Here is a 144179-nt window from a genome sequence, read left to right as displayed (position 1 = left end):
AAATTGTTTGGTGGGGGGATATAATAACTAATAACACGAAATATTAAGTACGCATTTTATAAGACCACTTTTCTTGAATACAGAATGCAAACCAAAGTTTGAGAAAAGAAAACAAGAAATAAACAATACTTTTTAAAATGAGAAATGTGCAAATGCAATTAACTTAATTACAAGAAATTTTGCACGAAGTTTATCAAAAAAGAAATGTTGCACGAAATCATCGTTACGTGGATATGTCACAGCAAGTTAGAATGATTTTTAACAGGAATTGGATGTCAAGTTTAACTTCATCCTTCGAGATATTGGATTTGGGATATATGTTGTCCTTTCTAATGTCCAAAATGTTAATGAGAGACTTATGATACCATCACCAAAATGTAGTAATTAATGTATACAGTAAAATAAGTAAGGGTGCTCACATAGTTTTTTTTTTTTTGGGGGAAAAATCATGGTTAATATTGTCTTAATGCTCTGATTCAGAAGTCTGTGATGCGAAGACACATATAGAGGTGTGAACACGGTGGCGGAGTGAGGATTCTGTGGAAGTGCAATTTCATAAATTATAAAAATAATATTTTTATAATTTATGAAATTGCACTTCCACAGAATCCTCACTCCGCCACCGTGTTCACACCTCTATATGTGTCTTCGCATCACAGACTTCTGAATCAGAGCATTAAGCTTTTGATTTATGCCTTATTAATCTCTCCTTTCTTTTAGGTGAAAGGCCTGAACAAGCTCGGAAGCATTCGTCGGCCGGAGTCGCTTCCCCTGCAGGTAAACTCCCCTGAATGTATACTCAAATATCATCTCTAGACAACAAAACCTTTTCTGCTACAATTTCTTCTGTTACACAAGCAATTTCGTTCTTCCATTCTTTACATATTTGGATTGCTTGTTTCTACTTTGTTTTCGCGTCGGATATCAACCGATATCATCGTCTCGAGAGCAGCGGCGCCAACGAAACCTTGCTCGATCACAACACCACCCTCCTGATGGCCGCGCCGTCGTCGACTGCTTCCATCTTCCCCTCAGGTCAGTGAATAAGCCGACAGCGTACTAAAGAACATTTCCCGCCACCACTTTTCGCCAGCCATCTTCGTTTCTCTGAGCACGTGAGATTCAGGGGACGGCGAATGAGCGGGCGACAGGGGTGATGGAACCACCATGGTCCTCGTCACTGCGCAGTCGACGGCGCTCTTTTAGTGACAGGGGTACTGGAACCTTGCTCGAACACAACGACGCCACCCTCATAATGGCCGCGTCGTCGTCGACGGCTGCCATCTTCGCCTCTGGTCAGTGAATGAGCCAACAACGTCCTGAAGAACTTTCCCTGCGACCACCATCCGTCGGCCATCTTCGCTTCTCTGAGAGGGCGAGAATGAGGGGACGGCGAATGAGTGGACGACAGGGGTGTTGGAACCACCACGGTCCTCGTCGCTGCCCCGTTGTCAGCCACTTGCCTATGAAACCTGGTAGCCGGCGCCGCCGATGATGACGTCAATCTTCCGCTTCCTTTCGGAACCTCTCCTCTCCCCTCGATCGATCTCTTTTTTCTGGAAACACTCTCATTAAAAGAGCTCAGGGGAAGGTTGATCCATCTCATGTTTCACAGCTTCTTGTAGAAAGTTCAAGTTGCTACGGGTCGGTGTGGATCATGTCATGATGCCGCTAATCGAGTCGGGTCCGAGACGGATCCAAAACCCGTTTCAGACCGGGGGCGACCATGTTGGAGAAAAGGAGAGAGAAGATTGTAGAGAAAGAGATGAGAGGCGAGACTCGGAGAAGAGATGGCAAATAGGGAGTAGGCTGGTAGAAATTCTCTCTGGATAATGAATATGTGTTTCGCCCCTTGAAATTCGATTCATTTTGCTGCTCATGGAATCGGAACTGACGCGGATCCGAAAACCCGTTTTATGCTTGTGCTTGAAGACAACTTCCTGCTTTGCACAATCAACTCGGAGACGACAGTACTGAGTTTCACTCCCTGCTCGGTCACGTAGTCATTGGCTTCCGATTCTGTTGTTTCCTTGATTTGTCACTGTGTGTGTGTGTGTGTGTGTGTGTGTGTGTGTGTTTTGGGTAGAATCTGTTACTGTTTATTCAATCTGGCTGTTTCGTTGATAGAGACGGTCTGAGAATTTGCCCTGTCTTTCGCATCTTCTGTTTTTGTGTGAAATCCTGTTTTTGTTTTGAATCGCATAAATACTGCGCAAGTGGGCATGTCTCATGGTATGGTATTTGAGAATTTTACTTCCGTTTACTCATTTAAATTCGTTGTATATATATTTTATTTATTGAGCTTCCAAAACCATATCTGTTGTGTTGAATCACATTCCTTGATTTCTAGGTAGCAAGTTCATTTATATATATAAAGGAACAACAACCGAGTGATGATTGCTAATATGCAGAGATGAGTTCGTCAAATAATTGGAAGGGGAAAAACTGCATCAGAGATAACTTGAGTTATGGAAGCAAGTATGCTTCTGATGAAAACAAGAAGAAGAAGAGTGATGGAAATGGAAATAATGCATCAAAGGGCTCATCTTCCTCCTCAAAGGGAAGCACCAAGAAGCAGATAGGGGACCTTATAGGCTACGGGAGTAAGAGGCCGCCACCACCCCAAAAGTAAACAATGCTTCTTGTCTCTGCATCACTCCATTTTCTGGAGTTTTGATGTTGTGTGAGGGTTGTGTGTTGTTTGTGTCTCATTTTAATATGCTTTAAGAGTTTTAGTAGTTTTGCCACTTTAATTAAAGCCGTGTGCTGTTTAGTTGTGTATTTCATGGTTTCACCTTTAGACTGTAGGCTTTCAGAATAAAGCATTGTTTGATGATTGTGTGTTGTTTCTGTTGTTGTTGTTCTCTGCGTTGTAATGTGCTTTCAACAAGCTTCATCTTAATCAAGTATTCAGGTGTTGTCCGGTTTAAAACCCAGAAACAGAAATATCTTCGTTAATTAGCTTCTTAATTTATTGTTAAACTTGTACAATAGCAAAGAGCGATTGCTCTGAGGCCATTGAGTTGACCCCGCTTCTGTGAATATCCCAAGGAATCTTGGCTGCAATTAAACACGCTTCTCTTCTGTATTTCGTACTCATTAGCCATGCTTGTACTTTATAAGTAATACAGATTTTGTAGCTCAAACTTGTTTTGCTGATTGTCTACCTAAGAAGGCTCTCTCTTGTCCTATCGTCTTTCATTTGATTCCTGCTGATTCTCTTCTTTCCATCCCAGGAGATGTCTTTCATTTGAAAAGTTGAGCCTCAAAATTATTCCATAATTGAGAAGAAGAAATAGTTGTGCATTATCGGATTATGTGAGAAAAGTAAAAAATAGCCCTTATAAAAAAAGGGAGAGAATATTAGTTAGAAACATAATTTCATGTGGATTCAAAAAAATTTTAAAATTTTAATTCAGTACAAAAGAGAAAATTCAAAAGAATTTTGACAGTGAAAAGATCAAAATATTCTTCAATTGGTTGTTAATTTTCTTATTTCACTTGTTAATTTGCGAATGAGTTATAAATTATATAAGTTGATATGTTAATAAGTATATAAGGCTTAACATTAATTTTTCAATCATAAACAATAACATCAGTTGTTAAATTATTAACTTTACTTATTAATTTACTAATATCAATTGTAAATTACTAATAGGTCTTGTAATTTATAAATAATATTAGTTAATTAACAAGTAAAGTTAATAAATTAATAACCAATATTACTGACTGTCTGACAAACGGATGTAATTTATAAGTAATATCGGTAAATTAATAAATATAGTAAGAAATTAACAGCTAGTGATTCTTCATAATAAATGAAGGATATTTTAATTTTTTTACCATCAAAATTCTTTTGTTTTTTCCCCTGCACTAGACTTAAATTTTAAAATATTTTTAGACCCATTTAAAATTAAGATTCTATAATGATCCTTAATTGAAATTCTTCTAAAAAAAATAGGACCTTTGAATTCATCACAAACTTGTTAAAGAAATGTTTCATTTTCTTTTTACTGCATACCAAATATTTTTTATTTTTATGTCTAGTTCATTCATATATATATATATATATATATATTCTTCTCAATTTTTGCTTCAGTTTCAGCTGTTTCACACATTTTAAAAAAAATTAAATTTCTGTAATATTATAAAAAAATTAGAAGTATTTTATTTTTTTATCATTAACTTTTAATAATAATATAACTATATTAAATATTTTTATATTAATTAAAAAAATAAGAAATTAAAAAATAATTGGAGGGAGTATATCTCCATTCCCCACCTCAGATTTTATTATGAATCTTTCTTCCCGTGCGCCACTCTTGCGTCATAATTGTCCCATGTTCCCAAATCCTATTTCGGCAATGATGAGGGTCAAATAGGGTGTTTAACTCAATTGACCTGCTTCTATTTTGGTTATATCAAGATGAATCTGATCTGAAAGCAATTTGGGCAGAGGTTTACGAAACAAGATAGAAAAGATATTTGAGACCAAATGAGATATAAGATTACCCTTGAGACATCCCATCACATTCCAAATATTATATAGATATATATTATTTTTTATTTTAACAAGATTGCCCTCAAGATATCCCATCCCATCCCAAATATTATATAGATATATATTATTTTTTATTTTAAAAATATACATTAAATATATTAATTATATTAATACAATTTATATTTATATTAATTATAATTTCAATTCATGCTATTCTTATTTAAAACTAAATTTTTTTTATATTGATAATTTTAATGATACAAAGTAAGCAGTACAGGTTAATATCTTTCTTTACAATATATTAACTATATTAATATAATTTATTCTTATGTCTACCAATTTAATAATTTTTATTTATATCATATTTTTTACTTTATTTTTAAAAGAGTCACTAGCTTAACATATTTCAACTAAAAAAAAAGAAAAATGACTTGATGGTGTCCCAAACTTATCTGTTATTATTGCTCTTGTACCCTAAAAATTACTTGTAATTGCTATCATAATATACTATGTCTCATATATACTTCACCTTAAGTTATATACTTGTGGTTGTGATTGATGTAATTTAATAATTATTGTGATTTATGTATTTATATTTTATTAGTTTTAAATTTAATAAATTATGTGATTTAAAATTTTAATTAATAGATATTATTATTCAAGTTTTTCTTTTACATTGTTCGTGTTATCAGGATGGTAGGATGTTCTTATCTTTTCTTAATCTCGTCTTGATTCATAAAGAAATGAGATGACTTTTAAAAAAAGACGAGACAAATGATAAAAATTTAATTTTAATTATTTTTTGGAACAAAACACATGGTAGAGTTGTCCCGGTCTAAAAACCCGTATGTCAAATTTCAACAACAAACCCAGTGGGTCCCAGCTGGATTCGGGCAGCACCTGGGACGAAACAAACGAATTCTCTTTCTTTGGACTTGGGGATATCTTTTAATAACTGGCAAGGACTTTCTACAAATAAATATTAATGATTAATAAATAAAATGCAAATTTTAATGAGTATGACTTGTTCAAATTTTTATTAGATGTTAAATTTCTTTTCAAGGTCTTCTCTCTTCTTTCCATGACAACAAACAAAAAAAATGGAATGGAAATGAAATAGTGGGGCCCGCCCACTATTATTAAAGCGGCAAAGCAAAGCCCTCCCCCACCGTTTCTTTTCCGCCGCCAACGCAAAAACGCACAGGGGAGAGCAGAGGCGTTTTGGAAAGAGAGAGTGCGTTCGTGCGAGGGAGATTTCAGATTTCAAAGAGTGGGTTCCATTATTTAAGACCTCGAGAATGATTTGAAGCTTTTTAAGGTTAGATTATTCTTATATTCGGGCATGAACATCCATAGCTTACTCAAGCTTATTCAAGCTATTGGAGTGAGATAACTAGAGTTAATTTGTTATGTAAGCTAGATTGAACTACTTACATATTTTAATTGTAAGATAAATATATATATAGTTAGAAGAAATTCATGATGTCTTGGGAAATGATAATTCATTGTATATGTAACTAAAATCAATAGTAAAGTGGATCTATGATTTAGCAAATATTGTTACTTTTATAGTTGGGAGCCTAGTCACACACTAATATGATGTTTACTTTGACCTTTAAAAATAACGATTATTTTCTGCAATTTAACGGTAAGATTTCAAGTATTTGAAATTTAAATATTGTGAGAAAATTTTTTACATTTTAAAAATTTATGGTTGAACATGCTATTCACATAATAATTTAAAATTTAAGATGCTAACTAATTGTAAAAACTATAAAAGGCTAGTTACAAAAATTACACAAAATATGGAGAGAAGGAGAGCAATGCTAAAGAAACTATGGCCATATTTGATAGATGGAAATGTAACAGCTTCCGTGTATTTTATTAAAAAAAAAAAAAGTTGACTGCGTTTTGACTCTGCTTTTAAAGAGTATTGTTTTTTTAACCATCAAGTATTAATTCTAATGAAATGGAATATGATTACTTAAAGCACAAGATCTCGTATGAAAGAGAAAAATAATAAATAAATAAATAAAATAAAATAAAACAATTATCTTTGATGAGATCCAACTATGCTCAGACCTGACATAGCTATTTAAAAAAACAAAAGATTATTTTTCCAAAATAAAATTTAATGCAGCAACATGCATGATAAAATTTCATGAAATATAATTCATTGTTTATATAATTAAGTATAAACTAACAAAAAATAATTGTAAGGAATATGAAATCATGAAATAGGGACAAGGGCGGCGAAGTTGAGAATTTTAAAAGAGAAAAGTTTCAATTTGAAAATTATTTTTAAAAACAAAGCTAAGTTCAGGGAAAACATAATATTATATCTTTGTACTTAAATTGTGCTTTATCGTTGATTCATGTAGTTTTATTTTATTGTTTTCAGTCTTTTTAGTTTCATTAGCCTGCAACATCAATTAGTCCTCATGGTTTTAAAAATGCACATAAAAACTACAAGCTAATTAACATTGATGGAAATAATTTTACCATAACTCTATTAACTTATTTTCTAACGTGGTAAAAAATATGCTGATAACATAAAAATAAATTGACCATGTATGATTAAGAATTAAAGATAAATGTTTGACTTTTCAATTTTGCCTTTCATTAAAATTAATGATCACAATAAAATTTGTCTAGAAATTACAACTTGGCATAATTAATGAGGGGCAATATTAAGAAAAAATTCACCATTACTACATTTTTTCTTTTATTTAATACCAAATGAAACTTTAAAACTTTGTCCTATAATTAACACTATTAAAAATAGGTTATATATAGCGTCCTCTGTATAGAGATTATCTTACTGACTGTTATATAGAGGTGGTGAGATTGAGTGCATCAGACTATATAACAGTTAGCAGGAGGATCCAGATCTTCATCCAATCTGGCTGGAGTAGAAGCAGAGAAGACGAAATTGGTGTCCAAAGCGATTTTTCAGTTTATCGTGTAAACTAATTGAATGGGTTTAGATCTTAGAATGTAGGGAAGGCACGTAACTAGAACGGCAAAACTGGGTCGTCTGCATGCGATGTTGTAGTGCTTTTTTGTCTTTGCTTGTATTGTTTGTTTTTGGTTTTTCAGTTGGCAATGTTTGTATCAGTTTACATTAAAAAAAAATTATTTGTAGAAGTGGTTGAGATTTGAGAATTTACAAGAATCAGTTGTAAATCATAAATTAATTATTTATAATTTTTTACTATTGATTGAAAAATTAACAAATAATAATTGATAATTTTTATAGTGTTAGTTGTGAATATCAGATCAATTAATAAAAAATAAATTATTATAAGTATGATTATAATCTTTTATTGAGATTTTAATAATTTAAAATATATAATTATCATTAATGATTCTATAGAGTTTTTTCTTCTTCTCTCCAATTGTCATTTTTCCTTGAAACTTTTTATATACTTCTGTACATTTGCTATCGTGTGTTAGGGCGTATATGATTCCAAACAGAAAATAGGATATCAAAAATTTTATATATGTACATATGTAGATGTGTATGTACAAGATATAAATTCTGAAAAATCATGTGTTCAATAATTAATGAACTAATACTAATATTAATTAATTAATATTACATGTAAATCAAATGAAAATAATAATTTATGTTTATTAATGTCAATAAGTTAGGTTTAATTTGTCACATGTGATTTTGACGTCAATGACGTACAAGTCGACAATTTTAAATACTATGAAAGAGCCACTGAATTGAAAAAAAAAAAAAAACCAAACAAACAATTTTTCGAAAGTGTACTTTTGAAAAATTAAATAATTACAGTTGCTCCGACTAAGTTAAATAATTAAAATCTAGTCCCTCTTCCCCTCTCTTTAAGGGTGAAAATATATTAGGCCAACTTAAGTTTTGACTAAATAGGCTTGAGTTTGTATGATAAATCAGAGGTTTAAATTTAATTTAAAGCTTGTATAAAATTTTTTTGAGACTTAAACTTAAACCTATCTAAAATCTGACTTAACTTAAAAGTCTATTTAAAAACCTACATATAAATAAACAAGTACGGGTCCACGTTAAGGCTTGTGGGGGCAATTAACAAGACCCCAAAATTCTCATATGCCGCTGTCATTTCAAAAAAATTCACTTCCCTTTTACAAAAATTCACTTCTCCCAAATAAAAATTTATGATCTAAAAGACTAAAAAATTTATCCTATTAAAAAGTAATTTTTATTTTATTATATTTTTTATTTTATGCATTCTTTTTAGAATTTAATTTTATTATGTGATATCCTTAATTAAATTAATAAATATTTAAATTATTTTTATAAAAAATATTAATACATATTTCAAATATAAATTATGCTCCCACCAATTTATTTTTTTGGGTTCGTCACCGAAAGTAAACCTTTTAAATAGGCTTACATTTTAATTTTAAATATTTTAAATATACTTTAAAATCATTCATGTATACTCCATCCGTCCCTATATATAAAGTATTTTTAATCAAATTTTGCATGCTAATAAAAGTTTGTTATTTAATTAAACTCACGTGAAAAACAATGATTTTCTAGTTTACCCCTAATATTATCATAATTAATATCATGATAGTGGTAGAAAAAACATACAATTAATGATTTATTTTATTTTTCAAGACAAGGGTAAAGTTATATAATTACTTAAAAATATCATTGTCACTCATTATATTTAGAGATAAAATAAAATTCTAAAAAATATCTTATATATAGGGACAAAGAGAATAATACATAACCTGATTTATCAATTATAATATATAATAATTAAAATAACTTGTTAACTACAATACAATACAATAATAAAGTAATAACATTAAAATCAATATATAAGTCTAATCCAATTGAAAACATAATTAGAAATAAAAAAGAATAGATTGATTAAAAATTAAATGGTGAAATTGATGTGTGTGTAATATATGAATAACATGTGTATGTGTAAGTAAGTTAGTCTGTTGGACTTGTAGGTTAGACCTTGAAAAAATAAACATAACTTATTTAACTATATAAGCCTAAACTTGACTTGAGCTTATTTAGCAAATAGGATAGACTAAGCCTAAAATAAGTCAGGATGTAGGTCCTTGACAGAGACTTAGCCTATTCTCATGCCTACCTCCCTTTTCTGTTGTGGGGTAAATAAAATGAAGGGTTAAGATATAATTTTGTTTTTAAATTACTCTCAAAGGAGCAATGTTGCTCTTAAATTATTTCTCATAGTAATGTTACCCATAAACTAATCAAATTGAAGTAATGTTATCCTGCCGTTTAATCGTTTGTTAATGTAGCTAGTAGGACTCACTTTTTATGAGTTAAGGTGCAATTTTATTCCTAAACTATTTTTCAGAGGAGCAATGTTGCCCTTACCATAAAATTAAATAAAAATAAAATTATAATAATATTAAATTAAAGAATATTAAATGTATATATAAAATAAATATAAGAAAAAAATTCTATAATATGTTAATAATATGTCATAAATTAATAATATTATAAATTATAATTTTAAAACTTGTCAAATATAAGTTGATCTTGGTTAAATGAGATATGAGTAAACTCAAAAGTATCTGTATTTGCATCTATAACTATCGATTGGAGGTGTTGTTAATAACTCGATTTGAACTAAAAAATCATTTTCATGATTGAGTTGGATTGGGCAAAAGTTAAGCTACTATTAAGCTAAAAATTAAAGTTGAATTGAAAACTAGAGCGGGCTTTAAAAAGCCAGACGATTTTAAATATAATATTAAAAAAGCTTATTTTTTTTTAAAAAAAATAGATCCTACTAAAAGCTAACTTTATTTTTAAACATTTTACATGTATAAAATATAACTTGAGATCTTTTTTTTTTTATAAAAATGTCAATAGTTATATGTTCAAATGTAAATAATTTTAAGTCTATTCATATCTAATTTAACCAAGATCTACTTATATTTAACAAAATATAAAAGTATAATTTATATTTTTTCTTATATTTATTTTAGATATACATTTAATATTATTTTATTTAATATTATTTTAATTTTAATTTTAATTTTTTTAATTTTATGATTTTTAAATGGTGAAAGCAACATATATCGTCTGAGAATAATTTAAGAATAAAATTATACCTTAACTCATGAAAAGTGAGTCCCACTAACTACAATAATATATACGTTTAAACAATGGGACAAATATTATTCTTTTAAAAATAATTTAAGAGTGAAATTATATCTTAATCTTAAAATAACTATCTATTATGATTCCAGCCAGAATGTCAAGGATAATTACAACGTAATTCCATGTATGACAACAATGCATCCATTATTTTGTTGACCCCAAAAGACTACAGTCATTTCAAACAATCATGAAAATTATAATTACGATTATATTTTTTTAAATAAATAAAAACGGTAATTGATTCGGTACTCCTATTTTGATGCATTTTTTGAGTAATGATTTTCATAAATATTGCATCACGGCACACGTTTTTCTTGTCTCTCTCTCATCAGCTTGCGCTGCAAGACATGTGAACCTTCCAATGATATGAGGAGTTGCTTACCTCACCCACGTGGTTCCACCCATATCATAATCATATACAGTCCGGGGAGTTGCTTACCGCACCGAATCCAGATGGCTCCGACCAGTACGTACGTGTATATATATATATATATATCAGATATCACATCAGATCGTTGCTTGCCCCACTTGCCTACTGCGAAACGAGAATGACTCTTGGAAAAGCTGCTTCATGCTACAGTTAGGATTTTGCCTGAATTTTTTTTTTTTTTACCAGCGGGATCTTACCGTAATACGATTTGCTTAGTATTCGTTTGAATTTTAATTGAATATAATAAATTATAAAAATAATTAATTAAATAATATATTTTAATTATAATTAATTATGTTATAATGTAATTTGTTTAAATATTATTTTTTAAAATTAAATTTTAATAAAATTAAAGATATTTAAATAATTTATTCAGAATCAATGTTAATTATATAAATACAATAAAAGATATTACTTTTCAAAATTTAATTATTAATAAACTTGTATCTAATATTTAAAAATAAAATATATTATTTAAATTATATATTTAATTAATTATAAAAATTTAAATTATCTTAATATTAACAATTTTAATTTACATAAATAAATAACTCAATATATCTTAGTTCAAATAAATTTAATAAAAGAGAAATATTTAATTTTTAAATATCAAACATCAACTTTACAATAACTAATAAAGATGATAATGTATAAGTTAATTTCTAATAACATAACGAATATAAGCCATATGTGATGAAAATGTTAAGTACTGTTTAAAAATTTTGACAACATATTCTCTATCAATTAATATTTTATTTAAATTATTTTTATAGTAAGTGCTAAGTGGAGGGTGGTGGTTGATAATAATTTATGCTAGTAAGTTTTTTGAGGATCTAAAGTTTAAATTTTATAGAGAAAAAAAAAGAAGAAAAGAAAGTTTGGTTTTATTTTTATTAAATTTTTTGTTTTTTTTTATTTTTTTCTGAGCCTTTCTTGTAATTTTTCCATACAATTTTGTAGCAAAAGACGCAGAAGCTAAATCTTGGAGCTTTTGATTATAATCAATTTTTGGGAAAAAAATCAATTTGTTGAGAAATTGATGTTTGGGTAATTAATTGGAGAATTGATTTTTTCACTCAAAAAATCAATTATAATCCTTATTCAAACACACACTTAAACGTTGGCTGTGAGAGAGATTAATTCACCGTTCACCTTTACTGAGTGTTCAGTGATTTTTGATGGAGTTCATGCTTTGTGCAAAGTTAGCTGGGAAGATGAGAAACCATGGTGATGTTAGGATCTTGGATTATGAGATACAACATTTTTAAAATTAATAACTTAAAAATAATTAAAAATTTTCTAAATCCAAAATCTAAAAAAATGTAGCAAACATTTTTTTATAATTTTATTCAAGCTCAAAGGGTGTACTTGCATCGGCCGTGATGAAAAAGATGATGGAGACTTCTTTTAAAAAAAAAAAATTATGGGTATTTTGATATTTTCAAGATATAAATATATTTATTAAATAAAATTTTTCTCTGCATACTTTTAAACTTACTTTTATTTTTACTTTTACTTTCATTTTGAAGTTAATGGATTCTAATTAATGTGACCTAAAGAATTCATCCAAGAAAGTGATTTTTTAAAATATTCTGCCAATATTTTATTTTTTGTCCTCATCTGCTTGTCTCTACTTGGCAATACGCTTTTATTAAAGCAATGTATTTTAGAATTGTCTTGCTTCAACGCAAAGGGCTAGAGAAGATTCATTGCATGTGCTGGATTTGTGAAGGTGTATATATATATATATAAGAGTGTATCATATTTGCATTATTTACTATTTACTATTCCTAAATCTTTTACAGTGATGGAGCCACGTCAGCCAAATACTATTCTTGGGTCCACAATCAAGGTGCCAATTACCAAACATGCCTCACTACTTCCCTCTTTGGTTTATTATCCTTTATTTTATTTATAATTCCTTCTAATTACGAAACATTGTTTTTTTTTTTTTGGGGGTTACGCCTACGACAAATATTTGTCAGTATCAGTCAGTTCATTTGGTTCGGGCCTTGGGGAGCTTGGGGCATTGATACGGTGGGCCCCGCCGACTCGCTTTCTCATTGCGCTTCGGTTGTCGTCCAAAAATCTCACGCGCATTAACCGTTGGTTCGGCTACACTCTCTACATTTGTATTCCGCACCCAAAGTCAAAGCGGGGACGGTGGCATGGGACCCACACACTCTCGGGTCAAAAACTGAAGGCCCCTCTATTTGTTGAAGGTTGATTTTCTTCTCCATAGAAGAGAAGAAAAGAAATTAATATAATTCTAGATTATTAATTTAAATTTAATAATTTTTAAAAATACATGTTTAATTTAAATATACAGTGGAGAGATAATGAAAAAAAATAAAGGAGAGTAGCTCACCCCATATTTATCTGTGTGTGTTTCCAATTTTAGTTAGCCCTACCTTTATTTTTCACCATAACAATTGTAACCAAGAAGCACCTTTTATTATGAAAAATTGTGAAAGATAGGTTTATGGTTAAATTGGGATCTTTAATAACTTAGCTTGTATTAAGTTGTTACTCTATTGTTTTTTTTATTTACGATGAATACGTTAATCTTAATTGGTTGGTCCAGAATGCTACAATAAATATCAATGTTCACTAAAATAAATCCAGGGGAGGGGAAGAGAAGGGAAGGGAAGGGAAGGTTGGGCATTACATTCCTACCTATTGATGATCACTATTCACTACCCCGTTTGTCTCTTAAACCATAACTAGATTTATTCCCTGCAATGCATAGAAATTTTAATATTTAAAAGATAAAAATAAAAAATAAATTATTTTTGTATACTCAAAATAACATATTTTTTTAATTTAAATAATAATTTATTCTATAGTAAATGTTGTTTTCCCATACACATTAAAGATAAAAATAATTACTCATTTTATTTTAAAGTGTGTTATTCCCATGATACATTTGTAGTTTTCCGTTGATTAAGATATGGAAAATTTTGAAATCAAGTTAAAAAATATACTTCTTATTAAGTGCCCTCATAATTAATAAAAGAAAATGCCCCCAAAAAATGTTCCTAAATATATTATTGGTTATCCCGTGTAAATTAAAATTTGTGTAACGATTTTTATTATCCTTATCATAAGGGTAAATTTTTAATATGCATTAGGGAATTATGTATATTAACAAATTTTAATATTATTTTTTAATTTCTCATCTCGTGTAAATTAAAATATAATTAACTCATGATCTTTCAGAATTTCCTAGCCTATGCATCATTCTAAGAAAAATAAAATATATACTACAATAATTTCTATACAATATTTTATGTCATAATAGTATTTATAAATTACAATTATAGGGAAAATTAAAAATAAATTAAAATATTATATATTAAATAATAATTTTAAATTAAGCAAATAGTATAGTCAATATTATAGCACTCCCTCATGTCTTACATATAAACCACTTTTAACTATTTCATTTATCTTTATATATAAGGTGTTTCCTATAAATTTATTTTGTCTCAAAATATGGGGTGCCATAATAATTTTGATTAATTGGGTAATTTTGCCCTGATTGTCTTGAGAAGAAGGGAGGAATATTAATTGTGAGTTTTACCCACTTTTATGATATTAATTGTAATATTATTAGAACTAAAATTAAAAAGTTATTTTGATTTTATGTGTTTTCAAATATAAATACCAAACTCTTATTAATATTTGTAATTTAGTTAAAAATATCTTATATATAAATATGAAGAGAGATAGAGAGTACCTCGCTATAATTAAAGAGGTATAGTTAAATCATTAGTTTTGTTAGAAAAAAGTTCAAGTTACCTTTATTAAATATATTATATTTAAAAGATAATTTTTTTTGTATGTAACTTTTTCCCTATTTTTTCAAAAAATATTGAAGGGTAAAATTGAGAAAAACAATTAATGGTCCATTTTTTATTTGGAAAACTTATCAAATAGACCATCAATTACTTATAAAATGTGATTTATGTACAGGATTATGGTAATACTATTGATCGATTACATGTATTGCATGACAAGAAAAAATAATAATTAAATTAAGAGACGTTTTAGAGGTGTACATGAAAGTAAATTTTGTTTTAAAAGTTTTTATTTTATGTCCCAAAAGAGGTGCACTTAATTGCCAATTGAATTAGTTTGCGTCAAAGACTTTGAATACTGGAGCGCACGCAATAAAAATAAAATTCTATTTATAAATTAAAATTCAAATTTTATATGTTATCTACCAAAAATTAAAATTTAAATAACACATTTTCTTATTTTAAATTTTTGTATCTATGCACATATTAAAAACATAAATAACATACATCATAAATATTAAAAAATTATATATAAAAAATTTGTCACTCTTTGTATGTTAAAATTAAAAGAATATTTTATCATTCTAATATGTGTTATTCACTCATAAATTAAAATTTAAATAATAAAAATTTCATTTTATAAATTTTTATTTGCTTTGCATTGTATTCTACCATTTATTATCTTATATATATAAAAGATACCATCAACACATGATAGATCTTTTATATATCATTTGTACTATAAGCTACACATTAGTTTTCAAAAATGAAATTTTATTAAGAAAATAAAACCAATGTTCATTCCATAGAAATTTATTTTATTTTATAATTTATTATCTTGTATATTTTAAAAATAAAATTAAAAAATTATTTTATGTAGAATTTGTTATTCCATGTGAGCTAAGATTTGAAACAATAAAAATTATCCAATAATCATACACAATTTTTATATAATTTATATAAATTAAGTTTGTAATTTCTTGCAACAAAACATTTTATTATAAAATTTATTATTTAAGTTTATATTTTTATAATACAATTAATTATTACATATATAAAATAAAAGTAACAAATGGTAAGTAGATTTTATCTCTACCAAAATATTAGGTTTTATACCATTTTTATTATGAGTCTCATACATATTTTTGTTATGGGTCCCGCAAAGAATTTTTTTTTAAATCATGGTTATTGTTCATCCAATTGTAGATGAACAATACCATGATGCATTTACACATATACTCTTCCGTCTCTATATATAAAATATTTTTAATCAAATCATACGAATTAATAAAAGTTAGTTATTTATTTAAAAATATAAAAATATTTTAGTTTTGTCCTTAATTATTATAAATAAAAAATAGATATTTTTTTAAAGTAAATTAACAAAAGTACTTATTATTTTTTTCTTTTTAATATGATAAGGGTATAACAATCCACTTATTAAAAAAAATATGTTGACAATCTTTTATATTTAAGGACAAAATTTTTTTAAAAAAAACCTTTTATATATAAGGTCAAGGGAAGTATATAGATAATATTCAACTGTAGATGAACAATAATCATGATGCCTCATTTTTTTAAAAAGTAATAGACATTTATTTTAATTTAACAGTAAGGGTAAAATTGCTTTAAGTTAATTATTTAAGACTTAAAATATACCAATTATAGTTTCAATTGAAATTTCTCTTGAACATATAGTTCATGATTTAAATTACATATTAATGCTAGGTTTTTGTGCATAAAAATATATATAACATAAATAACATACAATTGTGATGAAAAATATTAGTTGACTATAATTAAAATAATTTTATAATATTTTCCATTCCATAAAAGTTTTCAACTCGTACTGTAATAATAATATAAAATCTATATTTTTTAATTTTTTTAACAAAAATTTATAGCCCTTCACTTCAAATAAGAATATAATTTGAGATAAGATTACACACACAAATAAAATTTAATAATTACACTTATGAACTTTTTTTTAGATAAAAACATAAAATTTTAAAAATACTATTCATTTGATGTAATTTTAAATCTACAAAATTAACCATCACACTATAATCATTTTAATTTTTCCTTCAGGTAATATTAAAATTATTATTATTAAAATTTTATTTTTATCAAATTATTTTATATTTTATAATTTTAATATTTTTAAAACTATTTTACTTCTTTCGTTAAATAATATAAGATATTTTTTGAGAAGTTGAATGTTAAAAATGCAAAATTTTAAAGTGTAATCATTATTTTTTTAAAAGTTTTTTTATTAAATAAGTTATTTTATATTTATTTTAAAATAAAATATCTTATAAATAGAAATAAATATAAAAAATAAAATTATTTAAAGATAAATGATTATTTTATTTAGGGTAAGATTAATGCTGTATATTTGTAAACGAGGCGGTGTAATTTAGCAGAACGAAAGACTGTTATATTCCTGAGTTCTGATTGAATAGAATTCTCATTTTCTGTGCCAAAATGAGAAAGGAGTGACGTACACGTTCGTTGGTACGCCAAAAAGTAAAGAAGGTGCAAGTCAAGTGATGACACGTTGAGTTTTTATAAATGAGAAGCTCATCAGGTCAAAGTTTTCTTTTTTGCTCACAAATATCATTCTATCAGAAACAATCCTGTTTAATATACCCTCAAAGTTAGTTCAAAATGAGTAAAAATAATGTCGCTGACTTGTTGTTCATTGCAATTTGACAACATGCGAATATTTCATTTGAGTTAAAGCAAAAGCATTATATTGCTTTATACTTCAGTTTAAAATATAAATTACATGCCGATAAAATCCTTATTATTATAAAAAATATCGTCTTTCTATTAAAAATTTAAAAAAATATAATATATTTTTGAGAGGTTAGATGTTAAAAAATATAAAGTATTTTTATTTTTAAAATAATTTAAATATAAGTAATTTTTTATTGGAACTGAGATTTAAGTACAAATATTTTATATTTTTTAAATGAGAAAGTATATTGTCTTCTCTTTTCTTTCTAGTTTCAATTACTAATGCACCCTATAGTGAGTAAAAGATAATTATACATAAATATTTAAATAAATAAATATAAGAAATAAAATAGAGAATTTTTTTTACATATACTTTTATTTTAAACTAAAATTAATGAGAAAAATATTTATATTTTGAATTGTTGTTGGGAGCATACATTTATCATCTTTTTCAGGAAAAAAAAACTGGATAGAACTGTGTATCCGCAAGATTTGTTGGTTGGGGGGGGGGATAATAATAATAACTAGAAATAATGGGATCTGAAGAACGAATCTCATAAGACCACTGCCTTTTCTATGAATGCAATGAATTTGACCCTAACAAGAGCTCTATTGACATATAAAGTTATAATTAAATTTAATAAAAAATATAGACAACATTTTAAAAATGAAGTATTAAATTAAAGCATTTAAATTTTTAACAATTAAATTAACAGCCTACGAATCCGCTTTATGAGTTATTATAATACTATACAATTTTTAGTAATAATTATATTTATTAAGTTACATAGCTGCGCCGATTAACCTAGTTATATTCCCCACTAAATATTTATCCAGAATTCCACGTCACCAAATAATTATTGATGAAAAGCTGGATTCATGTATGGACGTGGCATTCAACTACAAGCAAAGAAGGCGGGCGTAAAGACAAAGGGTTCCAGGATGAGCTGGCAACATCGGATTGGTTTTTTTCTTTCAATCAAAATGGATATCCACATTTCTTTTTAACCTGTATTCATTTATTAACCTCACATTTGTTGAAATTCCAGCGATTTCCAGGTGTCCCTCTACGTTGTTACGCTTTTTAGCCACATAATAATAATAATAATAATAATAATAATAATAATAATAAGGTTAAATTATACATTACTACCTTGAACTTGAACTAACACATAACCTCTTTAATCTTTAAAACTTTACAATAAACATCCCTTAAATAATTTATATAGATAACTTTATATGATTTATTTTGTACATTAATTATCTACATATAACATAAAGTTTACAAGATTATCTGTATATCAATCAAAGTTTGGGGGTTTAAATACACATAAAAATAAAATTTAAGGGGATATATAATTAATGGTTAGGGATTATTTGTATAAATTTAAAAGTTCAAGGAGGTTTATTATTAAGTTTGAAAGGTTAAAAAAGTTATGCATACATGGCTTAAAACTTAGAGGGGTTGTGTGTTATTTAGCCTAATAATAATAATAATAATAATAGTAAAAGCCCCATGTATAAATATAAAGCAATAGCCATGCAGGACGATTATATTATATTTGCGCCTTTGTATGTACTTATTAATTATTTCAGGAAAAAAATCAATCAATCAATCACATATATCCGTCGGGTTAAGGAGATTTCAATTTGATCCACACGTTTAAATATTTACACATAAAAATAAATTTCAATCAGAATTTATCTTGTCTAGCAGCATACCACTTTGTAAAATTAGGACCCCACGACTCTCTTTTTGCCTTTTGTTGTTATCGTCAAATATCTAAATTACTTGCGGATCGAAGAAGAAATGAATACAGAATAAATTTGAGAAAAGAAAACAAGAAATAAACAATACTTTTTTTTTTTTTTGCTAAAAAATACTTTACCGACAGAGATTTTGGGATTGGTATTATATGTTGTCCTTTCTATTGTTCAAAATGTTAGTGAGAGGCTTGTGATATCATAACTAAAACGTAGTAATTAATGCATACGGTAAAAAAAAGTAAGGGTGTTCATATGACTGACATAACTTTTTTAGCTTTGAAACTACATTATTAATTTTTTAAATATAAATACATAAGTGATTTAAAATAATATTTGTAGCACATATGTAAAAAAACCTTGATGAAATAGGGATGTAATATATAATAATAGGAAATAAATCAATTAACATAATTTATGTTTATTTTTATTTAAATTTTATTTATTTGAACACAATATTTATAATTAAATTTAAATTAAAATATTTGATAATAAATGATAGATCTCTAAAATTTTGTAAAATGATGGGAATGCCATTGTCTTACCCTAATAATTATGACTCTCTAGTTTTAAAAGTGGCGTATTATGAAAACTATACTAGAAAACAATTTTTTAAAAAAATTTGAAAAGTGTGATTGGATGACAATTTTTAAAAAAATAAGCACAAAAATATAAATTGTGATAGTGCGTTAAGAGAGGAACAGAAAGCAAGAGACATGAATGAGGGCACATGATCACATGTGGTGAGAGACTTGTCCCCTTCCTAGGCTGATGGGGACTATGGTCCTCCCGCTAACCAAAGAAATCCAGACAGCAGATTAAATTTGGAAGGTTAAAATTTAAAATCTTATGTATATTTTAATTTAATTTTATATTTATCAAAATAAAAATTTATAAAATTTATATAAATTTTTAATAAACTTATTCATTACTAAATTTGCACAATAATTGTCAATGAAGCCTAACCTGTCTTAAGAGTTTAAGTTTATAAACCTTCTACTTTAAAGTTAGCACTTTTTTTAAATCAGGCGCTTATTGACAAAGATTAGGGCTAATCTCAAAATCCTACATAGATTTTTTTAATTATATTAACACACACATAAATTACAAATTATCTTAATCAAATGTTTAAAATATAAATATTCTTTAATCTTTGTTATCATCTATTTTCATTCAAAAATAAAACATTACACTCTATTTTTAAAAAAATTACCTAAAGGAAGTGGTTCTATTCTAATAACTTCACTAACTTCGTCTTCGTTAAAAAGAATAAATATTAATAAATTTCAAAACTTGAAGTAAATTATATAAATAAAGTTGTAAAAAAGTTTATAAGGGATAGCATGAGACTATTTTGGCAAGGTTTATAGAGGTAAGATCTAAAAGCCTTTTCATACAAAAAAATCTTATTTTTCAAGCCCAATTCTTGAAAAAATACCAAACTTAAAAGGATAACTTGCCATGCCTATCTTTACTGATGAGTCGATTGAACAACACAGATTTAATTTAATTGGAAATTAATTTTTTTAAAAAATTTAACTATCTAGATATGCTTTACAAAATCTAGATTTAAAATTAATTTTTATAAGTTTTGTAAATTTTTATTTTGGTAAATATGATGCTGCTGCTGCCAAAGATGAAAACTACAGTGTGAAATTGGGATATTGATTATCAATGAATTTGAAGTTTACTCAAAACATCCCCCTACAGGCAAGTGCCTCTAGGCCCCTAGATACTCGAATACGAAATTATGTTTGGAAGCTTAAAGTCTTGCCAAAAATAAAAATCTTTATCTGGCGTGCTTTGAATAATGCTTTAGCCACTAAAGAAGCCTTGTTTTACCTTAAGTGTGCCTTTAACCCAATTTGTCCTATATGCAGAGATGATATTGAAACACTGGAACATATGCTTCTAATGTGTACTAAGATGACTTGGTTTGGTTGCCTCATTAGTTTATTCATTAATCTTGCTGAGGTTTTTAATCTGGGAATTTGGCTTGAAAAATTCTTGTTGAATAATGATACGGATATGGACTTCTGCAAGGCTTACGTTGCTACCTTGTGTTGGTTTATTTGGAAATTTAGATACAACAAAGTCTTTGAACAGGTGGAACCAGATCCTGCAAGGGCAATTGAAATGGCAAATTGCTATGTCAGTGAGGATTGGAATTCCCACCCTTTAATGGACACACCACTACCTACATCTCCTTTAAGGATTGATAAACAATGGAAAAAGCCTTCTGTTGGTATTACTAAAATCAATTGTGATGGGGCGTACTATAGCAGGAATCAAAAAGCTGGTGTTGGGCTGGTGGCACGTAACTATGAGAACATGTGCACGTTGAGTCTGCTTTCCGTGCTGGATTGTTGGCTCTCAAGCAAAGCTATAACTCTCGTGATTGAATGGCCTCTTGAACGGGTGATTATTGAGACAGATTGTAGTGATTTATTTAATGCTATCTCCGCAAGATGACTGACTTACTGTCCTTGGAAATATCATGGTGTTCTCCATTTGAAATAATGTATTTATTATCTCTTAAATGATTTATTTAGGGACTGACTGACTGATTTATTTAATTCCCAAACAAGTTAATCTTCACCTCTTTTTCTCTGAATCCTTGTGATTTCTTTAAGGACTCTGCTCCTCTCTATTGTGGTACATTTGCTAGAAAATGAGAATCATTCTTCAAATCGTGGCTCTCATCGCTATCTTTGTTTAATTCTGCAAACACAGTTAAATCATTGAAGCTTCTGACGGTCCTAGAATCAGATTCGTAAGTCAGTTTTCCACCATGACATTGAAACTTGAAATATAGGGAGTTCTAATCAATACACCCAAAATGAATACTATGATTTTGGTGGTGACAAATAAATAACTGACCCAACGAATTGATGAAAAACAAATGAGACCTGAGTTCTAAATGATCTTTTCACGATGAAACCAAAGAATAAACTTTATCAATGATGGGTTTAAAACAAGTGGGCCCAAATTTTTTGAGCCCAAGCTTATCAAAAGAACAAAAATCAACAAAAGGATAGAAAGAAAGTGACCATATTTGCTGTGGCGAATAACATAAAAGATATTAAACATGAATACACACACATTTGAGTCTATAGTCAAAAATTAAATGATCAATATGAAATATAAGACAGATAATATGCGCACAAAATATAAATGATATAAAACACAAAGGAGGTGATAGCGATTTAAAAAGATGTGAGGGAAAGGATGATTGTATGGGCCTCAAGGGAATATTGGGCTGCAAAAACAATACAGGTGACTCTGGGCCCAAACAAAGCCCAATCAAGGGGGAAAGGAAGTTGGGCCATGTTCGGTGAAGAGGATTGAAAGGGAATGAGGTGGGAAATGGCGCATCTCCCACATTTGGTTTGATGGAAAGCAATACCGTTCCATTGAAAAGTTTTGAGCCTCAGCATGATTCCATAATTGAGAAGAAGAAATAAATCGTGCATTGTCGGATAAATTGAGAAAATAAAAAAATAACCCTTATCAAAAAACAAACAAAAAAGTCCTTTGAATTCATCGCAAACTTGTTGAGGTAATCTTTCATTTTCTTTTCACTGCATACCAAATATTTTTTATACGCATTTCTAGTTCATTCTTATGTACGTCTCCATTCCTATCTCAGATTACATTATGAATCCTTCTTCCAGTGCTCCACTCTTATGTCACACGTTTCCGATGTTCCCAACAAAAACGGCCAGTGGTTCCCAGCTGGAATTCGGAGAGAAACAGTCATTCAATTACTTGCTTACGACAAGATGATGGTTTTAATACTTATGAACAGGGAGGCATGCATATACTTAGACAATTTAAATCCATCTATTTTTTTGTCTTCAAATGTGTGCTCAATCATGTGCTCACTCTTTGATATTTTTATGTGTAATTTCACTGTCATAATTACTAATTCATCTTATATTAATTGTTGAAATGGTGCAGGAACCAAGTTTGCTTATTCAAACATATTCCCTTTGTATCAAACCCCATATGTTTATTTGCGTTGAAATTATTGTAGCTTGTAGATTAAAGTTATAACTAGAGATTGGAAGTAATTCTAGTAGTGATGGAATTGATATTCCCACCCCCAATTATAATAATTCCCTTACTAGTCATAATGACTCAACATTTGAGCCCCCATCTGTTTGTGGGAAAAAGATGTTGCATAGGCACATGTTGCCTTAAAAAAAGAGGAAAAAAAAATGTGTATACATGTCTTTGTTGTGCCTTAAGCTATAAAGGACGTGGAACAAATAGATTGAAACACTATCTTACTAGTACCACTAGAAATGTAGTTTCTTGTAATAAAGTTCATTAGATGCAAGAATCATTGAAAAGTGTAAAGAAATGAAAGCTTGCTGATCTACAAGCAAACATGGGGGAACATGTATCTAGTGCTAAGGAACCAATTACTCCAACTCCATCTAAGTCAGTCCTTATGTGTAGTGCCAATAAAAAGAAACTCCTACTCAATTGAAAATTATTTTACCCCTAAGACAATTCCAGGTTCCTAGCCACGCATCAAGAGTATATTTGCAACTAAAGAAGCACAAAACATTGCAAAGATGACCATTGTTGAATGGGCTATCATTAATTGCATTATATTTAACGCATTAAATTGCCTTTTTGTTTCAAAAAGTTGTGGATGCTATTGCTTCAATTGTGTCAACGACATAAAACTAAGTATTTCCCAGGCTTACTACCCTCTTTTAACAAATTGAACATTAAAATAACAACAAATTCATATTAAAAATTACTTAATCAATTACATTTAACAATTTCACAATTTAAATTTCAAAATTGGCAGCAAACAGAGCATTTTCGTTGAACCAAAATTCAAATACATTGTATATAAAATCATTCCCACTTTAAATAATCATAACCCATTCAATTTATGTTCAAATAAACTATTCAAATTTTACACAATGTCTTAAAAAAAACTAACCTTTTTTTCATTTGCCAATGTATCCCACAAACATAAGGAACCATGGTTGAATGGCGATGAACCACGAACCTAGCAACTGGAGGAAGATGAAGTTAGGAAGAGAGAGGGGAAGAGGAAGAAGGAAGAGGAACGTAACAGAGCACTTATGTGTTTGCACACCACACAGTGGAAGACAAAAATGGCAATGAAAGCAAGCGACGGCGTTCCAATGGCGAAATATGGAAGGGTTTGGCCGAAAATGTAGACTTGATGCTTGTGAAAGGAGATTCAACAGTGGATATTTGGTTTTGCAAAGAGAAAATGAAGTTTTGAGCGTCTGAAGAGTAACAGCTTTGCAAGACGAAAAGGTGATTTAAATGCTATTATTCAATGGTTCTGTACTATTACAGAACTGCTGAATAAATGTTTATTTAACGGTTCCTTAACAGAAATTGTTGAATAATTCGATGACATCATAAGGCGGTTTTTGAAGCATTTACTCAATGATTTTTTAATTTAACCATTAAATATTTTGATGGTTTATTCAACAATTAGTTTTAGGGAACCGTTGAATAATAGAATGATGTCACCAAGTGCTTTCCTGAGACATTTACTAAACAATTTTTTTATTTAATTGTTGAATATATATAAATTTATTTAATAATTATATTTTTAATCATTGAATATTAGTTTTTTAAAAATCTCACTTTTTTATTCAATATTTTTTTATAATCATTGAATATAATACTTTATATATATTTTATTTTTTTAGCAGAGAGGCTAAGAGAGAAACATCTCTCCAAAGAAAAGAGGGACAATGCTCTCCCGCTTTAGAGATCAGATCAAATCTTTGCTCACCCCACTTGCCTGCTGCCAAAAGAGAATGACAGTTAGAACCGCTGTTCATGCGAAACTTGGGATTTGTGAAGGTGTATAGGAAAACGTGAATGTGTCAGATTTGCATTATTTATTATTCGCTTTCTCGTCAGTCGGTCGTCGTCCAAAATCTCGCGCTGGAATCTTGTGGGGTCTTTTGTACTCAAACTGAAAACGCGCGACAGCAGGATGGGACCCACTCACTTTGGCATCAAACCTGAGTTTCCAATTCCATGAGTCGGTCAGCCTCTTGCTCACCTCCTCTTAATTTCCATTAGAATGAGCTATTTTTACCCTCAATCTATTTTCATTTTCAGTAGAGTAAAAAATAAAGATCGAGTTTAAAAGTTTTATTTAAATAAGGGTTTAAATTTTTAAAAATAATTTTTTTAAAAGTAATCGAGTTTGAACACTTGGCCCTGATAAGCCCTGTAAAAAAGGGCTCGAGCTCGGGCAGCCCTTCAAGCCCTATTATATTATTATTATTATTATTATTTTTTTTGGTGGAACACGTATTTGAAGCCAATGACCTGCTCATCTGATCCTACACGCATTATATTATTATTAATTTTAATTTATTCTAAAATTAATTTAATATAATTTAATAAATATCAGTGTATAGTATAAAATTCCTAATATTTTTTATCTTTCTATAATTATTATGTTTGTGTATTTATAAAAAATGAATTATTTTTTAACCAAAATTTAAATCTTATTACTAGACTTCTAAATGTGTGTTATTTAATTTTTTAAAAATTATGAGGATTTTATTTTTTAAATTTCAGAATATTTTAATTAATTTATAATATTTAATTTTATTTTTATTTTTTTAAAAAAGGGCTTGTGGGCTCGGCCCTAAGCCCTTCACATAGGGGTCGGGCTTGAGAAATGAAATTTAAAATAGGAAACTGAGCTTTAGAGTTCAAGCCTGCCCGTATTCCCAGCTTTAATTTCCAATTAGCCCTACTTTTATTTTTCACCTTAACAATAGTAACCCAAAAAAAGCACTTTTTTTTTATTATGATCATCTTCTTTTTTAATGTCATTCTCCCTAATTTTTTTAAGTTGGGGAGAGAGAGGACCGTACATGGACACGACAGTGGTAGTTGATGGTGCATACAACAATCAATGATAAAAAAAATGAGTGAGGGAGAGCATGTGTTGTTTTGAGACTGTAGGGTTCGTTTGGATTTCAGTTGGGTATAATAGATTATGAAAATAATTGATTAAGTGATAGATTTTAATCATAATTGATTATGTTATAACACAATGTGTTTGGATAATTTTTTTTTAAATTGATTTTAACAGAATTAAAAATATTTGGATAATTTAATCAGAATCAATTTTAATTATATAAATTACTATATAATTTAATTCTTAAATATCAAACATTAATTTTTTGAGAATACAAAATTTAAATTTTATTAAGGAAAAAAAAGAGAGAAGGGAAGAGAGTTTAATTTTATTTTTATTAAATTATGTGCTTTATTTGTAATTTTTTGTGGGCCTTCTTTGTAATTTTCTCCAATATTTTTTGATTAACTTCTGGTAAAAGCTCATTCCATCAGCTTCCAAAAAACGCGCGTAATACGTCAGAATCGATTTTTGTTCTTTTTCAGCCGTTTGGGTAATTTCATTTTAAAAATCAATTTCAGGCACAAAAATCGATTTTAAAGCCTAACCAAACGGGCACGTAGTTGTTGAGAGTTAGGAAGTAGAAGCGATTAACGTTCCATATGTCAAGTGTTTGAATTGACATCGGGCAGATAAGAGTGGAGGTGCTATTTTTTAAGGACGATATTTAAGTGTCAAAGGTAAGAAAGGATATTTTTAAGGATATAAATTATAATTGTCAATGAATTTCTTAACTTTTACATGCAAGGACCAAAAATCTTCATTGTTATTTATAGAATTTGTGGTTCTTGTCGACGATGGGGAAAGAGGAAGCTGCCATCTAATATTGCTGGAGGAAGTAGAAGGTGAAGAAGAAGGCTGATGCATATATCCATTGCATCAAGAAGGTGGGCTGTGGATGAAGAGGTAAAATGAAGAGAGGGAATCATAGAACCATATTCTATAACTCTTTAACAATCATGTTTCTTAAATACCAAACACACTTGTCAATGGATTTTGTAACACCCTAAAAAATACAAACCGATTTTTTTAAAATTATTAAAATCATTATTATGGTAGAATTTTTTTTTACCATGATACATCCAAGACATACCACAGGTCTAAAAATATCTCAAAAGGCAATTAAAACCATGAGGGACAGACATGATCCTCATGGCATAATATTCAAATCAGATCATAAATCAAGAGGGACAAACATAATCCTCTTGGTCATATAAATACTTTTAATAAAAAAGATTAGAGTTTACATGCTTCTCAAGAAGATATGTCCTTAATTGGCACAAGATACATTGTATAATCTAAAATAAAAGGCAACGTAAAAGATGGTGTCTCATACACCATAGTTACACCTCTAGTGCTTTCTCAGCCGGACTCTCTCCTGTAAAAATATTAACCACGGGGAATGAGACTTAAAAGTTTTAGTAACCGAAAATTAATATGTAATGATGCATGCGGATGTAACTAATCATGCGATTGCTAAGTGGGCACACAAAACATTTAACCGAACAATACTTTCAAACAAACCGAACAAGTATTTAATTTGCATGACTGCACCTTATATCCTCCTTTTGCCATGCTCGGACGCCAAATCACCCGGCCAAAGGTGAGTTGGACCAAGCGACACGCCACTCATTGGGTCCAATGAGGGCTTACCACGTGGTAATAATTAACCAAACAGAAATTCCCATCAACACCATACATTAAAATACCTTGACAAGTCATGCATCATTCAAATATCCAAACAGGAATATATCCGAACAATAATATCTCATCATGATAAATAAAAATACATTTTTAATCCACTTGGCAATAATTTCAAACAAGTATATACAGTATTTATTTTTAATAATTTATAATTTTTTCAAACAATAAAAACAACACATAACCATTCACAAACACACCCATCACAACACATTAATAATGGTTACCTTGTATCTTGAATAACAAGTTCCCCTTCACAACTCCTTTTTCACCACTATCTTTGTCAATATAATCTACATAATTGTTTCACAATACTATATATTAATTTTACATTAAAATAAATAACTCTAATTTAAAGAGTTAGAAAGTCTTAGATCTATACTCCATATTAACACTAATTTAAGATTTATGCCTCATTTAACTTCCTAAATTCTTTTCTAAAATTCTCGTACCCTAATAAACTATTTTTAAGCCTCAAATTACTTCTAGTATCACAATTTCATCCTTCTATATTCTAAAAATTTGCCCAAAAATAAATTAAAAATTTTAGAATTATCCTGAAGCCTCAAATCACCTTTCTATAACCTCAAAAATACCTATTCATACTTAAATAAATATTTAATAATTAGAGGTTCATCCCTACATCTCAAATTCCACATAAATTCGACCATATAGATCTAGATTTTAACTCAAAAATTCTTAAACATGAGTTTCAACCTCAAGAAAATATTCTATAATATTTATTATATCTCTAAGAGTTTTAACCTATATTTTAATACATCATATCATCAGATTAACTATCCTATAGAAAAATTCTAATCAGAATATTTACTCTATCCTATAAAATAATCATATCACTAGAAAGCTATATTATTTAAAAAATAACTATAAAATTAATTTTATAATTAAATAAATTTTTAAATGCTAATCTAAATAGGAAAGTTAGAACATACTTGAAGAAAAAGAAAATAATCCCCCTTGCGAGAAAACGCCAAACAATGTGAGAGGAAGATAGAAAAATAATATAAAAATAGAATTGTGAGTCCCAAAATTATATTAAAAAAACTATAGGTCTGAATTTAATTATTCAAACATTTGGGCCATAAGTTGTAATTTTCTCTAAATTGCATCTTAGCCTCTCATGCTTCCTAATGCACACCCCCCTCCTTTTTATACATGAAGGCACCTCTTCTCTCCCTCATCTAACCAATGTAGGACTTAGAAACAACAACCTTCCACCCTTTTTTTTTGTTCCTTCTACCTTCTCTCTCTTTTTTTAACACACACATAAAAAAATTATTTATGTATTATATCTTAACTAAATATTACTTATGTGATTTTAAATTTAAAATTTTTAAATTTATAATTAAATACCTAACCATAATATTATTTCTAAATAACCTCAAATAATATAAATTCCTATTATTATCATTTTTTTTCAAAACCTAAATTTCACAATTTCTTTATTATATAAAAATTAGGATGTTACAGATTTCATTTCCAATTCTATTTTCTCCTCCCTTGATTCCAAGCTATCAAACACAGCCAATGTGTTTTTAGGCCAAGCACAGACACATCCTTATTTTTAATTATTGTAAATTATTTTTAATGATTTTTTAAAAAATAAATTTCAAAATGCTTACACTAGTAACTAGTTTCCTTTCCTTTTAAATTGTTGATGTTATGACCATTAAATCCATACATTTTTATTTCTTTGAGTTATCATGGCATGATTTTAAATTATTATGGATATCAAATATATATGAAATTTAAAATAAATATTATTTTTTATTAAAATTACTTAGACTAAAAAATTGCTATAGTAGATATATTGACCTGGTTTAATTTGTATATACAATTTTGCTAGCAATTTTTTTTTAATTGCTTGTATTGTACATTAAGTATGAGAACTTTTTAATAAAAAATTATATTTTAATTTATCACATTGTAAAAGACTTTCACCTTTCGCTGAACTTTACAACTTCTTTCCCTCGCTGCACCAACCGCGTTAATATTTCTTCGCAAGTTCTACGGTAGTGAACCTTCCCTGGCTGGCAAGTTGGACCCACTTTGATAATGTTGGCACAAGTACAAACAAGATACACATTGCGGTTGTCATAAAACAAAAATACGCTTTGCAATTTTCAACCCTCATCCTTCAAGCGATTAATATAAGATTAAACCAATTCGATTCTCAAACACTTGGTGCAGAATCCTAATTAAAATCATTGCCTACCAATTACAAAAAAAAAAATTTAGTTGTAAGTGATTGTAAATTATTTTTCATGCTTTCTTTTAAAAAATAAATTTCAAAATGCTTACACAGTTACACTAGTAACTGGTTTCCTTCCCTTTTTTTTAAACTATTGTTAATGTCGTGACCATTAAATTCATGAATTTATTATTATAATAAAATTTTAAATATTAAGTCAAAATCACCAAAAAAATTTCAAAATATCCAAATATGCCTTTCAACGATAAAAGAAAGCAGCTGATGGCTGGTATGACTTGATTTCGTTATTTTGTACTTTATAATTATATTCCCAGTAAATTATTAATTAATAAATAATAATTACTTTATTCGTTTAAAAATGTAAAGTATTTTTTATCTTTTAAAGTGTAATTATTATTTTTTTTACAAAAGTGTCCCTATGAAATAAATAATTTATATTTATTTTAGAAAAAAATATCCTATTAAATAGAAATAAATATAAAAAGATAGAGTTAGTTTGAAGATAAATAATTATTTTATTATGAGTAAAATTAAATTAAAAATATTTTATATTTTTAAAAAAAGGAGTACAATTTTATAAAAAATAGAAGATAAAGGGGAGGCATGTGATGAAAATATGCCAACTGAAGTTGGGTTTAATAATGTCAATAAGTTGGGTTTAATTTGTCACATCTGATTTTGATGTCCATCACGCACAAGTTGGTGATGCTTTGTGCTTTTAGAGATTCTTTAAAGTTGATGACACCAAATCTTTGCTTACCCCACTTGCCTGCTGCGAAACAAGAATGACTGCTCGAAAAGCTGTTTCGTGCTGAAGTTAGGATCTTACGTGAATATAATTTGCTTAAACGTTGGCTGTGAGAGAGATTAATTCATAGATGGGATCGAAGTTTTTGGAACAGTTTGAGCGTTTTTCTGATTCTATGGAAGTAATAGGTAACATTTCGAAGATTCAAGATAAATTTGTTTTAGGGGAGGGGGGAAATAAAGGTATTTACAAGATATGATGAGATTGGGACAACTATGTCTTATGTCCCATCTTGAAAAATAATCGGGATAAAATTTTTTTCCTATACCCCGTTCTATTCCTAAAGTCTTTCCATCTTGTTAGGAATTTAGACAGGATCAAGAAGTCATGCCATCCCAATAAAACGAATAATGTGAGAAAAAGGTTTGAATAATAATATTCATTGAAATTTTAAATCACATAACTTATTAAATTTAAAATCAAAATAATACAAGTACATAAATCATAACTATTTAAATTTAATTATTATATTACATCAATTATAATTATAAGTGTATAATTTAAAATCAAGTATATATGTGATGTAACACATTATGACAGCACTTATAAGTGATCTCTAGGTTTTTAAAGTAGCAATAACAAACAAGTCATGTACAATATCAAGTCAATGTTATTCTTCTTTAATTAAAATATATTAAGCTAGCGACTCTTCTGAAAATAAAACAAGAAATATAATATAAACAAAAGTTATTAAATAGATAAGTATAAGAATAAATTACATTAATATAATTAATATATTATAAATAAAGATATTGCCCTATACTGTTTATTCTGTGTCATTAAAATTATTAGGATAAAAAAATTTAATTTTAAATAAAAATTGCACATGTTAAATTATAATTAATATAAGTATAAATTATATTAATATAATTAATATATATTATAATTAATTTTTAAAATAAAAAATTATATATATGTGAAATATATTATTCGGGATAGAACGGGATGTCTCAAAGATAATCTCATATCTCATCCTGTCTTAAATTTGTTTTGATATAATTAAAGATGAAATTGAACCAATTTATAAGTTAAACATTTTGAGAAGATAAAAAATCCTTAAAAATACTATTTTTTTATACTATTTTTGGACTACATCAACTAAACGCATTGATAGGTATCATACCTGTAATCTCCACATCGAATGGCAAGATCTTTCTTTGCGTCTGCTTTTGTTTGTTTTTTCTTTCTTTGCCCCTCTAAACTAAGGCATTCAATGATTTCCGACAGAGTTCATGCCTTGTCAGAGTTAGTGGGGAAAATGATGAGGAAGATGATTGAAACACTTTTTTTTTTTAAAAAAATAGTATTTTAATCTTTTCAAAAATAATTATATTTATTAAATAAAATTTTTATTTGCATACTTTTAAACTCACTTTTATTTCCACCTTCATTCTCATTTTATAATTAATGAATTCTAATTAATGTGGCCTAAAAAACCCATCTAAAAAAGTGATTTTTTTAAAATATTTTACCAATATTTCCTTTCCTATCTTTATCTGGTCTCTATTTCACAATATGCTTTTGTTACGAAAATACCCCAACTTAACAAAAATTTGAATTTTCTTCATCAAATTATAACGCAATTTAAAGAAATTTTGTTATTCAAAATATAAAATAATTTAAAAAATAAAATTTTATTAATAATACTTTTAATATTACCCTTGCTAATTCAAATGATGTTATAACATAATAATTAAGTGTATAAAAATATTTTAAAAAATTTAAAGTTTTATTTTAAAGAAATAAATTTATAAAATATTATTCTTATGTTTTATTCGCTTGTACAATTTTATTTTAAATTGCCTTATCATTTAAAAAAAGAAGTATTTTGTACTCAAACTAAAAGCGGGAACAGTGGAATGGGACCCACTCTTTTTGGGGTCAAGACTTAAAGTACCCTCTATTTATTTGGGTGTGTTTTTAATTTCCATGAGTCTTGGTCATTCCCTCCTCAATCCTCGTCCTCATCTCCTCTTAATTTCCATTAGAACTAGATATTACACCCGCGGAGATGAATGGGATATTAATTTTTTTCCTTGATTTTAAGAAATGAATGAGAATAGAATAGAAAAGACATTTTAATAATTTTGATTAAGAAAAAGATAAACAAATAGTGTTATAAAATTTTAAATGAAATTTTTTTTTAGAAAAATTTGCTGATAATTAAACATAAGGCACTTGATAAGATATTGATTATATTTTTATAATATTATTTATATTTAAACTCATTAATTATGAGAAAAAAAAGTGTCCTATAATAGAGACTGAAAAGAGTGTAAAGTACAGGTATAATTAAAAAATATATAAAATATACCCAATACTTTAATTTTTAGACCAAGCAAATAGAAAATTCAAAATACTATATATTATAGTTTGAGAGAAGTATAAATTAAAAATTTTTATATGTTCATTTTTTTTTACTATAGCCTTACATGGGCCACACCCTTTTTTTTTTTTTTTAATGCAAACCCCGCATCGCCCGCTTCTTCTAAGTTCTAACCATATAAATTAAAAAAGAAACTAAAAGAAAATGTCAAAATGGTACTGTAGAACCGCAATTGCAATAGGTAAAGATGAGCTATTTGTTTTCCTTCAATTTATTTTCATTTCAAGTTAGCCCGACTTTTATTTTTCACCATAACAATAGTAACAAAAAAAAAGCACTTTTTTATTAGGATCATCTTCCTTTTTAACGTCATTCTCCCTAATCTTTTTAGTTAGGGAGAGAGAAGATGGTACATGGACAAGGCAGTAGTAGTGGATACAAAAATCAATGATTACCCAAAAAAAAAGGGAGAGTATGTGTTGTTTTGAGACTACGGATGTTGAGATTTAGGGAGTAGAAGCGATCAGTGCTTGATTGTCATGTTGGTATTAAGGATAATAATCCCTCACATGTCAAGTGTACAAACTGACATTGAGAGAGGAGATAAGAGTGGAGGTGCTATTTTTTTAAGGAGGATATTTATATGTCAAAGGTGAGAAGAAATGGTATTTTTAAGGGTAAGAATTATAATTGTCAATGGATTTTTTAACTTTTACATGTAAGGACCAAAAATCTTTATTGTTATTTATAAAACTTGTGGTTCTTGTCGACGATGGTGGAAGAGGAAGCCGCCATCTAATGTTGTTGGAGGAAGAAGAAGGTGAGGGCACTAGAAGAAAAAAAAAGATTTTTTTCAGCGATTCAAAATCACTTTTTACATTGATTACATCGGTTACAACCGATGTAAAAAATTACTTTTTTATATCAAATCTAAAATTGATGTAGAAAGTATAATGTAAAATTAAAAAAAAGGTGTCACTTTATACATTGATTATATCCTTAACTAATGTAAAAAGTCTTTATTTTTTTTTACAACATTCGATCTATTTTTACAATTATCCATCCCTGTGTATAAAAAATGCCATTGCCAGACAACAATATTCATTTATAAACAATCAAAATTCCAATGCAAATCACAATGTAGTTTAATTATCCAAAACTAACAATTACCTAACATAATTCATATAAAAGTATTCAAAACTTTCTAAAAACTATCAACACTACCTAAACTGCAACAATCAAAATTCTCCACAATCAACTATCAACACTATTAACAAAAGTATCCAAACTTGCCTAAAAACTAACAAAGTTGAAAAATAACTTTACAAGCTTCTTGTTCCAACACTTTCAATTTACAAGAATCAATAACTTTACTATATATAGCATTAAAAAAGAAGTAAAGTCTACTGATTATAAATCTTAAATCTTCTTTTAATGTGCCTCGAATAACCAAAGGTAATAGTTGTAGCATTAAGACATGACAATCATAAGACTTTATGCCTATTAGTTTTAGCCCATTTTACAAACACAAGCTTCCTACTATTTGAAGAATATCTTAAGGGAACTTTGATTTCAAGTAAACACTCACAAAAACTTGTGTTCTTAAACTTGGACAATGTATGAGAAGCTGTGGGATGAAAAGTCTACTTACCTTTTGGTTTGGGGTGTAAGTCCTCTTATATTTTCATTTCTTTCGAATCTAATTTTGCATTCACATCATCCTTGGTTTTACCTGGTATGTTCAGAAGTGTTTCAATAATATTATCACGCACGTTTTCTCCACGTGCATGACATTAATATAGTGCATCATGTACTTTTGTTTCATGCACAACCGGGGTGAAAGGTTGTAAATCATCAAAAGAACAAGCCATGAACTATGTATACTACTAAGACTATTGAAACAATTCATTTCATCTGTAGAAAGTCCTAACCTAAGGTTCCTTGGCTCATTGCCAAATTCAGGAAACAATTGATTAATTTTCTTCTATTGAATAGAATTGACTGAATGTCAAAGTTTTGCATCAGATACCCTCTCATTTATATGCCACCTCAAGTTCTTTGCATCATTTGCATTGGCAAACAACCACTCGAATCTTGGTATAATTGAAAGATACCATAAGACCTTTGCAGGAGATCCTTTCTCTTTATATCATGGTGTCTCACGTTTCAGACGCTTTTCCTCTCCTTCAAGCTCTTTTTTATACAGCACGGAATCATTATGGTATGCGTGTATCTTTTTATACTTCATATTCATTAGGCATAATATCTTCTTTGCATCGTAGTAATAATTAGGAAGTACATTGCCTTTTGGAAACATTACTTGGAGTAACTCTAGCAACCATGTAAAACTCTTATCACTCCACCCAACTCTTGCCTTTAAGGTAACCGATTTTAACACCCCAGATAAGAGACTGAAATTGGTACACCCTGGGTATAGAGGCTTCTCTACGTCAGTACACAAATTTTCATACACATGTGCTCGCTGAAAGGCCTCTTCCTCAACATTACAGATCATGTCTTCTAACTGATCACCATCTATATCTACTTCATTATCAATATTATCAACTGCCACATATTAAGATGTACTACAAGGATTCAATCATTCACTAAGCCAAATCCATACTGTATAATTCTTGCAAATCCCATCACAAATCAAATGCTCTCTTATTTTGACAACACCTAGTCTCTTCTCATTCAAGCAATTAACATAAGGACAATAGAACTTCCCACTATTGTCATCAACAATATTTTTCTTAGCAAATTTCAAAAATTCCTTAACCCCATTATCATACTTAACACTTGTTCGTTTAGCATTCATTTAACTACGATTCATATGTCACTACCTAAAGAAAAATAAAATTAATGTGCATGTTATCACCTTCAAACTATTTGAAAAATTTAAATTCCTAATTAACCTAAGATTTTAAGTAATTTAGGAAAAAGATTAGAGTTGAAAAAATTTTGTAGAGTCTTCCCTGAAAATTGAACCTCCCAAGACTTTTAAAAAGTTTTACAAGGGAGATTTCATGATTTTATATCAAATAAATGATCACATGCAACAACCTAAGGCCTTATAAAGCCACTAATAGCACTTCGAACAATAGTTAATATCAATAATAACTAAATTTGATGCAATTTAAGGGAAGGAACAAAATAAAAAAAATTTCACAGTGTTTTCCCTAAAAATTAGACATCCAAAACATTTTACAAGCAAATGGTAACAATTTTATACCTAAACAATCTCACCAACAACAACAATTTGCCAACCTAGGACAATTTGATCACATGCAATAACCTAGGACATTAAGAGCCACTAATAATACTTCCCAACAAACAATTATATATAATAACTAATTAAAAGTAATTAACTACATCAAATTCAACTAAAATTAAATTAAACTTAAAAATTTACCAAAAATTAAACTATATATAAAAATTAATTAAAAATTAGCTAGAAAAATTGAACTAAACTACCTATAAAAATTAGCTAGAAATTAATTATCATAATATAAAAATTTAAAAAAATTTGAGACATACCTTTAGAGGAAGAAGGGAGGAAGGCTGAGGAGGTAAGGTCGCGAGGAGTAGGGAGGAGAAGTTGTGAGGAGGAAGGCAGAGAAGGTGGGGGAAGATGAGAGAGGGCAAATGGTTTGAAAAGATGATGGTGGGATGATGAGTCAGTGACTACGGCAAAGTGAACGAGAGATGATGGCAAGCGACTTTATGATGCTATATGAGTGTTTTCTGATGTAAAAAGGCTAGTGGTTCATTTTTCATTGGGGAGGAAGAAGAGCATATTTAAAATATCCTTTATATCGGGTGTCATAGACACTCAATGTAAAAGATGGATATTTTTATTTTTTTAATAAAACTCTTTCTACATCAGATAAATGTTACTCGATGTAAAAAGTTAAGTTACTATATCAAGTGAAGAGGTACTCGATGTAGTAAGTAATATTGTTTTAAAAAAAATTAAAGCTCCTTCTATATTAAGTGAGTTTCACTCGATGTAGATAATTTACTTTTTACATCAGGTGAAACCCATCCAAAGTAGAAAGTTATTTCTACATCAATTTTAAGGGCAATCAATGTAAAAAGTTAGCGATAATTATAAAGATGTCATTGTCCTTACGTTTTATATTGTTTACCTTTAACTGACACTAGTACAAAATTTAAAATTTATGGGGTACTTTTTACATCGGTTGGAAGGCAAACGGTGTAAAAAATAAAGGCGGTGGCATTTGTGTAATTATATTGAATTATGTGACACTTTTTACACCGAATGTCCAGGCACCCGGTGTAAAAAGATCACTTTATACTTTTTACATCGGGTGTCCAGGTACCCGGTGTAAAAAGTATTTTTTAAAATACTTCCTTCCTTGCTCCATTCATCAGTTCCCTCTCCTCCTTGTGCCCTCCCTCTCGTCTCCCCTTCGTCTGCCCACTCCCCCTCCCTTTCGTCTTCTCCCTCGCCGGCCCCCCTCCCCCCATCGCCGCCCCGCCCTCCCCTCCCCTTCCTCCCCTCGCCGCCCACTCCCCCTCCCCTCGGTCCGCCCAGCCCCCTCCCCCTTCCCCTCATCCCGCCACCCCCCTCCTCCTCCCCCTCCTTCCCTCGCCGCCCACTCCCCCTCCCCCTCGGTCTGCCCAAAACCCTCCCCCTCCTCCTCATCCGGCCGCCCCCTCCCCCTCCCCCTAGGTCCGTCCAACCCCCTCCCTCTCCCCCTCATCCCGCCGCCCCCTCCCCGTCCCACTCCCCTTTCCTTGGCCGTCCCCTTCCCCCTCGTCCCCTTGCCCACCCCTCCCTCTCCCCCTCCCTCAGTCGGCCCCCTCCCCCTCTCCCTCCCTCTTGCCCCCTTCCACCACTCCTTCTCCCTCCCTCTCAGTGTTGAGCCGTTACTGCAGCTGCCGCCACTCAAGTATGTGTTGAATATAAATTTTAAATTTTATAATGCTTAAATTTAGTTTTTAATGATATTGATTATTGCCGGGAGTGCTGTTAGTGGCTTCATAAGGCCTCAGGTTGTTGTATGTGATCATTTATTTGGTTTAAAATTGTTAGTTTTCTCGTATAAAATTTTCTAAAACTTTTGAGAAGTCCAATTTTTAGAGGAGACTCTGTTGAAATTTTTTTAAATTCATTCTTTCCTCTAATTTTCTTAAATTTAGTTTTTAATGATATTGATTATTGCTGGGAGTGCTGTTAGTGGCTTCATAAGGCCTCAGGTTGTTGTATGTGATCATTTATTTAGTTTAAAATTGTCAATTTTTTCTTGTAAATTTTTTTTAAAAGTCTTGAGAGATCCAATTTTTAAGGGAGATTCTGTTGAAATTTTTTCAAATCTTAATTTAATTAGGAACTTAGTTTCTTAAAATAGTTTAAAGATAATAACATTAGTTATATTCTTTAGGAGGTGACACATAGATCGTAGTTGGATGAACGCTAGACGAACAAGTGACGAGTATGATAATAGGGTGAAAGAATTTTTGAAATTTGCTAAGAAAAATGTTATTGACAATAGTGAAGGGTTCTATTGTCCTTATGTTAATTGTTTGAATGAGAGGAGACTAGGTGTTGCCGAAATAAGAGAGCACTTAGTTTGTGATAGGATTTGCAAAAATTATACAATATGGATTTGGCATGGTGAACGATTGAAAAATTATAGTAACACATCTCAATGTGTAGGAGTTGATAATCTTGATGATGAAGTAGAAATGAATGAACATCGATTAGAGGACATGATCCGTGATGTTAGGGAAAAGGCTTTTGAACGAGCACATGTATATGATAACTTGTGCACTGATGTAGAGAAGCCTCTATACTTGGGGTGCACTGATTTTAGTTTGTTATCTGGGGTGTTTAAAACTAGTTACCTTAAAGGCAAGAACTGGGTGGAGTGACCAAAGTTTCACATGGTTGTTAGAGTTACTTCAAATAATATTTTCGAAAGGCAATGTACTACCAAATAGTTATTATGATGCCAAGAAGATCTTGTGTCCAATGGGTATGAAGTATAAAAAAATACACGCATGTCCTAATGATTGTGTGTTGTACAGAAAAGAGCTTGAAGGGGAGGAGAAGTGTCCGAAATGTAAGGCACCACGGTACAAAGAGAAGGGGGCTCCTACAAAGGTCTTATGGTATCTTCCAATTATACGTTTGTTTACAAATACTAATGATGCAAAGAACTTAATGTGGCATGCAAATAAGAGGACATCTGATGGAAAACTTCGACATCCAGCCGATTCTCCTCAATGGAAGAAAATTGATCAATTGTTTCCTGAATTTGGCAATGAGCCAAGGAACTTGAGGCTTGAACTTTCTACCGATGTAATGAATCCTTATGGTAGTCTTAGTAGTATACATAGTTCATGGTCTGTTCTTTTAGTGATTGACAATCTATCACCTAGGTTGTGCATGAAACGGAAGTACATAATGCTATCCATGTTGATTTCGAGACCAAAACAACCGAAAAATGATATTGATATTTACCTAAGACCTCTAATTGAAGATTTGAAAGTGTTGTGGGAGGTAGGTGTGGAAGTATTTGATGCAAATCAGAAGGAGAATTTTAAGTTACGTGCTATGATTTTTGTACTATAAATGATTTTTCTGCATATGAAAAATTTGTCTTGTTATAGCATGAAAGGTCATAAAACTTGTCCAATTTGTGAAGAAAGCACAAACTACCATCAACTTCAACATGAAAGGAAGACAGTCTACCTTGGCCATCAGAGGTTTCTTAGACGAGATCACCCATATCGTAGATTGAAGAAAGCTTTTCATGGTCACCAAGAACACAATGATGCTCCGGATGCTTTGACTGGGGATCAAGTATATGAACGTGTGAAAAACATTAATATTGTCTTTGGTAAGACTAAAAGGAATACTGGTGTAAAAAGCATATGGAAAAAAAGGTCTATCTTTTTTGACCTCCCATAATGGCGCAATCTTGAAGTAAGGCATTGTATTGATGTTATGCATGTGGAAAAAAACGTGTGTGATAGTATTATTGAAACGATTCTAAACATACCAGGTAAGACTAAGGATAGTGTGAATGCAAGATTGGATTTGAAAGAAATGGGAATATGGGAAGACTTACACCCAAGACCAGAAGGTAAACAAACTTATTGTCCCTCAGCCTCTCATACATTATGCAAATATGAGAAAACAAGTTTTTGTGAGTGTTTACATGGAATCAAAGTTCCTTCGAGGTATTCTTCAAATATTATGAAGCTTGTATCTGTGAAAGAGTTGAAACTGGTAGGCTTAAAATTTCATGATTGCCATGTCTTGATGCAACAGCTATTACCTTTGGCTATTCGAGGCATATTGAAAGAAGATTTAAGACTTACAATAACTAGACTTTGTTTCTTTTTCAATGCTATATGTAGTAAAGTTATTGATCCCCGTAAATTGGAAGAGTTAGAATAAGAAGCTTGTACTATCTTGTGCCAACTTGAGATGCACTTTCTTCCTACATTTTTAACATTATGGTTCACTTAATAGTGCATCTAGTAAGGGAGGTAAAATTGTGTGGCTCTGTTTATTTGCGATGGATGTACCCAATTGAAAGACACATGAAAATACTGAAAGGGTATGTCAGAAATCCATTTCGACCCGAAGCATCGGTAGTTGAGAAATATGTTGCTGAAGAAGCTATGGAGTTTTGTTCTGATTACTTGTCAAATATAGAATCAATTGGACTTCCTAAATCTCGTCATGAGAAAAGGCAATATGGTCAAGGCACACGTGGAGTATCAGTGAAGAGCATGAATCATGATGAATTACAAGAAGCACATTTATATATCTTGAATAATATTGATGAAGTTAAAGATTACATATCTTCTTATAAAGAACTTTTAAAGACAAAAAATTATCGAATGAGAATGATAGAACAAAAGTTGTTGAAAGAGCATAATAGGACTTTTGTGAATTGGTTCAAGCAGAAAATTTGAATGAAAGTGGTGTTTCTGAAATAGTTAAATGGTTAGCTAGAGGTCCTAACTTTGATGTTATATGTTGGAGTGCCTATGATATTAATAGGTATTTCTTTTATACAAAGTCCTTGGATGAGAAGAGTATGGTGCAAAATAGTGGAGTTATGATAATGGCTGAAGCCGTACACTTTTCTAGTTCAAAAGATATAAAGCCTAAACTAGCATCCAAGACTTACTTTGGGGTTATTGAAGAGATTTGGGAGGTTGATTATACAAAATTTAGAGTTCCTGTTTTCAAATGCAAGTGGGTTGACGTCAATAGTATTCGTGATGATAAGTTTGGATTTACAATGGTTGATCTTAAAAAACTAACTTTTGGAGATGAGCTATTTATTATGGCAGATCAAGCTAAACAAATTCTCTATGTCATGGATCCAGCAAATAAAAATTGGTCAATAGCACTTAAAGGAAAAAGTATGATTGATAGTAATGACGATCATGAATCAAATTTTAATTTCTGAAACTCCTAACTTCTCAAGTGGGCTACCGATTTTGGATGTGGTAGATGAAGTAGATGATGAACATGCCATAAGTGATCACCATGAAGGAATATTGGAGAATATCCTATATGAGTTTAGTTTTAAAATTAAAGTATGTTAATTTAATTCAATTAAATTTATGTTGTGGAATTGTTTTTCTTAATTATCTTATCTTTAATTATTTTTTAATTAATTTCATTTATTTGAATTAATAGGAATATGGAGAATCAAGGTGATGACACTCAGAGCCAATCAATTGGTGATGTTGCTCCTAGTAGGGAGCTGAGTCAGGGCACCCCTAGTGAGGAGCCGAGTCAGAGCCAGTCTGTGAGGAGGGGGAGACGTGGCACACGATTAAGAGATCTGACATTAAGTAGGAGTACTGGGCATAGGTTATCAATTCAATTTAACCAGAGATGGAATCTGATAGGGCCACATAAAGCCAAGTTTGTTAGTTTTCTTGGCCTCCTATCACGTACCAAGCCTCCTATTGTGTTTGAGGACTGGCCTGATGTGCCAGAACGTGTGAAGGAACAGATTTGGGAAAGTATTCAGGTAAATAATTAAAAATTAAAATTTTTTTATAGTTATATATTATTAAGCAATTATTGATTATTATCTTATGTCTTCAATGTAGCTCACATATGATGTTCCATTTAATCAAGATTGTTAACACAAGTTGATTTCTTACTGTGGAACACATTGGAGAAATTTTAAGACTGATCTTGCTAGAAGATATATCTTTATCGAGGTGCCAAAGGGTCAGGCTCGTCCCAATCCTCTTGATACATACCAGTTCCTTGATGAAAATACTTGGGAAGAATTTGTCAGGATTCGGACTTCTGAAAAGGCTATGGTTTGTTAATTTTTAATTTATTTAATTTTTATTTAGATTTACTTCAATTATAAATCTAAAATTCAATTTATTAACAGGAAAAATGAGTTAAAGGGCGAGAAATTGATCGGCAGAATCAATGCCCCCACACCTTGTCTCGTGGAGGTTATGCTAGAGCTGATGATATACTGATGGCAGAGAAACAGAAGAAGAGAGAAGAAGAAGCCTGATCCTTTCATACTCCTTTCTCCACCATCACCTGTCTCTCGAGAGGAGAAATGGAGATATGGACATCAGTACAAGAAAGGAGGTTATACAAGTGAGACAGCACGGGAGATTGTCGAGAGGATTGTAACTAAAATTATTATTCCTTGTCCCTTTAAATTTCTATACAATTATATATATTATTAATTAATATTGTTATTTTTATATTATAGGATACTCTTAAGGAGCAACAAGCCTAATGAAGCTTCATTCCAGAGGGCAAAAATGATATCTTAACAGTTGTTACATGCAAGCCAGTGCATCCGGGTCGTGTGAGGGGCGTTAAATATGGTGTGGGCATTAAGGACTACTTTGGAGCACCTGCACGTCCCAATTCAGGAGGTGTAGTGACTAGAGAAGAGCTTGATACATTGATATCTACTGTGAGGCAGCAGACTAAGGATGATTTTGAAGCTTCATTTATAGCTCGGCTTCTACAAATGAAAGAGCAAATGAAGGAGGAGATGATGAGCATGATGAGCTCACGACAAGAGACAACTGCTAAACCAGTTTATACGTCTCCTGCATTTCATAGTACAAAAGGGAGTAATATTCTTGAGCGTGTGTCAGAGGGTCCTTCTAGTGACAACATTGGTGAACCATGTGAGATATTTCTAGAAGATATTGATAAACGCTTGGTTGCTCTTGGTAGCATCTATAGCTTGGGGTTAACCATCTACCACAAGCGAATTCAAGATGATCAAGTAAGAGTGATGGTTGCAGATCCAAAAATGCCAGATGCTTTGGTTCCATTCCCTAATGATGAGGTGAAGACTATGGTTGAAGCTGTTGGCAATTTTATCCTATGGCCCAAGAGACTTGTGAATCTGGTTCAAGCTGTGGTATGAAATTTCATGAATTTTTATTATGTAGCAACTTCCTAATATATGTTTTTTATTAACTATTTCTTGCCTTTTTATTATGTAGAAGCTTTCCTCGCCGAATCTCCCAAAGCTTCCACAACCCTCGTTGACTCTGCATCAGCGAATGATTTTAATGGCGTATGATTTATCATTCGAATTCAAGAGTTTAGAAATGGATTCGGAGGTTGTGGGCAAGAAAGACATGATAGTGACAATTGAACGAGAAGATTTGGTTCAACTTCTGTCGAATAATCAACTTACCACACCACACATTGAACTATTTATGATGTAAGTATATTTTTCTTTAATATAATTGCATTGTTGCAAGTAAACTTAATCATCAAGTTTAATAAACTAATATAATTGCATTGTTGTAGGTATCTTTATCATTTGTGCATTACATCGAGCAAAGGTGATAAGTTTAGATTCCTTTGCCCTCATCACATGACAGAGAAAGGTAATACTCCAAAGTTAAGGGCCGCATACCTCCAACAGAGAATATGTGAAGTCAAAAAGGACGTTTTTATGACTCCATATGTGCACTCGTAAAGATCAATTTATAATTAATAGTTTTTTAATATAGATTTACTTTAACTTGTATCATGTTTAGCAGGGACCATTGGCAGTTATTTGTTTTTTCAATGAAGAGCAGCACTGTCATCTTTTTATGCTCCCTCCATTATAAACTTGGGAAAGAAATGAAGAAGACGATAGACTTGTAAGAATACTTTTACTAAACTATTTAATTTAATTTTTTTTGAATATTTTTACTAACTTGGTAATCTTGATAATAGGGCAATGAAACATATCAAAATGTAATCTTACAAAAACATGGACATGAGCTCAAGGATCCCACATGGATTGAGCCAAAGGTGATGCTATACTTTATTAATATGTTCAATTATTAAGATTTCTTACTAATTTTTTATGATTTGTTTTTATACAAAGTCATAGACAACTGGCGAGGACGAACTTGTGCTATCTATATGTCATAAGGCACATGCTCAATATTATCACATTAGGCATGACCGAATTTACAAAAGAGGTAAATATATATATTTTTAAAAATTTTATTTTATTATGTTATTTGAGATTGATTAATATGTCTACTTTATGAATCAAATTTTAGATGTTCGACAATTGGGATGCATTTTCTGAAGCTGAAATTGAAGACATCCGCATATGTTGGGCAACCTATTTTGTGGAGAACTTGTGAGGTTTTTTGTTACTTTTAGACATGTTTTAATTTTGATAGTTGACACAATTTAAATAATTATTATTTTTCCTAATAATTAAATAGTTTTGTATAGTTGATAAATATTTAATAAACAATTGTAAATGAATTGAGCTGTCTGATTTGGCAATTTTTATGCACAGGAATGGCAATCTTGATAATTTAGACAATTATTAGTATTTTTAATAGTTAAATAGCTTTGTATAGTTGATAAATACTTGATAAACAATTGTAAATTAATTTGGCTATCTGATTTGGCAATTTCTATGCACAAGAATGGATAAAATCGATAAAATAAATATAGTATAAAAAAAATATTTTTTTACACCAGTTATTAGCACAACCATTGTAAAATATAATATTTTTTACACCAGTTATGGTAAAAACCGGTTTTTACACCGGTTGGGCTTCGAACCAGTGTAAAAAGTACACTTTTTACACCGGTTATGGTAGTAACTGGTGTAAAATCATAACCGGTGTAAAAAGTAAGGCTTCGAACCAGTGTAAAAAGTTCAGATCCTAACCAGGTATAAAAAGTTAAAGTAAATTTTTTTTTAATTTCTTGTATATAATTTTCAACATCGGCTCTATAACCGATGTAAAAAATTTAATTTTTACACCGGGTTTATAACCGATGTAAAAAGAGGGACTTTCTACACCCCTGAAACAATATCGTCTCTTTAACCGCTGTAAAAAATCATTTTTTAACCGCTATAAAAAGTCATTTTTGTATTAGTGTGATATAAAAAATGCCTTATAAATTGCCCTTTTTGTACTAGTGGGAAGAAATATATCCATTGCATCGAGAAGGTGGGCTGTGGATGAAGGGGTAAAATGAAGAGAAGGAACCATAGAATCAGTTTTCATAACTCCTAAGAATCATGTTTCTTACATACCAAACACACTTGTCAATGGATTTCATTTCCAATTCCATCTTCTCCTCCCTGGATTCCAAGCTCTCACACACAGCCTATGTGTTTCGGCAGAGCACAGACACATTCTTGTTTTTAATGATTCTAAATTATTTTTAATGATTTTTTAAAAGAATAAATTTCAAAATGCTTACATGCACTGGTAACTGGTTTCCTTTCCTTTTTAAATTGTTAACGTTATGACCATTAAATCCATAAAAATTTTATTTCTTTGCGTTATAATGGCATGATTTTAAATTATCATGGATATCATATATATCAAATATATATGAAATTTAAAATAAATATTAGTTTTGATTTGCAATTTACTAAATCGCAAAAAAATAGTTAGAATGTTAGTTTTTTTAAAAAAAATAACTTAAGACTAAATAAGTATAGCAGACATATTGATCTGATTTAATTTGTATATAAAATTTTGCTAGCAAATTTTTTTACTGTTTATAAAATATCTTTCTATTAAAATCTATTCAAGACACAATCAGGTATTAATTTCTTCTGCTATGCTAACTGCGTTAATATTTCTTAACAAGTTTCACGGCAGTGAGCCTTTCCTGGCTGGCAAGTAAGACCCACTTTGATAATGTTAGCATAAGTACAAACAAAATACACATCGCAATTGTCATAAAACAAAAGTACGCTTTGCAATTTTCAACCCTGATCCTTCAAATGATTAATAAGATTAATCAATTCGATTTTCAAACGCTCGGTGCAGAATCCTAATTAAAATCATTTCCTACCAATTATAAAATTTTTTTTCCAGTTGTTAGTGATTATTGTAAATTATTTTTCATGGTTTCTTTTAAAAAAATAAATTTCAGAATGCTTACACTGGTGACTGGGTTTCCTTCCCTTTTTTAACTATTGTTAATGTTGTGGCCATTAAATCCAAGAATTTATTATTATAATAAATTTTGAATTATTAAGTCACATAAACCAATACAAATTAGTTAATATCCCTAAAAAATTTCAAATATCCAAATATACCTTTCAACAATAAAAGAAATCAGCTGGCTGGTATATTCATGAACTTGCTTTCTTTGTTTTTTTTTTTTTTGGATAAAAAGTCAAACGGTTATATATTCATGAACTTGCTTTCGTTATTCTGGACCGTATAATTATATACCTAGTAAACTATTACTAATAAATTAATAATAATTATAACTTTATCAAAAATAGAAGCTAAAGGGAAGTCATGAATGCCATGAAAATATGCCAACTGGAGAACTAAAATTTAAAAATAAAAGAATCTGATATGCAGGCCACACCCACATGCTTTTTCCACAACTAACAACCTTTCTCTTAACTAAATTAATTGATTGTTAAGAATATGGAAATTATAATATTTGATCTTTATAATCTTATTAAATTTTTTAATTCCTGTAGTTAAAAATTAAAATTATAGAAATTTAAAAAATAAAAGTAACTCAATCTTTTAAAATTATAAGAATTAAAATTATTAAAAAAATTACTCAATAAAATTATAAAGATAAAAAATTATGTTTTCCAACTCATGCCTGCACATGGCAGCTATACATTTTTTAATAATTTATAATATTTTAATTTAATAATTTCCATTGAAAAATTCCTCAAATATCTTATGTCCCCTTTTCAATTTTCATCTTTAATTTCTTCACCGTCCAAATCCAACTCCCACACACTGCCCCCACCCTTCTCTCTCGTCTTTCTCCCGTTTTTATTCCGTTTCCCTAGATCTTCGAAGAATAATAAAAGTGATAGAAGATAATTAGTCTAGATATATACCGGATTAGTCTGGGAAACTAAAATAATTAAATAATAATCACTTTTTATTATTTTAACCAAATATAAAGTAATTTTTTATTTTATATAATATATACAAAATAAATCACTTTTTATAAAATCTCTAAACAATATAAAAATTATTTATTTTTTAATCTTAAACAAACACCTTAAAGTTAACCAGTTTTATAATAATTAATTAAAGAATGACAATTAAGATATTTTTAGATTTATAAAAATATTTGACTTTCTAATTTATGCTTTATGAAAAGTAATCATCACAATAAAGCAGGTTGCCAAATTATGGCATGAGAAAGAGTGAGGAATGAAGTAAATTGTACACCATCTCACTAGCCGCACGGCAATGATTTAAAAATTAAACTGAACCGAACAGTCGAATCAGTTAAATTGTTGATCGATTAGGTTAACAGTTTAATTAAATAAAAAAAAATTTTAAAAAATTAGGTTAGATTGAATTGCTTTGAATCGACGATCGAATTAGGAATCGAAATCAAACCAGGAATTGATTCCGGTTGTCAAAAATCAGACTATATTTAAATATTTAATCATTTAATGTTATATTATATTATTTATTTTTATATTTAAATTATTATATACATATATAATTTTTAAATTTAATTATTATATCATCAGTTTAATTATTAAATCATACAAATTATGAATTATTAATTTTTTCAATTCAATATTCAATCTGCTTCTCATTGCTACACAGATCCTTTTACTTATCATTAATAAAATTAAATATTGAATTGACATGAAGTTGCTGATGATAAGGTTGACATTGGTTAGCAGTTTGGTGACGCTGAAAAGTAATTTGTGGCAATGTGCAACCTTCTTCAGGTTAATTCCTTCCCTTGGCAAGTCTTTGACTCCAATTAATTAATATAAGGTTCATGCTGTTCCCAACCACCCCATATATGTCCCACATAATAATGGGTTAAATAATAAATTAATCACTAAATTACACTCCCTCCGTTTATATATATATATATATATATATAATTATATCATATAATTTAAAAAATTAGTTAACTATAATAATTATATTTTAAAAATTAAACTAAAATGTTTTGTATTAATCAATATAAGCAAGTATTAATTATTTCTTGTTAATGTAAATTATGAGGGGTAATTTAAAAAATGTGTAATAAATACTTACCAAAACAAGTATTTTGCGTATAAAAAAATATAAATAAAAAGTGATAGTTTCTCTAATAATAAAAAATGGAGGGAGTAGGTCTAAGAATTTTGGAACCTTCTTTCAATTTCTGACATCAGTAAAGTTTGACCTCTCTCCATAATGAAAGTTAATTTTCTTTATTAGTTAACTAGAAAATAACAGAATAATTTTAAAAATTATAAAAAAAGACAAAAAATTTACTAAATGACTTAAAAGTTACATATAATGACCTAAAAACTTGTAGAAAAAGACTTAAAAATTTTATTGATCCTTTTTATCATTTTTTGATAATTAATTATTAAAGTTAACTTTTATTAATAAGAGGGACAGATTCTACTTTTTCAAAAATTGAAAAAATGTTACATCAAAAATGAATTTAGAATTCTAGATACTTTAATTGAACATATGATTTAGGAGCCAATTTACTCTTTTAACCTATAATAATCACTTGGCTTTAATTTTTGATCAACCATTAAATACACTGACCATCTTTCTATTATATTTTCATTACATAAACTTCCCCTTTATTTTGAAAACTCATAAACCTCCCTTAAAATTAAAATATATGTTACATAAACCTTTCTTTTTTTTTCTATAAATTTTATAAATAAGTAGTCTGATAGAAATTTAAGGACAGGAATAATTTACTACTATATCTTAGAAATAAAAGTCTAGATATGATTCCTTTTAAGACAACTAAACATCATGGATATTCTCCTCAAGTCCTGAGAGTAGGGGTGTTCAGCCTAGACTCGTCCCGATTGGCCTGGTATCGTCCCGATCATATCGGGACGAGTCTTGTCCCAGCCCGAAAATAATCGGGACGGGACAGAAAAGGAGTTTGGGACGGGACAGGACACGGGATTACCATCGGGACGTCCCGTCCCGTCCCAAATATTATATATATTATTTTTTATTTTAAATATATTAATTATATTAATATAATGTATACTTATATTAATTATATCAATTATAATTTTAATACTTGCAATTCTTATTTAAAACTAAATTTTTTTATATTGATAATTTTAATGGCATGGAATAAATATGGTGATATCTTTCTTTATAATATATTAATTATATTAACATAATTTATTCTTATATCTATCTATTTAATAACTTTTATTTATAACATATTTCTTGCTTATTTTTAGAAGAGTAATTAGCTTAGTACACCTTCACTAAAATAGAAGAATAATGATTTGATGTTATGTTTGACTTGCCTGTGCTAATCTTATAGCATAAAAATTACTTGTATTTGTTATTATAATATGTAGTTACGATTAATATAATTCAATAATTAATTTTAAATTATTGTTATTTATGTGCTTGTGTTGTTTTGATTTTAAACTTAATTAATTGTATGATTTAAAATTTTAATGAACGTTATTATTCAGATCTTTTTTTGATGTTATTTCATTTATCGGGATGGTGGGACGTCCCGATCTTGTCCCCGTCCCGTCCCGACTCTTAACAGGACGAGACGACTTTCGAAATGGGACGGGACACGAGACCAAAATTCAGTCCCGATCTTTTTTTTGGGACGGGACACGGGACGGAGGTGTCCCGATCCCGTCCCGTGAACACCCCTACCTGAGAGATGATGTCAGCAGAGTTAGGGGCAGAACGGAACATCTTGATCCAGTTCCTGGCACCCTTGGTAACGGCCAATGCCTCCTTTCATGTATGTAGATAATACCTCTGAGCAGTTAAACCACCAGAGGACTTCCCTAAAACAATATACCAAAATCTGTATGTGTGTGTGTGTGTGTGTATGAGATTCCATAAACCTCCCTTAAATATATGAGATTTCATTTCTATCCATCTGGCAGTTAATTCACCATTAAGTTTGACTTTTAATTTAACCAAAATGCCTCTCTTTAACATAAGAATTACTCCCTCTATTTAAAAATATAAAGCATTTTTTGAGAAGTTTGATGCTAAAAATATAAAGCATTTTTGGTTCTTCGAGATGTAATCATTGCTTTTTTAAAAAAATTGTTCCTATTAATGAATGACTTTATATTTATTGTAGAGTGTTTAATAGAGATAAATATGAAAAGATAAGGTTAGTTTGAAAGTAGGTAACTACTTTATTAGGGATAAATTTGATTAAAAATTTCTTACACTTTTGAATGGAGAGAGTATCTAAAAATCTATATTTGCAAGAAAAAATATTTTTTTATATAGAACAAAAAAAATGAGAAATACATTTTGAATTTTTTATGAAATTATGAAATTTATTAATTTTTATCAAATTTATTGAAGCATATTTATTTATGTTCTTTAAATTTGCTAAAGGCATATTTCAAATACATTTTTTTTACCACAGAACATTAAGTGATATAAGTTTTAGAGATTACATAAATAATTTAAATTTAGAATTTATACTAATTTATAAACATATTTTTATAATAAAATTATGTAACTGTCAAAATAATATAATTTAAGACTTATTAGGGTAAGGGGTGAATTAATGAATAATTTTGTTTAATATAAATTTCAATTTAAAAATAAGTTTTCAGAAATTTTTTTTAGAATATTTCCAGCGAAATTAATAGATTGGACTTGTATGTTTTCAAAGTAGAAGAAAGGCTTATGTAATTAAAGTAAAATAGTAGGATAGTTTGAATATTTTACTCTATATTTTTATATTCATATATGATAATTTATATAAAAAAGGATTCCCCATTTGGCCTTCTTCGGGAAAATAATTAAAGGAAAAGAAGCAGCAGTACCACTAGCTAGCGACCAACGCACTTGCATTGAAATCATGCTGAGTAAGGATAAATCACGGAATCTCTCGTGCATACTCACATGCAATTAAGAGCTGAAAATAGGGCTGTGCAAAAATCTCCCAATCCTGTCTGGTCCAGTCCAATCCGAGATGGTCTCAGTCTTGTTCGATCTGTATAGTCACTGGTCCTTCAGGACCAAAAGGACTAAAAAGACCAGACTATTTTTTCGGGTTGGACTGGACAAGAGACCAGGCATCCGGACCACTTGGTCCAGTCCAGTCCTATTAATTTTTTTTATTATAATTATAATTAATTTATTTTTGACAAATGTTTAAAGTGTAATTGATGCTAAGGAGATGATTGCATAAAGATTATTAAATTTGTTTCTAAATTGTTATTGTAATATAGTGCTGTTGAATTTTTTGAGTACTGTTTTTATTAAAGTTTATAAATTTAAATAATTTAGACTATAATAAAAATATTTTTTTTTCTTATTGTTAGAAATTATTATGGATTTATTATTATTATAAGTATTTTTACTATCTTAATTGAGTTTATTATGTTGGAATGGATTATTGCCTCTCATAGAATAAAAAGAGGGAAAAAAAGCTAAGTGAGTACTGGACTGACAGGACCAGTCTCCCAGTCCTATGGACCAAGTCCGGTCCTGTTAATCTTCGGGTTATCACTGGACAAGACTGGACTACGGGTTGCCTATCCCAGTCTTTTTCATGAAGGAGACCGGACTTCGGGTTAGGGTGAAGTCCAGTGCTGTCCAGTCTTTTGTGCAGCCCTAGCTGAAAAGAAGGGCGTATTTTAAAAAAAAATTTAAAAAAAAAGGTGCGTAGATTGTCCATGTGAAAAAGAAGAAGCAAGACTATCCTGAACCTGAAGTGAGCAACTATTTAGCAGGGGAATAATAGAGGATAGAAAGAACTAAGACGATTGACCCGGTGGACAGAGGCACATGATGTAATAATAAATAAGGGATACGTGGCGTGGAACTGTGACCATGGTCAAATCTGGGGCGGTGGGACCCGTGGTGAGTCGGGGCTTGTAAGGGATGTTGGTGACGTTTCGCACCCGCGAATAAAATTGTATTAAATCTGGACGTCCACATGGACGGTGCAGATTGGTGCAGAAACATGAATACAAGGTTTTACCCGACGTTGGCTTGCTCTGTTATGCCTTCATGAGACGTCTGAATCAGAGCATTAAGTTTTTGATTTATGCATTATCAATCTCTTTGTTCTCTTAGGTGACGACGTGAACGAGCTCGGAAGAAATCATCCTCGGGCGTCGCTTCCTCTACAGGCAAACTCCCCTGTATATATACTCAAATGTCATTTCTAGACATCGAAATTGTTTTCTGCAGAAATTTCTTCTGTTACATAAATAAACTCGTTCTTCCATTCTTCATATATTGGAATTGCTTGTTTCTACTCACGGACTCGGAGAAGAGAGAGGGAGCTAAACATGTTTAATTAAAAAAATACTCCAAAACCTCTGTATTTTGAATACAAGTTAGCAATATTTTTGAAAAAAAAAAAATCCTCTCATACCAGCAATAATAGAAAGAAGTTTCTTTGTAATTGATTTTCTTATACCTTACCCCTTTAGTCCTATTAAATAGGGTGAAAAGAGAAAAAAAATTAATTATATTTATAGGGTATTTATTAATTTTAATGCTTTTTTTTTTATCTTGTTGCCCTTATGAAATACTTTGAATAAAAATATTAGTAATGAAATTTAAAAACATTTATTAAGAGTAAAAGTAAAAAATTATTAATTTTAAGATAAAGTTAATAAAATTTAAGATTTTCATTAGTTGCGATAAAAAATGTTAAAAATAATTTATAAATAATACTAAAGAAAGTATAATAGAATATATATTTTTAATTTTATTCACAATAAGTTTACTGTACAACAATTTCAAAAGATCAGATCAGGAAGGGAATAATTGCAAAACATATAATTAAGTTTTAATTATTTTTATAATTATTTATACACACCTCTATATGGGTCTGCATATCACAGCCTTCTGAATCAGAGCGTTAAGCTTTTGATTTATGCATTATTAATCTCTCTTTTCTTTTAGGTGAAAGGCCTGAACAAGCTCGGAAGCATTCGTCGGCCGGCGTCACTTCCCCTGCAGGTAAACTCTCCTAAATGTATACTCAAATATCATCTCTAGACAACAAAACCTTTTCTGCTACAATTTCTTCGGTTACACAAACAACTTCGTTCTTCCATTCTCTACATATTTGGATTGCTTGTTTCTACTCTGTTTTCACGTCCGATATCAACCGCCATCATCATGGAGAGCAGCAGCGCCAACAAAACCTTGCTCGATTACAACACCACCACCCTCATGATTGCCGCGCCGTCGTTGATGGCTTCCATCTTCGCCTCAGATCAGTAATAAGCCGACAGCGTACTAAAGAACATTTCCCGCCGCCACTATTCGTCAGCCATTTTCGCTTCTCTAAGCGCATGAGATTCAGCGGACGGCGATTGAGTGGGCCATAGAGGTTCCAGTACCCCTGTCATTAAAAGAGCCCCCTACTCGAACCTCGCTCGAACACAACGACGCCACCCTCATGATGGCCGCCTCGTCATCCACGGCTTCCATCTTCGCCCATGGTTAGTGAATGAGCCGACAGTATCCTGAAGAACATTCCCGGCCACCACCATTCGTCGGCCATCTTCGCTTCTCTGAGAGCGTGAGATTCAGGGGACGGCGAATGAGTGGACGAAAGGGGTGACGCGACCACCATGGTCCTCGTCGCTGCCCCATTGACAGCGCTCTGTTAATGGCAGGGGTGCTGGAACCTTGCTCGAACACAACGACGCCACCCTCATCATGGCTGCGTCTCGTGGACGGCTTCCATCTTGGCCTCCGGTCAGTGAATGAGCCAACAGCGTACTGAAGAACTTTCCCAGCCACCACCATCTGTCGGCCATCTTCGCTTCTCTGAGAGCGCGAGATTCAGGGGACGGTGACTGAGTGGGCGACAGGGGTGCTGGAACCACCATGGTCCTCGTCGCTGCCCCATCGTCACCCATTTGCCTATGAAACCTGGTCGCCGGCCCCACCGCCGATGACGTCAATCTTCCTCTTCCGTTCGGATCCTCTCCTTTCCCCATGATCGCTTCTTGCGTAACGTTCTAGTCGCCACAGGTCGGTGTGGATCATGTCATGTTGCTGCTAATGGAGTCGGGTCCGAGACGGATCCGAAAAACCCGTCCCAGACCTCCGGGTGAACACGTTGGAGGTTCAAGGCAACCTCCAGCTTCGTACAATTAACTCAGAGAAAATATTGTAGAGAAAGAAATGAGAGAGGCGAGACTCGGAGAAGAGACAACAAGCAATAGGGAGTGGGCTAGTAGAAATTCTCTCTGGATCATGAATATGTATTCCGCGCTTAAAATTCGATTCATTTTGCGGCTAATAGAATCCGGTCTGACACGGATCCGAAAAACCCGTTTTACGCTTGGGCTTGAAGACAGCTTCCTGCTTCGTACAATTAACTCGGAGAAGAGGTTACTGAATTTCACTCCCTGCTCGGTCACGTAGTCATTGGCTTCTGATTCTGTTGTTAGCTTGATTTGTCAGTGTGTTTATTGAATTTCCAAAACCATATCTGTTGTTTTGAATCACATTCCTTGATTTCTAGGCAGCAGGATCATTTATATATATAAAAGAATAATAACTGAGCGATGATTGCTAAAATGCAGGGATGAGTTCGTCAAATAATTGGAAGGGGAAAAACTGCATCGGAGATAACTTAGGTTATGAAAGCAAGTATGTTTCTGATGAGAACGAGAATAAGAAGAATTATGGAAATGAAAATAATGCATCAAAGGGCTCGTCTTCCTCCTCAAAGGGAAGCACCAAGAACCAGATAGGGGACCTCTTAAGCTATGGGAGTAAGAGGCCACCTCCACCCAAAGAACAAACAATGCTTCTTGTCTTTGCATCACCCCATTTTCTGGAGTTTTGATGTTGTGTGAGGGTTGTGTGCTGTTTCTGTTTCCTTTTAATATGCTTTAAGTAGTTTCGCCACTATTAATTAAAGCCGTGTTTTTCATTTCATGGTTTTACTTGGACTTTAGGCTTCATACTGAAGCATTGTTTGAGGATGTTGTGTTGTTTCTGGTGGTGTTCTTCTCTGCTTTGTAATGTGCTTTCAACAAGTTTCATCTTAATCAAGTATTCATGTGTTGTCCAATTTAAACCTCAGAAACAGAAATATCTTCCTTAATTAGCTTCTTAGTTTTTCTTAATTTACTGTTAAACTTATACTATAATTCCATTGAGAGCACAAAATGTTGCAATTGGAAGTCAAAGGAAAAAAAAAAAACGTAAGGCCATTAAAACTAAAATTCTATAACAGAGAGAATGAGGACACGGTCCACATTAGAGGAATGGTTATCTGCTGAGTAATGGGCTTGACTTAAGAGGGCTTGGGATATGGGTTTTGGGCAGGTGATAGTAAAGAGCGATTGCTCTGAGGCGACTGAGTTGATCACATCAGCTTCCATCTGTCTTCATGAGGATGAAGACGTTTAAACGGAAATCAAACTTGTTTAATTGCAGCCAAGATTCCTTGGAATATTCACAGAAGCGGGGTGATTTGCTGGTGGTGGGAATTCGGATCCAATTTGGAGAATTCCGCCTGATGGGGAAGGTGACATGGTTCATTTGTGTATGCGGCATGAGGAGAATGGCATGGACGTAATTAGTGCACTGGGATGGAAGAAAATGTGGGAAGGAGGCGAGACAGAGGGATGCATTTGAACAAGTTTTGAGCCTCTTTCACCGGTCTTCATTTGAAAAGTTGAGCGTCAAAATGATTCCATAGTTGGGAAGAAGAAATAGGTTGTGCATTATCGGATTACGTGAGAAAAGTAAAAATAACCCTTATAAAAAAGAAAAATACAAAAAGGTCCTTTGAATTCATTGCAAACTTGAATAAATCTTTTATTTTCTTTTTACTGCATACCCAATTTTTTTTATTATTATTTCTAGTTCATTATTTTATATATATATATATATATATTTATTTATTTATTATAAGGTACTTTTAACTATTTCAAACATTAAAAAAATAATTTTTTATATTATAAAAAATGAAATGTATTTGATCTTTTATCATTAATTTTTAATAATGATATGATTATATTAAATACTTTTACATTAATCAAGAAATAAAAATTAAAAAATTACATGAGGTTGTGAGGGAGTATTGGCTTGTTTGGTAATCTATTTTGAGAATAGTTTTTTATTCTTCAAAATAAAAAATAAAAAAAATTTATTTGATAATGTATTTTTAAAAAATATTTTAAAGAATAAAAAAAACATTATTTTAAAAAATAAAAAAATAAAAACAAATTTTAAGTATTATGAAATTATTGTTTTAGAAAATAAAAAATATTTATTTTTATTATTTTTATTTTTAAAATGTATTTTATAAAATAATAATTTTTAAAATAATAAAATAAAAACAGTTTTAAACACGCCTTACCTCCATTGGCCATCCGAGATTTCATGATAACCTTTCTTCTAGGGCTCCGCTCTTATGTCATACGTGTCCGATGGTCCCAAATCCTGTTCAGGCAATGATGACTGTTAAATTTCAACAAAAACGGCCAGTGGGTCCCAGCTGGAACTCGGGCAGCACCAGGGACGAAACAGGAAACGAATTCTCTTTCTTTGGAGAACATATTTTAGGGGGAATCGCGCAGTTGGCCTCGATGAGGCAAAAATTGTACTGCAGGCTCAATAAATTCTTTTATTACACTCTAGATCCAAAGATCTTTGTTACAATTTTCTCAAGAGCAAAAGTACAATTTTATTTTTATATAATTTAAAAATTTAAATCATATACAACACAATATTCATGTATGTTTAATTGATCAATATATTTAATAAAATGTATAAGTGACGAGCACAATATACAACACAATGTCTATAAATGTACGACATAATGTTTATACATTATTAACTAAATGTTCATATGTGAATACACACGTAAACATTATTTGAGAATTTATAAACATTATATTGTATATCTATAGATATCGTGTTGTGCATCTATGAACATTATATTATACATGCAAATAAAGATAATCAATATTGTGTTATACGTCTATGGATATTATATTGTGCATTCATGAATATTATGTTGTATATAATTTAGTTTTCAAATCACATAAAAGTAAAGTTATACTTTCACTCCTAAAAAATTTAGAACAAGGGCTCTTAAACCTGCAGTACAATATTATAATATTTTGAGTATATATTGGGCTCAAAGTGACATTTTTTTATTGTTTTAGGACCTGTGATTCTCCCTATATTTTAATAGTGACAAGAACTTTCAACAAATAAATATTGATGATTAATAAATAAAATTTAAGTTTTAATAAGTGTGATTTGTTTAAATTTTTATTAGATATTAAATTTTTTCACGATCTTTTATTAAAAATCTCTCTTCTTTCTTTGACAATATCATCATTTGATGACTTTTGACGTCCAAATTTAATCTAAGTCATTCAAATTAATTAATAAAAATTTATAATTTTTTAGTAAATTTGTTTATTATCAATCTAGATAATTTAAATTTAATTTAGATGATACAAATTTAATGTTAAAATTTTTTATAAATTGATTGTTTAAATTTATTTTATTGTTGAAAAAGACTTACTATTTTTGAAATTTGATACCATACCGCTGCTCAAAAGTTTAGGGGATTAACTTTATTACATAAATGGATTGCCAACTTTCCTATCATCATATAAATAAGCAGTTCTTTTTAGATTGATCCAAAACCTCACTAATTGATCTTTATGGTGTTTCTCTATCAATTAGATCTTTTATCCATAGAAAAAAAAAAGTATCTAAGCATATAAATTTCTTCATATTTCAACTTCTATGAATTTTTTTTTGCTACAGCTAATAAAAATTATTGTTTTAGACTACATATATGTAGAAATTCCTTTTTCTTCCTAGTATTTACTAGTAGATTTGCTCTTTCTTCTTTTTTATTTCTATAGTGGAGATAGTTACATGTAATGACAAATCACAGTCATATTATTAAAAGCTTGTGATAAGAACGTGTTTCATTCTAGTGTTTGAAAATAATATTTCAAATCTTTCGTATGTTTTCTATTACTTATATGGATAAGGCCTATGCTTTGAGGAGTTGAAAATAAATGTAGATTTTGAGATTCTCATTCCATCGTAAACAAAGATGCCACACAAATTCTTATTCAAATTATTTCACATTATGGATCCTAATATATTAATATAAATTATATATTAATCTTTTAAAAAAGTCAGTTAGAAGATTATCAACATTTTTAATATTGTATTTATTAAAAATCTCCTCAAGAAGACGGACGGGTACCCTTCGCCTACTACTTTTGTCCTCCAAAAAAATTCCTATTACTCATACCAACATAAATTAATACACACACTATATATTTATTGTTTATTGGTTATTGGTATTACGGGGTTAAAATAATAGATATCGTATTGTATGAATCTACAATATAACATCGCATTGGATATGTTGTAGACTTATAAAATTAATTAGGGGGTAAATTAATTAATTCAAGTTCTAATTTAATTAATTAATTAATTAGGATAATTGGATGGCTATTAGGTCCATTGGACCCTGTATGGAGGTTAAATTCAAACCCTAAGTATTATTAAGTCACTTTGGGCCTAAAATAGTGGGGCATAAATTAGGGTTAATGAATTGAGCCAATCATAGCAGATGCATTGAATTTTTAAAATGTAGAGATACATTTCAAACAACAAAGAAAAAAATATTTTGAGAGAGGAAGCGAGAAGAAGAGTAGAGCTCTACTAGGGTTTGCCATTGAGAGTGATTGGGGATGGTTCTAGGCTATCTAATCCTCAAATAAGCTTTCTTTTTCCTTCTCCTATCTTCTTCTTTCGTTTTCTTGGGATTTTTGGAGTGTCTAAGTGCTGTCCTGGAATGACAACCATGTTATGCCGTTCTAATGAAGTCCAAGAGGTGATATTTTGAGTTTTAATCTTGAATTTATGTTCATGGCACTGATTAAGGGCACTAATGATGGATTTAAGATTAACCCTAATGTTAAGTTAGCTATATTAATTTAATAAAGCTTGTTTATAGTGTTTATTAAGCTTAATGAAGATTAAATAAGCCAATGAAAGTTAGTTATGGGTTAGTTTTAGTTAATCACGCTTAATGAGAGCATTAAGCCTTAATTGTAATTAAGGGGTTCATTAATGACTAATAGTCATTAATGATATCTATTAATCTTAATGTGTAGATTGATTGTTTGTAGGGCTTTAACCTAAATTTAATAACCTACCATCTTATATGTGTGTGAATGTGTGTGTATAAGGTACTAGTAAAAGTACTCTCTTTGATCTTTCATATAAGTCCTTTTTAGAAGAAATTCATATTCTTTTTTATATGTTACTTTGCATAAAAATGGGAATCATTAATTACTTTCCTCCAATTTTATGTAAAAATTTACACGAGAGAAAAATTATTTTAAGACTAAAATATATATTTAATTTTTTAATTTTACACAAAATTTTTTATCTAATAATTTTATAAAGTAACCTTTTAGTGCTTTAATTTAATCATAACAATATTAGTTTTATTAAAAAAATTCTTACATTAAATTTTTAAATATTAACAAAATATTCTTGAATGTTGTCATGTAAAATTTAATTTTTTAAATAATAATAATTGACACAAAAAGTAATTATTTTTGAATGATGATCTTAAAGTTAAATGACTGAAAAAATACTTTATAAAATTGAAAAATTATATGTAATAAAATTAAATTAAAAATTTTCTTTCATTTTTACAAAAGCATTAATACTTTAATTACATCTTATTAATTTTAGCGAGGGGGTTAAAAATGAGTTATATATAACATCAAGAAAGAAACTTGCATTCCCTCCCTCCCAAAACACTTCACTTTGTTTGGGCCCACTAAAGAATCATTCCTTACAGAATCAAACACAGAACAACAAAGGCGAAGACAAGACACAACGTCTAACACAAATTAATCCTGCACAGCAGAAAAGGCCAAAAAAAAAAAATTTCTGATACACAACATTGAGTAATTATTAAATTTTCAATCTTACCCTCTAATAATTGAGAAGTGCTTAACAACTATAGATAAGATTAAAAGTGTTTATAATGAATAAGGGTATTCAAATAAAATAACATTAAAATTTGTTAAAATTTAAGCTTTTATAATTTTTTATAATTCATAATATTTTAAGAATCTGTGTTATGTTGACCATCTATTCTAAGATCAAATCAAATTTAGCCATAATATCAAATAGTATGCATAAATTGTATTTTTTTGTTAAAAAATATAAAATATTTTTACTATTTTAAAATATAATTAATGTATTTTTTTAGAAAAATATTTTTATTAAATAAATAAATTATTTTATATTTACTCAATTAAATAAAAATAGTTTATAAAAAGATGATGTTAGTTTAAAGATAATTAAATAATTTATTAAATATAAATTTAATTAAAAACATATATATTTTTATAGAAGAGTGGTTATCTTTTAACGAGAGAATGATTGACCGTGAAGGGAAAAAGAAGCAAGGGATAGAAAAGATTTTTTTATTCACACTTCTTTAATTAGAATTCCAACGTAGTGTTAGCCTTTGAGTGTGTGTGAAATTGACTCATTAATTAATCAAACATGCACAAAAAGTGGGTAATTTTTCAGGAAAAAGAGAGATCATGTATCTTTCGAGTTTCAGATGTGCAAATTCCATGGCTGCCCCATGAAGCAATACTCCCTCCATTTCTATACACTAACTTTATTTTTATATATAAAAAATTTTTTATTCTTATATATAAGGAGTTATTAGTATTTTTTTAATGAATAAATTATTATACCTTTATTAAATTGAAAAGAGAAAGAGATAAGTACTCTTATTAATTTATTTTAGAAAAAGAGATTTATTTTTTATTTACAATAATTAGGGAAAAATTAAAATGTTGTTGTGCTTTTAATTTTATAACTAAATTTTATTGGTTTGTGTGATCCAATTAAAAATATCTTATATATAGGGATAAAGGGAGTATAAGAGGAAAGAAAATGTAACACACAGTTTAAGAAAATTAGTCAGACATAATAATTATGTGTGAAAAAAAAATTGAATTGAAACACCCTATGTTAATTAATATAAGCATGCATTAATTATTTTTTATTAATGTAAATTATAAAGAATGATTTAAAAAATATGTAATAAATGCTTATTATAATTAGTGATTTTGCTTATATAAAAAATAAGTAAAAAATAATAGTTTTTTCTATAAAAAATAGAGAGAGTATCTAATTTGGTGGTCCTGCAAATTGGAAATCAAGTATTTTCTAACCATGATAGAGAATATGCATTGTGCCTTTGATGGTTAATCACTTATAATTTTTTTACTATTAATATATAAATAAATTATTTAAAAAATTATTAAATATATTGAAAATTATTTATAGCATTGATTGAAAATTTACAAGAATTAGTTATAAATTATAAGCTAAGTATTTATGATTTTTTCTTTCACTTGAGAAAATAACAAAAGATAGTTGCGAATCGTGATAACATTAGTTAGGAATTTACAAGAGTCAATTATAAATCTTAAATTAATTAATAAAAGATAATTTATTACAAATAAGGACTATAATCTATTATTAAAATTAAAATTTTAATAATTTAAGATTATTCCCTAATGATCATTTTTGCTTGAAACTTTTTATATACTTCTGTATACATGCTATTGTGTGTGAGTGCGTATATGATTCCGACCAGAAACAAGGATATCAAAAATTTTATACTAATATTACATGTAAAACAAATATTAATTAATGTACTCGTACCAATATTAGTTAATTAACATTACATGTAAAACAAATAAAAATAATAATTTATGTTTAATAATGTCAATAAGTGGGGTTTAATTTGTCACATGTGATTTTGACGTCCATCACGTTCAATTCTACAATTTTAAATAAGCGCCACTGAATTAAGAAAACAAATACTTCATTCATTTAAAAATATAATATATTTTTAACTGAATCTCACCTCCTAATAAAATAGTTACGTATTTTTTAACTAACCATATTTTTTTATATTTACCCTATTAAATATCTTACAATAAATATAAAATCATTATCAATAGGAGCACTTTAAAAAAAAGACAATAATTATATCTCAAAAAAATAAAAATGCTTTACATTTTTTAATATTTAAATTCTTAAAAAATACCTTATATTCTTGAACGGAGGAAGTATATATTACAAACCATCACATACAAGTTAGTGATGGTTTTTGCTTACAAAGATTCTTTAAAGTTGATATGTTCCAATCTTCTTTATAAGTTATTTCCACAAATTTCATCACTATCAATCTAAAAAAAATATAAGAAATAAAAGTGTATAGAATTTCAAATATGTTCATATATACTCCCTCCGTTCAAAAATATAAGGCATTTTTAATCGAATCTCACTCTGAATAAAGTAGTTATCTAATTTTAAACTAACCCTATCTTTTCATATTTACCCTAATTAAACATCCTATAATAAATATAAAGTCATTATAAATAGGGGTACTTTTAGAAAAAAAAGATAATGATTACATCTCAAAAGACTAAAAATGTCTTATATTTTTTAATATCCAATTCCTTAAAAAACATCTTACATTTTTGAAAGGAAGGAGTAACAAATTTAAAAAATAATGTCATATTATTTTTTCTATCTCATAAAGGATAATTTTAAAAATATTTTTTAAAAAATCATACTATAATTTATAAATGAAAGTAAATAAACTTTTTAAAAAAAATGGGGGTGAAATATGAGAGGATAGCGATCACATCAAATCTTCGCTTACCGCACTTGCCTACTGCGAAATGAGAAATTAATTATGAATTTTTAAATATTAAGTCACATAAACCAATACAAATTAGCTTATATCCCTAAAAAATTTCAAAATATCCAAATATACCTTTCAACAATAAAAGAAAGCAGCTGGCTGGCATATTCATGAACTTGCTTTCTTTCTTTTTATTATGGGATAAAAAGTCAAACGATTATATATTCATAAACTTGCTTTTGTTCTTTTGTACTGCATGATTATATACCTAGTAAACTATTACTAATAAATTAATAATAATTATTACTTTGTCAACCATAGAAGCTAAGGGAAGGCATGCCATGAAAATTTGCCAACAGAAGAACTAGAAGTTAAAAGTAAAAGAATCTGATATGTAGGCCACCCCGACATGCTTTTTCCACAACGAACAACCTTTTTCGTTAACTAAACTAATTCACTGTTATGAAATAGGAAGATATAATTTTTATCCTTATAATTTAATTAAATTTTATTTTTAATTCTTATAATTTTTTTCAATATTTTCAATTTATATAAAAATTTAAAATTATAAAAATTTAAAAAATAAATGTTTCTCAATCTTTTAAAAATTATAGAGGTTGAAAATATTAAAAAAAGTTGCAAGGGAATATACCAACTTCAATGGACTCATGCCTGCACACGGCAGCTATAATTTTTTTTAAATAATTTATAATATTTTAATAATTTCCATTGAAAACTTCCCCAAATATCATTAATTCATTATGTTCCCTTTTCAATTTTCATCTTTAATCTCTTCATTGTCCAAATCCAACTCCCACACACTCCCCCCTCCCGCGCGGCAGCTATAAATTTTTTATTCCGTTTCCCTATATCTTCGAAGAATAATAAAAGTAATAGCAGATAATTAGTCTAGATATATATCGGATTTGTCTGGGAAACTAAAATAATTAAATAATAATCCTTTTTTATTATTTTAATCAAATATAAATAATTTTTTATTTTATATAATATATACAAAATAAATTATTTTTTTATAAAATCCCTAAACAATATAAAAATCACTTATGTTTTTAATCTTAAAAAAATCAAAAATTTAACCAGTTTTATAATAATTAATTAAAGAATGACAACTAAGATATTTTTAGATTTATAAAAAATACTTGACTTTCTAATGTTGTGCTTTACAAAAAGTAATCATCACAATAAAGCAGGCTGCCAAATTATGGCATGAGAAAGAGAGAGGACTGAAGTACATTGTACATCATCTCGCTAGCCGAACATATTCTTTTACTAATTATTAATAAAACTAAATATTGAATTGACATAAAGTTGCTGATGATAAGGTTGACATTTGTCAGTAGTTTGGTGACGTTGAAAAGTTATAGGCGGCAATGTGCAACCTTCATTAGGCTAATTCCTTTGGTCTTTGACTCCGACTAATTAGTATAAGGTTCATGCTGTTGTGCCACCATGATATTGGTCGGCATATATATATATATTTGAAAAATTTGCTGCTAAATAAATCCCCCATAAAAATTCTTGTTACCCAAAAGTTTTCAGTGGCCAGCCACAAACTTTATAAGTGGGAGAGGGGTGAGATTAGAGGAGCAGTGCGGGTTTTTAAGATTTTCAACAAAGGGCATTTTAGTCAATTAATAGAATAATTAAATTATTGTCGACTGTCAAGCATCAAGGAATCAAAACCTCATCTCAGCTTTGGGTGGGACTTTTGGGTAATAATAGTGGTTATGAAAAACTTAGAAGTGATTTTTCCTAATTATTTTGATATAATAATATAGTACTCCATCTCTCCCGAATTATAAAATAACATTAGAGATATTTTATTATTTTAAAATATAAAATAATTTAATAAAAATAAGGTTTTATTAATGATGCCTTTTTAATATTATTTTAAGTCAAAAAATAATTAAATTTAAAGTTGTATTAAATAAAGAGTATTGTTGAAAGTTTATATTTTTATTTAAAAAATAAATCTATAAAGTGCCATTATTGAGATTTATTAGTATGCATTTAATTTTTTTTTTAAACTTTAGCTCAATGTTGATATATGAAAGTATGAAATTTGTTCAATGGGTCTTCCAACAAAGCTTTTTCTAAGTCAATTTTCTAACATAATACTGAAACTTTTACCACAGAGAGTTCTAACTGATACGCTCAAAATAAATACTACGATTATGGTAGTGGCAAATAAATAACTAACTCAACGAGTCAATGAAAAACAAACAAGACCTCACTTCTAAATAAATTTTTCCCGATGAAACCAAAGATAATGACTCTATGAAGATGCATTTAAAATAAATGGGCCCAAATTTTTGAGCCCAAGCTCATCAAAGAATAAAAATAAACAAAAAGGATGTAGAAAGAAAGTGACTATATCTACTGTGGCCAATAACACAGAGATATTAAATACAAATATGCACATATACATATATTTAATTATATAGTCAAAAATTAAATAATCAATATCTAATATAAAACAAATAATATTCACAAAACATAAATAGTATAAAACACAAAGGAAATGATAGAAACTAAAGAAGATGTGAAGGGAAAGATGATATAGATAATTGTATGGGCCTCAAGGGAATATTGGGCTGCGAAAATAGTACATATGACAATTGGGCCCAACATAGCCCAATCACCGGTGGAAGGAAGTTAGGCCATGTTTGATGAAGAGGATTGAAAGGGAATGAGCCAATGAGGTGGGACACCTCCTGCATTTGGTTTGATGGAAAGCAATGCATCTACCATTCCACTGGAAAGTTTTAAGCCTCCAGATGATTCCGCAATTGAGAAGAAACATAATGTGCACTATCGAGTTACTTGAGAAAAGTCCAAATAACCCTTTATGAAAAAAAAAGTCCTTTGAAGTCATCTCAAATTTTTCGGAGAAATCTTTCATTTTCTTTTCAATGAGTACCAAATACTCCCTCCATTAAAAAATATAAAGCATTTCTTTAAGAGTTAAATGTTTAAAAATATAAGGCATTTTTATTTTTTTAAAGTGTAATCATTATCTTTTTTTAAAAAGTACTTTTATTAATAGTGATTTTATATTTATTATAGGGTGTTTAATCAGAGTAAATATGAAAAAATATTATTAATTTGAAAGTAGATAATTACTTTATTAAGGGAGAGATTTGATTAAAATTTTTTTATATTTTTAAATAAAAGAAGTATTATTTTTATAATCATTTCTAATGCGAGTATTCTTTCTTTCGATGTTTCACACTCTTTGTACACTTTCTGTGTACAAACCACTCTCATCCCATTCCCACATTGGGCTCACAGCCTCACGCACACACTCTCCATAATAACCTGCCAATTAAAATAATATCTTATATTATACACCAATTTTATATGTGTAAGCGCGTGCACATTTTTTTTAAACTATAATATATGACATTAGTAACTATTTTACTATTATTAAAAAAGTTAAGTAAAATCTTAATCGCTTAAATTGTATATTTTTTTACTTATATTCTCATTAAATATTTTATATAAGTTTCTTAATAATGATAATTAAAATTTCTATGCATGTTTTTTTTTAAAAAAGGAATATTTTGAACTAAATAAGATTTTTAAGAGATATTTTATAATATGATTCAGAGATATCCTCCCTTCACCATTTATATATATATACACACACTCTTTCTGTTAAAAAATGTAAGGTATTTTTTGAGAAATTGAATGTTTAAAATATAAGGCATTTTTATTCTTTCGAGGTGTAAACATTGCTTTTTACAAAAGTATCTCTATTGATAATAACTTTATATTTATTAGAGTATTTAATAGGAGTAAATATGAAAAGATAGGGTTAATTAAAAAATAGATAACTACTTTATTGAATGGTGAAGTTCGAATAAAAATGCCTTACATTTTTGAACGGAGGGAGTACATACTTGTCAACATTTTTTCATGTAAATTGAAAAAAAGATATTAGATTGTTTTATTTTTCAAAAATATTTTACCAAAAAATGGAGTATCATTTATTATCTTAATTGGGCATCTTATAATATAAGGGACCGACGAGAGCATAAGTATATTATATGATTTTATTTTAAACATTTCAAATTTTTTTTAAAAAGTACATATAATTTTATACAATTTTTTATTTAATATTTTAAATTATAAAATTAAAATTTTAAATTAATAATATATCTTTTGTTTTCTAAAAAATTAGCCCTCCTAACTATTAAGGCTAGTTTTGCTCCTGTAAGACAAGGTCATTTTCTATTCATGACAAAAAGAAGGAGGAAGTGAAAGAAAATGGAGATGATGATAGGGATAAGCACAAATTTGGATTACTTTTATATTTTAATAAATTTTTATTATAATAGAAAAATAGTAAACATAAATGTAATCTCTTAACTATTAGCCTATCAAAAATTGAATTTATTACTTGAAAATTTTAAATTTGACTCGTTCAAATTGAATTTAAACAATTTTGATCTCACCTCCACAAGAACATTGGGTCACTCAGGCTCCTTCCAATAAAATAACCAATCAGTCCCCCAATTTTTTTAAAGGATGAAAATACATTAGGTGTCCATAATTTCATTCATCGGTGCACAATGATGTACCTGATTATTTCCCAAGAGAAAGAAGGAGGGAGAAACTTTCGCCTTTGGCCATTTTTGCTATCTGTATTCCTATCATTTTCTTTGCTTCCATTTCTGCTTTATCCAATTACTCTGCCTTTTGTGTGAGGGTTGTGTGTTGTTTCTGTTTCGAATAATTTAGTACAATTGATATTTTTGCGGTTTACAATTGTATTGTTTTTGTACTCCAACATAACTTCTGGATTTTAGAACTTAAATACAATAAGGATCTAGAAATACAACTCAGCATAATTTACCACTAAGCTTAGTGATTCCCAAGCTTCCAGATTTTGCAATAGAAATTTTGATTTTTAAACAGTTGTCGTCTTTTTGGCTTGAGTAGGGACATTTTAATTCACAATTTAGAAAAGGTTCTTGGTCCTTAGTGGCCATTTTCATAATTCAATATCCTACTCAAGGTTTTGAAAATCAGACTGGACCGGCCGGTTCAACTGGTTGAACCGGGAATCGGCTCTTGGTCAGGTTCGATTGACCCCTAAAAATCGATTATTATGAAACCGGTCAACAACCAATAAAACCGGATAAAAATCAGACTAGTTCCCATGAGAAAACCAGACAAAATTTTTAAAAAATAAAAAAATAAATTAAAATTAAAATTAAAATACATCTTTCTTGATATTTAAATGAAAAGCTTCACTTATAATTAATATTAATTGTGTATTTATCAATAATAAATTATATTACCAAGCATCTATAATATATTTTTGAAAAAAAATACATATTTAAATGTATTTCTTATTTAATTATGATACATAAATTAAAAATATATTAATTTAATGCCAACTGGTTCAATCCTGGTTAGACCATGGTTCGATCAATGAACCGTGAACCAGTGCCTCGTTCGGTTCAATGATCGATCCGGTTTTTAAAACCTTAATCCTACTTAAGGGTATTAATGGAAGTCCAATCTCAATCACGACAAGACCAATCTAGCCTGTCTTGAAACAAAGGACATGAGACAAAATTATAATCAAGATTGCACGAGACACAAGTTTAGTGTGAGGATGTCCTGTCCCAGCCCAAATAGATATCTATGCTGTTTTTTTTTTAAAATTTGTTTAATGTGTTCTTCACTTTAGGCTTATAGTTGTTGTAACTCTAATTGAATTTATATTGGGTATTTGTGATTTATGGTTGTTTACATGTGTTGTTTTGGAATTAAGAAATTATATAATTTAATAAATTATGTGCTAGACTTGAGTTTTATTATCACTTCATTGAGGTTAATGTTAGTTTGAGGGGAAAAAAAAGTTTAATTACTCAATTTGAAAATCTAAGTATCACCATAGATGTTAGTTATTTATTTCCTATTTTTCCAAATCTCTCTTTCATTCATTATTGGGCGATCCCATCTCGTCCCATCCCAATTTTGAACGGGAGAATAATAGAGAAGTTTTAAAATGATCAATTAATTCAAGTTAAATTTCAAGTGTTAAATTTTAGGAATGTGTAACTCAATTTTTTAATTTTACAACTCTATTATGATAAATTTATAACTTGTATTTTAAATTTTATAAAAAAATAAATTATAAATTTACCACAATAAAATTGTAAAATTAAAAAATTAAGTTCATTGATATGACAACTTTCAAGATATGAGACAAAAGTTTATTCCCATTCCTTTTTGAGTCGGAACACAGAATAGAGCTGTCTTGATCCCGTTCCATAACTACCCCTAGTCCTACACGATCATTATCTCCCTAAATAAGCCTTGTGTATCATTCCCCCTTGAAGATTTTTTGGACCAGTCTTAAAATAAGGTTTGAGATATGCAATTTGGGCCGATCAAGTCTATTGGGTTAGTCCACAATAACACCTCTCTATTTATATAATCGCGCACACATATTTAATTATTATGCTAATAAGCAGCAATATTATATTTCTTACCATATAAAAGGTTTACCTTTTCCCAATAAAAATTGGATAAATAAAATCATCTTTTGGATTGGCCAAAGAAAACATTTTGCATTTAAGGCTGTCTAACTTGAATAAAATCAAGACGTTTTAGGCCAATAATTTACTGGATATGAATGAAATGCAAGTTTTCTAACTAATCATTCAAATCTACATGATCATTTATTTTGCTTCACTGTTGTCCCTTTTATCCAATGAAAAGAAAGTTGTCTTTAAAATCACTACCAGTGTTGGTCTATTTCTCAGTTTAAACTTTAAACCCAAAGATTTCAATATATTATCCGGAAGAGTCAACCAGGACAAAAAACATGTACAAAGGAAAAATGCAGAATTACAATGACCAGTAGAAGCTAATACAATTATCTTTTTCTTGAGTAGATTAGTAAAATAATTAATGGCATGCAATAATGATATCCTGAATCAGCTCATCTCTAATATTTTGGAAAAGATTGAAGAATGAAAGCAAAAGGATTTACATCAGAATCATCATCAAAATGTCACAAACAGTCATTTTAGAGAAGTACATGAGAATCCCACCCCAGTTTTGGGACACAAAGTTAGATGGGCATGCCCCTTGGAACAATCTTGTCCTTAATCCACATGTAAATTGGCACTAATACATAATAAGTGGCTGCAAGTGCACCGAGAATGAACCGAGAAAGAAACACAAATGGATTTACAGGCTTCTTTACATCTTCTGCCTTGGGTCCAAGCTACAAGTAAAAATACATTAGATGCTAGAAATATGCAGATGTTATGCATACTAGAGTGACTATATATTTTGAACAAATGTTTGCAGCGTTCATTATCTGAAGAGTAAGTAACATGAATCTGAATTCCCCATGAGCTCACCTCAACCTATACAAACCACTTTTCCATTTTTGAGAACTATACAGATTTTCTTTAAAAATAAAAAGCAAATTATATCAACTTTCCTTGAATTTTTTCTGAACTTCTCTTTTCTATTTTTAAAATCTACACAAGCCTCCAATGAAAATAAAGAGTAAATTATACAGACCTCTAATAAATTTAGCTGAAATTACATAAACATCCACTCTATCATCAAAAGAAGTATCTGTGTATTTTGGTAAATCTGTACTATTTCACCAAAAGTTAAGTTTGTAATTTAGTCTTGTTTCAAGAGATGTATGTATGTATGAATAAGTTTTGAAATTTGAAATATACGCCTGTGTGATTTAGCAAACTTGATTATTTTGTATTGGTCTTAAAATATAGGCTGTCAGTATAATTTACTCTAATAAGACGCATCTCAAAGTTGATGCGATGATCTAAAGACTTGACGGTAGCCAAAACAAATAAATGGATGGCTCAAAGAAATTCTGGACAGGAGAGCAACTAATGCCTACTTCTGCCATTGGACTCACAGAAAAGAATGCACCTTTCATTAAAAATTGATAGAAATCTACACATCACCTCCCAGAACAAAAGAATTGTTTGCTCTGTTCATTGTCTTTTTCATTTTTCAATTATCCAGATTTAGGCACAAATGTCTTCCTTATAAAGTTTGCATTGAGAAGTGTGAATAAAGAATCAGCAGGGATCCACAATAGCAGTTTAACACATAAACACCAACCTTGCTCTGATCAATTGTTCATGTATTTTAGCTGACTTAAAGGCTTAATGGCTGAGAAATGCAAACCTATCAAACTAAAAAAAAAAAAAAAAAAAATAGAAGACGTCTGTTTCACTTGGCAATGGTGCTTCTCCGAGCGCGCGCGTGTCCAAATACTTAATAGGGTTCCTTTGTTCCATCCAAACTTCATAACATTCAGAACAGAAAAACCAGTAAATTAAAAGGGAGCTACTCTGGTTACAGGCCAATGCAAAAGCAACCAAATTTTTTTTTTCTCCCTCACAATTATCGAGTATTCACTACTACTATCGGCTTGTGAAGCATTGCTGAGCAACTAAGTATTTTAACCTTGCAAGACACTTTCTACATGCAAACAAACATATATGAACAGCCAATAGGCCGGAAGCATTTTGTAACCTTTTTCCTTCCAGCAAGACCACTTAGTGGGATAAGGTTTGTTATTAATGTTTTCTTCCAACAAGGTTTTAAATCTACTGTCTTTTCTTTAAAAAAACAGAAAGGGAGAGAGAAACTCAATTCCCAAGTCCACAATAAGCACTGCATCTATTTTAAGATTACTCTTGAGCATATGTATGAAATGCTAATCCTACTGTCAAGCATAATATCATCAGAAGTCACAGAAAGGGCCTAAGACTCGGCATACTTATAAGGTACTCAAATTACACAAAAAGAAAATTCGTAAGCTTCTGGGACTAATGCTTCATCAAATTAAAAGTAACAAAGAAAAGTATGAAAGCGCATTACCTTGAGGGGAGAGTCCCCAGTAAAAGGCTTCACACCTGTTACAGAGCAACCCATGATTAGACCATGTCGGCGTACACCACGATACCATTTTGGACCTATTCTTTTCAGCTTAACATCTTTGAAACCAGCCTTCTGAAACCATTCAATATACTCTTCCTCCTTGGGGAAGAGCATCCACACATCTGCAAAAAATCTGGACAGCCAGAAGGTTGGGTGTACAGGACCAATAATACACGCTTTGCCTCCTATTTTCAGTACTCTGTATGCTTCCTTAATGCCGCGTTGTGGGTCAGGCCAGTATTCGATACTGAAGAGCACAATCACAAGTCAATACAATAAATTAAGCGTGAGATCCATCCAGGAAACACAGAAAAGACTCAACATTTCAGTGTGTTTGGTTTCTAATTGGAAGCATCAAAAACGTCGCTTTGGTGTTTCTAACTTGAAATCAAACATGCACCAATGCGGCTTTAGTCAACATGAGGACTAAGTTTTTCCCCCCTTTCTAATGATTATGCAAGACTTAGATTTTCACTGCTGGTTTCCCTTATAATCTTTAGGTATTCAGCTATCTACAGTCTTACAAAAGACTATCATTGAAACTGCATCACAATTTTCTATACTGTTCTTCCTTCCCCCGAAACTAATTGCAAAATTTACTTCCAGCCACATCCATACTTCAAAGTTGAATGTTAGACCAAAATCAGAGAACTCATCATTCCCTCAAAAAGTCAATGCCCCACCAACACAAATTAACGTAACTTGGGAGACTAGTAAAAGGGAAAAATTACACCCTCGGGAACTACAAAACACATGCCTAAACTTTGAACTAAAATGAGAAGTTTTGCCACTTTAACTACAATATACCAAACCAATGCCAATCTATAAATATTGTTGAATTGAAAGAGGAAGCAAACTGCCACTTGAAGTTAATTTCAACAAGGACCTTTCCTTTTAGTCTGAAGATCAGTTTTATTACATGAACTAAATACACGACCTTGATTTCGAAGGTAGAATTGTTCCCACTAGTTTACACATTAAATTCCGCAAAGTAGGACACTAAAGCCTGGACAAGCAAGGATTACCAGAGACATTACCTTCCAGCGGAAACATATCTGTCAGCATAATCAGTTGGGAATGGAAGATCTTCAGCATCGCCCTCTATGATCCTACATTCTTTCAGGGGTTCCTTCTGCTTAGCCTTGGCCAACTGGTGAGGAGACTGATCAAGAATAGTAACATTCTTGGCATCAACATGCTTCACTATCCCAAGAGTTGTGAACCCTGTCCCTCCTCCAACATCCAACACTCTCATGTTACGATCATACAAATCAGCAGGCTCAAGTGCCTCGTCTCTCATTTCTTCTGTCCAGTGTCCAGGGTTAATAACGTGATCATACACAATAGACAAAAACCTGTAGAACCAAAACGCCTCCGTTTTGTGCTGTATGAACCTAGGTTGAGAAGCCGGCCTCGAGGCCGAGATACTGCATCTGGGGGTCAAGTTCTTGAATCTACATTTGTTATCACGATGAGACACAAAACCCTTCTCCATGAGAGCTCGCTTGCGAAAATCAAGACCCTGAGAACCTAACCCAGATGGGGCTATGCTATTCCCGATGAAGATAGGGGTTTTAGGTCCATTGAGCATTAAAGACGCCATGAATTCTGATTGAGAAAGAGAAAACTACTGAAATAGTAAAAGGCACTATCTCAAGGAGATGCACATTCTGGTGGGCGTGCTCTAATTAGTTCATAGCTGAAATTGACACAAGCTCGCCGATGCTCTATTTCGAAAACAAAGAAATTGGGAATTGCACAAAGACAGACAAGATTGCTCGTATGAGCGTGTAATTTCGAAAATGCCACCAGAGATAAGGACATAGAACTTATTGCTACTGCGCTGAACAAGTGAACATGCACCACAATCGTGCAGATTAGCGATTAATCTGTTCAATTCCTAACGAATCGTTACCATCAAATCAAACGGCAGCGTTTTGTGAGGCCATCCTCATCCTGCAATTTTTTCTTTTTGATTGTCTTCACACAGTTGATTTAAAAAAAAAAATTGGCAGAACATAAGAAGAAACGTCATCGGAAATGATCGCCTTGACGATGTAATGAAATTATGAACCTTCCCATGTAATAATTTTCAACTGCCATTTTTTTTTTGGGGGACCTGAAACTGCGTAAAAATTAACATCCTTCCCTATCCTTACTCCGGAAAATAACCACCACCCTGGAAACCCTTATTAAAAAGCCTTCGCCCGAACCTGAAATTTTCTCCATTATCACATCCTTCTGAGTGATGCAAGTATAGATTACAAAGGCTACACCATAGTGTAGGACAACAAAGAGCAATTATGGTCACTGACACTTCTCCGATGAATGATAAGCTCAGAGAAATTTGCAAAAATATTACAAAATTCTATCAAGGCTTGAGTAACACAACCTGGCCTTCCACTTACAGAAAAACATCGGTATGATCATACTATAAAGACTAGTGCCATTCTCTCAGGATGCAGCGTGTATGTTTCGCAAGTAAATAAAAAAAAAAAAAAGGGAGAGGGACCTCAAGGCTAGACTCCCTGTATATCAGGTGGCTTTGGAACTTCTCTGAGTTGAACTGAGTTCTCAAAGCAATGATAAAAACCATAATGAGGGAATCTCTCGTACCAAGTATCTTCCAGAACGTGCGTGTCCCAGTGTTGCCCGCAGCTGCTCCTCCCATACTTGTGAATCCATCCAGAGCCATTGTGTTGCTCACCCCAAGTTCGGTTCCATCGCTGTCCGTCTTTACCTTCCCACCATGTCTCTCCTTGCTTGATGCCATGGGCATTTAGATCAAAATTTTCATCCCATTTGTCTCCCCATTTCTCCCATCCACCATCCACTGACCGCTCGGCCCACTTGTCGGTGTACTTCACACTGCCACCCTTCCCATCATACGTTTCACCCCACCTGGCAAAGGCACAGCAGGAATAAGCCAACAGCCAAGAGGAAGGGAATTATGACCAAGAATTAGGCAAAAAATCATCACTGTCTCTCATTCTATTTAAACTAACAATTAGGCCCCCGCATTGTTTGGACTGTTTGGCTTGAACTCCTAGATCTTAGAGAATGTAGTAGTCCTCTAAAGCAATAAACTCATTGCATTTTGGTTCTTGGAACATCTGTACTCCTAGAAAATAATAAATTCATTGCATTTTAGTTCTTACAATATTTTTAGGTTACTTGATAAAAGGATTAATACATAAAACGACTTTGTCATTTTCTAAGTGTAAATTGTGCATTAACCGATAAACTAATTTTCAGGAATTAAAGCTAAATGATGCTGTTATTAACTAATACTATTGAGGTTCGAAATATTAGCTTCCGCGTGCTCTTCTAGTCATGAAAGGAAAGGAAACCGCTTATATGTGAACCAGTCAAAACTTCTTCCCAGGCAAGTCATTAAATTTATAAAATTTGTCACTAGAAACTTCGAGGCATTAAATTTACAAAATCTGTTAGAAGAAATTTTGAGGCTGCAGATAGCTTTGATGTGAGGAAAACTCCCATTCATGGAATTAAGGCGGCAAAGTGGAGGAATTCCTTAAATTATGTAAGGTATTTACTAGTAACAGGTATTGAACCGATATTCCACGCACAAGAAGCTTACAGCATATAGCATGTTAGATCAAACTTCAAATATAAACTCAACCCATAAAGCTATATAGCCTCGTGTTAACATGATAAGAAAAAACTTGGCTGCTGTTTTTAGGTGTTTGTTATTATATTATTCAATAATAATAAAACAAGTGGATTCTTTTTATGACTCAACACTGCATGTTGGGATTTTAAAGAAATTTTCTCCATGCCTCATGTTTTTATTGAAAATTTTGATAGCAAAGACCTAAAGGAACTTCACCAGTTCAACTAACCCATATATCTTTCTGATTTACTCCAAACATCTGATGAATTTATATATTAGAAAAATCAGAAATCAGGGAGACAAATTTCCTTGAATTTCAGGTAGACATAGTGCATGCTTACATGTACTTGATGATAAGTAGTTCATTCCAGCGTACCATGATAGAAGGATCATAAAAACATATAAAGGTATAACAGAATAGTTATTTTAACAGAGATCAGGGATTTGGGTCATTTCAATTAAAGACAGAGGTACCTTTCATGCCAAACATGAGCATGCCCAGCTTCAAGGGGTGTGTTTGGGTCAATACTACACCACTTGTGCGCCCATTTTTCTGTTTGACCACCCGCACCATGGTGTTCCCACCAGTTTTCTTGCCACTCCTCACCTTTGCCATTTTTCCCCCATTTGTCTGCTGTTTTCTCAATATGCAGAAGCCCATTTTCCTGCAAGCGAAATTCATACACAGTAACGTAACCATTAATATACCATTCATTTATGCTCACGCAAAAGTGAATGCAAAATTATTCAGATAGCTGTCATTGGTTATTGCAAAAATACTCTTAATAAATGAAGTTTAATAAAACGAAACAGAAAATAAGCCAAAAAAACATGAATATAAGATAGCAACTCAAATAAGGCAGCATCACAAACTCAAGTGCAAATTTAAATGGTTGTATACTCTAGACAAAGATATTAAAATGATCGGGCTTCAGGTGCAGCATTGATTTTTGGCAAGTAACAATTGATATATAACAGCTCGGTGGTACCTAATTGCACACTTGGATGTACGTGTCAAGGAGGATGGTAACTACTAACTGCCAAAACAATGCTATCCAATATTGATAAACTACATGGTGCAAGCAGTAATAAAACGCATTAATAGCAATATGGGCGTGTCCCTCTTTCTAACCTGCCGCATTGATTCTCTCCAAAATTCACGCCAAACATTTCCATGTGCATCACGACCTGATTTCTCAGAACCAAGTTCCTTATAGCCAAACACATCAGAAGCTTCCCAGAACGTCTCTTGCCATTCAGTGGCTTTGTCAGCACTAATACCTCTGTTCATCGTCCATTTGCAAATTACACCATCTGGCCTTCGCTCAATTCCTGTCTCCTTCCACCATCTTGACCCATCTGGATTCACGCCACTAGGTGATGATTTATCCACATCATTGAGGGCATTAGCAGCTTCAATTGCATGGTCAGCAAACAGTGCATCTCTTCTCTGTTCCTCTTCCAAGGAAGGCAGCTCTACATTGGACCTGGAGGCTTCTCGTTTTTCATCCTCTACTGATGACTGAAATGGGGGCAGATTAGGACTAGGCTTGATCTGAGAAAGTGGACTTTCAAATGGAATTGTGAAAAATTGCAGAGATCTTTCCTTCTCTGCAATAGGATTGGGCGAAAAAACTGAAGGATTTTTAGCTGCCTGCAAGCCCCTGACATCATCTGAAGGATCGTTACTGTCTGGAGGCGGCGTCCAGGACCAAAAATCAGGACCTGGAATTCCCTTTCTCTGACTTTCTGATTCTGGCAGATATGTAATTCCACTCCACATTCCTGATCATTTTAAATTCCAAACATGTGATAATGAATTAGATTATATAATTTATTAGATATGAAGGACTGTTAACGAAACAACAATAAATAACAATCCAATTAAAAAAAAAAAAAAACTAAAGAGCGAGTTCTGCTTCCAGAATCTTGCAATAATAAAGGCAGTCAATTGCCAACACTAAACTAATTATTTAGAAGATCACATTCCTTACTTCATTCCTTCCTTTATCATCCAGCCGGGGTGACCTAAGTTAAAAAAATAAAATAAAAGAAAGGGTAAAAGAGGCAAAAAGAGTATTGCCCCTAATCCTAGTCGCATAATTTCCAGAATTCAAATAATAACTGAAACCATAAGCAAGTTTTGACTAAAAAAAGAAACTATAAGCAAGTGGAAAACCCTAAAACGCTACTGCAGGAGAAAGCGTCACATTAAAGAAAAGAACTCAGACAGAGCTTCCAAGAAAGCAAACATTGGGAACAAGCCGTTACCTTGTTGACTTTCCCCTATTGCTTCACCGCCTTGTCTCTTCAGTTCCCCACCGACGGCAGTATCCGACACATTACTCTCCTGAAGAACTGCTCGGGCAGCCGCGATGGCCGCAGCCGCCCGATCAATCACCTGCATTCGCTGAATCCTATCCCTCTCTTCTGTCGGAACTCCAAGAATCTTCTCGAACTCCCGACTCTTCCTTTCCAATTCCTCCATGCTCGGCTTCTCACCGCCTTCATCATCATCTCTTCCAGAACTGGTCTCAACGATCCTCCCAAACTCAATATTCTTTCTCTCCATATCCACAGCCTTCTTCCACATATCAAGGTACGAACCTTCGCCATCGGAATTCGCCGCTCTCAGGGCTCCTCCCCTGTTTCTTGGCTTATGGCTTCCAATTATCGACACTTGTAGTTGCTGGGGAACAAGAAGCAGGTGGTTGAATTCGAGCACGGGAAGCCTCGGGAAGCGAGAAGGTGCACCTGCACAGGATCCGAGATAGGTCCCTATCATCATGCATGAATGATTCCAGAGCTCTGGAAGTGAAATGTGAGTGTCAGTTAGAACGAGAAGTGCACAGAAAGTGGCGGTGAATGGTTTTGCATATAAAAATGTACAATGTAGTAGCGAAGAGGGTAAAGTTGTAAATATTAGATGAATAATGGCCTTATTTTTTTCTTTTTGAAAAGGGCAAAGAGTTTTCCAAAAAGAAAAAGAAAGTAGAGAGCGTGAGATGTGAAGGACATTTTCGTGTCCGTGAAGGCAGGAAGCCAAATTAAATAACTAAATAATAAGAAAAACACAATTTACGGAAGAAGCTGCTGCGTTCTCCCTTGAAAGCGTTAATAATAATGTACCGTTTGGAATCAGGAAAAAGCTTTTGATGAAGGTAGAAGTGGTGATAGAAGAATGAGGTGAAAAATATATTGATATGCAGAGAGAGAGAGAGAGAGAGAGAGAGAGAGAGAGTATTTAATAAATATATTTATATTTTAAAAAAACCAGAACACTAGTAATTAAAAAAAAAAAAACCCACAGAAGCGTAAGTATCACCAGAGGCGGTCAAAAAGCTGAAGAAACGAACAGGCTGTATTTGGCCGGAGGATTTCTTCTTCTTTTTTGGTCAAAGAAGAAGAAATGTAACATTCAAAATCAAAACTACTCAAATTAAAATGGCAGAATCAAAAGAGAACCAGAAACACAAAATATAACTGGATTTGAAGAAGTGGCAGGCGATGAGAGGAGGCGTCGAGAGGGAAGATCGGCGAAGAACTCTGAAGGGGCAGATGGAGAGGGATTAGTATCGCCGATGCTTGTGGGTCACCGATGGTCCTGTGATCGTCGGAGTTGGACCTTCTGGTCTCGTCACGGCCACTTGCCTCTGAACCAATGACAAATTAAAGCTTCATCTTCCTAAGCCATTCTGACGCAACCGAGAAGCAAGAACACCGTGAGATGACGACGGAGATGGACGCTGAGGAATCGAGTTCTCCGTGAGGGTGATCGCCGTCGGAGGTCTGACGAGAGGGAGACAGTGAGACAGATGACTGAGGAGTCGAGAGGGGACAAATTCGAAGTCGGTAGAGTCGGCAGTAGCAACGGCGAGTCACGGCGGAGAAATTGATCGGCGGGAGAAGAAGAGGGTGGGTCACGGCAGATAAGTGAGGTGTGGGTATAAAATGAGGATAAAGTTGTCAACAACTAAATTATCATGGGTATAAGTGTCAGAAAAACTTTGATTCCATGGCAGTTAGTAGTATGATGAGGTGATGGCGCTGAGATTTACCAGATTTGATGGAACTGGCCACTGGGTACCTTCACAAATCGGGATCTCACCCATCCAACAGCCAAAAAAAAAAAAAAAAAACCAAGAAAAAAAAAAAAAATACAGAAGCTCCGCTCTCACTCCCCACTTTCCAATTTGGACATAAGAAATTTGGACATATGAACTATCCAAAATACCCTCTCCTCTCCTCTCATTTCCTTCCTCATCTGCCACATGTTTAGATTTAAATTTTCCAAAATTAAGGCTGGTGAATTTAGATAAACTTTTTTTTAATATTTTTCTCATTTTATTATTTTTAAGAAATATAAAATATTTTTCTCTTTCTTAAAAAAATTCATTATTAGAAAATTTAATGGCTTGTTTGCTTTCTGTTTTTAAAAAAATTATTTTTATTTTAAAAAAATGTAAAAACTTATTTAGATAAGTGTTTTAAATTTAATTTTTTTTATTTTTTTGTAAAAAAATTTCAAGTTTTTTTCATTTTATTTTGTTAAATATATTACATTTGATTATTGAAAATTATAGTTGTTTTGATTAACTTTTTATTATAAATCACCTGTAATTATTATCATCACTCTATTTTTTTAATTTTAAAATTGTTTTTAAATTAATAGAACCAAATACTTTTTTATTTTTTATTTTAAAAAATGTTCTGAAAATAATATTATAAAAAATTTTTAAAAATAAAAAATAAGGAATAAAACCAAACAGGTTATAAATTCTTTGTGTTTTTGCTTTGTTGCTTCATGGTGTTTGATCTGAGTGCATTTGGTTGTCGCCCAGGTTTGCTGTTTCTAGCATTTTTTTTTTGGGCCTAACTGTTTCTAGCTACTTGATGTGTACGCTAATAGCATCTTATCGTTTTTCTTTGCAATTTGCAAAATCTGGCCCATGTGCTAAAACGAAGAAAATGTTGGGAGTCACTGACTTTGTTCACATTTGTTTTAATACTGTTCTGTAATATGATTTACAAAATTATTTTAGCATCAAATCAAAAAAAATTGTTGAATTATTTAATTGAAAAAAAACTTATTTAGACAATTTTTTAAATTTTTTTAAAAATTGTAAATAAATATGTTTCTCTAGAACATCTGCTTTTGAGTTTAAAATATTTAAATATTCATTTTTAAGTTTATATTTCAATTTAGTGTATATATATGTATGTATGTATGTATTACATATATGATTGGTGAAATTTTTTTTTTTGCTATTAGATTTTATATTTTTTTATCATAATGATAAGGGTGGGGAATTTTTTTCATATTTTTAATTTTTTTAATGTATTCATAATAATAAGACATTTTTAAGCAAATCTCATCTCTCAATAAAGTAGTTACTTTCTTTCAAACTAATTCTATTTTTTTATATTTATTCCTATTAAACACTGTATAATAAATAAAAAGTCATTCATCAATAGAGACACTTTTGAAAAAAAGATAATGATTATATTTTAAAAGATTAAAAATGCCTTACATTTTTAAACATTCAATTCCTAAAAAATATTTTATATTTTTAAAGAGATGAAATATTATATAGTACAATTTACTTAGTTATAAAATATCATAGTATGAAACTCACGTCTTTTTGTAGTAGTGGTAATAGTAATATATATTTTAAATTTTTTTAATTAAAATTATTAAAAACATTTATCATTTTCTTAAAATCACTGTTAAGAAGTAACATCCAAATATAAATCACCATGTTACAACTTACAATCAAATGAAATCTACCGAAACCAAATCTTAATCACTCTTATCCGATTTCATCCATATTCATATTTGATATATTTGCTTAACTTTTTTTTTTTTAATAATCATAGTCTGCTTAACCTGGGTTAACTCATAATGAGTTTTTTCCCCCGGTCAGCTTTGCTCACCGTTAAGAGAGTTCTTGTTGGTTTATTTTTCTTTGTTTATTGATTATTGATATGTTGTAAACGTATTTCAACTTTCACTAGTTACCCTCCATACAAAACTAGAATTATTAGGGTTGTATTTCAACAGTTAATGAAGTGTATGTTGATTATTTTTTTTGGTAAAAAAATCATTAAAGCAAAACGTCATGATATGACTGCGAAAGAGAAACAACAATTGCTTTATTTTGTTATTAGATTAATAAGGATTTGGATTTGAACCAAATTTCTCATACATAAAAATTTATGAATTTAAATTCATTTTAAATTATAATTATTTTATAATTTTAAATTTTCTTTGCACTATAGTTATTTGAAATTCTAATCATTTCAAATATCTTGTTCTCTTTACATTTTCACTAATATTTCTATGACTCTTATATCTTTCCTCATCTCTTATCAATTAAATAATAGAAATAAAATTGTCATTTCTAGTTTTTTTATTTTTTTTAATTTTAGTTCATCTCTTTTCTTCATTTAAAATTTTTTAAACTACCCAAACAAATAATTTTAAATATATGGATTTCAAATGTGAAATTTAAAATGTAAGATTTTGAAATTTAAAATCTAAATCCAAATACATTAATCCAAACTCTATCTTAGCGTGTATTTGCAAACCCGCTAACCTGGATTAAAATCATGTTTTGACTATAATGTTAGAGTAGCTTTGTCTCCAAAATTGTAGAAACATTTTTTTAAGGATTTTTTAAATATAAATGGAGAGATTGGAATTTGAGATAAAAATTCAAAACAACGGCAGCTGCAAATCTTGAAAACCCGATCTAATCTGTTAAACATACTTAATTACGTGTGTTGTTTTATAATTTCTTGTGAATTATTATATATTTATAGCTTTTTTTTTTATTTCTCACAGGTTACTTAAGGCAATGCTCTTCTGTTTTTTAATTACATAATAAAAATATTTTTGAAGAGAAAATTACAGTTATTAGATGAGTAATTCACTGCTATCACTCAAGCCACCTGAAAAGAGGTGGAACCCAATCCAAGTTGGGTTATTGAATCTGCTTAAAGGACTGTTAAGGAACATTGGCAAAGCTGTGCCTTAGTTTGTGATGACGTTCTTGAGATAGGGAGAACCACATTGCCTCGACATTGGATATCACCACCCAAGGGCTTTATTAAAGTTAATTGTGATGGACCCTTTGTGAAATAACAAAATAAGGCAGCTATTGGTATAGTCTGCAAGGATGAATTAGGCCTTGTCTCTTGTATCCTAAAACGTCAACCTACTTTGGGAGATTAGAGATGTAGAAGATATTGTGGACCTCTTAGCAATCAAAGTTGGGTTTTTTCTTGCCTTTGCTCCACCCAAAAGCAATGCTATAGCTGATTTCATTACAGTGCTTGCTCTCAAGGAGGTGATTTCGATTGGATGGATGTGCTCACCATCACCTTCGTTGTCTCTCCTACTAGTTAAGGATGCGGTGGCCCATTTTGTGTCTTCAAATGCTGTCCTCATCTCTTTCTGTGAGGAATGGTGTTGGCTGATTGCATTTTCAACTTTGTTTGTTTACTGGTTTTTTTTTTTTTTTTTTTTTGGTGTTACTTCGATTTGCTGTTTCTCCTTTTCGTGTGTTATGCACTTTGGTGTCATTTTGAGTAATATGCCAACTTTTGCCCAAAAAAAGATGAGTAATTCTTTTCATTAAAGCCTTGTGCATCTAATCTCCAATAACAACAAATTAAAACTAATTCAAAAGATTTTTCATCAGATACAATAAAAAAGAATTAAAATTTTAAAATAGTAGCCTAATATTTCAGATAAGGTAAATCCAATCAATTTTTTTTTGGGGGACAAAAATCCAATCAATTTACTATATGCTTTTTTGATTGATAATACCAAGCTTTTTTTTTTAAATTATTTTTCTTCAACTAGATTAATTAAAATCAGTTAATAAAATTGGTTTTATCCTATCATCCTTACTTTATTGACTAGTTAATGTGGATATTTTCAATAAATCAAATGTTATATTTACAACGCTTAAAAGGCATGATTGAAAATATGTTAAAAAAATAAAAAAAAGATCTAAATCAACTTTTTTCTAGAAGCATAAATTAATTATTTTTTTAAAGTGCTATTATTAAATAAATCACTTTATATTTATTTTAAGGTGAACAACTTTGTTAAATAGGAGAAAATATGAAAAGATAGAGTTAATTTGAATGCAAGTAACTATTTTATTGAGAGATGAGATTTATTTAAAAACACTTTATATTTTTTAATGGAGGGAGTAGGTTGATGAAATAACATTAAATTGTTGGGGAAAATAAAGAAATAAAAAAATTAAACCAATCATAAAAGAAAAAAATAATTAAAAAACTATGCTACAGAAGCATAATGATTTCTAGTCTAGAAGGTTTTGGCTTCGACCCCTTAAATTTAAAGTTTTATTTGGCTCTGTAGGCATAAAATTAGTTGAAGGAAGATCCACATCATTTTTTTAGATGAGGCAAAACCATCTCCTAATTAGAACCCTTCAAACTCTTCACTGATCAAACCAAAGGGAGGTGGCGGAGCCTAGAATCTAAACAATGAAGGCATTGATTTTGCATGATTCCATGAGGAAGATGCAAACTAGAAATGGATCGGTTTGGATCTGTAAGCATAGCCTCATAGGATTAGTTGAAAGAGAATCCTTAACTTTCTTAAGGTGAGACAAATCATATCCCAATATGAATGTCAAAATATCTTCACCGGGTGCACCCAGAACCAGTGGCATGTAGACCTTAAATGGCAAAGGCATTGATTTTGCATATTTCCATGTGGAATATGCAAAGTAGGAGTAGATTGAAGAAGTCTTCTGCTGACTATCTTTTGAGGATTGGTTTGGTTTTGTAGGCATAGGATTAGTTGAAGGAGGATCCTCAACTTTCTTAAGGTGATGAGACATAATTATATCCTAATATGAACCCCTTAGAATGTATTTGCCAAAAGGTGAACCAGTAATTGGTGGCACATAGACTCTAAATGGTGAAGTCACTGATTCTAAACACTTCCATTAAGAAGATACAAAGTAGGATTGGATTGAAGAAGTATGCTTTTGACCCTCTATCTTTGAAGTTTTTGTTTGGAGTATTAGTTGAAGGAGAGAATGTTGTATTTTATATATCTCAATTCATATGAATTAGTAAAATAATGTATGCGTACCTGAAGAATCCATAAGTGCTTGAAAAGGCTCGATTACCTCGAGTGTAGATAGATGCACAACCCACTAGTCTTCGGAGTCGTCAGAAAGTTTAGAAATAATGAAGCAGAGGAAAAATGAGTCATATGTGTGGTGGTTATTGATTGATCGACTTATATGGATCAAATCGATAATCACCTTATTAAATAATTAAAATAATTATTATCTATTATCTCTGACTCAGTCAGTTAAGAGATAAAAAATAACTGATGGTTATTGGATTGTGGGTTAGGCCTCTGCTCATTGGGTTTATTTGTGTGGTCCTGCTATCACGATCCATACAAGATCATAAAGACCAATCTGTTTGTGCTTATTAATTAATGTTAATCCATAAATAAATAAATATTCCAACAATTTCCCACTTGGATTGCATTATCAGAAAATAAAACTTCACAAAATCACTAGATCCTATGGGGAAACAAGTGATATAATGTCTCATAATCTAAATAAAATACAAAATTTTATTTCAAACACAGCTCAGTAAGATAACAACATAAATCACTGATTCCTATAGGGAAACAAGTGACATGCATAGCATATCACAATAGAATCATTGAATCCTATGGGCATATAATTGAACTAAACATAACTCACAGAAGAAAACAAAAGCTTAAAGAGAAATTGCAACATAAAAGGCTCTCAAACTCCCACTAAACTAGGGTATCAAAGGAATTCACAATACCCATATAAGTTACATGATTTTAAAAATCTTCCATAAGTAAGCTCTTGGTTAGCGGATCTGCAAGCATCTGTGTGCCAAGAATGTGTACCACATAGATTTGAGACTCAGTAATTTTCTCTTTCACAAACATAAGTTTGATATCAAAATGCTTTATATGACTAGAATTTCTGTGGTTGTTAGCATAGTATACTGTCGATTTGTTATCACAATAAATGGTTAGAGGGTGTGATATTGACTCAACTAGGCGCATGCCAGATATCAACTTCCTCAGCTATATAGCATGACGTGTAGTCTCAAAACAAGCAATATACTCAGCTTTCATAGATGAAACTACTATAAGTATCTGTTTCACACTTTTACAAGAGACAGCTCCTCCAGACAATATGAAAATATAGCCGGTCATGGATTTACAATCATCCAGACAAGAGGCAAAATTTGAATCTTTAAAAGCCAATAATTTCAAGATCTTTTGATCTCTTAAAATCATAATTAGAATACCCAATAACCTCAAGAGAATTTGACCTTCTGTAAGTCAATATATGATTCTTTGTACCTTGAAGATACCTCATAACTTTCTTAGCAGCCTTCCAATAATTTGGACCTGGATCATTTAAGTATCAACCCAGCACTCTAATGGGTAAAGGCTATATCTGGTCGAGTACACACTTGAACATACATAAAGCTGTCGATGACAAAAGCGTATGGTATCTTTCTCATTTCAGCCCTCTTATCATCTTGGGACACTGTAACTCTAACAACAGCTTACCTTTTTATACAGGAGCAAGTGAGGGAGAACATGAATCCATTCTGAATCTCTTAAGTACTTGCTCAATATAAGTAGTCTGTGATAAACTAAAAATACCACGAGATCTATCACGATGAATCTGTATCCCAAGAATGAAGGAGGCTTTACCTATGTCCTTCATGTCAAAATGGCAAGACAATAGGTGCTTTATCTCCTTGAGAAAATTTATTGAATTTTTGGCTAACAAGATATCATCAACATAGAGAACAAGAATTACAAAATTGTTTCCATCAAACTTCTGATAAATACACTGATATGAAACATTCTCAACAAAACTGAGTGAGGTGATAACTTCATCAAATTTCAGATACCATTACTTAGAGGCCTATTTTAGCCCATAGATGGATCTCTTCAATCTGCACACTAGATGTTCTTTACCAAATTCAACAAAACTAACAAGTTATGTCATGTAGACTTCTTCATACAAATCGCCATTCAAGAACGTGGTCTTAACATCCATTTAGTGAAGATCAAGATCAAACTGTGCAACTAAAACCATTACTACTCTAAAGGCATTTTTGGTGGATACCAGGGAGAAGGTCTCTGTGAAATCAATACCTTATTTTTGGTTGCAGCCCTTATCTACAAGTTTGGTTTTGTATCTATCAATTTCACCTTTAGCTCCTCATTTTGTTTTAAAGACCCACTTGCAACCCACTAGTTTAAAACCCTTTGATAGCTCTACAAGCTCTCATAAGTGATAGCGGTATATAGAAGCAATTTTTTCACTCATAGCCTCCAATCATTCAGAAGAATGTGAGCTAGAAATAGCCTCTTAGTATGATATTGAGTCTAAAATATCAATAGTATCTAAATTAAATTCTTGCAAATACATCATGTAATCATCTAGAATAGCAGACCTGCAAACCCTTTGGGACCATCTTAGTTCAACAACCAGATCCCCATCACCCTCTAAAGGTGGTTTATCTTCAGCTTCATCCTGATCCACGGCATTATTTCTATCAACATGAGGGATTGTTAAGATAGGCATAGGCAAAATAGTGCTTTCATTATGTAAAGTAATATGCTTAGGCATAGAGCTCCCATTGTCTAAGGCATCTTTAAAGAAATAAGCTCAGTCAGATTTAATTACCCTCGTAGTGTGATTTGAACAATAGAATTTGTACCCACAAGATTTGATGTAATAGCCAATAAAGAAACCATCAACAGTTTTAGCATCAAGCTTCATCTGTTGTGGATTGTAAGGTTTTACCTGTGCTTTATAACCCTAAACTCGCATATGCTTCAGCATAGGAGTCCTTCCAAAATACAACTCGTATGGAGTCTTTGCAATTGACTTGCTAGGAACTTGAATCAAAATATAAACAGCAGTTTTAAGTGCATCACCCCATAAGAATTCTGACAGTGAAGAGTGATTGATCATACTTCTAACCATATCCATGAGAGTACGATTTTGCCTTTTTGCAATCCCATTTTGCTACGAGGTACCAGGCATAGTATACTGAGCTTCAATGTCATGCTCTTGAAGGTATAAAGCAAATGGCCCAGGATTCCTGCCAGTCTCAGTATATCTTTGTAAAATTATCCTCCTCTGTTAGATCTCACACATTTGATTAACTTGCCATATTTCAATTCGACTGCTGCTTTAAAGGTCTTGAATGCATTAAGAGACTCGCCTTTTTCACGCAAGAGTTCAATCCATCCGTGATGAGAGTAATTATCTGTGAAAATGATGAAATATCTGAAATCACCCATAGCCGAAGGTGTGATAAGTCCATAGATGTTAGTATGGATTAGGTCTAAAGTATTTTCAGACCTCTTTGCCCCTTTAGTTCTAGCTCTAGCAGGGAATTTTTCCTTTATGCAATTAACACAAGTCTCAAAATCTGAGAAATTAAGGTTTTGTAAGACACCTTGCTTGGCCATGCGTTCCAATCTCTCTCTAAAGATATGACCCAAACGACGATGCCATAGTATAGATGAATTATCATTAGGCCTTTGACGTTTATGCCCAATAGCATCATTGATATGAAGATTAGGAAGTTTAAGTAACTAATCATTCAATCGATATAAACCATATATCAAGGAAGCACAACTAATATTAATGGAATCACAACAAATGTCAATTTCCCATTTCCTTGAAAGAATGAATAGCCACAAATATCCAATGCAGAAGTTGAAATTAAATTCTTCTTCGTAAAAGGTACATAAACAACATTGTTCAAATGTAAAACATGACCAGAATTTAAATACAAAGAAATAGTTCTAATGTATTCAACTGATGCCTTGCTTCCTGCTATGCCAAAGACTGACTTGTGTGCCTTACTTGAAACCTTCTAGTTTCTTAGCCCCTATAGAAAATTCACAACATGTATAGTGGCACCGGAATCCAACCACCATGAGTCAAAGGAAGTTTCAATGGTGTTAGATTCAAAACAAACTAGAGCTAGAGAGGCAGTTTGAAGAATTGTACCTTCACTTTCTTGTTTGTTCTTCAGTTTAAAGTAATTAGCTTTAATTTGACTTGATTTTTTGCAATAATTGCAAAACCGTTTAAAATATTTCTTCCTTGACTTCTCACTCTTATTACCATCTTTCTTAAAAGTTGGATTATTAGGCTTAGGGGCCTCATGTTTCTTCCCCTTTTTCTTATACGACCCTCCAGATTTGCTGCTGGAGCCATGGGAAACATAGTTTACTGAGTGAAAGGAATTCTTTTTTATAGCTTCCTCTTCTTAAGTGACTATTGATATCAGCTGGTCAATAGACCATTCAGCTTTTTGTGAGTTGTGTGAAGTCTTCAAGAATGCATACTCTAATGGCAGTGATTGAAGAACATGGTAAATTAAGGTACTTTCACTCAAATCAATCACATATAACTTAAGCTTGTTATAGTAATGAACAAGTTTCAGAATGTGCTCCCTAATACTAGAAACTTTGTCATATCGAGTATTGTCAAGAAGTGACAAATAGTAGTTCTTTTAAGTCTTGTCAAGCTTCTTATATTTGTTACTAACAGCTTTCAAGTATTCCACTGTAGTATCCTTTTCAGGAATGCTGTCCCTAATTTTCTTTTCAATTGTGTACTTGACGATTGCTAGACAGATCCAGTTAGACTCACTCCATTGTTTATGGAAGGCCATTTCAAAAGCACTGGAGTCGGAAGAGAGATCCGCAGGCTTAGGTTCTCTCAAAGCTAAATCTTTCTCAGAAATGGTCAGATACATATTTAGGGACTCTTTTCAGTCATCATAATTAGTCCCATTGAGAGCCTTCACAAATAGGGGTGAACATTGGTTGGTTCGGTTCGGTCCTAAAATATGCAAAACTGATCGACCAAATAACACTAAAAATAAAAATCAAATTGAATCGAACAAACCAATTAAACTGAATAAGGATCAAACTAAAATTTAATAATTCAGTTTGGTCAGTTAATTCAGTTTTTCATATTGGGCTATTAAAATTGAGCCTATTTTTTTAAATATTAAAACAAACAACACTATAAAATTGAGCCTTTTTTCTATTCATTTTTTTCAATATGAGCCCATTTTAATTACACCCATATGACATAAAATCTAAATATTATAAAGGCATGGATAATCAAATAAATAATTTATAAAAAATAGGGTTGAAAGTGATTGACCGAAATAGGGTTTCAAGTGATGTTATTATTTTTTATTCTCCATTAAAATAAAAAATAAAAATAAAATAAAATAATTTATAAATTATATATAATTTATAAATTAATAAATTATATGTAATTCGGTCAGTTGGTTTATTTAATTTTAAATTTTACTAACCGAATTAAACTGATCAACCAAAATATTTAAAATAAAAAAACTGAATTGAACTAAAAAATCAAATAGACCGAATCAAATAGACAAAATTCAATTCGGTTCGGTTTGATTTTCGGTTTCAATTCAGTTTTGCTCACCCCTATTCACAAAGGATAGTTGCGTAAAAGCAGAAACTAAAACTATAAAATAGAAAATGGGAAATATTAATTATGTGTGCATAACATAATTATAAAACAGAATTCTCCAACAAGCGATTATCAATTATGCAACTATAATCATGCACTAAGAAGGCTCAAATACTATAAAGATTTAGTATATACAAAAGTCCATACAAAATAATACATTAAACATTTTCATACCTATAGAGTATAACAAATATCTAACATATTAAATGAGTGCTATTAGCCTATCTTTAAAACCAACCATCAAAAAATTACATTAATAATGTCACATCTATAGGGTATGTCCATTATCAATGCTACAAGATCTTAAGCATAATCAATAATTTACAAAGTCATAAATTTTATGACTTTAGGACAAAACAAAATAATTTCAAAAATTCTTGGGGTCTTTTGGGAATTAGGGAACAAATTTAGGACTTAAGTGAAATTTTGAAAGGTGTTTAGGGATAAATGGGTAATTTTGAAAGAGTTTTAGGTCAAAATTGCATTTCTAGAACTTAAGGGACTAACTTATAACTTTAAAAATTTATTGGGGTCACGGAAGAAATTATAGAAACTATGGGCCGAATGATGTAATTTAAAACTAAGGTCCAAACGCAATTAATAAAAATATTTTTTTTTGTTTAAATGGTGCTGCTGGGCCGAGATTAAGGCCCAGTACTGTTAAGTAAAACGGTTCGTTTCACTTCTGGCCCAATTTCCTTATAATAATTTTTTTTGACAAAGATCTAGGCCCATACAAAAATAGGCCCACAACCTTAGGATCGGTTCTATGACCTGTTTCTGGGTCCTCTCTAGTCGCAAGCTGGAAACGAGGACCAAAGGGGAGGCTGGCATGCAGGGATTGCCAGACCAAAAAATGAGACTCTGGAACCTCCACTGCGCCGCCAGCTCCAGACGACGCCAAAGCAAACCCACGACAACGATGCCGTGAATGGCGATGACACGGCTTCCAATGACAACAGAGCAGTCTAGAACCTTCTTTTTTTTTTTTAGGATGGCACACGATGAAATAGCAATTTGTAGGAAAGAGTTGTCTTTGTTAAAGCTGCTAACCATAGTTTTGGGTGAGTTCTGAAGAGGTGCTCTTACAGCAAAGCAAGCAAGAAAGAGGAAAGTAACTCGCTCGATTCTTTTAGCTGCTGTGCTCGTAATCAGTCAAATTTTAATTTCAATAAGGCTTTCTAGCCATTAAGATAGAAAATCGCTCTGGGAAGGCTCCTGCAAAATTAAAAAATAAAATAAAATTATAGAGTCAAATATATCTATAATTAATCAAAATTTTAATGAGAAATCTCACATTCACTTTCAATGATAAGGATGGATTGAAAATTATCAACATGTGAGAATTATCATATCCACTTTCATCAACACATATATAGGATAATGAATTGAGATATATAAATTAATGTTCGTAACCAAGGCTCTGATGTCACATGTTGTATTTTGTATATCTCAATTCATATGAACTAGTAAAATAATGTATGCGTACTTAAAAAATTCATAAGCGCTTGAGAAGGCTTGATTACCTCGAGTGTAGATAGACGCACAACCCACTAGTCCCCATAGTCTTTAGAGAGTTCAAAGATAATGGAGCGGAGAAAAAATGAGTCGTGTGTGTGGTAGTTATTGATTGAACAACTTATATAGATCAGATCGGTAACTACCTTATTAAATAATTAAAATAATTATTATCTATTATCTCTGACTCAGTCAGTTAAGAGATAGGGAATAACTGACGACTATTGGGTTGTGGGTTAGACCTCTACCCATTGGGCTCACTTGTGTGGTCCTCCTATTATGGTCCACACAAGATCATGAAGACTAATATATTTAAACTTATTAATTAATATTAATCTATAAATAAATAAATATTTCAACAGAGAATCCTCAACTTTCTTAAGGTGAGGCATAATCATATCCCAATATGAAGCTTTTATAATCTATTTGCCAGAAGGTGAACCAGGAAACAGTGGCGTGCAGACTCTAAATGACGAAGTCACTAATTTTGGACACTTCCATTAGGAAGATACAAAGTAGGATTGGATTATTGAAGAAGTATGCTTTTGACCCTCTATCTTTGAAGTTTTTGTTTGGAGGATTAGTTGAAGGAGAATCCTCAACTTTCTTAAGGTGAGGCATAATAATATCCCAATATGAACCTCTTGAAATCTCTTCACGAAAGGGTGAACCAGAAATCAGTAGTGTGTAGACTCCAAACGGCAAGGGCACCGTTTTTTTTTTTTTTTTTTTTTTGCTTCCACGAGGAAGAAGCAAAGTATGAACAGATTGAAGAAGTCATTGTTAGCTTTTGTGTTTGGGAGGCTATGTATCACAGCATTGAAAGATATTTTGGCATAGAGCTAATAAAAATTTAATAGAAGCATATGCACCTTTGCTTTAAGTTTATAATTCTCTATTATTATTTTCATCCCCACCAACCACCTTTCCTATTTTTTAATTTATATTTCAAATTTCAACTTTTTTCCATAGTTGCCCTTCTATCTCGATCTCATTGATCAAGTCTCCTCTCCTTAATCTCTTTCTTTCTTTTTTTTTTTTTACAAAAATCTTCATTTATTCAAATTTTAAAATTTAAAATTTTAATTATTAATACCATAATTTAAACGTTATATTCCAATTATAATATATATATATATATATAATCATAACATCCCTCCCAAATCCTTACTATATATTTTTCCCATTTTATAACTTCCAATTCGTTTACCAAAAAAAAAAACACTGAATATTCAAATTTTATATTCCCGTTATCATAATCATAACTTCCCTTATCTTATATCCTTTATCAATTTGGTTTTAAATTCTTCCTTTGTTGATTCATTTTCCAATATATGATTTTAAATTCTTAATTTTTTGTAAATAATATATTTAAAAAGTGAAAAAAAATATTGACAACTCCAATTACTAAATTGATGGTGTAAATGGATCAGTTACACCAATTTTATCTTAACTTCCTCGTCATCTCATCATAATCCCTTCCGGTAATATTATATATATATATATATATATATATATAAAAGATGCCTTCAAATTATGGATTTGTAAAGGGCTTTGCCCAGTATTTTTACCCAAAAAAAAGTATGGATTTGTAAATAGTTGAGGCATAATAATATCTTAACATGAACTTCTTAGAATCAAATTATTCATATTTTATTTTATTTTAAATATATAATGTATTATAATTTCTCCTCTTTATCATTTTAAAAAAATGGCTCGGATATACCTAACTTTCATTCATCCCCAATACTATATTGAGATAAAATGATAAAATTATACAAAACCAAAAAAATTGTTGCGCAGAAAAGAACGAAATAATAGTAATTTAAAACAAATATAAAAGAATAAAAATAATATTAAAAAAAAACAAGTTTAGCAACAATGTCAAGGGATCTATTTGCTTCTCATCCTTCGTCTCCTTCTTCGTCTCCCTAGGAAGGAACGAGCCTCTCGCACGACTTTCATCAATATGACAATGTCATTAAAAGGAACACAGGTGGCGCTTAAACTCTAGGCGGCACTGAAACTCCCACTTTTCTGAAATCTGATGAGAAATGCTTTGAGGCAATAACCATGAAGTTTGGAATTAGGGTTTGCTTGGGCAGGGATGAAGCAAAGAAGGAAGAGATCGAATAAGCCATGTTGCATTTTGTGGATTTTTGGAAGCCAATTTAGTATCATGAGGTCTATATATATGTATATAGACGCGCGGAGAAAGGGATGCCTTATATTTCATTTAAATTAAAATTATGCGAAACTAAATTGAATCTTCTATATATCTATGTAAATTCAGATTCCTAAGCATATGTGCCAGCATATTTTAAAGCCATGTCAACTCTTTGTATTCCTCTTACAATGACACATGGATGCTAGATGAATAATTTTGCAGAAATAAATTATCATTTTCTTAAGGTTTCATTTGAAAATATACTGCACACATTTAATTCAGTTATACAATGCATTAATTTTAGGACTTGATTTTTTTTTCATTTATTGAAAATATGATAAAAAATTTCAATCTACCTCTTTAGGATAATTGCAATTAGTAATTTAGTATTTTCCCTTCAAATTCTCATTATCATCCAATCACATTGAATATTATTCCTTGCAAAAATAGCAATCAATGATCACATACCAAAATTTATATCAATCAATGATTAATTATTGTCAAAATTTAAATGAACACTTATTAATTTGAATTAATCTTTTATCAACAAAGTATCCATTTGAGTTTTGATAACTATTAATTTTTTATTGATATAAATTTTAATCAGTGGTATTTGATTGTTATTTTTCTTTATTCATATTACTATCTATAATTATGGTTGTGATTTTACATTTAGAAATTAGGTGACCATTGTTATCTGCAATTATTTCCATTTAAAAATATTATTCTCCCGTATTGCATACAAAGATCAAATCAAAGATCAATTTTGAAAAAATTTCATTCTTATTATGATTTATCACCCATAATTAATGATTCATTATATATATATATATATATATAAATATATATATAATGATGATGATAATTATAATAATAATAGATATCTCTCCATTCAAAAATGTAAGGCATTTTTTGAGTAATTAAATGTTAAAAAATATAAGGCATTTTTAGTCTTTCGAAGTGCAATAGTTGTCTTTTTTTCAAAAGTATCCCTATTGATAATGACGTTGTATTTATTATAGGGTGTTTAATAGGAATAAATATAGAAAGATAGGATTAGTTAAAAAGTAGGTAGCTATTTTATTGGGGTAAAATTTAGTTAAAACTGTCTTATATTTTTTAATGGAGGGAATATTTAATTTACTTTTTATAATTGTCTGAATGTGAAAATACTGTCACACAAAAGAAAAAAAAAGTATATATATTTATGTATAGATATTGATCATGGTCATTGACTTATGCTAATTTTCTTGATATAAATCTTACTTGATAAAAAGCACGCACGGTATTTTCCTCCTCAAATATTTCATGACGTATAATTTTATATATTGATATAAAACTCGGAAAATAAATTGCACTATATCACTAATTGCTGTTAAATATATAATCCATTTAATCTTGGCCTCATTAAACAATCCGGATATTTGAATTTGGAAGTTGTGTGAATACTCCAACCATATATATTGAACTATATATGTACATAGTGGTATTTCTTAGTTTTTTTTTTCAAATATATATAGTGTATTTCAATTGCATGTTTTCCTTTTTTATCGTTATTTTGTTAAAAAAACACTAAAATAAGAAATATTATGCTTCCCCGTAGGATCCATGAATTTCTCAAATTAAATCATGTGGATGAAAAAATTGCCTGTTTTGTATATTTACTAGAATAATGTTTATAATGTTTATTTTGATTCTCTTATTTTCAAAAGGAAAAAATTGATTTGACTCTTATTTAATTGGTATCAATAAATGATATTAATTAGTTTTAATTAGTGACGGTAAAGAGAAATTTTTGAGATTAAAAAATCATAACCAATTGAAAGTTGACATTTCAAATCAAAATTCAATGAAAATGATTAAGACATATTCCCTTTAATTTTATTTATAAGTTACTTTCAACATGTTTTATCAAAATCAAGAAAAACCTTAAACCTTATTAACTTTTTTTAAAATTTAACAAGTTTTTATCTTTACCCCTAATAAATATTTTTAAATCTCATTATTAATATTTTTATTTAAAGCATTTAATAAGGGAATGTAAACAGTAACATTAAAAATTGGCAATTGTCTTATAAATAGGATTAAATTTTTTTTTCTCTACCTTATAAATACTCCTTTTGTTTTCATATATAAGATGTTTTTAATCGAATTATGCAAACCAATAAAAGTTAGTTATTTGATTAAAAGCATAGTAATATTTCAATTTTGTCCTTAATTATTGTAAATAAAAATGAATCTCTTTTTTCAAAGTAAATTAATAAGAATACTTATATTTTTTTCAATTTAATAAGGGTATAATAATCCATTCATTAAAAAATATGCTAACAACCTCTTATATTTATATTTAGGGATAAAAAATGTTTTGAAAAATCTTTTATGAATAGGGACAGAGGGAGTAGGACCAGCGGAGTATATTATAATAGTATATAAGCCTGATGATTAATTTCATTTGTGTCATGTCTATGAATAATTGGCAAATAGTTATATGGTTCAAAATTTAAATATCCATTTTGTTAATGTTAGTCATCGATATATATGGCACACCTGTAATTGGAATCATGTTCTTCCATGTCCATCAATCGACTCTATAATGGCCTTATGTTTTGATGTTATCCAAGTTATCAACCCAATCAAAGAGAATTAATGCATTAGATAACACATACTATAGAGAACACCTTCATCTGATTATAGAGTTTTAATCTTTATAGTTTCACTCAATATTTAATTTCATCCTTGTAATTTCAATTTGCTTAGGTGAGCCCCTATACTATCAGCTCGTTATAGCGTTAATCCTCACACTTTCAAAATGTTATCTTAGCGTTTAGCTGATGTGGCAATATGTATCTGACAAAGTCTGAAGCAAACAACACGCATAATAGGATGAATCGAACGTCAAGAACTGGATTCTATTTCTTGTTAGCCATGGGTGGGATTTCGCTGTTCAAATATGTATACACATGCACAAGCATAGAGGACACTGCAATTCATCTTTCTCACTGCATTCAAACTTCTTCACACTTCATCCTTGTCTTGCATCAAAACGTTCAAACTTTTAGCTATGACCATCCATTCTTGACGTTTCTTGTATGCATTCAAACTTCCAGCAAGTACCTCTGTTTTTTGTGAAGAAAACAGGGGTAAACAGAGTGTCATTTGCATGAAGAGCAATTCTATTTTTCTAGCTTCATACTTTATAAACACATCAGAACCATTGGTTCGTTGGCAATAATCATTCTCTTACACAAAAATTAAAAGGTTTTGTGTCACATATCTCATCATTCCCTCTCATCTAACACTACTTGGGAAATGTTGCCTCCCTCCCTCCCTCCCCTCCCTCTTTTTTCTCTCTAAAAACGACCAACAAAAGATAAACTCAACCGATCATATTGGAACGTGCCATATGTAATTAAAACTTAAGGAGACGTGAAGAGACTAAAAAGTGAATGAAGCCGAGTTGAACATGTGTAAATATGAACATGCTACGCTACGCTTTACTAAAGCATTCAAAGCACCAAGACATTGGACCACCCAATTGAATTTAATTAATTAATTAACCAATAGACCTTTTCTACAATCAAACGGCAACAAGAGAGAACAGGCTGTGTCTGGGAATTGCACGGGTGGTCTATCAAAAGCGGCAAGGTAGAGCCAAAACTCCGGCGGCTTGTGTCGTTAAAATTTTCATCCACGGGATACAGGTTGCCCGGAGGTCCGGTGATGAATAGGATTGATGCCGGAGGTGGAGGACAATACTGTGACGGTGGATTTTTCTTCAGAGGCGGTGGCAAGAAATAATATGTAGGCGGCGGTGGAGAAGGCTGAGGAGGTGGCAATGGTGGATAGTCGGAGGGTAGCAAAGAAAAGGAGTTGAGATTGTCTGCCACGGTGCCACCTTATTAATAGATTGATGGCGTTAAAATCTTTAATAACAACGAGGACTAACATTTAACAAAGCAAAGTAGAAGGATTGATTTGCATGCCCTAAAACTATAAGGATATGCTTGAAAATTGGGTGAAATTATAAGGGTCAAAAGATTAGTTTTCCCTTTAAAAAATTAGTTTAGTAATGGCTTATGATAATGATAAAATGTATTAATAGTACGTAATTTCTAGCAGTCAAATCTGATGTACTTCTTAAAAAAAATTAGAAGAAATCAGTTCTCAGATATTTATATTTTTTATTTTTAAAAATAAAAATATAACACTTTTGAAACATTAAAATTCAAAATACTTATTTAAACAATTTTTAAATTTTTTTTATTTTTTTAAAAAATTGTAAAAAAATAGATTTCTATAGAATCTCTGCTTTTGAGTTAAAAATATTTTCATATGCATTTTTAAGTTTATATTTGATTTTTTTTTGCTGTAAGATTTTATATTTTTTTTATCATAATGATAATAGTGGGGAATTTTTCATATCTTTAATTTTTTTAATGTATTCATATTTATTATCTTTTTTATCTATCAAAATAATCAAATTATATATTATATAATGTAATTTACTTAGTTATAAAATATCTTACTGTGAAACTTACGTCTTTTTTAGTAATTATATATTTTAAATTGCTTTGAATTAAAATCATTAAACATTTATCATTTTCTTAAAATCACTTTTAAGAAATAACATCCAGATATAAATCATCATGTTACAATTTACATTCAAATTAATCCATTCAAATTTAAATTTGCAAAATCAATTCTAACGAAACCAAATCTTAACCACTCTCATCCGATTTCATCCGTATTCATATTTGATATGCTTAAACTCCGCTTAACCTTGGTTAACTCATAATGAGTTTTTTCCGGTTAATTTGCTCACCGTTAAGAGAATTCTTTTTTTGATAAAAAAAGTTTAGGTTAATAAAAATGAATTCTTGTTTGTTTACTTTTTCTTTGTTTATTGATTATTGATATGTTGTATACGCATTTCAAATTTCACTAGTTACACTGAATACAAAATTAGAATTATTAGTGTTGTATTTCAATAGTTAATGAAATGAAATTTGATTTTAAAAAAAAATCATTAAAGCAAAACGTCATGATATAACTATAAAAAAAAAAAGATACTTTAGTGTATGTTTGCAAACTCGCTAATCCTGATTAAAATCATGTTTTGACTAGAATAATGTTAGAGTAGTTTTGTCTTGAAAATTATAGAAACATTTTTTAAGGATTTTTTAAACATAAATGGAGAGATCGGAATTTGAGATAAAAATTCAAAACAATGCTCCTTTTTTTAATCCCCACCAACTACCTTTCCTTTTCTTTTTTTAATTCATATTTTCAAATTTCAACTTTTTTCCATAATTGCCCTTCTATCTCGACCCCCTTGATTAACGCTCCTCTCGTAAATCTCTTTCATTTTTTTAAAAAAATCTTCATTTATTCTAATTTTAATATTTTAAATTTTCATTATTAATAGTATAATTTAAATGTTAAATTCCTATTATATATATATATATATATCATAACATCCCTCCCAAATCCTTATTGTTTTTTCTCTTATTTATTTTCCCCATTTTATAACTTCCAATTCGTTTAACCAAAGAAAACTTAATATTCAAATTTTAAACTTTTTTCATGATAACATCTCGTTATCATAATCATAACTTTCCTTATCTCAGATCCTTTATCTTTGGTTTTAAATTCTTTCTTTGTTAATTCGTTTCCCAATATATAATTTTAAATTCTATTTTTTTTGTAAATAATATATTTAAAAAGTAAAAAAAATTATTGACAACTTCAATTACTATATTTGTGGTGTAAATGGGCAGTTACACCAATTTTATCTTAACTCACTCGTCATTATCCCTTCCAGTGAGAAGGCACACTCCCATGAAGTTATTTCAAATTATTCATATATATTTCATTTTAATTTAAATAGACAATTTTAATTTTTTTAACAACTACCTCCCATTATCATAATTTATCCTCTTTATCATTTTTTAATAAAAAATGGCTCGAACTATTATTATTAAAATATGATGGGAACAAATGAACAGAATACAAGCAATTTGAAAGCAAATGAAAACTGGCGGGTCGTTACCTTCTTTCTTTCTTGATTATTGTTGCTTTTGAAGCTGATGAAATGCCTTAACCTTCATTCATCCTCAATAATATATTGGGATAAAATGAAAAAAATTATTTATACACAAAACAAAAAAAAATTTCGGTAGAAAAGAAAGAAATAACAAATATAAAAGAATAAAAACAATCTTTAAAAAAAAAAAAAGACTGACAAAAATGAAACGATCTCTGATCCACAACTTCAGACTTAGGTTTGTTTCTCATCATCCTTCGTCTCCTTCTTCGTCTCCCTAGGAAGGTTTGGATCTATAGGCATAATATTTGGTGAAGTAAGATCCACAACTTTATCTTTGTAAATGTTTTCCCAGAACGAACCTCGCGCAGGACTTTCATCCATATCATTACAAGGAACTGGTGGCGCTTTGACTCTAAACGGCACCGAAACTCCAAGTTTTCTGAAATCCGATGAGAATTGTCTTGAAGCGATGACCATGAAGTTCGGAATTAGGGTTTGCTTGCGCAGGGAAGAGGCAAAGAAGGAAGAGATTGAATGAGCCATCGCTGCTTTTTGTGGATTTTGAATGCAAATTTAGTATTGTCACGTATATATAGACGCGCAGAGAAAGGGAATGCCTTATATTACCTTATCACATCACATCTATTTTTAGCAGCATCCATATCATATCACATCTAATTTAAATGCCAAACTAAATTAAATTAATATATAAAACATAAAATAAAAAAATAGTGTAAATATTATAAGAAGTTTCGTAACAACAATTCAGAAAAGTATTATATCTATATAGATGTACTATTATTTATCATTTTATTTAATTTCATAATTGCCCCTCTTTTCTATCATAATTTTATCTATCACAAATAATCTCTTGATGATTTTTTTTGAAAAAATATTCATAATTTTTATTTTATTTTTCAGCTACTAATTTTATTTTTTTAAATTTTCATTATTAAATAAAATTTATAATATTAAATTAAAATTATTATATTTATTATGACATCACTCTATCCAAAATCTTTATTATTTTTCTTGTATCATAACTTTCGGATTCTCATAATTTTTCTTATCCTAAATTCCTTTATCATTTATTTTAAATTCTTCATGCCTTATTTTCAATATTAACTTTAAATTCTTAATTTTTTAAAAAAATTAAAAATAGAACTTTTTTTAAAAAAATAGTGAACACATTTCTAGCCACCGTTGCATTATATTTTTTTCTTAAAATTTTTAGTGAAGTAAAGTGAACAATAAATAAATACTAAAATAGTAGAGACAATATCTAGATCTGAAATCAACAACAATTAATCTTAAAATTTTTCATTTAACAATTTAAATGCAAAAAAAAAACTATAGATTTGAAAAATCAAAAAAGCATTCTCAAAAAACTAGTATCATACAAATATGAAAAACTATAGATTTGAAACCAAAAACTATAAATAGTAGTCACAAGTCTGTAACACTAGCCTTCTACTTAACAATATAAACAGGGACAATGGCGGGATAGAATTGAGGGAGAGTGACTTTGGGGAGATTGGGTATCGCACAGACTAAAGGATGGCGTACGGCGTCGTGCATGCACGCAGAACGAAGAAGAAGGGACATACATTGCACTGTAGACTATGGCGGGAGTTTTTTTTTTTTTTTTTTTGGGACCAACTATGACAGGAGTTGATTGTGTGAATTTTGAAGATAAAAATAAAGACTCAGTCTGCAGTAAGAGAGCTGCTTGCGATAAGAGAGAAGGTTGAATGTATAGTGGAGAAGTGACGTTGCTTAAGAGAAAGGGAGAGGGTTGAGCGTCGAAGTGTAGGGAACGGATTTCAATGTGAAAAATGACAATGAAAAAAGAATGAGTAAGCTTGTCATTGAATTTAAAAAAAAATTAATGGTTTAAATATACTAATATTATCAATTAGTGTGTTATGTAACATATATTTTTCTAAACTTTTTTAGAGTCACAAAACTAAATAACGATTATTTCTAAACAATCAATCTATGGTCAGTGATTATATAATCTCTAAAAACTAACGTTATATAATTCCTAAAAAATATTAAAAAAGAAATTATAATCTCCAGACTATATATAATAATTATTTTAAAAAACTACTATATAATTTCTTTTCCTATATCCAGTTTTAACTATGTAGTGTGATTTTTCAATAACATTTTTTTTAGCTGTGATATATGATCAAAGCTTCTGGGTTCATGGCATCATCAAACCTGTCTCCAGTTTCTCCTCTCTCAATGTTAATGGTTTGAACACTTGGACATAAAGCCCGGAAAATAGTGGGCTCACTTGTTTAAACCATATAATAATAGGGTCAGGCTTGTAAATTGAATATTAAAATGATAAATTGAGTTCTACATATATTTTTTTATTTTAGTTTCATAACTTTAACTCTTTTTAGACTTTAAAAAAAAATTAAATTAAATCTTACTTCATATCACATTTGAGCCCATATTTGTTGAAAAAGAAAGACAAAAAAAAAAAAATCTTAAATCCCCTAATTCATCTAAATCTCTCAATCACATATTTCATCTAAATCTCTCAATCACATATTTCAGTTCATTAATCTCATTTAATCTAGATTTGGTGTTTGTTAGCTTAGTTGATTCAATGTTTGGTGCCTTGTTATCATTTTATTTGTGTTTTTAGTTCATTTAAATGTTATTTAGTTAGTTTTCTCATTGTTTTCTTGTTTGGGTATTATGTTGGAATAAAATAATTTTTTAATTGATAAAATAATTTGAAAAAGAATGAAAATAATTAAAAAGGTCTGAAGCCTATAAGGCCGATCCTAAGCTTGCAATGTCGAGAGCCAAGTTTTATATTTTAGGATCATAAAGAGAATTTGAGCTTAAACAGAATGACCCTTTTAAACTTGAACCTACTAAGAATAAATCCGTTTTTCAAGCTCTGCTTGGACATGTGAGAGGATTATTATCCTCAACATCATTGACAACCTTCCTTCAGTTTGGGCTGAAAGAGAATGTAATGCATATATTTGCTTTTTAATTCAAATTTTTAAAAAAAAACTTATATAGTTAAGTTATTTATTTTTCAATTAAATTAAAACATTTAAATTATTTATGAATTATTTATTTTACAATAATTTTAATTTTAATTATTAATATTATAAATACGTTAAGATTCGCTTGTTTTAATTTAACTGAATAAAAATATATTAAACCTATTATTATTATTATTTTGGCTTCAACCGCATCATGCCTGTTTCACGGAAACAAGAAAGTTCAGAGCAATTTGTTCTCAAGATATGGCAATCTAGCTACCCCATCACCAGAACCAGGGAAAAACAAAGTATACATGATTCAAAGCTTGGAGAATTCATAAATATGCTTCCCTACACTATTATTTGAGGCCCTTCTGGGGTCGGAGGCGGCGAAATATCCGGCGGGATCGAAGGTGGTGGAATGATCTCCGGTCCCGGCGGCCGTGGCGGGACAACATCAGGCGGCTGCGGCGGCACAACTTCAGGCTTGGGAATAGGGAATTCAGGCCCCGGCGGCGACAGCGGAGGCTTCGGACCCTCTGGTTTCGGTGTCGGATTCGGATCACTTGGCACAGGATTCGTCGGAGGAGGATCCGCCATTATCTCGGGCGGAACTCCGGCATCAGTTTCTGCCGGATCCTGGCTCGGACCGACAGGCATCTCTTTGGGAAAACGCGGAGGCTCAGTTCTAGGCGCGGAAGGAATCTCCGCCCGTGACCCGCCTGGGAGAGACAGTGCCACCGGTGAAGGCCGCAGTGGCTTTGTAGGCAGATTGGAGAAGGAGGATGGAGATTTTGCAGTGACGAGGAAGGAGTTTGGGGTTACGATTCGCTTGAGAATAAAGGAAGAGGAGAAGAATGAAGAAATTGAAGCCATTATTGTTGCTTTTTGTGGTTAGAAGAGAAGTTTAGGATCCGAAATGAGCACCTGCTTTATGTCTGTGTGTATATATGAAGAGTGATCTGCAAAAATATAAAGAGTGAGAAGAAAGAATCAGATTAAAGAAGAAACAAGAGAAGAGAGAAAGGGAGAATACGTGCAACGCAAGAGGAGGGTCCAGCTCAGAAAAAGTGTGTTTTCCGATCTTAATGCTTTGTTTTACACGTAGCATTCTTGCATGTTGTTGTTGTTGTTTGAATTAGAGGGGCAGGCATAGGCATTAACGGCCTGATGTTAAAGGCGAAATTGAATCCGTGAGCTCTCACTTATAGGAAAGTTTCTATGTCACTAAATTGCAAAGCCATTGGTTGCATGTTACTTTTTTTTTTTTATTGCTGCTATCATTATATAGTTATATGTCATATTTGGTACACAACATTAGTGGGTAAGGATTGAGATTGGGTTAGAACAATATTACCTTTAACATGTTTGGCATAAAGCATTTATCAATACTTGAAATTGTTCAGTCCCACTTAGGTGGAAATATTAAAACCCGCCATTCCTATAGTATTGCAAAATTAATTTTGAAATTGAAATTTTCACGATCAAAATGACCTCCTAAAACAATACCAAATTTGACTTTGTTTCCTTCCTTTTCACCTCACTGCATGTTCACCATGATGACAACTTCCCCCCTCACTGGCAACTTTCTCCCTTGCCGGCAACAACTTTGACACAAGCAATGGCAAACAAGCAATGAACTGATGAAGACCTGCAGCAACAATCGACCTTGACACAAACAAGAACAAAAGTAGAGATGGCGAGATTGAAATCAAAATATGCTTTTCTTGTTCTAGATTTGGTGATAGGTGAGATTGATTCAAATGTCAACTGAAAAATCAAAGTTGAAGGAGGAGAGGCATTAAAATCATACATGGATTGCTCCAGAGGCATTACAATAATGGGTTGTTCGCCATGGATCTCGTTTGCATTTCTTGTTCTATGTATTGTTCCAGATCTTGTTCCAAAGGCATTAAAATAATCACATGGGTTGTTTCTATTTATGTGGGGAGGCATTAAAATCCTATAGCTCATGCTTGCAACGAGGAAAAAAGAGCATATGAAATAGGGAAATTAAAGGAGGAAGAGGAGGATGAGATGCGTGTGGCTCACAATGACCAGCAAGGGAGAATGGAGGGAACGAAGGAAGAAAATAAGAGCAATTGTGTCTTTCAGCTCTTTTTTTTTTTATCTGATTTGAGTCTTATTTTTTTTTAATCGATTCACATACCAAATATAATTTTAAAACTCATTCTCACTTCCAATCCTATTATCAATTCCTTAAAATTCAATACCTTATACCAAATAGGGCAGTCAACTGTTGCATAATAGGCCAATAATAGGAAGATGATTGTAACTTAGGGGATGAGTAGTATTATTTACTCTCTCCAGTCAAGACAAAAATAAAAGTTAAACAGTAGTTTTAATAGCCATAAATGTTGATTTCTTGCCTAAATAACTTGAACTGGATGACTTATTTGGCAGCAAATCTTCTTGTTCCTACACCATGGTTAGCAAAGTAATAATTCTGTTTGTCCTTTGCTTGGTAGGTCATGAGAAAGAATTTGTTGAGATTTGTTCGTGTCAGGGAGTTCGCACCAGAAGCTCAGTTTCGTGATCTGGGTCGTTCGTTCATATTACCCAATGTCATCCGCAAGTAACAACGTTACATACTTATATACTAGTATTGTTAATCGATTAATAAACAATAATACTGTTAAAAGTTTGCTTGTCCTCGCAGTATCTTCTAAAAATTAACCACGTAATTGGCTTGCATATTTTTACCTTCGTATGGTTTAGTTGAGAGTCAGGTAAAGTAGCAGCTTGCCTTCGTTGAATATGGGTATTATCAGCTACTTGTTTGCCAATTATATCGATTTGAATTTTCTGAGAAATGTGCACCAAATTCCTATTGGGTATTGTTATTATTTGTCCTTTAAAATTCATTACAAGAGATTAAACAAGAGAAGAGGGAGTCAAAGAATAACATTCATTTCCCCATTTTGGTTCATTCTTAGACCTTCATCCCTGGCAATTACAGCTCAAACTCTACCTCTCATCGTTGCCCATCCAAACTCAGTCGATAATCATCGTTGCCTAATGGTTGGTCAACCATGGCCAAAGAGAGAGGAAAAAACAGAGAAAAGGAGACTTATTTTCCTATTATTAACATGACTTTCCAACCTTGTTTGCACAGCTATTGCAATGATTGCAGAGACTTGGATTTGTGCCGTGACTCAGCTCTACTGAGTCAGGTGTGGCATTGCCATACGATCGTGAAGTGATGGAAAATGCACTTCTTCAGATTGTACGGCAGAGAGAACGACTATATCACTTGCAAGATCTGGTGTGTGTTAGATGTTACGAGGTGAAAGCTGCTCATTTAGCTGAGCAATGTGCTTGCGCAGGGTTACACAAGTAGTGCAAGGAAGATAGAGCTGAATTTCGTAATAAGATGCATATTTTCTACAACATAGCTGCTCGCCAAAAATTCCAACTCCTTCGAGAATGCACCTCATGGATTCTAGAATTGAGATAGGTCTTGATCCTGACACATTTACATTTGAGTATTGTATTTTTCACATCTCAAAAGTATTTTTTCACTTTTAAAATATGAAAAGTTATTTGAATATATTTTGATAAGATCAAATGTGCTTTCTAAAAGTTCTTTTAGAATGAGTTGAATATAAAAATTTAAGAGCTCCATTTTGTTACTATCTAAAACTCCTTTTGGGATAAAATAATATTAAACTATATATTTTTTATTCTAATTATTTAATATCTTAAATTTTATGCTTGTATAATAAAAATTATACATTATCATAAATCAATATCTTTTTTCATCATTGCATATTTAAAAGTAAATTTTAAAAGCACAAATCATCGTTGATCAAACTGACTTTTAAAAAAATATATTAAAATATAAATTTTATTATAATAATTGACTTTTATTAAACTAACTTTTGATAAATAAATTTTTAACAAATTAACTTTTGACAAACTGAAAATCAAACACACACTTAATTGCCAAGGGTCACTACAGGGATCATTAAAGAAATTCTCGAGCATTACCATGCGTCAAATTTGCCTAGTAGAAGAGAGGAAAAAATGAGTCAAAATTCAAACGGGTGCTTGGTTGGTCTGCTTAATAGCCATTTAAAATATGTACACAAATTATTTATAAAGATTAATATTATGGCTTTCCAAAACCTATACTTTCTCTAATATGGTAGAAAGAAGGGAGATTCCTTAAAATAAACAAATGGCTAAATAATACCATGAAATAAGGTAATTATCCTGAAAATTTTAAGGGACTGTCATAAATTTTCTGCAAAATTGCATTTTTCTGACTAAAAAATAATAAAATGAGTAGTTGTAAAAATAAACTAAAGTTCATATATGTAAAGTTAATATAGAAGAAACATAGTTGTTATTACATGACTAAATTGAAGTTATGACTAATTGAAACTATATTATTAATACTTAAATTGTTAATATAGAAAAATATACTTATTTGTGTATAATGAAATTAATTACACTTTTTATATTAACTTTATCTTTGTTATTAACAATTACTCCTTTCAGTTTTATTTATAAAACACCTTCTATAAGTAATTTTTTATTTAAAATAGAGGACACTTTATAACAATTAAACCACTTTTTTCCAATTTTATCCTTCTTGATTAGTGTGAATTTAATATAATTATATTATTATTTAAAGTTAAACGTAAAAATAAAAGTACATCTCACTTTTTTACTATATAAAGAAAAAATTAATTTTTTTAATATGCGTAAAATCATTGAAAATGTTATATCACAAGAATTAGAAGGAGTATACATTAACTATATTTTTTATTATTTTACTTACAGTCAGAAATATAATTTTATAGTTAAGAAATAACATCCATGATCTTTTTGCAACCATGATCTTTAGGAAACAACCTTTATTCACTTATCAAATGGGATGAACAAAAAGCTTCAATATGAGGTAAGTTTTACTGTTTGCAATTTGCTCGTTGTCTTAGAATTCTGCAGTGTTTGTTCAGGTTGAAAGTTTTGTCATTTGACCAAGTGAATTATTTCAAGTGAAGTAGCGTTGATGTTAAAGCGCACCATTACGAACGCTTATTGTCACCACTTATCGTCACCAACTTCCACCCGCCTCCACCCATCATTGATGGTTACCATAGATCCATGCTAGTTATTACAATTGGCCACTAATATCGACTATCACTATTGATCATCATTATTGATTGTCATTCACCATCACTAGCCACCACTATTGATTGTCATGATAGATGTTTATTGTTTATGTCATTTTTATATTACTTTTTCTGGATTTCAACATCATTTAGAAGTATTTTGAGCTTAATAGACCTTTCAGATCATTTGGGTTAAATAGGTAATTTCTGAAACTTTTGGGGTAGAATTGTGATTACAAAAGGTTTGGGGCAAAAATGTAATTTTTGAAAATAATTTCTGGAAAATTGAAAACTTCATCATTAATTAGTTTTTAATTTTCCTTTAATCTCATGAGTGTACTTTTCCAACACTTTGGAGGTGTATTAGGTTATATTTTTTTACTTTACCAATGCCTAGAAAATGTATCACAACTAATCCAATCTCCTAATCTTCCATAATTTCATTTTAATTCACTCCATATTTTCATAATTCACACCTAAGTTGAATGCATTAATAAAATACAAGGAAATGTATGTGCATAACTTGGTCATTAACAAGTCCATTTTGTGTTAGGCCATGGGATGTTCATAGATGATTATAGCAACGGGAAGAAGGAAATTCTATCCCTTTGATGACCTTGAATCATCATCCAATAGTTGGAAATGCAGTTGCAATTGTAAGAAACCTTGATGACAATTCCAAATTCACTCCATATTTTCATAATTGTAAGCGTTCTTCAAACCAATCATAGACTATGATATATATGATATATTTATAGAATTTGAATGAAATAGATTAATTAATAGATTGATTATGTCTCGCGCATATACCTTTTCTTTTGTAATTATTATAAAAAAATAATTCTAAATCCAAATATTTCAAAATTCAATTTCAATATTCAATTTCAAATAGAATTCATAAATATAAATAATAATTAATAAAAATATAATAAAATAAATTAGAAATTAATAAATTAAATAATAAGAAATTGAATATTATTAAATTAATAAAAGAGCATGTTGATTATATCAAAAGTCAATGGCAACAATCATTTTAGTTTATCATGGGTAAGGACACCATTGCTGACATAATAACCTCTATACAAAATGATGACATGAATAGAAAAGGGACGATTTGAATACCATCTACTAACATCACCAAAAACATTGTTACAATACTTTTCTGAGAAGGTTTTATTGAAAACGTGAGAAAACATAGGGAAAGCAACAAATATTTTTTAGTTTTAACTCTACGGCATAGAAGAAATAGGAAAGGGTCATATAAAACTATTTTGAATTTAAAATGAATCAGTAGACCAGGTCTATGAATCTATTTAATTATCAACAAATTTCTAGAATTTTAAGAGGGATGGGGATTGTAATTCTTTCTACTTCCCGAGGCATAATGACAGATCGAGGGGCTCGATTAGAAAGAATCGGTAGAAAAATTTTATGTTATATATGGTAATCTTTCGGAAATCCGAATTCTATGAAAAACTTACATACATTTTTATGCAAAAAGAGAGAAAAAAAGCAGGTTTCTAATATCACTCCACTCCATATATTTTAGTTAATATGAGAAAGGGGTTTTAACTGCAATAGAAAAAAATCAAGAGGGTTTAATTACTGAATCACTTCCCAATGGTATGTTCCAGGTTCGTTTCTTTAATGAAAATATGAATTCTAGGTGGTCATGTTTCCGAAAGGATTCGACATACTTTTATACAGGGAGATAAAGCAAAAAATAGAAGTAAATTATTTTGATTCAAGCAGAGGGTTATAGACTCCGGAACAAAAATTCAAATGATTATACTGTTTTTCAACTTCAACATTCTTTTTTTATGGGGATACAATTAGAAGTTAAAAATTTTAGAAAACCCTATTCTCTTCCAATAAATAAATTCAAAATTCAGTTAAGGAATAACAAATATGAAAATAAGGGCCTCTGTTCGTAAAATTTGTAAAAAATGTTGATTGATTCGTAGACACGAACGAATTATAGTAATTTGTTTCAATCCAAGACATAAACAAAGACAAGGATAATCATTCCAAAAAAAAAATCCAAAAAAAAAGGAGAGCTTGACCGGATGCACAAAAAAAAAAGAAAAAAAATGAAAAAATTCTCTTCCATGGAATATATTTGAATATGTTAGATATATTAAGATATATTAAATTCAAATATATTAATATATAATAATATATTTAATAATGTATTTAATATTTTTAATATTCATTTCAATTTTTTATTTTTTTCTTTTATTTTTATAAAAGAAATAAAATAATAAGATATTGAATTGAATTCTATTTTCAATTTTTATATTTAATAATTAAAAATAATTTAATAAATAATAAGAAATTGAATAATATATTAATTACATTTAATAATAATAATTTATTGATTAATTAATAATAATATAATTAATAATAATAAATATATTGAAATCAAATGAAAAAAATAGAAAAATAGAAAGAATTCGCTTTTGACATGAAATGGATATATCCATATATCTCTGACTTATATTTATGAGATAATAAAATATGAGAAAACCTATACCAAAAATTGGTTCACGTAGAAATGGATGTATTGGTTCACGTAAGAATGTGCGTAAAATATCAAAGGGAGTTATTCATGTTCAAGCTAGTTTTAATAATACCATTGTGACTGTTATAGATGTATAGGGTCAAGTTATTTCTTGGTCCTCCGTTGGTACTTGTGGATTCAAGGGTACAAGAAAGGGGACACCTTTTGCCGCTCAAACCGCAACAGGGAATGCTATTCGAACAATAGCGGATCAAGGTATGCAATAAGTAGAAGTCATAATAAAAGGTCCCGATCTCAGAAGAGATGCGGCATTAAGAGCTATTCGTAGAAGTGGTATACTATTAAGTTTCATATGAGATGTAACCCCTATGCCACATAATGGATGTAGGCCCCCTAAAAAAAGACGTGTGTAAAAGGAAAGATAAACATTGAAGAGATTTCAAGAGAAATAAATAATTCTAATTTAAGGATTTGATCAAAATAGATTGTTATGGTTTGAGAGAAAGTAAGAGCATCCACTTGGATACTGCAGTGGAAATGTGTTGAATCAAGAGCAGACAGTAAGCGTCTTTATTATGGACGCTTTATTCTGTCTCCATTTATGAAGGGTCAAGTCGACACAATAAGCATTGCAATGTGAAGAGCTTTGCTCAGAGAAATAGAGGGAACATGTATCACACGTGCAAAATTTGAGAAAATACCACATGAATATTCTACCATAGCGGGTATTCAAGAATCAGTACATGAAATTTTAATGAATTTGAAAAAATCTGTATGAGAAGTAATCTCTATGGAACTGTATGCGTCTATTGGATCAAGGGTCCTGGATATGTAATTGCTCAAGACATAATTTTACCACCTTCTGTGGAAATTGTTGATGATACACAACATATAGCTAACTTAACAGAACCTATAAATTTGTGTATTGGATTACAAATCGAGAGGAATCGCAGATATAAAAACACTAAATACCTTTCAAGACGGAAGTTATCTTATAGATATTGTATTTATGCCTATTCAAAATGCGAATTTTAGTATTCATTCTTATGTAAATGGGAATGAAAAACAAGAGATACTTTTTCTCGAAATATGGACAAATGGAAGTTTAACTCCTAAAGAAGCACTTTATGAAGCCTCCCGAAATTTGATTGATTTATTTATTCCTTTTTTACATGCAGACGAAAAAAACTTCAATTTAGAAAACAATCAACACAAAGTTACTTTACCCTTTTTTACTTTTCATGATGGATTGGCTAAACTAAGAAAAAATAAAAAAGAAATAGCATTGAAATCCATTTTTATTGACCAATTAGAATTGCCTCCCAGGATCTATAATTGTCTCAAAAAGTCCAATATACATACATTATTAGAGCTTTTGAATAACAGTTAAGAAGACCTTATGAGAATGGAACATCTTCTTATAGAAGATGTAAAATGTATATTGGACATTTTAGAAATAGAAAAGCATTTTGCATAAAATTGAAATCCATTGGATTTTTTTATCTTCTTTTTTTAGAAAAAAAAGACAAAAATGCAGGTTTTAAATCTTTAGCACAAATCCGAAATAGGTCTAAAATGAAATAGATGTATCTAGGGATTAGTGGTTTCAAAGTGAATTCTCCCTATATACACAATACACATATTATGCTATTTTATTTCACAATTGAATCAATTTAAAAAACACCTAAAGTTAGGGATGTCTCAATAGGTAATGTTGCTCTAATACCCAACCAAAGGGCTACTGCGGTACCAATCAAAAAGACAGTTGTCGCTATTAGACGACGAAATGAGTTTTGAAATTTATTAACATTTTCCAAAAAGGGTACTATTAATAATCCCGCCGATACCAAAACCATTAAAAGAACACCCAATAACTTATTGGGCACTGTATGAAGTATTTGAAATACGGGGAAGAAATACCATTCAGGCAATATTTCTAAAGGAGTTGCAAATGGATCCGTGCGGGTTCCCCAATCATTGATGGTTCTAGAACCGCTAAGCCTACGTTACAAGCAATAGTACCTAGAATTACTACTAGAAAAATATATAAAAGATTGTTGGGCCATGCGGGTTCTTTGTAATAATTATGACCCATTCCTTTAGCCAATTTAATTCTTAATACAGGATCATTCAAGTTAGGTTTTTTTGTTATTGGGATAGGTGAATTCTTATAGATCCATCCTCCAAAAGAATCAGACATGATAATTTTTCATCATCCGGCTCGAGCACAAAACAAACGTATCTATCTAAAAAATTTATATGTTATACACACATAACATATATGAATATGAAGATTCTACATACGAAAAAATATAGCAGAGTCTCTTTTTCGGAGTTACAACTATCCATTACAAGAGATTATGTTCTTATAAGTTAAATAAATTCTTAATACCCAAGTAGGCTTACAAAGTTGATAGTGCTTTCTGGGTCATCTCAGACCTTGCAGTTGGCCTTTATCCTTATCCCCCAAAATCTCGAGACTTTTTACTTTACAGACAAAGAATTTACTTGTTACTAATATAATCTAGCCCCTGTTCTTCTTTAGATCTACTTGTTTCACTCTAATAATATCATAAATCGAGTCAATGCAGAGAGAATGACTATATCACTTGCAAGATCTGGGGTGTGTTAGATGTTACGAGGTGAAAGTTGCTCATTTAGCTGAGCAATGTGCTTCCGCAAGGTTACACAAGTGCAAGGAAGATAGAGCTGAATTTCGTAATAAGATGCATATTTTCTACAACACAGCTGCTCGCCAAAAATTCCAACTCCTTCGAGAATACACCTCATGGATTCTAGAATTGAGATAGGTCTTGGTCCTGACACATTTACATTTAAGTATTGTATTTTTCACATCTCAAAACTATTTTTCACTTTTAAAATGTGAAAAGTTATTTGGATATATTTTGATAAGATCAAATGTGCTTTCTAAAAGTTCTTTTAGAATGAGTTGAATGTAAAAATTTAAGAGCTCCATTTTGTTACTATCTAAAACTCCCTTTGGGATAAAATAATATTAAACTATATATTTTTTATTCTAATTATTTAATATCTTAAATTTTATGTTTGTATAATAAAAATTACACATTATCATAAATCAATATCTTTTTTGGTCATTCCATATTTAAAAGTAAATTTTAAAAGCACAAATCATCATTGATCAAACTGACTTTTGAAAAAATATATTAAAATACAGATTTTATTATAATAATTGACTTTTATTAAACTGACTTTTGACAAATAAATTTTTAACAAATTAACTTTTGACAAACTGAAAATCAAACACACACTTAATTGCCAAGGGTCACTACAGGGATCGTTAAAGAAATTCTCGAGCATTACCATGCGTCAAATTTGCCTAGTAGAGGAGAGGAAAAAATGAGTCAAAATTCAAACATGTGCTTGGTTGGCCTGCTTAATAGCCATTTAAAATATGTACACAAATTATTTATAAAGATTAATGTTATGGCTTTCCAAAAACCTATACTTTCTCTAATATGGTAGAAAGAAGGGAGATTCCTTAAAATAAACAAATGGCTAAATAATACCATGAAATAAGGTAAGTATCCTGAAAATTTCAAGGGATTGTCATAAATTTTCTGCAAAATTGCATTTTTCTGACTAAAGAAATAATAAAATGAGTAGTTGTAAAAATAAACTAAAGTTCGTATATGTAAAGTTAATATAGAAGAAACATAGTTGTTATTACATGACTAAATTGAAGTTATGACTAATTGAAACTATATTATTAATACTTAAATTGTTAATATAGAAAAATATACTTATTTGTGTATAATGAAATTAATTACACTTTTTATATTAACTTTATCTTTGTTATTAATAATTACTCCCTCCAATTTTATTTATAAGACACCTTCCATAAGTAATTTTTTTATTTAAAATAGAGGACACTTTATAACAATTAAACCACTTTTTTCCAATTTTATCCTTCTTGGTTAGTGTGAATTTAATATAATTGTAATATTATTTGAAGTTAAAGATAAAAATGAAAGTGCATCTCACTTTTTTACTATATAAAGAAAAAATTAACTTTTTTAATATGCGTAAAACCATTGAAAATGTTATATCATAAGAACTAGAAGGAGTATACATTAACTATATTTTTTGGAATTGTCATCAAGGTTTCTTACAATTGCAACTGCATTTCCAACTATTGGATGATGATTCAAGGTCATCAAAGGGATAGAATTTCCTTCTTCCTGCTACCATAATCATCTATGAACATCCCATGGCCTAACACAAAATGGACTTGTTAATGACCAAGTTATGCACATACATTTCCTTATATTTTATTAATGCATTCAATTTAGGTGTGAATTATAAAAATATGGAGTGAATTAAAATGAAATTATGGAAAATTAGCAGATTGGATTAGTTGTGGTACATTTTCTAGGAATTGGTAAAGTAAAAAAATATAACCTAATACGCCTCCAAAGTGTTGGAAAAGTACACTCATGAGATTAAAGGAAAACTAAAAACTAATTAATGATGAAGTTTTTAATTTTCCAGAAATTATTTTCAAAAATTATATTTTTGCCCCAAACCTTTTAGTAATCACAATTCTACCCCAAAAGTTTCAGAAATTACATATTTAACCCAAATGATCCGAAAGGTCTATTAAGCTCAAAATGCTTCTAAATGATGTTGAAATCTAGGAAAACATAAAAATGATATAAACAATAGACATCTATCATGATAATCAATAGTGGTGGCTAGTGATGATGGATGACAATCAATGATGATGATCAATAGTGATAGTCGATAGTAGTGGTCAATTGTAATAACTAGCATGGATCTATAGTAACATCAATGACGGGTAGAGGCTAGTGGAAGTTGGTGACGATAAGTGGTGTTAGTAATGGTGTGCTCTAACATCAAGGCTACTTCACTTGAAATAATTCACTTGGTCAAATGACAAAACTTTCAACCTGAACAAACACTGCAGAATTTCTAAGACAACGAGCAAATTGCAAACAGTAAAACTTACCTCATATTGAAGCTTTTTGTTCATCCCATTTTAAGAAATAACATCCAGATATAAATCGTCATGTTACAATTTACATTCAAATCAATCCATTGCAAAATCGTCTAAGGAAACCAAATCTTAACCACTCTTATCCGATTTCATCCGTATTCATATTTGATATGCTTAAACTCTGCTTAAACTTGGTTAACTCATAATGAGTTTTTTCCGGTTTAATTTGCTCACCGTTAAGAGAATTCTTTTTTCGATGAAAAAAAAAGTTTAGGTTAATAAAGATGAATTCTTGTTAGTTTACTTTTTCTTTGTTTATTGATTATTGATATGTCGTATATGTATTTCAAATTTCACTAGTTACACTGAATACAAAATTAGAATTATTAGTGTTGTATTTCAATAGTTAATGAAATGAAATTTGATTTTTTTAAAAAAAATCATTAAAGCAAAACGTCATGATATAATTATAAGAAAAAAAAGATATTTTAGTGTATGTTTGCAAACTCGCTAATCCTGATTAAAATCATGTTTTGACTAGAACAATGTCAGAGTAGCTTTGTCTTGAAAATTATAGAAACATTTTTCAAGGATTTTTTAAACATAAATGGAGAGATCGGAATTTGAGATAAAAATTCAAAACAATGCTCCTATTTTTATCCCCACCAACTACCTTTCCTTTTTTTTTTAATTTATATTTTCAAATTTCAACTTTTTCCCATAATTGCCCTTCTATCTCGATCCCCTTATTAACGCTCCTCCCGTAAATCTCTTTCATTTTTTTTAAAAAAATCTTCATTTATTCTAATTTTAAAATTTAAAATTTTCATTATTAATAGTATAATTTAAATGTTAAATTCCTATTATATATATATATATATATATATATCATAACATCCCTCCCAAATTCTTATTGTTTTTTCTCTTATATATTTTCCCCATTTTATAACTTCCAATTCGTTTAACCAAAAAAAAAACTTAATATTCAAATTTTAAACTTTTTTCATGATAACATCTCGTTATCATAATCATAACTTCCCTTATCTTAGATCCTTTATCTTTGGTTTTAAATTCTTCCTTTGTTAATTCGTTTCCCAATATATAATTTTAAATTCTAATTTTTTTTGTAAATAATACATTTAAAAGTAAAAAAAAAATTATTGACAACTTCAATTACTATATTTGTGGTATAAATGGGCAGTTACACCAATTTTATCTTAACTCACTCGTCATCTCATCATTATCCCTTCCAGTGAGAAGGCACACTTCCATGAAGTTATTTCAAATTATTCATATTTCATTTTAATTTAAATAGATAATTTTAATTTTTTTTACAACTACCTCCCATTATCATAATTTCTCGTCTTTATCATTTTTTAATAAAAAATGGCTCGAACTATTATTATTAAAATATGATGGGAAAAAATGAACAGAATACAAGCAATTTGAAAGCAAATGAAAACTGGCGGGTCGTACCTTCTTTCTTTCTTGATTATTGTTGCTTTTGAAGCTGATGACATACCTTAACCTTCATTCATCCTCAATAATATATTGGGATAAAATGACAAAATTTATTTATACACAAAACCAAAAAAAAAAATGTTCGGTAGAAAAGAAAGAAATAACAAATATAAAAGATTAAAAACATTCTTAAAAAAAAAAAAGACTGACAAAAATGAAACGATCTCTGATCCACAACTTCAGACTTAGGTTTGTTTCTCATCATCCTTCGTCTCCTTCTTCGTCTCCCTAGGAAGGTTTGGATCTATAGGCATAATATTTGGTGAAGTAAGATCCACAACTTTATCTTTGTAAATGTTTTCCCAGAACGAACCTCTCGCAGGACTTTCATCCATATCATTGCAAGGAACAGGTGGCGCTTTGACTCTAAACGGCACCGAAACTCCAAGTTTTCTGAAATCCGATGAGAATTGTCTTGAAGCGATGACCATGAAGTTCGGAATTAGGGTTTGCTTGCGCAGGGATGAGGCAAAGAAGGAAGAGATTGAATGAGCCATCGCTGCTTTTTGTGGATTTTGAATGCAAATTTAGTATCGTCCCGTGTATATAGACGCGCAGAGAAAGGGAATGCCTTGTATTACTTTATCACATCACATCTATTTTTAGCAGCATCCATATCATATCACATCTAATTTAAATGCCAAACGAAGTTAATATAGTAAACATAAAATAAAAATTAGTATAAATATTATAAGAAGTTTCGAAACAACAATTAAGAAAAGTATTATATCTATCTTTGATGTACTATTATTTATAATTTTATTTGATTTCATAACTGCCCCTCTTATCTATCATAACTTTATCTATCATAAATCTCTTTATGATTTTTTTTGAAAAAATATTCATAATTTTTATTTTATTTTTCAGGTACGAATTTTAATTTTTTTAATTTCATTATTAAAAAAAATTTATAATATTAAATTAAAATTATTATATATATATATTATGACATCACTCTATCCAAAATCTTTATTATTTTTCTTGTATCATAACTTTCGGCTTCTCATAATTTTTCTTATCCTAAATTCCTTTATCATTTATTTTAAATTCTTCATGCCTTATTTTTCAATATTAAATTTAAATTCTTAATTTTTTAAAAAAATTAAAAATAGAAATTTTTTTTTTAAAAAAATGGTGAACACATTTCTAGCCACCGTTACATTATATTTTTTTCTTAAAATTTTTAGTGAAGTAAAGTGAACAATAAATAAATACTAAAATAGTGGAGACAATATCTAGATCCGAAATCAACAACAATTAATGTTAAAATTTTTCATTTAACAATTTAAATGCAAAAAAAAAAACTATAGATTTGAAAAATCAAAAAAGCATTCTCATGATGAGATCAAACTAGTACCACACAAATATGAAATATTATAGATCTGAAACCAAAAATTATAAATAGTAGCCACAAATTTGGAACACTAGCCTTTTATTTAACAATATAATCAGGGATAATCACAAGATAGAATAGGGGGAGAGTGACTCTGGGAAGATTGGGTATCACACAGACTAGAAGACGATGGCATACGACGTCGTGCGTGCACATAGAACGGAGAAGAAGGGACATACATTGCACTGTAAACTATGACGGGAGTTGATTGTGTGAATTTTGAAGATAAAAATAAAGATTCAAAGTCTGCAATAAGAGAGATGCTTTTGGGGTAAGAGAGAAAGTTGAGTGTGAAGTGGAGAAGTGAAGTTGCTTGAGAGAAAGGGAGAGGGTTGAGCGTCGAAGTGTAGGGAACGGATTTCAATATGAAAAATGACAATGAAAAAAGAACGAGTAAGCATGTCATTGCATTTTTTTAAAAAAAAATTAATGGTTTAAATATAATAATATTATCAATTAATGTGTTATGTAACATATATTTTTCTAAAAAATTTTAGAGTCACAAAACTAAATAATGATTCTTTCTAAACAATCATTATATGGTCAGTGATTATATAATCTCTAAAAACTAACGTTAAATAATTGTTAAAAAATATTAAAAAAAGAGATTATAATCTCAAGACTATATATAATAATTATTTTAAAAAACTACTATATAATTTCTTTTCCTAAATCCAGTTTTAACTATGTAGTGTGATTTTTCAGTAACATTTTTTTTAGCTGTGATATATGATCAAAGCTTCTGGATTCATAGCATTATCAAACCTGTCTCCAGTTTCTTCTCTCTCAATGTTAATGGTTTGAACACTTGGACATAGAGCCAGGAAAACAGTGGGCTAGCTTGTTTAAACTCATATAATAATAAGACTGGGCTTGTAAATTAGATATTAAAATAATAAATTGGGTTTAAATGAGTTGGCCCATTTAAGCCACATATACATTTTTATTTTATTTTCATAACTTTAACTCTTTTTAAATTTTTTAAAAAAATTTAAACTGAATCTTACTCCACATCATATTTAAACCCATATTTGTTCAAGGAGGACAAAAAAAAAACCTTAAATCTCCAAATTCATCTAGATCTCTCAATCACATATTTTAATCCATTAATCTCATCTGATTTGAATTGGATGTCTGTTAGCTTAGTTGATTCATTGCTTGGTACCTTGTTGTCATTTTATTTATATTTTTAGGTCATTTAGATGTTGTTTATTTTCTTGATTGGGTATTATATTGGAATGAAATAATTTTTTATTAGATAAAAAATTTTAAAAAAATAAAAATAGTTAAAAGGGCCTGAAACCCTTAAGGCCGGCTTTGAACCTGCTATATTGAAAGCCGAGCTTCACATTTTAAGATCATAAAAAGAACTCAAGTTTAAACGGGTTGACCTTTTTAGGCTCAAGCTCGTTAAAGGTTAGCCTTCTTTTCCTAGCTCTAAGGATTATTATCCTCAACATTATTAACAACCTTTCCTAAGAGAAAATGTAATTCATATATTTACTTTTCAATTTAAATTTTAAAAAAATCTTATATAGTTAAGTTATTTATTTTCAATTAAATTAAAATATATAAATTTTTATTTTATAATAAATTTTAATTATTAATATTATAAATACGTTAAGATTCGCTTGTTTTAATTTAACTGAATAAAAATGTATTAAACCTATTATTATTATTATTATTATTATTATTATTATTTTTTGGCTTCGACCGCATCATGCTTGTTTTACGGAAACAAGAAAGTTCAGAGCAATTTGTTCTTAAGATATGGCAATCTAGCTACCCCATCACCAGAACCAAGGAAAAACAAAGTATACATGATTCAAAGCTTGGAGAATTCATAAATATGCTTCCCTACACTATTATTTGAGGCCCTTCTGGGGTCGGAGGCGGCGAAATATCCGGCGGGATCGAAGGTGGTGGGATGATCTTCGGTCCCTGCGGCCGTGGCGGGACAACATCAGGCGGCTGCGGCGGCACAACTTCAGGCTTGGGAATAGGGAATTCAGGCCCCGGCGGCGACAGCGGAGGCTTCGGACCCTCTAGTTTCGGTGTCGGATTCGGATCACTTGGCACCGGATTCGTCGGAGGAGGATCCGCAATTATCTCGGGCGGAACTCCGGGATCAGTTTCTGCCGGATCCTGGCTCGGACCGACCGGCATCTCTTTGGGAAAACGCGGAGGCTCAATTCTAGGCACGGAAGGAATCTTCGCCGGTGACCCGCCTGGGAGAGACAGTGCCACCGGTGAAGGCAGTGGCTTTGTAGGCAGATTGGAGAAGGAGGATGGAGATTTTGCAGTGACGAGGAAGGAGTTTGGGGTTACGATTCGCTTGAGAATAAAGGAAGAGGAAAAGATGAAGAAATTGAAGCCATTATTGTTGCTTTTTGTGGTTAGAAGAGAAGTTTAGGATCAGAAATGAGCACCTGCTTTATGCCTGTGTGTATATATGAAGAGTGATCTGCAAAAATATAAAGAGTGAGTAGAAAGAATCAGATTAAAGAAGAAACAAGAGAAGAGAGATAGGGAGAATACATGCAAGGCAAGAGGAGGGTCCAACTCAGAAAAAGTGTTTCCGATCTTAATGCTTTGTTTTACACGTAGCATTCTTGCATGTTGTTGTTGTTATTTGAATTAGAGGTGCAGGCATTAACGGCTGATGTTAAAGGCGAGACTCAACTCGTGAGCTCTCACTTACAAGAAAGTTTCTATGCCACTAGATTACAAGTCCATTAGCTGCATGTTACCTTTTTTTTATATTATTTATTGCTGTTATCATTATATAGTTATATTAGACCATGTTTGGTATGCAATATTAGTAGATAAGGATTAAGATTGAGTTAGAATAATATCACCTTTAATATGTTTGGCATAAAACATTCACCAATAATTGGGATTGCTTAATCCCACTTAAGTGGGAATATTGAAACCCACCACCCTTATAGTATTGCAAAATTAATCTTGAGATTGGAATTTTTATGATCAAAATGCTGTCCTAAAAAAATATGAAATCTGACTTTGTTCCCTTCCTCTTCACCTCATTGCATGTTCACCATGATGACTCTGGTGACAACTTCCCCCCTCACTGGCGACTTCCTCCCGTGCCAGCAACAACTTTGACAAAAGCAATAACAAACAAGCAATGAACTGACAAAGATCTGCTGCAACAATCGACCTTGACGCAAGCAAGAACAAAAGTAGAGACGGCGAGATCGAAATCAAAATATGCTTTTCTTGTTCTAGATTTGGTGATGGGTGAGATTGATTCAAATGTCAACTGAAAAATCAAAGTTGAAGGAGGAGAGGCATTAAAATCATACATGGATTGCTCCAGAGGCATTACAATAATGGGTTGTTCGCCATGGATCTCGTTTGCATTTCTTGTTCTATGTATTGTTCCAGATCTTGTTCCAAAGGCATTAAAATAATCACATGGGTTGTTTCATTTTATATGGGGAGGCATTAAAATCCTATAGTTCATGCTTTTAACGAGGAAAAAAGAGCATATGAAAGAGGGAAATTAAAGGAGGAAGAGGAGGATGAGATGCGTGTGGCTCACAATGACCGGCAAGGGAGAATGGAGGGAACGAAGGAAGGAAATAAGAGTAATTGTGTCTTTTAGCTCTTTTTTTTTTTTAATCTAATCTGAGTCTTATTTTTTTTTAATCCTATCACATACCAAATATAATTTTAAAACTCATTCTCACTTCCAATTCCATTATCAATTCCTTAAAAATTCAATACCTTATACCAAATAGGGCAGTCAACTGTTGCATAATAGGCCAATAATAGGAAGATGATGGTAATTTAGGGGATGAGTAGTATTATTTACTCTCTCTAGTCAAGACAAAAATAGAAGTTAAACAGTAGTTTTAATAACCATAAATGTTGATTTCTTGCCTAAATAACTTGAACTGGATGACTTATTTGGCAGCAAATCTTCTTGTTCCTATTCCATGGTTAGCAAAGTAATAATTCTGTTTGTCCTTTGCTTGGTATGTCATGAGAAAGAATTTGTTGAGATTTGTTCGTGTCAGGGAGTTCGCACCAGAAGCTCAGTTTCGTGATCTGGGTCGTTTGTTCATATTACCCAATATCATCTGCAAGTAACAAGGTTACATACTTATATACTAGTATTGTTAATCGATTAATAAACAATAATACTGTTAAAAGTTTGCTTGTCCTCGCAGTATCTTACAAAAATTAACCACGTAATTGGCATGCATATTTTTACCTTCGTATGGTTTAGTTGAGAGTTAGGTAAAGTAGCAGCTTGCCTTCATTGAATATGGGTATTATCAGCTACTTGTTTGCCAATTATATCGATTTGAATTTTCTGAGAAATGTGCACCAAATTCCTTTTGGGTATTGTTATTATTTCTCCTTTAAAATTCATTACAAGAGATTAAACAAGAGAAGAGGGAGTCAAAGAATAACGTTCATTTCCCCATTTTGTTTCATTCTTGGACCTTCATCCCTGCAACCGGTGGCAAAATCTTTTAGGTCACGTTTGCTTACTAGAATAAAATGAAATAGAATGAAAAAAAAAAGTCAAAAGCTAAGTGTTAGCTTCATCCCTTCATGTTCTCTCTGATTCTTCATGAACAATCACACTGCTTTGGATCCCGGCTTTATCTTTGCTACTCCAGCAAATCTAAACAAAAACATGGACCCTCCTATTTCAAAAGAAGAAGCTGATTTACTAAACAAGAATGCCACAAAACGAGACGAAGAAATGGCGGATAAAGGACAAGAACTTGCTCAAACTACTTTGATTCCAAATCAGCTTATGGACGGTCATGCAACAAGTAAAGAAACAGTACTTATCAGTGTCCAACTAATGGAAATACAATCTGGAAAAGATCAAGAGCAGGAAGCTTATACAAACAAAGTTCACATGAACCAAGAAATTAAAGCCTTCAAAGCTCCTATATCATACAAAGACTCACTTATTGGTTACAATAGATGTTATGGGATCAACGAAGCTAGAGACACCAACTACATAAATGAAACTCTTGCTAAGGAATTGGATAAAGAATGGAATCCATCTGAAACTACAAAAAAGCTAATGGAGAGATTTCCTATGGTGCCAATCTCAGATCTTGAATGGAAGAATATCTGTATACCTTGGATAAATGCTTTGGTTATCAACACACTTGGTATACAATTACATCCAAGATCACTTAAACCCAAGCTAGCAAAGATGTGGAATTTAAAAGACTTTGAATTGATTGATTTAGTTAATAACTACTACATTGTTCGCACAAAAAATACTTAAGCTTATGAGAGAATTCTCAACGGTGGACCATGGACTATTTTTGATCACTGCATTTTGGTCCAATGATGGACTCCTTAGTTTAATCCAAACACCAAATCCTTGGGCAAAGTGGCTCTATGGGTTCGATTATTAAATATCCTAATCCAGTGTTATGACAAGCAAATTTTATGGAGAATGGGAAATTGCATCAGCAAAACTCTAAAAGTTGACACTAATACTATTGCAAAAGCCGAGATTAAAGATTCAACGGGCAAAATGGAAAGGGGAAAATTTGCTAGAATTAGTGTGAAAATTGATCTATAGAAAAAACTTGTCCCAAGAATACTCAGCAAAGATACTCTCTATAATGTTGAGTATGAAAGCCTAGACCTTATTTGCTTCGGTTATGGCTGTTATGGGCATAACAAGAACAATTGCCCTTTTAACCCAAAGAATACACAAACAGTCGTACTAGATTTAAACCATTCAAAGAAGCAAATGGAGGAGTAGGGAAATTCAAATGCTCATGTGAATATGACCAGACAAAAATCATCAAAAAATTCTAAACAAACTTTATCGGTAGATGATTGTGGTGAATGGATGAAGGTCTAACGACCAAATTGAGCTTGATTTATGAAGTATGCAACGGATAGTAGAATCGATCAGAATTCTCGCACCCTTTACCTAAACTGAGGTATGACCGTCTCCATCAAATCCAAATTTGATATTCTGGCTAATCTAGATCAAACCACAGATAGTGACGACAGATATGGGAAGACCAGCTCTCACAATGTTGCACCTACTAATCCCTTTACGGCAAAGGTTGTCAAATAGGTATGGAGGAGAAAAGATCTGTCAAGAAGAGATCTTGATTGACCAAAAATGATGAACCTACTGGTAATGAAATACTTGAAGAGGAGGACCTATGTTCAGAAAAGGGAAAAAAGAAGGTCCAAATGGACGGACCACTATTTTGCTAGGATAGGCCCCATAAGATGAATGAAGACCTTATTATCTATAAGGAAGCAAGGCCCAATAACATGGCCTCTAAACCTAATAAATGAATTCACTCGATTGTCAAAGGTGACAAAAGGGACTTGGGCTCAAATAAGCAGATTCTGATTGAAAATAATCAAACGAAGCCCATCTATGGTAAGAATAATGCATATTATTATGCACCTAATCTAAATGTATGGAACGAATTTCATGCTGCATATAAAAATGATGCTACTGCTCCAAATATTGACCAGAATAAGACCCCAAACCCAAGAAATTCATCAAGTCACGTCTCAAAAACACAATTCCACAATGATGATGGTATGGAAATTAATGATTAGACTATTGCTTTAGGGAAATATGCAGACATAATAGAGATGAATTTCATTAAGGATGATGCTGAAGATGACCTCCTATCAGAAGATTATGAGCATTCTCTAATTGATAACGAACTAGAAGATGATGAGTTCAGTGATGACTCAATCTCTGAATCTAACACCTAATATTTGTAGGTTCTTTCTTTCCTTCTTTAATTTTTTAATTATGAATATAATCTATTGGAATTGCAGGGGAGCTTACGTTAAAAGTTTTCCTTCTAAAATTAGAGATATTATTAACATTTATAGCATTCAAATTCTCATTCTTCTTGAGACTAAAGCTAGTGGTACTAGAGCTGATAAAATTGTCAGGAAGCTTGGTTTCTTTAATAGATTCGCATTGAAGCAATTGGTTATGTCGGGGGTATCTGGATGCTTTGGAATAATGATGTGGTGAATATTGACTATATTTACTCTAATGTCTAACTTCTTCATTGCAAAGTTAATCACCTCTCAAAGAAGACCCCTTACCTTCTTTCTTGTGTTTATGGTGACCATAACTCTTGCAACCATGATCAATTATGAAATTCCATAATCAATCTTACCAGTACCATCTCTAAACCTTAGCTCATTTTTGGGGATTTTAACTCTTACCTTTCCTGTGATGACAAGAGTAAGAGAAATGGTTATAACTAGAGATCTATGAAACAATTTAGACATTGTATTAACTCCTCCAATCTCATTGAACTAAATTTTGTTGGGAAAGATTCGCCTAAGAGAAAGGCAACATTAAGGAAAGACTTGATTTGTCTTTTTACAACATTGAATGGAGACTTAAATTTAACCAAACGAATTTCTTTCATCTCCTTAAATATGGCTCTGACCATCGCTCAGTCAGAATCCAACTTGAGAATACTGAGAATTCTAGATCTTAAAATAAACCTTTTAAAAGTCATGCTTCGTGGATGGTAGAAGAATCTTTTTAGAATGTTGTTAAAGACTCTTGGGCTAGTAATGAATGGAAACAAGGAGGCCTCAAGTTCGCCACCTTTGCTTCTCTATGGAACAAAAATAACATAGGTAGTATCACAGCCAACAAAAAAAGGATTTTAAGAAGACTTGAAGGAATTGATCGCAATAGAACCTCGAAAGATAACTACTTCTTCAAAAAACTTGAAAAATTGCTTTAGGAGGATTATAATAAAATTCTTCTCCAAGAGAAGCTTCTGTGGTTTTAGAAATCTAGATGTAAATGGTTAAAATGGGGCAACAAGAATTCTAAGTTCTTCCCCTCCACTGCCATCATTAGGAGAAAAAGGAACCAAATTATATCTCTTCAAGATAAGAGTGGCAATTGGATCTTTGATCAACACACTCTTAAAAACCCGCTGTTTCTTACTTTGAAAACCTGTTCAAAGATGATACTCAATTTAGATTGAAATTGTTATCTGAAAGAAGCTTTCCCTCTCTAACACCTATTCAACTGCAATCCATCCACAGAGAGGTTACAAAAGAAGAAATTAAAAATGTAGTGTTTGATATCGGTGCCTACAAAGCTCCTAGTCCTGATGGTATTAATGCAAGGTTCATTCAATGCTATTGGAATGATCTTAAGGATAACATCAATCAACTTGTCAAGAAAGTGTTTACAAATCCTACTGCCATTAGCAACATCAACGACACCTTTATCACCCTTATCCGTAAAAATGATAACCTTAACTGCATAAAAGACTTTCGCCCTATATCTCTCTGTAATGTTAGGTACAAAATTATCATCAAAATCCTCTCCAATAGACTAAGACAATGTATGAATCATCTTATTGGAGACCTCCAGTGTAGCTTTTTACTAAGAAGGCAAAGTAGTGGTAATATTATCATCGCCAAGAGATCATCTACTCTATGAGAAACAAAGCTGGGAAAAAGGGTTTTATGGCTCTCAAAATCAATCTTGAAAAGGCTTTTGACAACTCTCTTGAAATTTTATTGAAGAAACTCTGCACATTATTGGAATCAATGAGAATTTCAGGAAGCTTATCATGACAGCTATTTCTACCACTCATATGAAAATCCTTTGAAATGCAGAACCAACAAGAGAATTTCTTCCAACACATGGCATTAGACAAGGAGATCTTCTCTCACCTTATCTTTTATCCTTTGTATTGAACACTTAAGCCACAACATTCTTAGCAGCATTGATAAGAATTACTGGAAACCAATTAAAGTTACTACTAATGGACCTCTGATTTTTCATTTATTTTTTGCTGATGATTTATTTCTCTTTGCAGATTTTTCCCTCACTCAAGCAATGACCATCCAATGATGTCTGCTCGATTTTTGTGAAGCTTCAGGATAGAAAGTCAATAATGTCAAATCAAAACTGTTCTGCTCTAAAAATGTCAACATCAACAGGGCCATTCAAGTCAGTGATAAATTAGGAATCCCCCTGACTGGAAACCTTAGTGAATTAGGGATTCCAATTATCCACGAGAGAGTCTTGAAATTGACTTTTTCTCCTCTACTTGATAAAATCAATTCACACTTGTCCAACTGGAAAAGTCGTTATCTTAACATAGCTGGAAAATTTGTTCTTATAAAGTCTGTTCTATCTGCGATCCCGAGCTATGCCATGTAGACCATGCTACTACCTGATAATGTCTTAGCAGAAATGGAGCTACACCCCAGTAACTTCCTTTGGAACTCAATTGACAAAGCCAAAAAGCCACATCTCTTATCCTGGAGCAATATCATCAAAAGCAAAAATCATGGAGGTCTTGGCTTCAGAAATCTTAAAAGTCAAAACAAGGCTTACATTATGAAACTCTGCTGGGGTATTATAACAAAGCCCAATTGTCTCTAGGTTCATGTTCTTTGTGACAAATACAAATGTAATAATTCAGTATTTCCCATGATTTATAGAACCAATTCTTGCTCCTATAAGTGGTCCAGCATTTGTAAAGTCTGGGACCAATTTATTTCCCACGTGGAATGGAAGGTAGGAAAAGGGGATTAAATATCTTTCTAGTATGACAAATGGTGCCCACTTCCTGAACCCCTTTTCAAGTATGCATCCTATAATGCTGACTCTGTTCTCCATGCTAGAGTTTTAGATTTCTGTTCCATCAATAGAAATTGGAAGATCAATCAATTATGTAGATATCTCCAACCTGATATCATTAATCATATCACTATTATACAACCGCCAAAGCCAAATGCAAATGATAATGTCATATTTTGGAGACCTTCAAATGATGGAAACTTCTCTATCAAATCTGCTTATAAAGCTATTGATAATCACAGTGACATGAACAACTCTGAAATTTGGACTAGGATTTAAAAATGACCAACTTATGAGAAAATCAAATCCTTCCTTTAAAAAGCGGCTTAGGATCAACTCCTATCTAAATTCACTTTCTCAAATGGAGATAATTCCTACCTTAAGAACTATCCTTTTAGTTATAACTCTCCGAATTCAACTATATATATCCTTAGAGAGTGCAAGAAAGCTAGAGGGGTATGGCTAAAACTAGTCAAATAATCTAAACTAAACACTTTCTTTTCTCTCCAATAGCAGGATTGGATAAATGCTAAAGCAAGGAATGTTTCTTGGTAAAGACTTTTCACACATATGTGTTGGAACATCTGGAAAGAAAGATGCAAATGCATTTACTCTAAGGAAATCACGCCTGACAAAGACATTGTATTCACTAGTATCTAAGACATTCACAATGACCAATACCTTCAATCTAGAATCAAGTTCTTGACCCAACAAAGTGATAGACTAAAGCAAAATGGTGTTCTCCTACTAAAGGTTGGGTTAGACTTGATACAGATAGCTCTGTTAACAATCAAGGTGTTACTTCTTGTAGAGGTCTCATCCGGAATGATTTAGGAAATTAGATCAAAGGCTTTACCAAATACATCAGTTATCAACCAAGTACAACAGCTGAACTTATAAGCATCTTAGAAGGTCTCACCATTTGTTGGCAAATAAAGTTTAGCAAAGTCAATCTCTACACATACTTTACAGAGGCGCTCACGCTTATATGCAAAGAGTTCTTTACTAACCATCCTCTTGCTGCTGTTATCAACAACATTAGAGAACTTACTATGAGGGATTGGACGATCACCTTTAACCACGTTTTTGGAGAAGCTAATAGATGCGCTGATCGGATGGCTCATTTAGCATCTACCGATAATTTAAATGTTCATATTTTTGATAATTCACCCTCTGGTTGTATGAACATTCTGTACGCTAATAAGACCTAAATTGTCTGTTTGCACGGGTTAATCCTGTGGCCTTCTATTCAAAAAAATAAAATAAAATAGAATGAATTAAAAAAAATTAAGATAAAAATGAACTAAACCACCCTTCTCCCTATAGAAAGTATGATAAAATTTATTAATATATACTGTATGTGTAAGAATCATCACATTTTTTAAAAAATTCATGAATCAAATTCCTAATCTCATGAACTAAATTACCCCTACTCCTTATAAATGAGTTCACATATCTCCTTTACTTATCTTTTTTTACCTTTATTTTTTTAATCCTTTCCATTTTATTTTATTCTAGTATGCAAATGTGACCTAGAGTCTCCCTTGTTTCTCACTTAAAATATAGTCTACGCCCACCCGTTACAGCTAAAACTCTACCTCTCAGTTGCCCATCCAAACACAATCGATCATCGTGACTAGTGGTTGGTCATCCATGGCCCAAAGGAGACTTGTTTTCCCATTATTAACATGACTTCCATTCTCTTTTTGGAGAGCTATTGCAATGATTGCAGAGACTTGGATTTGTGCCGTGACTCAGCTCTACTGAGTCAGGTGTGGCATTGCCATACGATCGTGAAGTGATGGAAAATGCCCTTCTTCAGATTGTACGGCAGAGAGAACGACTATATCACTTGCAAGATCTGGTGTGTGTTAGATGTTACCAGGTGAAAGCTGCTCATTTAGCTGAGCAATGTGCTTGCGCAGGGCTATACAAGTGCAAGGAAGACGGAGCTGAATTTCGTAATAAGATGCAGATTTTCCACAACATATCTGCTCGCCAAAAATTCCTTCGAGAATGCACCTTATGGATTCTAGAATTGAGATAGGTCTAGGTCCTAACACATTTAATTGCCAAGGGTCACTGCAGGGATCGTTAAAGAAATTACTGGGCATTACCGTGCGTCAAATGTGCCTTGTGGAGGAGGGGAAAAAATGAGTCAATTCAAACGGGTGTTTGGTTAGCCTACTTAATAGCCATTGAGGTATATAAAATATGTATATAAATTATTAAAAAAATTAATCTTTTAATCCTCCAACTTTTAATTTACTTATAACTCAGTCTCTCAACTATGACTCGCTTATGATCAATCCGTCAACTTTTGAATCACTTACAAGTTAATCCCTGAACTTTTGTTAATTTTTTTTTCATGTTAGCTTATATCTCACATCAATGAGCAAGAGGAGAGTATTTTAGAATAATATATGAGCATTTTTTTATCCCTCTTATTTGATAAGAAATTTTTTTAACAAAATTAAAAAATAAGGATCAAATTATAGGTGAATCAAAAGTTGAGAAATTGAGTCACATTTAGTTATAGTTGAGGGACTAAATCGTAGCGAGTCATAGTTGAGGGACTGAGTTACAAATAAGTTAAAAGTTAAAGGATTAAAAGATTAATTTTTCTTAAATTATTTACATAGATTAATGTGTTATGGCATTCCAAAAGCCTATACTTTCTCTAATAAGGTAGAAAGAAGGGAAAATGACAAATAAATCTCCTTACAATAAATAAATGGTTAAACAATACCATGAAATAAGGTAATTATTCTAAAAATTTCAACGGACTGTCATAAATTTTCTGCCAAATTACATTTTTTTAGAGTTGAAAATACGGGCGGGCCCGGCCCTTAAGGGCCTAAGCCCTAAAGCCCAATTTTCTATTTTGAACCTCATTTTTTAAGCCCAACCCTTATGTAAATGGCTCAAGGTTGGGCCCACAAGCCTTTTTCAAAATAATAAAAATAAAATTAAACATTATAAATTAATTAAAATATTCTAAAATTAAAAAAATAAATTCTCATAATTTTTTAAAAATTAAACAATACACATCTAAGAGTCTAGTAATAAAATTTAAATCTTGGTTAAAAAATTCATTTTTTATAAATACACAAACATAATAATTATAGAAAAATAAAAAATATCAGAAATTTTGTACTATACACTGATATTTATTAAATTATATTAAATTAATTTTAGAATAAATTAAAATTAATAATAATATAATATGTGTATGATCAGGTGAGTAGGTCATTGGCTTCAAATGCGTGCTCTACCAAAGAAAATAATAATAATAATAATATAACAGGGCTTGAAGGGCTACCCGAGCTCGAGCCCTTTTTTACAGGGCTTATCAAAGCCAAGCCCTCAAGCCCGACTATTTTAAAAAAAATTATTTTTAAAATCCAAACTCTTATTTAAACAGGATCTTTAAGCCTGGCCTTTTAGGCCCGACCCTTATTCCCAGCTCTACATTTTTCTGACTAAAAATAATAAAATGAGTGGTTGTGAAAATAAATTAAAGTTGTACGAATGTAAAGTTAATATAAAAAAACGTAATTGTTATTACATGACTAAATTTAAGTTATGACTAATTGAAACTATATTATTAATACTTAAATTGTTAATATAGAAAACATACTTATTTGTGTATAATTAAATTAACTACACTTTTTTATATTAACTTTATCTTTTTTATTAACAATTATATAATAACTATATTTTTCATTATTTTACTTAGAGTCAGAAATATAATTCAGAAAAAAATTAAGTTAGGATTTCCAAAATAATTGCTGCATTTCGTAATATTTATTTGTCATTTATGATTTATTTTCCATTCTCTCTAAAAAGAAAACTAGCAAAGTAATTTAAAAACATCAATTCTTTGACAGTTTATTTTTTGTTTTTAAAAACTATTTTGTAAACTTGTAAAAAAAATATTTTGTAAATTATTTTTAAAAGTAAAATAAAAGAAAAATATGTCTAATTACATTACTTTGAAAACAACTGAGTTAAAAAATCCTTTTTTATAAAAAGTCAAATACGCATAATAAAACGAAAAAAAAAAAGAAAAAGTCAAATAATAACAATATTTAAAGGGCAAAAAAAAAAAAAAGCAGTGAAAAAGTCTGTTAAATATGTGGAGCTACACCAAGAGATAAACTTCTCGCTGAAAGGTTAGAGAAAATACACAATGTCATGAGTCCAAAATTCTGGCAAAAGACTCCCAACTTCATCCTTTAACCTAGATCAAGAAAGTAAATTCTCCCAAGGTCATTCAAATCCCAACTCTAACCTTTGTAGTATTGGTGAATTCAATAAAGCAAACAACGAATTCATGCCATGAGAAATCCTTGCAAACTCAAAAAAGGAAGGAAAAAAATCTCTACCGAAAGAATGTCTCTCATCATCAAGCTTGTCACCAGTTATCATCGATCATTGCCACCAACTATTGTTACTGCCACCTGCCACCGTCAATCTTTAGTCACCTCCAGCCACCACTGCTTGACAGCCACCACCAGTGCGGTAGCCAATAGTGGTTGGTGGTGTCAACCTATTGTAGTTGTTAGCCATGGCTAAACAGTGGCTACTGACTAGGATGGTTGATAGTGGTCAACAAAAATAGGTGGCAATGGTTGATAGCAATGATTAAAAAATTAGACCGAATTTGATGATTGGACCGACTAGACTGTCAACTAGTCAAGGTAATAGTTCAGTCAAGTTTAAAAAACTGTTTAGAGAGTTCAGCTAGATTGGATTGCTTTGGACTAGCGATTAAATCGAAGATTAAGATCAAGTCGAGAATCGGGTACGTTCAAAAAATGCCTTTTTTCTTTTTTTTTAAAATATTGTCAATTTTTTTTCAAATAACCAATTTTTTTAATCATTTAATATTATATTGTATCATATTAAGTTAGGATAAACTTAAAATATTTAGTTTTATTTTTAAGTTAAGTAGCAATTTCATATTTATTTTTTACATTTAAATTATTAAATACATATGTAATATTTTTAATTTAATTATTACATCACCAATTCGACCATTAATCCAACCCAGTTGAACCATACGAGCTGTGAACTGTTGACCTTTTCGATTCAATATCCGATCCAATTTTAAAAACATTGGTTGATGGTAGTTGGCAATAGTGTAGTAACATTAACTTGAGGGGTATAAATGCAACCTCTTGCTATTAAGAAAACTACAAATGAAATATGTAAATGTTACAACTTTGCATCTCTTACTTATAATATTTTGCACTCTTTGAACCAAATAAAAAATATTTGAGCTTAAAAAACTTATTAGATATATAACATTTTAATAATTTAAATAAAATATGAAAAATATATTTATAATAAAAGACCATATCAACATGTTCAATATAATTTTTTAAAATGAAAAATGATAATTAATCTATTTATATTATTATAATTTTAGCCTAACATAATTATTATTTTAAAAAACATTAATTTTTTATTAAATTATTCTGCACCCCTAGCTATGAGCCTTGGCTCCGTCATTGGTAGTTGGGGTGGTTGACAATGGTGATGGTTGTGGTGGTCATTGGCAATAATTAATGGTAATGACTACTAAGGGCTTATGATGATGGAGATTAGTGAAGATGGGTGTGAATGCCTCAATGGTGGCCAATGGCGAAGGCCAGTGGTGGCGATGATGGGGAACGACAATGATTGTCAATGATGAGCAACGGGAGGTAACGGCAGTGAAAGTTGGTGGTGACAGCTTCCAGTGACTAAACCTAGTGGGTTTTAAAAGCCAAAAGGGGAGGGGGGGAAAAAATACTCTAAAATGTATCCATTTTCTTATTTAAAAAACAACAAAAAATGAGAACACCTTTTTTTTTTTTGGGTTCTTGGAAACAGCTTTTAAAAATTGAAAATCAAACAGACCCATCATTTCCATCATCTTCGATATGTCCAAACATATAGCTATTGCCACCCTACATAGCAACCCCCTTCAAATTGTAAAAGAAATACATGGTAGGGAAACCTCTTATGAACTAATTAAGCGGGCAATACCTGCAGCTTCACCTGAAGAACCATCTTTTGGAAGTTGAACCACCCGCAGGCCCATCCTTCTTTCTCCCATCTATGCCCTTCTTCAAAGACTCCAATCTTCTCCTGCATGAAATTTTTAGGTTGAAGTTAACCAGTGGAGTATTTTGAAGTATAGAAAAATATTTGCATACCATCAGTGGTCAAACAACTGAATATAAAACAATACGAACTCAACTGTTGAAAATAAGCATTACTACCAAGTGACAGACAATTACATGTACGTGTAAGCTCATCAATCACCTATTCATTCACATGTTTGGCTACGCTAATTGGTAATGGTACATCCAAATCATTTCATATTCTGATAATATGGTAGACAGCTATAATTTAAAGCAAAAGTAACTCAACCATATCTATAGATAGCCAGTAACAATACTAACATGCTATATCTATGAAAAACATGGAAACTAGTCATGAATAACCATGAGAGGGAATAAAAATTGTAGAAATCATGTTGCCATCCATGATGAGCTTCACAGAAATTACTTGGCATCAGTAAGGCGACCATGCAAGCTCCATCGTTGGCGGAATCCTTCCACACCCTCCATCCCACTAGCAAGAATCATCCGCCTGTAAATTGTACCATGCAAGATACATAACAGTATTCAATAAGTGAAAATTTGTGCATTGTATAACTATGGATTGAACATGAAAGACATCGATGTCACAATGACACATTGAGTTGTTTGGTACTTGGAATAGTATGGAATTAAAAAAATAATAACAATAGAAAAAGTGATTGTGTTGATTGACAAAGTAGTGTGTGCTCCTGAATGGGAAAAATAATAACAGAAAAACATAGTTACTGTTAAGTAATGATAATAAAGCCATAACATGTATTATATCTCATTTTTAATGCGATGGAAAAGGAATCCCTTAACATCCTTACCAAATGCCCAGCAGAAAGAACGAAAACCATAGGGAAACTAAAGGGCACCTTTTGTAGTTTCCAGGGATATATACATGATACATTAAAAGCATCTGCACTATGCAAACTCATGACAAACCTCAAAAATGTAAAGCCCTTAGATTTGTTGCTGGTGTGAAAAAAAAAAATCAACATGATTACTGAATTCTGAATTTAATTTATAATCTTCAGTCCAATTGGGGATCAATAAACACTACTAGAAAAGAAAAAAGTGGCATGGTGCCTTTATAGTGAAAAGCAAAACATTTCAATAAGCTGATAAACAACAACAGCCACCACCACCATCATGTTGACGGAAGCCACTCCCAAAATTTGTTATTTGTAATAATAACAAAAGCTTTCTCAAGTTATTCATAAATATAAGCTTAGTTTCCATCTCTTTAGTAAAATACTACTCCCTCCGTCCCAAATTATAAGATAACTTTGGAGGAATTTCATTGTCCTAACATATAAGACAATTTGAGAAAATTAAAGTTTCGTTAATGATATTTTACTAGTATTACCCTTTAAGTGGAGAGAGAATTGAAATGATATTATAGTATAATAATTAAGTGTGTAGGGTATTTTTGAAAGTTTATAGTTTTATTTTGAAAAAATAAGTTTGTAAAGTGTTATTATTGTGTTTTATTGATATGCGTAATCTTGTTTCAAATTGTCCTATAATTTAGGACAAAGGGAGCATTTTAATATACCTTTCCAATGATGTAACTTCTGATTCAAGCTGAATAGCCCTTTCTTTTGCATCATCTAAAGGCATGGATGAACCCAATTTACATTCACTATCTAGATGACGTTTTCTTATCTCCTTATCCTGCATATAATTTTTACCAAATGACAAAAACATGGAACAGCATATCATACAAACTTATTTTCCTTTTACACCTCCATTTCCAAGCCGCTAGTGAAAAAATTACTGCAAACATGTTCAAGAGCTGTAAAAGGAAATGGAGGTGGCTGTAAATAAGAGAGAGCACAGTAAAATGGAAGATGAAGCCATTGAGAGTGAAGCGTATCTGTCACGGTTATCTCACCCTCCTTTCAGCGCATTGGCGATACAGAGCAATCTCATCTTGACAGAATGGTTCAATGTCATTGATTTGCAAGCCTACAAAATTTAAATAAATTCAGTAGTATTTTCCCAAATAAATAAAGAAAGAAAGAAAAATCATAATAATTGACATTGATTTTCAAATATTTAAATTATTAAGGAGGTTAAGGCATTTGTTTGTTCAGGCTATTTGGAGGGCATTGAATGTGTACAATTTGGGAGTCCTATTTTTGCTTGGCATCTGGTGCACAAAGACTGAACAAAAATAGAATTCTAGCTCAAAGTTTCTTCCAACACTTGTATCGAACATGGTCGTTCCCTGCCTCTAAGTGGGTTTCTGCATGATGTTTTCAATGGAGTCAATTTGCCAATCATGCTCAGCGACTGGTTGCTTTTTTGATCTGATCTTTACTAGTTTTTTTCCCCCTGCTTTAGGATGATTGCTAATTCTTCGTATTTGTACTTCTTTTCTCTCTCAATGAACTTTAACCTATAAAATGTTCAAGACATTATTGGTCAGTAAAATATAGAACAGCCTAGTAGCCTCCACTCTTTTGCCACAGCTGGAGAGAAATAATTTATAGGTATCTAATCTGCTCCAGAACAACCAGGAGTGAAACAATGTAGTCACCCTCCCAGGTTTTACCCCTACTAGCAACTGGGTTTTACACCAGGAAGTAATTTTCTATAGAAAGAGCTGCACCTTCTAACAAAGGAAACATCAGTACTTACACAAAAACAGGTTCCTCAGGATTCCATCACACAAATCAACACCTTCAAGCACATGGGAGGCTATTTCTGGCGGGACTAGAGGTGATGGAGGCCCCATCATTAGATCATCGCCAACCAATATTGTCTCTTCCATAGTTGGCTGTGAATCAACTGAAGCACGCAGAAAGTTTTAAACATATTGATCAGGTACAGTTCATTAATTGTAAAAAATTAAATCTTTCTAAACAGCAGGATGATATTCTACACATGGAAGGTTATCAAAATATATATAAACAGTTCATTAATAGTAAAAAAACAAAACCTTGATAAATCAAAGGATGAAATTCTATTGCCATTTTACTTGTGTGAGATTAAATTATTGAGTAATTCTATCAAAGGCTGTGCTTGGGTTGGTATTTGGCAATGCACTTTTCAACAAACATATCTTCAAGATAAATTCAACACAACTAAAGAATCTATGCTGAAGTCAATGAAAAATAATAATTGAAAACCAATCGAAAGTATTAATGGTTCCCTAGCCAGGTCCATAAGGATATTGGTGGTGACACATGCCTCAAACTCAGTTGATGAATGTCGTACAAACTTCCCAAGAATCAAGACATTTTCACAAAGTGGGGGGAAAAACAAGTTCTGAATTTCAGTAGATGCTGAAAATTTCATCTAAAAACAATTGTTAAAGTGAAACACATCTATGAAGTTGATAAAAACTGAAATATAATACCGTTTCTTAAGCACATATACGGGCGTGCCCGTACACATGACAACTTCACATGGTACAGCTCAGACATCTAAAACTTTGCATACTTATATGATATTCCTATCCTACATTACGAAACTTATCCGTTACATGAACACCATCTTTAACAAAAGAATCGGAGGTATCGTCTACTCGTGAAGATGAAGAATTCTTAAATCAAATGCACAATCAGGGTCAAACAAGATGCGGAAACAAGCCACAGCTCTAATCTCTAAGAACGCCGAAGTAAAATTCAACAACAGAGTTCCTGAAGTCACGTACCATCCATGGTTGCTTTCTGGTAAGTCTTCGGCGCAGAAATTCAAAAGAGGTACCTATATCCTACAACGAAAATGGAGCATGAAATTAAATAATACAATGGAATATGCAAATCCTGAGTGCAGCATTTCATCAAAAATATGGAAGTCACCTAAAGAGGCGATCAAGCAACCAAAATTTCATAGAAATGTAAGAGACAGACGAGTTTTAACGGAGACAATACAGTGGAAGCTGGCTAAGCGTCTGAAAATGGAGAGAGAGAGAGAGAGAGAGATAAATCGGAAAGAAACGACGAGAAGTAGGTCAAGTGGAAGATACCTGGTGCAGCAGCACTGCAGCTTAAGAGGATTCGCCAATGTATTTGCGTTTGTCAGAAACTCTCTTTTCTTGCTCTTTCAGTTCAGCTCTACAATTTCATCCCTCACTTTGAAGTCGCGACGCCCTCTCTTCTCCTTCGCAACCCAAGCACACCCTTTGATAGAATTACTCAATAATTTAATATCACACAAGAAAAATGGCAATAGAATTTCATCCTTTGGTTTATCAAGGTTTTGTTTATCCTGTGGCTTATAGATTTTGTTCATACATTTGTTTTTGTCCAACTTGCAAATCTCCTTCTTCTGTTTGAAGCTCCATCATCGTGTTTCTCTCCTCCACTGCTCTCCGTCACTTCATCGCTCGGTAAGTGCGTCTTTGGCTCTCACCTTACCTTGGCTGGCTTGCATTTTCTCCCTTTTGCTTCTCTGTGACCTGTGCTTGTTTCCTCCTTTTGAACTATTTGAAAAGGTTGATATAAAGCATAAGATGATATATATTTATTTTAATTTTATTTATAAATTATTTTTAATATATTTTATAAGTATCAAAAAAAAATTTTAAAACTCATTAACTCTATTTTAAAATTTTATAAATTCTCAACTTTACTCTTATTAAATATACATATTTTAACAACATATTTTCTCTCCCCAACATTTAATAGAAAGTAAAAAAAAATTATTATAAAATTTAATGACATGACTTATAAATAGGATTAAAAAATTTTTTTTTCTCTATTCTATAAATAAGACTTGAGAAGTCTAGCATAATCTTTGTTGGTGCCATGATAGAAACAAACAGTAATATTCTCTTTTTTTTTTTAAATAGTACCATAATTATGTACCAATTATATAAATGTATAAAAAAATTAATATTTAATATATACAATCAAATAAAAATGATCACTGTTTAACCAAAAATCACAAACACAACAATCTTCTTAAATGAAATCATAACACAATCTCAAATATAAAGGAAATTAAATCTTAACATTGAAACCGCCTCCTTAAAGGATAATGTTAAAACATGAGGCTCCACATGCATTTTTTGTACAAATAATATTTTCCATATAAGATATAAAATATATAAAAAAGTTGATCCTAAAACGAATTTATTTTCGCGTCATCTGTTAGAGCTCTTTCTCTGCCGCCAAAATTGTCAAAGAGAAACAAGTAGCCTCATTGTGACTTTTTGTTAAACATTTTGTAATGTAGACGCGGATGGAATGGGCAAAAACATTTTCTGTAAGAAAATGAAAAATGAACAGCAATCAACATGAAACGTAATTGAAGAAACAATAATAAAATCAGCTAGAGGAGGTGGAGAGAGAGAGAGAGAGAGAGAGAGGGGCAGGTATAAATGAACATAGCATTAAGGGTGTTCAGCTTAAATCCGTCTCGATTAGTTTGGTATCGTCCCGATCATATCGGAACGGGTCTCGTTCCGACTCAAAAATAATCGGAATGGGACTTTACAGGATAGGACAGGAAAAGGTTCGGGACGGGACGAAACATAAGATTACCATCGGGACATCTCGTCCCATCCCGAATAATATATATATTATTTTTATTTTAAGTATATTAATTATATTAATATAATTTATACTTACATTAATTATATTAATTATGATTTCAATATTTGCAATTCTTATTTAAAACTAAAATTTTTTTATATTGATAATTTTAATGACATTGAGTAAAATTAATGATATCTTTTTTTATAATATATTAATTATATTAATATAATTTATTCTTATATCTATCTATTTAATAACTTTTATTTATAATGAATTTCTTGCTTTATTTTTAGGAAAATAATTAGCTTAGCACATTTTCACTAAAGTAGAAGAATAATGATTTGATATTGTACTTGACTTGCTTGTTGTTGCTACTCTTATAGCTTAAAGATCACTTATATTTGCTATTACAATGTGTAGTTGTGACTAATGTAATTCAATAATTGACTTTAAATTGTTATGATTTATGTACTTGTATTGTTTTAATTTTAAACTTAATAAATTATATGATTTAAAATTTTAATAAACGTTATTATCTAGATCTTTTTCCAATATTATTCACTTTATCGGGACAGCGGGACGTCCTAATCTTGTCTCGATCTCGTCCCGACCCCTAACGGGATAGGATGACTTCCAAGACGAGACGGAACACGGGACCAAAATTCAGTCCTGATTTTTTTTCGAGGCTAGACACGGGATGAGGATGCCCCGGTTCCATCCTGTCCCGTGAACACCCTTACATAGCATATACGAATTGAAGAAACAAATACAAAGCACACCCATGATTAACGGAGCGAGTTTCACAACGCAATAGATTGATGGAGTAGTCCCTAAAAGCAAGACGGGTGTTGGACAAGCATGTACCTAAAGGCGAGACAAAGTAGATCAACAGAGTGATAGAGGAGATCAACGGAGCGAGAATGAGGATGTGATAGAGATCATGCTCTGCTGCGTTATCTGTTGCAGGGCAAATTTTTGAGGGGCACTTTTGTCCAGAAATTATTATAACTAAGATAGTTTTGTCAAAAAAAATTTACAATCCCAAGATTAGTTTCCCAATAGCTTAGGGTTGAGTTTAAGTAATCCCATCCAAATGGGTTCAAGCAAATCCAAGTGAGATTTAATCCTTCATACCAAACATATTAAATTAGGCCTTTTTCAATGTCAATCTCAAACATAACCTTCAATTTCATATCAAACCAGGCCGTGATTATTTAATTTAAAAAATGCATGAAATGAGAATAAATTAATGAAATAAAATATTTCCTTCATTTTGAATTATAAAATTTTTAAATAAAATCTCATGTATCAATAAATTTTATTAATAAAATAAAACATTCATCCCAAATGAAATCTTAGTTAAAAATGAATAGTTGAATGATTTATTTTTTATGATTATTTTTTAAAAAAAATACTCTTAGTTGCATATTGAAAATTAAAAAAAAATATTTTTTAATATTCAATCTTAAAAAAATATTTTATATTTTTGAAATAGAGGGAAAAATAATCAGCGGGAATATAATGCATAACATATAAAAAAGTGATAAGTATCATTTATGTGATCTTCCTTTTCCTTAGACTTTGAAAAAAAGAATTATTCCCTTATTATATATCTTCTTGGAAGAATGTCGTTCAAGTAATATTTTTTGCACGTAGTTATTTATTTTTATTTAAAAATTGAATAAATTTGAAGTAGACTAAATTGAAATTAAATTTTGCTGATCAATTGCAAAATACATCCTTCAAACTTTTTTTTTGGAGAAAAAGTCCCTTTTCTCCCATTTCCTGACCTATGAAACACCAATACTTTAAATTATCTTATTTATTTGTATCGATATTGTATTTAATATTGATATTCACCAATATTTTGTCAATATGTATCTATAAAATATTGAAATACTATTTTTTAATTTAAAAAAATTTAATTTACAATATAGATTTGATACTTTTAAATTACAAGACAATACTTCAAATTTGATACTCTATTTTTTTTAAGAAATTAAATTTTATTAAACATTGTATTACTAAAATTTTTATTACTAATACCTTTTTGATTTGCTTTTAAAGTCAAAAATTAGATTTTTCTTAAAAAAAAGTTGTGAATATAATAAAAGAATAAATTAATATTACATTTTCCTTGATTATAAAAATGGGGGAATGTAATCTTCTTATATGTAAGTTTATAAACCTTAAGTAAGTTATAAATAGAACCAAATATAAAAGCTATCTTTTTTTTTTGGATAATGGTCAAGGAGGAAGAAATATTGATACTATACCTATTAGTAGAATTGGGTGGTAGACAATTAAGTATAAATAGAATAAAAGTATAATTAATAATTATGTTTTGATTGTAATTACTATAAAGAACTATATATGTATGTCAATTTGAATATTTTTTAAATTAAAATTATAATTTTCATGTGTTTTATGATTATATATATGTGTGTGTGCTCGTATCAAAAGTATATTGTATCCTATATTTTTAAAAACTAAAGTATTGACATGCATCAGTATTTGTGCAAAATAGCACCCAACTACTCTTATGACATTAACAATTTTTTAAATGGTGCAAAAAAACAATTTTTTTAAATGATTTGAGGCTAAGTTTATTATATATTTATATAATAAGAACTATCAATTATATAACTAAGAGCCATTGAGCCAATGAGCCAACGTGCTGAATCCTGAGATGGGCTCCGGGTGTCATTAGCAGTGGCAACCACTATGACAGGGGAATGTGGCATTTTTAAGGGTATAATTTAATAACAAAATATAATTTTAATTTAATTTCTTAGTTCTATAGTGATATTTTACATTTATTTAACCCTCAAATAAAAATAAATAATTACTTTGGTCTTTGAATGATATTCCCATATCATTTCATTAAGAATTTGAACTTTTTGCCTTCATATCACTCCCCATTTGCCTATCTTTTTTTCAGCCAATTAATGTAATATCTTGCACCTATGAAGAGATTTTTTTATTATTTGACCAAGTGTTCTCTAATTTTAATTTCGAAACAGGTGTTCCATTTATTTTAGTAAACAAAATTTAAGTTAAAGGACCTTACAAAGTATAATTATGTTTAACAATCAATTAAAATTACTATTATAACTAGTAAGACTATATAATGAAACTTGTAGGGTCAATAGTTTAACACTTGGAAAGTAAGTTTCTTGACAAGTTTTTTATCATTAGGCTTTATAAAGGACCAGATAGTTAATTTAGAAGTACAATGAAACATTGCACAATTGCCTACAGCCAGATATGTGTTACATAAATGTATTGGTAGAAACTAACAACCAGAGAATATAATTACATAAAGATATCAAATAGACCTATGTGTAAATATTTCCCTGGCTAATAAGAATTTTGGAAGAAACTATAGTGAACTATAATTAGAATTTAATATAACATGACATTTTTAAATAAATAGGAGATTTAAAGTAATTTTTAATCTACATTTTATAATTTTAGAATCATCAGATTATAGAAAAATTTGAATAAAGATCTTGTCGTAAGAAATATTATAGAACTTTACCTACCAAAATTTGATGCGGAGGATGATGATAATCTAAATCCTCACGGCATAATTTAAGCAGGAGAGAATTGAAAAACTATGTATCATGATTGGATGGGTATGTTGGATCCTTCAACGATTATTTTTAATTGGGTATGTTTTATCCTTCAAGGATCATTTTTAATTATTTCCCCTCAAATGGCATATACAAATATAGTATGGATGGCTTTTGTTAATT

General features: G+C 30.7%; 5 protein-coding genes, 1 long non-coding RNA gene and 2 pseudogenes across 13 annotated transcripts; 2 read left to right on the top strand and 6 right to left on the bottom strand.

Annotated features, from left to right (window-relative positions):
* The first annotated feature begins 613 nt into the window (after nt 1-613).
* On the top strand, nt 614-2848 carry LOC129319194 (uncharacterized). The gene is made up of 2 exons (XR_008595460.1): nt 614-777; nt 2412-2848. It is a non-coding gene; the product is annotated as an uncharacterized LOC129319194 (long non-coding RNA).
* Nucleotides 2849-70645: 67797 nt separating this feature from the next.
* On the bottom strand, nt 70646-74473 carry LOC129319980 (2-methyl-6-phytyl-1,4-hydroquinone methyltransferase, chloroplastic-like). Its single transcript, XM_054965107.1, has 3 exons — nt 73645-74473; nt 72548-72854; nt 70646-70901 (listed from the first exon to the last, which is right to left on the bottom strand). Exons 1-3 carry the CDS (start codon nt 74208-74210, stop codon nt 70746-70748), a joined length of 1029 nt encoding a protein of 342 aa, XP_054821082.1. The 5' UTR covers nt 74211-74473; the 3' UTR covers nt 70646-70745.
* Nucleotides 74474-74817: 344 nt separating this feature from the next.
* LOC129319979 (protein LIKE EARLY STARVATION, chloroplastic) lies at nt 74818-80362 on the bottom strand. 4 transcript variants are annotated; one of them, XM_054965104.1, is made up of 5 exons: nt 80300-80362; nt 78513-79049; nt 77374-78026; nt 76716-76906; nt 74818-75508 (listed from the first exon to the last, which is right to left on the bottom strand). In XM_054965104.1, exons 2-5 carry the CDS (start codon nt 79027-79029, stop codon nt 75127-75129), a joined length of 1743 nt encoding a protein of 580 aa, XP_054821079.1. In that variant the 5' UTR covers nt 79030-79049; nt 80300-80362; the 3' UTR covers nt 74818-75126. The 4 variants fall into 4 exon arrangements, with proteins under 4 accessions (XP_054821079.1, XP_054821078.1, XP_054821080.1 ...); XM_054965103.1 differs by lacking the exon at nt 80300-80362 and adding an exon at nt 79726-80275; XM_054965105.1 differs by lacking the exon at nt 80300-80362 and adding an exon at nt 79726-80274 and having other exon boundaries at nt 78513-78995.
* Nucleotides 80363-103943: 23581 nt separating this feature from the next.
* LOC129319630 (protein TRACHEARY ELEMENT DIFFERENTIATION-RELATED 7A-like) lies at nt 103944-104468 on the bottom strand. Its single transcript, XM_054964726.1, has one exon. It carries the CDS (start codon nt 104466-104468, stop codon nt 103944-103946), a length of 525 nt encoding a protein of 174 aa, XP_054820701.1.
* A 7276-nt stretch (nt 104469-111744) lies between these two features.
* Nucleotides 111745-112644, top strand: LOC129321053 (DNA-directed RNA polymerase subunit alpha-like; annotated as a pseudogene).
* A 283-nt stretch (nt 112645-112927) lies between these two features.
* Nucleotides 112928-113830, bottom strand: LOC129321054 (cytochrome b6-f complex subunit 4-like; annotated as a pseudogene).
* Nucleotides 113831-120915: 7085 nt separating this feature from the next.
* On the bottom strand, nt 120916-121766 carry LOC129319480 (vegetative cell wall protein gp1-like). Its single transcript, XM_054964564.1, has 2 exons — nt 121703-121766; nt 120916-121628 (listed from the first exon to the last, which is right to left on the bottom strand). The coding sequence occupies exon 2, from the start codon at nt 121328-121330 to the stop codon at nt 121022-121024; it is 309 nt and encodes a 102-aa protein (XP_054820539.1). The 5' UTR covers nt 121331-121628; nt 121703-121766; the 3' UTR covers nt 120916-121021.
* An 11165-nt stretch (nt 121767-132931) lies between these two features.
* On the bottom strand, nt 132932-139329 carry LOC129320733 (uncharacterized). Of its 5 annotated transcripts, none has more exons than XM_054966307.1 (8): nt 138909-139329; nt 138594-138653; nt 137576-137725; nt 136827-136900; nt 136488-136606; nt 135354-135437; nt 134829-134930; nt 132932-133035 (listed from the first exon to the last, which is right to left on the bottom strand). In XM_054966307.1, exons 2-7 carry the CDS (start codon nt 138598-138600, stop codon nt 134837-134839), a joined length of 528 nt encoding a protein of 175 aa, XP_054822282.1. In that variant the 5' UTR covers nt 138601-138653; nt 138909-139329; the 3' UTR covers nt 132932-133035; nt 134829-134836. The 5 variants fall into 5 exon arrangements, with proteins under 5 accessions (XP_054822282.1, XP_054822281.1, XP_054822279.1 ...); XM_054966306.1 differs by lacking the exon at nt 132932-133035 and adding an exon at nt 134683-134749; XM_054966304.1 differs by lacking the exon at nt 132932-133035 and having other exon boundaries at nt 134683-134930; nt 138909-139062; nt 139177-139329.
* Between the last annotated feature and the right edge of the window lie 4850 nt (nt 139330-144179).

The sequence above is a fragment of the Prosopis cineraria genome, unplaced genomic scaffold (genome assembly GCF_029017545.1).
Source record: "Prosopis cineraria cultivar Desert tree isolate PC_DT_omini unplaced genomic scaffold, ASM2901754v1 PC9, whole genome shotgun sequence".
Classification (NCBI taxonomy): domain Eukaryota; kingdom Viridiplantae; phylum Streptophyta; class Magnoliopsida; order Fabales; family Fabaceae; genus Prosopis; species Prosopis cineraria.
The sequence above is the reverse complement of the archived record's forward strand: the minus strand, read 5'-3'. Positions and strand labels throughout refer to the sequence as shown.

What these genes read in the sequence shown, in the direction of transcription:
- LOC129320733 (XM_054966307.1), bottom strand. An exon ending in CCTGAGGAACCTGTTTTTGT is followed by an intron (nt 136,901 to 137,575) that starts GTAAGTACTGAT and finishes TAAATTTTGTAG; the next exon opens with GCTTGCAAATCAATGACATT. An exon ending in GCCAATGCGCTGAAAGGAGG is followed by an intron (nt 136,607 to 136,826) that starts GTGAGATAACCG and finishes AATTATATGCAG; the next exon opens with GATAAGGAGATAAGAAAACG.
- LOC129319979 (XM_054965104.1), bottom strand. Translation starts at nt 79,029, where the DNA reads ATGATGATAGGGACCTATCTCGGATCCTGTGCAGGTGCACCTTCTCGC. An exon ending in AATAGGGGAAAGTCAACAAG is followed by an intron (nt 78,027 to 78,512) that starts GTAACGGCTTGT and finishes TAAAATGATCAG; the next exon opens with GAATGTGGAGTGGAATTACA. An exon ending in GGAGAGAATCAATGCGGCAG is followed by an intron (nt 76,907 to 77,373) that starts GTTAGAAAGAGG and finishes TTTCGCTTGCAG; the next exon opens with GAAAATGGGCTTCTGCATAT.
- LOC129319480 (XM_054964564.1), bottom strand. Translation starts at nt 121,330, where the DNA reads ATGCCGGTCGGTCCGAGCCAGGATCCGGCAGAAACTGATCCCGGAGTT.
- LOC129319980 (XM_054965107.1), bottom strand. Translation starts at nt 74,210, where the DNA reads ATGGCGTCTTTAATGCTCAATGGACCTAAAACCCCTATCTTCATCGGG. An exon ending in AGATATGTTTCCGCTGGAAG is followed by an intron (nt 72,855 to 73,644) that starts GTAATGTCTCTG and finishes TGTGCTCTTCAG; the next exon opens with TATCGAATACTGGCCTGACC. An exon ending in CTGGGGACTCTCCCCTCAAG is followed by an intron (nt 70,902 to 72,547) that starts GTAATGCGCTTT and finishes TTTTACTTGTAG; the next exon opens with CTTGGACCCAAGGCAGAAGA.
- LOC129319630 (XM_054964726.1), bottom strand. Translation starts at nt 104,468, where the DNA reads ATGGCTTCAATTTCTTCATTCTTCTCCTCTTCCTTTATTCTCAAGCGA.